Source organism: Callithrix jacchus, chromosome 7 (genome assembly GCF_049354715.1).
Source record: "Callithrix jacchus isolate 240 chromosome 7, calJac240_pri, whole genome shotgun sequence".
In the NCBI taxonomy this organism is placed as follows: domain Eukaryota; kingdom Metazoa; phylum Chordata; class Mammalia; order Primates; family Cebidae; genus Callithrix; species Callithrix jacchus.
The window spans coordinates 61,177,051-61,321,229 of NC_133508.1; the positions used below are offsets into that span (position 1 = coordinate 61,177,051).

General features: G+C 45.3%; 2 protein-coding genes and 1 long non-coding RNA gene across 6 annotated transcripts in view; 2 read left to right on the forward strand and 1 right to left on the reverse strand.

Annotated features, from left to right (window-relative positions):
* Nucleotides 1–21,207: 21,207 nt before the first annotated feature.
* On the reverse strand, nucleotides 21,208–24,660 carry LOC128932604 (uncharacterized). The gene is made up of 2 exons (XR_008482634.2): nucleotides 24,542–24,660; nucleotides 21,208–21,543 (listed from the first exon to the last, which is right to left on the reverse strand). It is a non-coding gene; the product is annotated as an uncharacterized LOC128932604 (long non-coding RNA).
* A 2,634-nt stretch (nucleotides 24,661–27,294) lies between these two features.
* On the forward strand, nucleotides 27,295–68,865 carry RCAN3 (RCAN family member 3). 3 transcript variants are annotated; one of them, XM_035308155.3, is made up of 5 exons: nucleotides 27,295–27,432; nucleotides 40,001–40,255; nucleotides 63,309–63,482; nucleotides 64,896–65,067; nucleotides 66,973–68,865. In XM_035308155.3, exons 2-5 carry the CDS (start codon nucleotides 40,061–40,063, stop codon nucleotides 67,155–67,157), a joined length of 726 nt encoding a protein of 241 aa, XP_035164046.1. In that variant the 5' UTR covers nucleotides 27,295–27,432; nucleotides 40,001–40,060; the 3' UTR covers nucleotides 67,158–68,865. The 3 variants fall into 3 exon arrangements, with proteins under 3 accessions (XP_035164046.1, XP_035164045.1, XP_035164048.1); XM_035308154.3 differs by lacking the exon at nucleotides 27,295–27,432 and adding an exon at nucleotides 27,798–28,097; XM_035308157.3 differs by lacking the exons at nucleotides 27,295–27,432; nucleotides 64,896–65,067 and adding an exon at nucleotides 27,798–28,097.
* Nucleotides 68,866–104,519: 35,654 nt separating this feature from the next.
* The window catches only part of NCMAP (non-compact myelin associated protein), a 57,586-nt gene continuing 17,926 nt past the window's right edge, over nucleotides 104,520–144,179 (forward strand). Inside the window, exon 1 of one of the 2 annotated variants that reach the window (XM_002750429.6) lies at nucleotides 104,520–104,569. The gene's annotated coding sequence lies outside the window, so the exon portion shown is untranslated. Of the gene's footprint in view, nucleotides 104,570–135,008; nucleotides 135,144–144,179 lie in introns of those variants that run through there. The other variant, XM_017974407.4, reaches the window with a different exon arrangement.

A 144,179-nucleotide genomic window follows, 5' to 3' on the forward strand; every position in this document is an offset into this window, starting at 1 on the left:
GATCTTACAAAGCTCAGCTGTGTAGGTCATCCCTGTGTCAAGATGATACAAGAAACTAGACAGCAATCTCTTATATTGTCTTATGAAATATCGTCTATCAAAATTGTCAAGTCACAAATGTGTCTTCATATGAATGAGATGAGGCACCTTGGCATATGTTCATGTACTATTTGTTGTTGTTTTGAGATGGAGTCTCGCTCTGTCACTAGGCTGGAGTGCAGTGACGCCATCCTGGCTCACTGTAGCCTCCGCCTCCTGGGTTCAAGCGATTCTCCTGCTGGGACTCCAGGTACGTGCCACCACACCAGGCTAATTTTTTGTATTTTTAATAAAGACAGGGTCTCACTGTGTTGGCCAGGATGGTCTCGATCTCCTGACCTCGTGATCCACCCGCCTTGGCCTCCCAAATTGCTGGGATTACAGGCATGAGCCACCGCACCCAGCCTGTTTTCCCCCCTCCCTGAGATGGAGTTTTGCTCTTGTTGTCCAGGTTGGAGTACAAAGGCGTGATCTCGGCTCCTTGCAATCTCCACCTCCTGAGTTCAGGCAATTCTCCTGCCTCAGCCTCCCGAGTAGCTGGGATTATAGGCATGCACTACCATGCCCAGCTAATTTTTGCATTTTTAGTAGAGATGTAGTTTCAACATGTTGGTCTGGTTGGTCTCGAACTCCTGATCTTGGGTGATCCACCTGCCTCTGCCTCCCAAAGTGCTGGGATTACAGGCATGAAGGCACCATGCGCAGCCACTATTTGTTTTTCCTGTAAATTGTCCATATGCTTTGCTCATCATTCTATGGCTCTTTCGATTTCTTATTGATTGCAAAGTGCTCTTTGGTATCAATTAAACTTTTCTCTGTGGTAACACCTACAATTATTTCCCTCTAGTTTGTTACTTGCCTTTCAGTTTGCTTGTAGTATTTATTCTTACTATGAAAAAGACTTTTTCTTCTGTGTTTTTTGTTTTATATATAATTATTTCTATATATATGTTATTTACTTATGTAAATATTTGTATGACACACTCGAATGTCTTGTGTTTTATAGCTTCTGCTTTTTGAATCATAGTTTGAAAGGTCTAACTTACTCCAAGATAGTAAAAGAATTCCCCTTGTCATCTTTGAGTCATTTTAGGGCTTTTTTTTTTAATGCTGGACTTACTAGACAGTAGTCTGGTTGTATGTTTACATGTGAAAGCCATTTGAAGTTTTTTCTGCTTCACAGTGCAAGGAAGCAGATCCAACTTTATTCTGCCAAAATAGCTACCAAGCTCTGACATACCATGTATGGAAGAGTCCAACTTTGCCCTAGAGAATGGGATACCACTTCTATAATACACTAAATATCTATATTTTTGAGACTTGCCATTCTGTTCCATTGGTCTGCCTATACATTCACCAGTAATACTGTTTCAATTATCGAGGCTTTCCAATATGTTTTAAAATCTGTTTGGACAAGTCTCAGGTCCTTGCTCTTGTTCAGACTATTTTGTCAAACTGGAACATAGAAAGGAAAAAAATACCCTACTTTCCTGTCATTTCATTTAAAAAAGGTGTTAACACCAAAATAGTAAGAAGAGCAAAATCTCATAATAGCGAGTAATCCTTTAAACTGAATAATTTAGCTTTATGAAAAACGTCAGGCTTCGTCATGATTTGCCTATTTTGCTGCAGGCTGCTAAGATGGGACCAGCAGTGCAGAGCCACGCTTGGTCTTGGTACAGGTGTGAGGAGAGGGAGGGCCATGCAGAGGATGTCACTGGCTAGTTAGCTGCAGGCACAGAACTTAAATTCAGATCTTAGGATCTCTGGTCTCGTCCTTTTAACACCTCCTACATCCTACGCCCACTACCTTTATTGAGCTTTCACTCTGAGCAGGCACTTTACGTGCATTATGCATTTCCTTCTCACAGTGGCCCCACAAGGAAGCTGTTCAACCCATTATATGATACAAACGTGAAAACCAGGTTCAGGAAAGTTCAGTAATTTGCCTAAGGCCACCTAGTGGATAAGTGGCAGAGTCTGGATTCAAACCTACATATGACTGACTTCAAAATCTGTATTTTTTTAAATTCAGTCTTCTACATATCAATTGGCAATAATTATTTTAATTTATTTTTATTTTAATTTTTTACGTAGAAACTTCCTTGGATTCTGAGTAGTACAATAGCTACTGTCAATCTTCATAAATTCCCTGGGCCAAGCCATCTGTCCTTTCATTGATATATCTAGTATATCATTTCTTTTTATTTATTTATTTTTTTGAGGCGGAGTCTCACTCTGTCTCAAAGCTGGAGTGCAGTGGTGCAATCTTGGCTCACTGCAACCTCTGCCTCCTGGGTTCAAGTGATTCTCCTGCCTCAGCCTCCCAAGTAGCTGGGACTACAGACACGCACCACCACATCCAGCTATTTTTTGTATTTTTAGTAGAGACAGTTTCACCATGTTGGCCAGGATGGTCTCGATCTCTTGACCTTGTGATCTGCTCACCTCGCCCTCCCAAAGTGTGGGGATTACAGGTGTGAACCACCTCACTCGGTCTTTTTTTTGGGGGGAGGTGGGGGGATGGAATTTTGCTCTTGTTGCCCAGGCTGGAGTGCAATGGTGCGATCCCGGCTCACTGCAACCTCTGCTTCGTGAGTTCAAGCGGTTCTTCCACCTCAGCCTCCGGATTAGCTGAGATTACAGGCGCCTGCCACCCACTCGGCTAATTTTTGTATTTTAGTAAAGACGGTTTCACCGTGTTGGTCAGGCTGGTCTCTAACTCCTGACCTCAGGTAATCCACCTGCCTCTGCCTCCCTTTTTTTTTTTCCCCCAGACAGGGTCTCTTGCCCAGGCTGGAGTGTAGTGGCGTGATCATGGCTCACTGTAGCCTCAGCCTTCCCAGGCTCAGGTGATCCTCCCACCTCAGTCTCTCAAGTAGCCGGAACTACAGGCACACACCACCAACACTCAGCTAATTTTTCTATTTTTTTGTAGAGATGAGGTTTTGCCATGTTAGCCAGGTTTGTCTTGAACTCCTGGACTCGAGTAATCTGTCTGCCTTTGCTTCCCAAAGTGCTGGATTACAGGCATGAGCCACTGTGCCCAACATGTATTATTTCTTTATTTTATTTTATTTATTTATTTTGAGACAGGGTCTCACTCTGTTGCCCATGCTGGAGAGCAGTAATACGATCATGGCTCACTGCAGCCTCGATTTCCCAGGCTCAAGTGATCCTCACACCTCAGCCTCCTGTGTAGCTGGGATTACAGGAGATACCATCATGCCTGGCTAATTTTTAAATTTTTTTGTAGAGATGGGGTTTACTGTGTTGCCCAGGCTGGTCTCAAACTCCTGGACTCCAGCAATCTCCCTGCCTTGGTCTTCCAAAGTGCTGGGATTGCAAGTGTGAGCCATGGCGCCTAGCCCAGGTATGTATCATTTCCTAGGCAGTCATGTCTATCAGGGTCAAGTCAGGAGACAAAAGCCACATCAGTAATTGGAACAGAAAATTTAACATAAAGAATTGTTAACTAGGGTTGGGCACAGTGGCTGGCTATAATCCTAGCACTTTGGGAGGCTGAGGTAAGAGGATCGCTTGAGCCCAGGAGTTCAAGACCAGCCTGAGCAACATGATGAGACCCTGTCGCTACAATAAATACATACATAATTGTTAACTAGGTATATATCTTTTCCACAAGGTAACTGAAAGGGTAAAAGAGGGCTAAGGTATTGTGGCGAGAGCACTGTCAGCAGCAGCCACCCCTAGGGCTGGGGAAGACAAGTAACAGGTTGGAATCATTAAAACACAGGTGCCTGGATGAGGTGCCCTGTCGAGCTGCAATTCAAGCACTGAGGAGGCAGTCTTACTAGCTGATGCTGTGTCTTAGCCCCATAAAAAAAAAAAAAAAAGACCCAGACCCATGAGGCTCTGGATGAGCCCTGGAGACCACAGGTTGAAAAAGAGATACTCCCTGACCTTAAGTGGGAGAGAAAAAAATTACTTAACCATGGCAAGAGTATCTGCTAGTGGTTCCTGTTCAACATGGCAACCTAAGCACATACATTCACCTCCTCCTGCCCCAGAGTGGCTCTGAGCTTAGACAGTAGGTGCGAAGAACAAGTGTGCTATGGGCAGCAATCCATATTAATGGGAAGACTACTTATAGGTCCCGTGGACACGTAACAACATCAGCCCCAGAGTGAACTCTTAAGAATTACTCTAAACAGTGGAATATAGTCAGGTGCCGTGGCTCATACCTGTAATCCCAGCACTTTGGGAGGCCAAGGCAAGTGGATCACCTGAGGTCAGGAGTTTGAGACCAGCCTGGCCAACATGGAGAAACTCCATCTCTACTAAAAATACAAAAAAATTAGCCAGGCACAGTGGCACACACCTGTAATCCCAGCTACTTGGGAGGCTGAGGCAGGAGGATCGCTTGGACCCAGGAAGCGGAGGTTGCAGTGAACCAAGATTGAGCCATTGCACTCCAGCCTGGGTGACAGAGTGAGACTCCATCTCAAAAAAACAGTGTCAGATTTGGCTGGGGACAGCCCATGGGGGGATATTGGAGCAGGGGGTGAAGGAACAAATGGACCTCCAGCTCTGTTTTGTCGGGAGACAGACCCGTGGAAAGCTGAAACTGAGTCCTTCAGCAAATGACTTGTCCCAAGGCAGCCCGCGGCTCCATGCTCTCATACCTGAAGAGGAAACCAATGGCCAGGCCCTGCTCACTTCTTCCAAGATGAAAATCCCCCCTCATACTCAGGGGATGACGGTAGGCCTTTGGGTAAACAAATGCACACAAGTGCAAAGGAAATCTCTAGTAAGCAACATAGTTCTTTATTCATAAATGGGTTTGTCCACCAAGAATTGCTGAGACCAGCTCAGTTGTGGAGACCCCAACCTAGGTGATGCTGAAGGAATGAAGAAACAGACACAAAGATAGAGTGCAAAAGTGGGAATCAGGGCTAACAGCACTCTGAGCTGAGAGCCCAGAGCAGACTCTGACCCACGTCTTTATTCTTTGTGCACAAGCGATTATTTTAACCACAGGTGTTCCATGTTTCTTCATAGAATAAAAGTAAACTAGACAGGCAGCTAGTGCCTGTCCACTTCAATTAAAGATAAACTAGAAAGCATTCTTCATGAGGGAGCAATGGGGGCAGGGTCATGTATCCTGTGTTTTAAGAACTGGTTTAACTGGTGCATGACATCTATATATTGTTTACCATTCTAGAATGCCCTGAGCAGTTTTCCACCTAGGGACGGCTCGATGTTCCTTGCCGTCATTTCTCAGTAAACAATATAATCCATCACACACATCAAGGTCTGTTCCTATCAAAGAATCACAGGACATTTGAGGAAATTCAACAGTTTGTAAGCAAGAGACTAAAATGACTGAGGCCAGGCACAGTGGCTCACACCTACAATCCCAGCAGTTTAACAAGCTGAGGCAGGAGGATTGCTTGAGACCAGGAGTTTGAGACCAGCCTGGGCACCATGGCGAGACCCTGTCTCTACAAAAATTACAAAAAATTAGATGGATGTGGTGGTGCATGCCTGGAGTCCCAGCTACTCGGGAAGCTGAGGTGAGAGGGTCACCTGAGCCCACTGAGATCGAGGCTGCAGTGAGCTATGATCACGCCACTGCACTCTAGCCTGAGCAACAGAGCAAGACTTTGTCTCAAAAAATTTAAAAATAAAATAATTGAGTTTATATAAGAATGCCAGGGTAATGTAGACAGGGCAATGATTCACTAAATTACCTTCTCTATTTTATGTCTCTGCAAAATTTTTGTTTTTTTTTTTTTGAGACTGAGTTTCATTTTTGTTGCCCAGGCTGGAGTGCAATGGCGCAATCTCAGCTCACTGCATGTAACCTCCACCTCCCAGGTTCAAGAGATTCTCCTGCCTCAGTCTCCCTAGTAGCCAGGATTACAGGCATGCACCACCATGCCCAGCTAATTATTGTATTTTTAGTAGAGATGGGGCTTCATCATGTTGGCCAAGTGGGTCCAGAACTCCTGAGCTCAGATGATCCACCTGCCTTGGCCTCCCAAAGTGCTGGAATTACAGGTGTGAGCCACTGTACCCAGCCTATGTGAAGTTTTCACAGTAAAAAATGAAAAATAAGTGTCACTGAGCACTTCCTAGGAGCTAAGCACTGGATATCCAGTGGTGAAGGAGAAAGTGCCCCTCCCCCATGCAGAGCAGTCAGAAATTAAAGCACACCACATAAAGTGTGGTGACTTATCACTGAAGGAGCGATGGCATTTCACAGCTTCAGGACTAAGCAGGAAGCGAGAGAACCAAGAAAGGAAAATGGAAGCTGTGGGGGTGGCCCTAGCAGTGACAGAGCAGGCAGTGTATCTCGTGCCTGGAGCTTGGGCCTATCCTGACCTGGTGCCCAGGACCCAGTGCAAAATGAAAATGGAAGGGCCCTTAGGTCAAAAACCAATAAAAACTGCCATCAAGGGATTTTTAAAAGCCTTTTTTCTCTCTTTAACAACAGCCTCCAGACTTTTTTTTTTGAGACGAAGTCTCACTCTGTCACCAGGCTAGAGTGCAGTGGCACAATCTCAGCTCACTGCAATCTCCACTTCCTGGGTTCGAGCAATTCTCCTGCCTCAGCCTCATAAGTAGTTGGGACCACAGGCACGAGCGCTACCACACCCAGCTGGTGTTTTTGTATTTTTGGTGGAGACAGGGTTTCACCATGTTGACCAGGACAGTCTCGATCTCCTGACTTCATGATCCACCCGCCTTGGCCTCCCAAAGTGCTGGGATTACAGGCATAAGCCACCACTTCTGGCCTCTTTTGACTTTTAAAATGTGTTACTCAATATCATTTTCAGAAAAGGCAAATTAAAACTTTAAAAGATTAGCATGAATTTTTTACCCATTCCTCTTTATTTTTTTGCAATACTCATTAAATGCAAATGTAAGAGCACTTAACTTCTATCTGTAATCACTGGAAGTATAGACTTTGTTTCATAGCTCACACATATGTATTTTGATCTTACCAGAACAGTGAGAACCCTGCATGAAACGCATTCAGCTGTTTTTATTTCATTTATTAATTGCACATGTGCTACCACCTCTCTCTGCCTTCAGCTTGCTGATGAGTAAAGAAGGACTAAAAGCCAGTGGTCCCAGCTGCTCGGGAGGCCGAGGCAGGAGAATCGCTTGAGCCCAGGACTTTGACTCTACAAAAACTAAAAATTAGCCAGTTGTGACACACGCCTGTAGTCCTATCTGCTCAGGAAGCTGAACTGGGAGGATGGCTCGAGCCCAGGAGTTGAAGGCTGCAGTGATCTATGCACTCCAGCCTAGGTGACAAGACCCCGATTCTTGAAAAAAAACGGGGGGGGCTGAAAAGGACAAGCCACTGTGGGTTGCCCCACCTTTTCCTGTCTCTCTGTGTCATCATTTTCAGTGTAAGCAGTTGGCTGACACAGGAGGTAACACTAGTAAGGCGGACATGATGGGGCTCCTTCTCCATGGCCTTCTTTGTGTGTTCAAAGAAAGTGTGGGTTGGAAGAGAAAGCATGGCCTCCCCATTATGCCAGCCCTTCCCCACTCCCACCCCTGCCACCCACCAAATTGTAAACATAACACACTTACCTTGTTTTTTTTGTTTGTTTGTTTGTTTGTTTTTTGAGATGGGGTAGTCTCGCTCTGTCACCCAGAATGGAGTACAGTGGTCTCATCTCAGCTCACTGCAACCTCCGCCTCCCAGGTTCAAGCAATTCTCCTACCTCTGCCTCCTGAGTAGCTGGGATTACAGGTGCCCACCACCATGCCCAGCTAATTTTTGCATTTTTTAGTAGAGACAGGGTTTTACCACGTTGGTCAGGCTGGTCTTGAACTTCTGATCTCAGGTGATCTGCCCACCTTGGCCTCACAAAGTGCTGGGATTACGGGCATGAGCCACCACACCCAGCCCTTCCTTTGTTTTAACAGGGTCTCACTCTATCGTCCAGGCTGGAATGCGGTGGCACCATCTCAGCTCATTGCAACTTCTGCCTCCTGAGTTCAAGTGACTCTCATGCCTCCCGAGTAGCTGGGATTACAGGCACTACGATGCCTGGCTAATTTTTTGTAATTTTTTAGTAGAGACAGGGTTTTGTCATGTTGGTCAGGCTGGTCTCAAACCCCTGGCCATAAACGATCCATCCGCCTTGGCCTCCCAAAGTGCTGGGATTGTAGGTGTGAGCCACTGCGCCCGGCCATCACACACTTACCTTGGATTTGCTTTGCACGCATGTGATGGATCCAACAGAATTCGTGCTCAGGGGCATTGCGAATGCTATATGTGAATGCGCAGCAAAAAACAGCAGACACATGTGCCAATCTGCCCAGGGCTGCATTGTCCCATCTGACTTTGCTTACAGATGAAAAAATATTCAGAGATGAGATTATTAAGGATTTCAAGATGATAAATGCAGGACATTGAACCAAGTGTGAGGCCCTTTAGAGTGTGGGCACCTGCACAGCCCACAGTGCCCAGGAAGCAGGCCCTGGATATCTGTCCAGCAGGGGCCTTTCCAGGACGCTCAGACAATGCCAACTTCTTTGGACTAAAGTTAACAAACTGGTAGGTTCCCAGTGTGAAAGCTGCTCCAAATGAGGCTCAAGACATGCCTCATCTAAGAGAAGGAGCCCATTCCTGAAAGTTGTAGGCATCTATTTCCATCAAAATAAGTTACAGTGATTCAAAGAGAGAAGGAAAATAGACTCTGGTTCTGTGGGCATTTGCAGTACACTGCTGCCTTTTTAAAAATCAAAGACCTTCACAAGGTCAAGAGTTTGAGACCAGCCTGACCAACTTGGTGAAACCCTGGCTCTACTAAAAATACAAAAATTAGCCAGGAACGGTGGTGTGCGCCTGTAATCCCAGCAACTCAGGAGGCTGAGGCAGGAGAATTGCTTGAACCTGGGAGGCAGAGGTTACACTGAGCTGAGGTCACACCACCACACTCCAGCCTGAGTGACAAAGCAAGACTCTGTCTCAAAAAAAAAAAAAACCAACAAAGACTTGTAAATTAAGAAAAAGCTCAGCACTGCATGGGAAACTTTTGAAGTAAAAGAGAGATACAGATGGCAGGGCTCTGAGTCAATTCACTTCAAGCCAAATCACCCGACACCAACAGCCTGACTTGTCTAATATCCTGCTCGGATAAATGTCTAATTTGGCCGGGTGCGGTGGCTCATGCCTATAATCACAGCACTTTGGGGCACCAAGGTGGGCAGATCACCTGAGATCAGGAGTTCAAGACCAGCTTGGCTAACATGGCAAAACCTGGTCTCTACTAAAAACACAAAAATTAGCCAGGTGTGGTGGGGAGCGCCTGTAATCGCAGCTACTAGGGAGGCTGAGGCAGGAGAATCACTTGAACCAGGGAGGTGGAGGTTGCAGTGAGCCACTGCACTCCAGCCTGGGGAACAGAGAAAAAAAAAGGTTGTCTAATTGATATTTCAATTGGACCCATATGTCCCAGGCCTCACCAGACCATGACTTTGGCTAATAATGCTTTTCCTTTTTATATCAGATGATTCCATCACGCTTCTAATAGCTGGAAATGAGCCCACGTCAATGTGGCATTTTCTCTCCCCCACCCCCATCTTCTGTTTTTTGGAGACATTCTCAGGGAATGCTTTGAGTGTACCATGCACTCTACAACATCTCTTGGGTTTTCTCATCTTGCTCAGCTATTGTTGCCCCTCAAGACCAGCACACAGCAGCCCCCTGGGACTGACCCCCAACTGCCAGGGGCTCCCCACCTGCTCTGCCTTCCACCATGGGTCTTCCTCACAAAGCAGGGCACAGGCCCTCAGCAGCTCCTGGAAATGGCTCCGTGTGAGACTACAGGCCATGCCTAACCCCAGGGTTCCCCACCTCCAGCCCCCATCCATGTAGGCCTTCATGGCTCAGGGCCAGCCCTCTTTCCCTCCACCAGGAATCTCCAAGTACCCAAGAAGCCGGACCTGATGGATTCCACTGGGCCCAACTCTTTTCTCAAGAACTTAACTTACATCTCCTTTCTCAAAGAGCCCAACATAGCTGGCACTCCTAAAGAGAGGCAACTCAAGTCTTCACCCTCAAAGTCAGAAAATATTTCAGGCCAGGCAAGGTGGCTTATGCCTGTAATCCCAGCACTTTGGAAGGCTAAGGTGGGAAGATCACTTGAGGCCAGGAATTTGAGATCAGCCTGGGCAACATAGTCAGACTCTGTTTCTATAAAAAACTACTCAGGTAGGGTGGCCCAGGTATGGTGGCTCACACCTGTAGTCCCAGCTACCAGAGAGGCTGAGGTGGGAAGACAGCTAGAGCCCAGGAGTTGGAGGTTAAAGTGAGCTATGATTACACCACTACACTCCAGCCTGGGCAACAGAGTGAGACTCTGTCTCAAAGAAAAAGAAAAAAAAAAAAATTTCAAATGGTAGATTTTTTTTCAGCTTCAGATTTTTTTTGGGGGGGACAAAGTCCTGCTCCATTGCCCAGACTGGAGTGCAGTGATGCAGTCTCAGCTCACTGCAACCTCTAACTCCTGGGCTTGAGTGATCCTCTAGAGTAGATAGGTGCTCAGCACCTTGCCTGCTAATTCTTAAATTTTAAACATTTTTTGTATAGCTGAGGTCTCCCTATGTTGCCCAGGCTGGTCTCAAACTCATGGCCTCAAGTGATCTTCCCACGTTGGCCTCCCAAAGTGCTGGGATTACAGGTCTGAGCTATCATGCCCAGCCCAGAATTTTTATTCAGGTCTTCACCAAGTACCCCATTACCTTCTGTAAGGATAATGTCAATCCAGCCCCACAGGCCACAGAGACATCAAGGCAAATGCTGGCAGCATTTGAAAACACTCAACGGGCTGCGTGTATTGCAGCAGGACCATTCACCATGATCTCTGGTTTGATGGCTTAAAAAAAGATAATCTAGATCTTTTGGGATGCTATCTGCAGCATAGGTGGAAGGAAGACCATGTGGCCTGTCAAGTCGGAAGCACAGGGCAGGACACTGGGAGGCAGCACAGCATTGTGGGAAACAGAGTCAGGCTCTGGCGCTCACTCTCTGTGACGACCTTGAGAAAGTACATAACCCCTCCAGGCTTTTTGCCTCATCTGTAAAATTAGGATAGTAATACTGCCTTCCTGGTAGGTGTTTATAAGGACTGAATATAGAACAATCCTTGGCACATGGTAAGGTCTCAGTAATGTTAGCTGTTAGCTGTTTTTGGGGGTTTGTTTGTTTGTTTGTTTGAGATGGTGTCTTGCACTGTTGCCTGGACTGGAGTGCAGTGGTGTGATCTTGGCTCACTGCAACCTCCACCTTCCTGGTTCAAGCGATTCTCCTTGCCTCAGCCTCCCAAAACCTGGGATTACAGGCGCCCACCACCACACCTGGCTAATTTTTTTGTAATTTAGTAGAGACGAGGTTTCACTATGTTGGTCAGGTTGGTCTCGAACTCTTGACCTCGTAATCCACCCACCTCATGATCCGCTCACCTCAGCCTCCCAAAGTGCTGTGATTACAGGCATGAGCCACTGTGCTCAGCCAATAAAGTTAGCTGTTGTTACCATGTTTCTTTAAGCCATGGAACAGTGTAAGTAGAGATACAGCCACCAGGCCCAAGGCAAAGAGCATTATGCCTCCCTTGTAGCTTCCTGCATTTCATGTGGGTCTTGGGGCTACATTTTGAACACAGCAGGGAGGGAGGGGGATTATGATTCCAAAGATATTGATCCACTTTTCAACAGCCATTTTCAAGTTTAACTGTACCTCCAAATTGGTGGGTGTCTTTTTGAAGACCCCCTTGGGGCCTCTGAGATTACAAAACCAGTCTGATTCCTGCTGAAGGATAAAGCCTTCTTAGTTGCCAAGATGTTCATGTTCTCAAGCTGTTTTCTCTCAGCTCCAAACTTGCTGTTGACTTTGGGATGCTGGAGCTGGAACTCTCCATACCATCTCTCTGCTTTACCAGTTGCTCCCTGTTAGGGGCCTGTGGGGGAAACTGAGGCTGGAGGAGGAAGAAAGGACTTGCTCTTTCTGATCTACTTCCTGTTCCTACACATATCACCCCAGAAATGCAACTTTGCTCTAGCGTAGCAGCAGCTGAATCTGGTTTTGCGGTTCTTTCCAATTCTTGCACACCCAGCTTCACAGAACCTCCCCCGGCCTGAGACAACAGCTCTCCTTCCTCAGAGGTCTCTGTCCCAGCTCCACAGGGCTCCCTCCTCTTATCTTTCTTAAAAAAAAAAAAAAAAAAAAAAAAAAAACTGTTTTCTATGCATGATTCACATACTATACAATTCATTCATTTAAAGTGTGCAATCCAATGGTTTTAGCATGTCATATGCATCACCACAGCCAATTTTAGAATATTTTCATCACCTCAAAAGAATTCAGGAACAGAAAATAACGAGTGTCAGAGAATATGAGCAGAATCCGGGAGCGCTCCTGCACCGCTGGTGGGAATGAAATGATGTGGCCGCTGTGGAAAACAGTATGGTGGTTTCTTTAAAAATTAAAAATAGTCCGGACCCGGTGGCTCATGCCTGTAACCCTAGCACTTTGGGAGGCAGAGGCAGGCAGATCATGAGGTCAAGAGATCAAGACCATCCTAGACAACATGGTGAAACCCCATCTCTACTAAAAATACAAAAATTAGCTGGGCGTGGTGGTGTGTGCCTGTAGTCCCAGCTACTCGGGAGGCTGAGGTAGGAGAATCATTTGAACCTAGGAGGCAGAGGTTGCAGTGAGCTGAGATCAGGCCACTGCACTCCAGTCTGGGCAACAGAGTGAGACTCTGTCTCAAAAAAAAAAAAAAAATTAATAATAGGCCAGTCGAGGTAGCTCATGCCTGTAATCCCAGCACTTTGGCAGACCGAGGTGAGCAGATCACTTGAGGTTGAGAGTTCAAGACCAGCCTGGCTGACATGTTACACCCTGGCTCTACTAAAGAATATAAAAATTAGCCGGGCATGGTGGCACATGCCTGTAGTCCCAGCTACCCAGGAGGCTGAGATACAAGAATTACTTGAACCTGGGAGGCTGCAGTGAGCTGAGACTGCACCAGTGCACTCCAGCCTGAGCAACAGAGCAAGACTCCATATCAAAAATAATAAATAAATAAGTGCAAGTGTAAAAAAACAGTTAAAAATAGAATTTATCACATGATCCAGCAATTCTTCTGAGTTATACACACACACGAAAAGTGAAAGCAGGTGTATCTGTCTGTTCTCGAGCTGCTAATAAAGACATACCTGAGACTGGGTAATTTATAAAGGAAAGAGGTTTAATTGACTCACAGTTCCACATGGCTGGAGAGACCTCACAGTCATGGCAGAAGGCCAATGAAGAGCAAAGTCCCATCTTACATGGTGGCAGGCAAGAGAGAGCATGCGCAGGGGAACTCTCATTTATAAAACCATCAGATCTCATGAGACTTATTCATTACCAGGAGAATGACATGGGAAAGACCTGCCCCCATGATTCAATTACCTCCCACTGGGTCCCTCCCATGACAAGTGGGAATTATGGGAGCTACAGTTCAAGATGAGATTTGGGTGGGGTCACAGCCAAACTATATCAGCAGGATCTCAAACAGATATTTGTACACCTACATTCGAAGCAGCATTATTCACGATTGCCAAAAGACAGAAGCAAGCTAAGTGCCCATCAGTTGATAAACAGAATGTGGTCTCTCCATACAATGGAATATCATTCAGCCTTAAGAATGAGGGAAATTCTGACACATGCTACAGCATAGATGAACCTTGAAGATATTAAGCCAGTCCAATCAGCCAGTCTCAAGAGAACAAATACTATATGACTCCTTTTCTATGAGGTACCTAGAGTATCCAATTTATACAGACAGAAAGTAGAATGGCAGCTGCCAGAGGCTGGGGAAGAGGGAAATGGGAAGCTAATGGGTCCAGGGTTTAATGGGTACAGAGTTAAAGGGTACAGTTTCATGGGTACAGAATTTCCGTTTTGCAAGATGAAAAACGTTCTGGAGATGGATGGAGCTTGAGGTTGCAGCGAGCTGTGATTGCACCACTGCACTGCAGCCTGGGCAACAGAGACCACCCCTCAAAAAAGAAAATTGTTACCTAGACATAAAGTATTAACTAGGTGACTGAATGGGTAAAAGCTCTAAAGAGTCCTGGAGGTAGCAACTATAGAGAGCCACGTCCATTCCTAGGACCAAGGGAACCAAGAAAGAGGCTGTAATTATTACATCAGTGCAAATTGGTGAAAATGTACCTAATGCCACTGAATTGTGTGCTTAAAACTAGTGAAAATATGAGGTCAGGAGTTTGAGACCAGGCTGACCAACACGGTGAAACCCTGTCTCTACTAAAAATACAAAAAGCAGGGAGGTGTGGTGGTGTGTGCCTGTAATCCCAGCTACTCAGGGGCTCAGGCAGAAGAATCGCTTGAACCTGGGAGGCGGAGGTCTTGGTGAGCCAAGATTGTGCCACTGCACTCCAGCCTGGGTGACAGAGAGAGACTCCGTCTCAAAGAAAAATAGTGACAATAGTAAATTTGATGTTACATGTATTTAACCACAATTTAAAAGAACCTCTGTGTGCTTTGTCACTTACCAGTACCCCCAACTCCTAGCCCCTGGCAAGCACCAATCTACCTTCTGTCTCTATAAAGTCCCCTATTCTGGATTTTTCTACAAGTGAAATAATATTTGGGCTTTGGTGATTGGCTTTTTTGACTTAGCATAACACTTTCAAGGTTCATCCAAGTTGTAGCGTGTACTTCCTTTTCATGTCAGAATCACCTCTTCTAAAGGTTAAATAATTACAGCCGGGCGTGGTGGCTCACGCCTGTAATCCAAGCACTTTGGGAGGCTGAAGTGGGTGGATCACGAGGTCAGGAGTTGAAGACGAGCCTGGCCAAGATGGTGAAACCCATCTCTACTAAAAATACAAAAATTAGCTGAGCATGGTGGCGGGCGCCTGTAATCCAGCTACTCGGGAGGCTGAGGCAGAGAATTGCCTGAACCCGGGAGGCAGAAGTTGCAGTGAGCCGAGATCACAACACTGCACTCCAGCCAGGCCACAGAGTGAGACTCTGTCTCAAAAAATAATAATTACAGCCTCTTCCTTTGGTTCCCCTCATCCTAGGAATGGACATAGCTCTCTATAATTGCTACCTCCGTGATTCTTTAGAGCTTTTTCCCCCGCTCGGTTACTCAGGTAATAACTTTATGTCTAGGTAACAATTTTTTTTTTCTTTTTTGAGAGGAGGTCTCACTCTGTTGCCCAGGCTGCATCGCAGTGGTACAATCACAGTTCACTGCAACTTCGAATAGCCAGGACTATCAACACACATTACCACAACCACACCCGGCTAATTAAAATTTTTTTTTTCCATAGAGACAGAGTCTCTCTATGTTGCTGAGGCTGGTTTCAAACTCTTGGCCTTGAGGTATCCTTTTGCCTCAGTCTCCCAAAGTTCTGGGAGTACAGGCACAAGCTACTCCTTGCACAGTAGGGTGGGAGAGGGCCTGTGCCTGGAAGTTCTTTATATTAAATTCTTTTTTTTTTTGAGATGGAGTCTCACTCTGCCTCCAGGCTGGAGTGCAGTGGCGCAATCTCAGCTCACTGCAACCTCTGCCTCCTGGGTTCAAGTGATTCTTCTGCCTCAGACTCCCGAGTAGCTGGGACTACAGGCATGCCCCACCATGCCCAGTTAATGTTTTTGTATTTTTAGTTGAGACGGGGTTTCACCATGTTGGCCAGGATGGTCCCGATCTCTTGACCTTGTGATCTGCCCGCCCTGGCCTCCCAAAGTGCTGGGATTACAGGTGTGAGCCACCGCACCTGGCCGGTATTAAATTCTTTCTGTTTAAGTAACTGATGCCATTTCTGTCTTTTGAGCAAACCCTGATGGATACTTAGGAAAACTCAGACTCATTTGAATCCCTGGGCTGCTCAAGCAGCGCCCATTTTTAACGTTCCATTTTCTCCTTTGCTCTCTGCCTGCCCCTTCTTCCTTCTGATTATGGCCATCTAGTTTTTATTTTTCACCACCTGCAGCTCAACTTAATCAGGAAATAATATCGCCTCCCCCACATTTCAGGATTGCAACATTTAAAGAGCAGCTCCTTCCAGTGTGGAGGCCTGAGTACTGGTGCCCTGAAGGTAACAGAGCTGCAGTTAATTCATCAGCTTCCAAATCTTCCAGCAAATGGGATTGATTCTTTCTAATTAGGAGCAACACTGCAAGTTGAAACCTTCCCCAGCCTCCAGGCTTCCAAACATGCTGAAGACATATTTCCATACCCTATCCTCAAAATTATGCAGGAGTGTTTTTTTAAAGATACGTTTCTTTTTATTTGTTTATTTCGAGACAGAGTCTTGCTCTGCCACCCAGGCTGGCGTGCAGTGGCATAATCTTGGCTCACTGCAACTTCTGCCACCCAGGCTGGCGTGCAGTGGCATAATCTTGGCTCACTGCAACTTCTGCCACCCAGGCTGGCATGCAGTGGCATAATCTTGGCTCACTGCAACTTCTGCCACCCAGGCTGGCGTGCAGTGGCATAATCTTGGCTCACTGCAACTTCTGCCACCCAGGCTGGTGTGCAGTGGCATAATCTTGGCTCACTGCAACTTCTGCCTCCCAGGTTCAAGCAGTTCTCCTGCCTCAGCCTCCCGAGCAGCTGGGACTACTGATGATGCATGCCACCACACCCAGCTAATTTTTGTATTTTTAGTAGAGACAGAGTTTCACCATATTGGCCAGGTTGGTCTTGAACTCCTAACCTTGTGATCCACCTGCCTCAGCCTCCCAAAGTGCTGGGATTATAGCCACCACACCCAGCCTCTTTTTAATAAAAATGTGATACTTATTGATTGCCAACCTTGTTACTGAGCGTTTATACTTTTCCTAGGTGCTGTCATAAACAGTTCATTTGAGCCTCCAAACCATCTTAGAATGGCAGTACCACTGTTATTTCCACTGAGCTGAAGAGGAGCCAGGCTTAAAGAATGTGAGGTTTGCTCAATGGTAAACAGCTACTTGTTAGTAGTGCAAGCAGGATGGGAGCCCGAGTGTTCTGAAGATGTGAAGACTTTTAAGTAAAATGCCTGCAGCTCTGGTGAGATTCTGGAAAAATGGGGCAGAGTGGGGCCAGGGGGCCGGGAGGGGGCAGGTAGAAATTGGTATAACCTTTCTGAAAAATATTTGGAAAGATGTGTACCAACATTCCCTTTCAGATAATAAAAACTACAATGATTACCAGACGCCATGGCTCACGCCTATAATCCCAGCACTTCGAGGGGCCGAGGTGGGCGGATCACTTGAGGTCAGGAGTTTGAGACCAGCCTGACCAACATGGAGAAACCCTGTCTCTACTAAGAATACAAAATTAGCCAGATGTGGAGGCACGCGCCTGTAATCCCAGCTACTCAGGAGTCTGAGGCAGGAGGATTGCTTGAACCCAGGAGGCAGAAGTTGTGGTGAACTGAGATTGTGCCATTGCACTTCAGCCTAGGCAACAGAGCAAAACTCCATCTAAAAAAAAAAAAAAAAAAACTAAAATGATCCAAACAGTTTCTATTAACAGCTTGATCAATGCAACAGAGAAATCATCTGGAAATATATATGTAGTATGTTCTTATATATTCAGACAGTCCTCAATTTTCTTTTTTTTTTTAATTGAGACAGGGTCTCACTCCATCACCCAGGTTGGAGTGCAGTGGCATGATATTGGCTCACTGCAACCCTCGCCTCCCCAGTCATCCTCCCACCTCAGCCTCCTAAGTAGCTGGGACCACAGGCACATGCTACCACACCTGACTAGTTTTTTGTTTGTGTATTTTTAGTAGAGACGGGGTTTCACCATGTTGCCCAAGCTGGTCTCAAACTCCTGGACTCAAGCAATCTGCCTGCCTCGGCCTCCCAAATTGCTGCTGGGATTACAGGTGGGAGCCACCATGCCCTGCACAGGTCCCTAAGTTTTGATAGTTCAACCTAACGATTTTCCACTTTGCAATGATGTGAAAGCGACACACATTCAGTAGAAACTGTACTTTGAGTACCCACACAAACATTCTGCTTTTACTTTCAATACTGTCACCAATAAATTTCATGAGGTATCCAACACTTTATAAAATCAGCTTTGTGTCAGATGATTTTGCCCAACTGTAGGCTAATGTAAGTGCTGTGAGCATGCTTTGGGGTCGGCTATGCTACACTATGATGTTCAGTAGGTTACATGTACAGTATTAAATACACTTATGGGTTGGGCGTGGTGGCTCACACCTGCAATCCCAGCACTTTAGGAGGCTGAGGCGGGTGGATCGCTTGAGGTCAGGAGTTCAAGGCCAGCTTGGCCAACATGGTAAAACCCCATCTCTACCAAAAATACAAAAATTAGCCAGGCGCGGTGATGTGCACCTGTAGTCCCAGCTATTCAGGAGGCTGAGTCAGGAGAATCACTTGAACCCAGGAGGCGGAGGTTGCGGTGAGCCGAGATCGTGCCACTGCACTCCAGCCTGGGTGACAGAGGGAGACTCTGTCTCAAAGCAAACAAACTTATGACTTAACGATATTTTCAACTTACAATGGCTTTATCAGGACATAACCCATCATAAATAAAGGAGCTTCTGTACTAAACTATATATATATGAAGCAGTGGGTTCTTTAATTATAAATGTTAGAACCACTGGAAATAGTACTTAAGTTTGAGGCTTACCTCGACTTATGTTGGTGTTACGTCTTGATAAACCCAGTCCCCCAAAAAAGAAAGTAAAAGTCATGATTAATTAGACTTCAGCAAGCTAAGAGTTCATAAAGCACAAGATCAATAAACTGCATACAAATAACCTTTTGAGGCAGGGTCTCAACTTGTCACCCAGGCTGGAGTGCAGGTGTGTGATCACAGCTCACTGCAGCCTCAACCTCCTTGGGCTCAAGTGATCCTCCTAGCTCAGCCTCTTGAGTAGCTGGGACCGCACATGCCTGCCACTATACCCAGATTAATTCTTTTTTGTTGTTGTTGTTGAAATAGGGTGTTGCCATATTGCCCAGACTGGTCTTGAACCCCTGGGCTCAAGTGATCCTCCCTCCTGAACCTCCTAAAGTGTTAGGGTTACATGGGGCTTTTGTTTGTTTGTTTTGAGACAAGGTCTCACTCTGTCACCCAGGCTGGAGTACAGTGGTATAACGTGGCTCACTGCAGCCTTTATCTCCTGGGCTCAAGCAATGTTCCCACCTCAGCCTCCCAAGTAGCTGGGAACAAGGGTGCCTGCCGCCACACCCAGCTAATTTTTGTAGAAACAAGATTTCACTGTGTTCCCAGGCTGATCTTGAACTCCTGGGCCCAAGCAGTCCTCTTGGCTCGGGCCCCCAAATTGTTGGGATTACAGGCATGAGCCATCACACCTGGCCAAATAAAATTTTAAAAACATCTTTATATCAAAAAAAGAAAATCTTCAAAAGGGAAATTATGAAGAGAAGTTTTTCAACAAATATAATCACAGGGTTACTATCCACCATGTATAAAATATTCTTATGAACAATTAAACTATGCTAATAGCTCAGTGGAAGACGGGACAGAGGACTTGGGCAGATCTCAAATAAGCACATGTAAAAAATCAAGATGTCACGTTTGGGGAGGTTTTTTTTTTTTTGCCTATCAAACAGGAAAGGCATTTATAATTAAATATAGTAACAACCTTTTCAAAATGTATTTTGTCATTTTCCAATAAGAGTTTTTTAAAATGTTCATGCCCCTTTGCCTGGTAACCGCTTCTGGGAATCTGTGCTGAGGAAATAATCATAAATGCAACAGCGTATTTTACATATAAAGTTATTCATTATATGGTTAATTATGTAAGAGAAAATTGGAATGAAACTTTGATTACAGCAAGTAAATGAATAAATAACAGAACACACAATGCAATATTATGTAGTCATTAAAATTTTTTTAAAATAGTATTTTAAAGTACAAGATACTGTTAAGTAAAATAGATAGGAGATCCATATTATTAGAATATCCATATTAGAATAGGAGATTCTAATGGTATACTAATCTTACCCAAAAAATTGGAGAGAAATACTGTATACTAAAATGTTGAATACTGACTGAAAACTCCGAAAATCTGAGACAGGTCTCAGTTAATTTAGGAAGTTTATTTTGCCAAGGTTGAAGCTGCATGCCTAAGACACAGCCCCAGAGGGTCCTGACAACATGTACCCAAGGTGGTAAGACAACAGTTTGGTTTTATACATTTTAGGGAGATAGGAGACATCGGTCAACATATGTAAGCTGAACATCAGTTGGTCTGGAAAGGCAGGACAACTTGAAGCAGGGAGGGGGCTTCCAGGTCAAAGGTAGATAAGAGACAAATGGTTGCATTCTTTAAGTTTCTGATTGGCCTCTCCAAAGCAGGCAATCAGATATGTATTTATCTCCGTGAGCAGAGGAGTGAGTTTGAGCAGAACGGGGCGCAGCTTTGTCCTGAGCAGTTCCCAGCTTGACTTTTCCCTTCAGCTTAATGATCTGGGGGACTCAAGCTATTTTCCCTGCACATGACTATCTCTGGATCCTGGGATTGGATGTGATTTGAATTTTTTTAAATTTATCTTTCTGTTTTCAAATTTTCTATAAAGGCCAAGTCCAATTTTTATAATGAGAAATTTTAAAATATCAAAAATCGACATGACTCATCTCCCAACCAATCTTGGATGTGGTGCTGATAAGAAGTTTCACTCCTCCAGCAAACTATTGGATCGTGTTGCAACTCTCTTCTTGGGGGAACGGCTGACTTGCCAGGAATGGGAGACAAATGAGGGTGTTACCAGGGAGGCAGGTTAATTTAAGGCTCTTCAGGAAAAGGTACCATCTGCGAGGCAAATCCCATAGGAGATGTAGAGTGTGTGGCAGAACATGAATTGAAATAGCCAGCACACCCAGATGCATATTAATGAGCCTGAGACAGGAGAGATCAATTGATTACTAGAGTTAAAGCAGGCAGGCTGCCAGCTTCCCCTTCTTTCTTTCTCGCTGCATGTTTTCTTATCCGGTGATTTCTCTCCTCATCAGAAGCAGCTCCATTTCCTCTCTCCCTTTCACTCCGCTACATTTATTGTGCACTTACTACCTACCATAACTAGATGTTGTTATAGGAGCTGGGAATACATCTGTGAACAGACTAATCCCTGCCCCCATAGAACTTATATTCTACCTGGGCATTCACTTAGGCAGTAAACCAGGAATTGCATAATTATTCATTACAATTATGATAGATGCTTTGAAAAAGTACTACAGGGAGCCATGGACTCATTTACAGTGAATATCACTTGGGACTATATTGGCTGCAACAGACTAGGTGACAAGATACAAGAATACTTCTTTATTATATGAAGGCATTATAGGTGGTGGAACCCACGGCTGGTATGGCAGCTCTGGTGTCACAAGGGATACAGGTTTTTCGTCTTTTGGATTCACCATTCTGACCTGGCTTCCGTCTTCAAGGTTACCTCCTAGTCCAGAATGGCTGCTAGAGCTCCAGCCTTCATGCCCACATTGCAGGCTAGAAGAAAGAACAGCAAAAGGCCAAGGATACCTCTGCCAGCCAAGTCAGCCTCCCTCTGCTCATATTTCACTGGGCAAAAGTAAAATTTTACTTGTAAACTGATTATAAACCAGCTAATATTTCCTGAACATCTGCAATGTGTCTGGCACTTTGCAAAACAACCTTGCAAGGCAGCTATCATCCATTCTATTTAACTTGGGGAGGCTGAGATGGGAGGATCTCTTGAGCCTGGCAGTTTGAGACCAGCCTGGGGCAACAAAGTGAGATCTTGCTTGTAAATTATAAAAATAATAATAAAAAAATTCTATTTAACAGATGAGAAAAGTAAGGCTGCATAGGGTTAAAGCACTTGTCCAAAAGTCACACAACCAGTCAGTGGTGGAGCTGACTTCCTGGAGGCCATTCTCTTTCCATTGTACATTTCTGCCTTCCCATCAGCACCTACAAATGAAGCAAGAGTGGTCCTCACATTTGTCATCGACTATATTTAAAGAAAGGCCACTTTTTTTTCCTATTTAAAAATGCATTAAACAATGCAACCAATTAAAAGAACTGAGATGGATTTGTATAAAAGCAGGGAGTTGGTCTGTTTTGTTCACTGCTATATTCCCAACGTCTAGCACTGTGTCTGACAAACATACCGGCATGGAAAGAACATTTCCATAACCCCTGAATGTTCCTTTGTGCTCCTTTCCAATCAATCCCTACCTCAGAAGCAACCACTGTTCTGATGCTTCTTACCATATACTAGTTTGACCTCCTCTTGACTTTCCGGTAAATGAAATCATACATCTATGCTCTTTGACTTCTTTTTTTTTTGAGACAGAGTCTCACTCTGTCACAAGGCTGGAGTGCAGTGGCACCATCTCAGCTCACTGTAACCTCCACCTCCCGGGTTCAAGCGACTCTCCCACCTCAGCCTCCAGAGTAGCTGGGACTACAGGTGCACGCCACCATGTCCAGCTAATTTTTGTATTTTTAGTAGAGACAGGGTTTCACCATGTTGGTCAGGCTGGTCTTGAACTCCTGACCTCGTGATCCACTTGCCTCGGCCTCCCAAAGTGCTGGGATTGCAGGTGTGAGCCACCGCACCCAGCTGAGTTCTTTTGCTCAACAATTGTTTTTGAGATTTATCCGTTGTTACATGTATCAGTATTTCATGATTTTTTTATTGCTGTGTAATATTACATTGTTTGAATATACCGTGATTTTCTTATCCATTCCTTTTATGGGTCTTTGGGATATTTATAACTGGAGAATAATATGAGTAAAAATTTTTGTTTTTGTTTTGTTTTGCTTGAGATGGAGTCTCACTGTGTTGTCCAGGCTTGAATGCAGTGGCATGATCTTGGCTCACTGCAACCTTTGCCTCTTGAATTCAAGCCATTCTCCCACCTCAGCCTCCCAAGTAGCGGGGATTACAGGTACCTGTCACCACACCCAGCTAGTTTTTGTATTTTTAGTAGAGTCAGGTTTCATCATGTTGTCCAGGCTGGTCTCAAACCCCTGATCTACCCACCTTGGTGTCCCAGTGCGATTATAGGTGTGAGTCACCATGCCTGGCCAAGATGCTAAGAGCGTTCTTGTACCAGCTCCTTTTGGTAGACATTTTCCTACATTTCTCTTGAGTCTACATCTAGGAGTAGAATTTCTGGGTCATAGGGTAGGTGTATGTTTAACTTGATAAACTGGCAGTTTCCAAAAACAGCTGCATCCTTTTACATTCCACCAGCAATGTATGCGTGTGAGATGGAGATCTTTTGCCATCTGTATTATTTCCATAGCATAGACCCAACACAAACCTAATAAGGATTTGTTAGGGTATTTGCTGTTAAATCTACTCAGATAATAAGAAAATCTGAAATGAAATCGCAGGTCTGAAAATTCTCCTGAAAGGCAAGAGCTGTGCTACTGAGGATCTGTGGCATTGTCGGAGAGGTTCTACTTAAGTTTTCCAGGACAGTGAAACGCTTAGCAACCTTGGCATAGGTTTCAACGGATTGAGCCACAGGGATCAATTTCCCTCTCTTTTTCTCAGCCTGTAACTCAAACCTTATGTGAGAAGGAGAGGGAGGGAGTGTTAGAAATGTGAAACTGTGTCAAGTTCATTCATAACAAGCATTTATTACCCCCGGAGTGGCCATCACCTCGCTAGACAGGATGGTAAAGAGGAAGGATGTAGAAGAGTCCACTCCTGTTCTCAAGTTATCGAGTCCTTCACGATCTAGACGATAGATACAAGATGGCAACTCTTCCTCTGTTCACCATGGACAGGCTGGTGTTTGTTCTTCTAGATTCTGCTCTTTGTCCTTTTTATGTTCTATTCTACATTTGCTCACTGGGTCATTTCATCTGAGCCTGTGGTTTCAGCAAACCACCGCGCCTCCCTCCCAAATCACTACAGCTGGTCTGAGCTCACTCCTAGGCTCCAGATGCATGTTTTCCAGCTGCTTCCATCCTCCACTCCTCTCTACCGCTAGCAACTTACACACAATTCCTCAGTAACTTGTGTTAACGTTGCCTCTGAGATACAGCCAGAATCCTGCCATTTCTCATTGCTTCCCCCTTCATGACCCTGCCCAAGCCACAGTCATCTCCGGTCTGCACTATGGTAATACTTCTTCCAAATCAATATCACTGCCTTAGTGCTGCTCTTTATTCATTCTCCTTTCTTTTGGTAACAGTGACTTGAATCTCCTTTGGTGAAAGTAACCATCGGCATCCCAGCAGATGATTAATCTAAGGAGGGTTTAGTAAAGGTTACATACAGATATGTGGGTAGGGCTGAGGGAGAAAGCAGGACTGACGATGTGATACACTGTGGCAAGCAACAGAGGGGAGCCATTATCACCTCAAGGGTGAGAGAAGGGAGAATTTACTAGAACTAGTAGAGAATACCTGTGTGAAGAAGGCCAGTTGGCAGAAGCTCCAGTAAAAGTATGTAACCAACCTGCAGCAACCTAGAAAGGCAGGGGCCAGAGGAAAATACCCTTACCTTCCTCCTCCTCCAACCCTCTGGTCTCATTTCCAGCATCTTCTACTTGGTGAATTCAACTGTAAGTCAGAGGACAAGGGAACTGTGGAAGCGGTACCATGCAGGTTGGCCTGTTGAGGCTCAAATTAGGAAGGAAAAGGGTGGCGGTCAGGAAAGGCCAACAGAAATGATACAGGACAGGAAGCCACCTCTCCCTGGACTTCAGTGAGTTGAGAGGAGTTGTCAGAATCTTCCACGCCCCTTCTCAAGAGAGTGGTTTAGTGATGCACAAATAACACGAGTTAGACCAACAAGATGTAGTCCTGGGATTTTTGTTGACAGTGTCAGGGAAAAGAAACTCTTTCTGCTGTTAACGGTATGATTTAAAGTTGTAAGCAGCCATTCTGCCATCTCATGGGGAAAAGGAAGCCTAAGAATGAAAAGTCAACAGGAAATAGAGTCAAGAAATGGAGAGAAAAGACTTACTCCTGATGTCATAGGTTAAGCCCCTGGATCCAGACATGCCTGAAGCCCCAAACTTTTCTGTTATGTGAGTCAGCGCATTCCATTTGCTGCTTAACCCAGTCTGATTGATGTATTCCATGAAAAAATAAAGATAATCTTGGATAATACTTGATAATGCTTACCCCAAAGACCAACCCAAAGATACAGCTATATGTCTCTAAATATGCTGCTACTTGTATGGAATGCTCTTTTTCATCTTCTCCCCTAAAATACTCTTACTTAAATATCCTCTTAACTGCAAAGGCTTCCCTGACCCTTGCATGTAGGATTGCTCACTTCTTCTCCTTTGCCAGCACTTTGCAAATGTCTCAATTAGTTCACATCTACAATTGTATCACAGTCACTGTCTCCCCTATCTGTGAACTCCTCAGGTGGCAGAGCTGTGTGGGCCTTACCCTTGCAAGCCCAACACCCGCACAGGGCCTAATAACTAAGTTAAACAAGCTAACCTGGTTGTTTTTGACTTAGGATCTCTCAGGACCATTTTTGTGCGAACGTGCATCACACATCTCCAAGCAGGGCTATGGAATGAGGCCGTTTCCAAACTCATCTGATGTGAAAACTCAATTTTTTGGCCAGGTGCAGTGGCTCACGCCTATAACCCCAGCACTCTGGGAGGCCGAGGCAGGAGGATTGCTCGAATTCAGGAGTGGAGACCAGCCTGGGCAACATAGTGAGACCCTGTCTCTACAAAAACAGAAAAATTAGCCAGGCATGGTGGCATGGGCCTGTAGTCAGTCCCAGCTACTCAGGAGGCTGAGATGGGAGGATCGATTGAGCCTGGGTGGCTGAGGCTGTTGTGGGCTATGATTGTGCCGCTGCATTCTAGCCTAGGCAACAGAGTAGATCCCATCTCAAAACAAACAAACACCAAAAAAAAAAAAAAAAAAACAACAACAACCAAAAACCAGCAATTTTTGCAAAAGTTGCTGTGTTAGACGAATTTAGAGAAAAAAATTACTGTTCTTAGGGTAACCTTGACAAAAGCAGCTTGCAATCAATATTTATTAAATTAATGAAAGTGAAGAACTTAGTTAAGTCAAGAGCAGGAGCAGCAGGATTGGAGGCAGCAAGAACAACAGAAGCATCGAGCAGGAAGCAGGAGGGGTGATCTGCTGGACATTCCTCTTCCTCTGTGCCAGTGCTGGGCTCAACTGCTGGAGAGCTTTTCGGGTCATTATCCAATCCCGATTCCTCAGTTTACATCTAACAGGGATTGGATGTGCTGTACACATTTTAGTCCATCTTCCTGCCCCATGATGCAGGAACTGAGTACCTTTGATGTTAACCTTCACTGTGCTAACTTTGCCTCTGAAAGGCCTTGAGTGGGTGATCAGAGCCGATTTTCTTCTTCTGTTTTTTGTGAGCTCTTGCTGCCCAGGCTGGAGTGCAGTGGCATGATCTCGGCTCACCACAACCTCTGCCTCCTGGGTTCAAGCGATTCTCCTGCATTAGCTTCCCGAGTAGCTGGGATTACAGGCATGCACCACCACACACGGCTCATTCTGTATTTTTAGTAGAGATAGGGTTTCTCCATGTTGGTCAGGCTGGTCTCAAACTCCCGATCTCGGGTGATCCGCCCGCCTTGGCCTCCCAAAGTGCTGGGATTATAGGCGTGAGCCACCGTGCCCAGCCAGAGCTGATTTTCTTCTAACTGCACATTGCTTTTTTTTTTTTTCTTGCTATGTTGTCCAGGCTGGTCTAAGACTCCTGGTCTCAACCGATCCTCCTGCCTTAGCCTCCTGAGTAGCTGGGACTACAGGTGCGCACCACCAGGCGGCTGCTGCGTCCTTGCAAGTGGGAGCTGCTCTGTGACCCTACTTCCCTGCTCTGTGACCCTACTTCCCTCTCTGCGGGCTAAGGGAAGAGATGCCAGCTGCCTTCCAAGTTGGGCTCTTGAGCTCTGTCATCATAATTATTGGTAATAATAATAACTGCCAATGTAAGCCCCAGTCCTACCACTGAAACTCGCAGAACAACTTAGACTCCGGCCCTTTCCTTTGAGAAATAGGCGTAATCATGTCCCGTGGTCTCCTAGAGCGTCAGAGTCAAGCAAGCAAGACTGCGTGCAAGGGTTTTTCCACGAAAAAGAAAGCACTAACGTGACTTGTATGACAACGGAAGACAGGGCATGGGGTGAAGAGGAGTGAGAGGAGGAGGGAGAGCTGGAGAAGGGAGGAGGCAGGAGAGGGGAGGGGAAGGAGTCGGGAGGGAAAGAGGGTTGTACCCGCCAGGGCTGGAGCCAGCCTGGGCCGTCCCACACCTGGTGCTCGCGGCAGCTCAGCTACTTGCGGCCGCCTCTCCCAGCGCAACGAGGCGCCGGGAAGCCCCCCGCATCCCCGCATCTGAGAATATCCGGGCCGCCGGTTGCCGGGAGGTGAACCGAGGTAAACTGGCCGCGCGCGGGGCAGAGTGTACATAGTAATTGGCCCTGAGTAAACGTTCGTCATATTCTCATGAGCTGCTCTGGGACTGTCCTACTGGGCTAGCAGGAAAAGGAGATCGGCTCTCTCTGCTCCCTGTGGAAAACGAGAAGGTCGCCAGACGTCCTGCTTTCGGGGGAACTAAAGCCCCCGCCCCAGCCACAGCCCAGGCCCCCCACAAGGCCGGGGACGAGGGACCGGAGGAGCTAGAGGAAGGCGCGCGCGGCGAGTCCCCCCCACCACCCTCGCCCCGGCCCCCGCGCGCCCCCGCCCCGGCCCTCGCCTCGTCCCGGCCTCGGGCGCCTGCGCCGCCGTGCGCGCGCCCTGCCAGAGCAGGAGGGTGCGAGGCGAGGCGCGCGGGGCCGGGAGCACGCGCGGCACCGGCAGCCTCCCTGGGCCCGGACACCGCCCTCGTCCCCGCCTAGGCGGCCGCTCTCGCTGGCGTCGAGGGCGTGGCGGCGAGACTGTTGCCGCCGACCGCTCCTGGCTCTGCCCTCTGCCCCGCCCGCCGCCCACCAGGCTCCCGGAGGCCCCGCAGCTCGCCGCGCCTGGCTCCCCGCAGCCCGTCGAGCCGCCCGGGCCCATCCGTCGCCCTCCCCGCTCCGGTCCTGCGGCACCGGGGCGTGCAGGTGAGGCCCCTGGGCGCCCGGCCTCTCCGGCAGGTTTGCACCCAGCGCGGGGCGGGGGTGGGGCGCGGGGCGGGAGCAGGGGCGTGAAAAGTTAAAAAAAAAAGGAAGAAGCCGCCTAGAGAAGCCTGGGAGGGAGGGCACCCAAAGCCGCGGGACCGGGAGATGCTGTCGCGCGCGACCTCGCCTCCCGCCTCACTCGTCTCGCGCTCGGAGTCTAGTCTGGCAGCCTCGGGGGTGGTGTCCTGGAAAACAAGACAAAAATGTTTTCTCTTCTCCACCAACGATTTTCTCTCAGCAAGTGTTTGACTTTTTGAAAAGGCGACAGGCCCAGTCTGTCCGTGAAGGCAGGAGCGGTGCATGGGCGCCCGGAAGGTGGAAGCCCCCCTGTCTTTCCCCCTCGCCCCGCTTCCCCCACGGTGCCTGGGTCACCATCGCTTTAGTGACTCCCTAAACTTCTTGAAACTTGTCTGTCTGCTTCTGTCCGCCGCCTCACAGGTAGGGCAGCAGTGATCTGTGCCAGGTTGATTCGTCGTCCAGCTTTCGTGCAAAATCTGATCATCTCCTGTAGAGATTAGGATTCCAGTGTAGGAAGCACTCCAGATCCGTGTTTCAGATACAAACAAGGATTATTTAAAGTGCTGTTTTCCTGTAGTGTTGAAAGCCAAACATATTCGCTTCCACTTGTTGGAAGCCACCGAGTACACCACATTTATTTTAACTTTTCATAGAAGTCTCTGATGTACTTTTGGCGAAAGAAGCAATTGACTTATCTGAGGCCGTGATTACATATGATGTAATTTGTTTTAAGAATATTTCATTGGCTTTGGTTCAATATCTTAAACTCTGTAAGCACATAATACAGGAGCTAGATGTGCATCACACAAATGTGTTCTTTTTGGTGGGAATTTAAATTGATTTTCTAGAAATGGGCTTTCCATGCAGAAGACTGTGAAAAGCCTGAAAACAGTCTCTTCTTTAGCCAGGTCATCAGCTTTACATTTTACCGCATTGGAAAGCCTTGCCTTTTCTTCTTCCCTTTTTTCTTTTCTTCTTTTTGAGACAAGGTCTCACTCTGTCACCTAGGCTGGGGTGCTGTGGTATAAACACAGCTCACTGCAGCCTCAACTTCCCAGAATCAAGCGATCCTCCCACCTCTCTGCCTCCCGAGTAGCTGGGACTGCAGGTGCTGGCTAATTTTTTGTAGAGATTAGGTCCCATTGTGTTGCCCAGGCTGTTCTTGAACTCTGAACTCCTGGGCTCAAGCCATCTGCCCACCTGTGCCTCCCAAAGTGCTGGGATTACAGACATGAGCCACTGCGCCTGACCCAAACCGTTTCTTTCTTAGCCTGGAAACAGATTGCCGTGCTTTTCGGGGAAACAAGATTTTTCCTGCTATTGAAATATAACGTTATGTTTGTAAAAGTTTAAAGCATGTGAACATTAGGGTAACAGTCAAGAGCAGATTTTGTACGGTGTTAGAGTTGTTGGTTGAAGGACTTAAAACATGAAAAATAGTGTAACTTAAAAATCCATTAACCTGAACCCTGTGAAATAATGGAAGCTGTTAAGTTCAACACCATTTGTTACTTAGAAAAAAAAAACACGGAAGGTGGAGGTCGGATGGCGATCTCCACTTTTCCCCTAGAATGTAGAGGTTCTATCCAGGGGAAATTAATTATACACAGCACAACAAATAGCATTAGTCTTGTATATCTCGACTTCAGATATCTTTAAAGCCTCTTGTTTTCCTATGTTCTGTAGGCTGGTTTTTGTTGTTGTTTATTTCTGTCTCTTGCTAACAAATTCCTGGTGGAGTAGAACCTCATGATAACAGGACCAATTCTAGGTTATCTGTGAAAACAGGACATTGAAACATACAAAATACAAAAATCAAATTTCACCTATTTTACTTTTCTGTTGCACCACATTTTTCTTACCACAGCTACTAAACAATAGTACAGTTCTACCTGTAAGTGGAATGAGTAGAGAGTAGAAGGTAGGGCTTTGTGATGGCTGTTCAGAACTTCCCATGGACAGTCTTAAGTGGCTTTTAGTGGTTGCTGTTTTCTTCTTCTTCCTTTTTTTTTTTTGGACATAAGGTCTTTTCTTGTCCAGGCTGGAGTGCAGTGGTACAAACAGGTTCACAGCAGTCTTGGCCTCCCAGACTCAAGTATTCCTCCCACCGCAGCCTCCCCAGTGGCTGGGACTACAGGAATGCACCATGTATTACCGTGTATTTTTTTGTAGAGGGGGTTTCGCCCTGTTGCCCAGGTTGGCCTCGAACTCTGGAGCTCTGGCAGTCTGCCTGCCTCTGCCTCCCAAAGTGCTGGGATTACAGGCATGAGCCACTGCACCAGTCCAAGTGTTCTTTGTTTTTTTAACTTAGTTGACATTTATAATTTAGAAGTTTAAAAAAGGAACTTAGTTGCCCAAAGCACCTGTGAGTGTTTATTTTCTCTATTTTATGCATTTTATTTTGTTTATTTTATAAATACAAAAAAGCCAAGTGATTTTTCCCAAGGTTATTCAGCAGGGTACTTGTAGAGCTGAAAATGGAGCACTTATTTACTTCCAGTTTGTCCGGTAGCATTTTGAACACATAAAAAAAGTAAAAAGTGCATCTAGCTAAGATATTGAAATGTTTCACCAAGCTGGGAAGCCTATTAATTTGAAAAAAGTATTATTATTTTAATCCTGGAGGAGAAATAATTTACCTTTTCCTGATCAGAACAAAAAATGCAAGATCAATTCCATGTGCTTGACATTTTGCCTTGATAGATGATTTTTGTCACAGACTTGTGGCAGAGCAGATGGCCATGATCCCTGGAGTTTTTCCACTTCTTTAATATTTCCATGAAGAAACAATTTGCCAGAAGCCAGCTGCAGTTACAATTGTGCTGGAGATGATGAGAAACCTGGATTAGCATAGGCCTTTGCTTACCGGAGCTGGAGGATTTTGGTTCAGCCCTTTCTGCTGGGCCAGTCAAGATTTCCCTGGACTGGTAAACTGAGGAACAGTTTAGTCTTGTGATAGTTGGAGCGGCACAAAGTTAGCAACACCTCCAGTTACACCACGTAGAACGAACGTACTTGTGTAATTTTTTTCTTTGCCCTAGTGAAATTGAGTTTACCTTCTAAGTACAAGCTGAGCTACTTTTTAAAATCTCCTTACCTATATATTTCTATTCAGATTTAACTGCACTTAACGATTTAACAGCTTCTGTTAAAAAGAAAATTATAAAATGGTTGACAATGTTAATTCAAACTCTATTTAAAAAACCCTCATGGCTTGTCTTTAGCAAGAGAACCATCCTCAGAATGATAATGTCTTTGCTACTGTATGCTTTGCATGACAGCATAACATTCTATGAGGTTTATAAAAAGGCATCACAGCCTTTTTACATCTGGACACGCTTTTATTCTGGAGCCATATTACTGCCTCCAGTGGTTGTTCTGTAGCTCACTTTAAAAATATTATTTTCTTTTCCCTTTTCACAGGTGTTGTCGCAGCTCATTTTATTGACTCATCTGCTACTGAATAGTTTTCATGAAATGATACAAAGTGTTTGTTTTATTTTTGTTGCCTTTTTGTTGCTTGGAACTAGATCCTTTGGGAATGAGCTTTTCCTCATTTTACTGTTTTTAGTATTAATTCCACTGATGGTTTGATACTGTTGGGGTCCTTTCAACTCAAAAATGCATTGACATAGATCATGCCTATGTAAAAATAGTTGCTGAGCACTAACTATATGCAAAGCATTCTTCTGAGCTCTTAGCATGGATTCCCTAATTTAATCCTCCTAACATCCTTATCGGGTAAGGGTTATTATTAGCCCTATTTTACAGTTGAGGAAACAGAAGCAAAGAGACAACATAATTTACATAAAGTACTGGAGGAAACAGAGTTCAAATCTAAAGTCTGGTTATGGAGCTTGAATCTTTCTGGGGTATATGTAACGACTGTTCAGACGCATTTACAGTTACCGAGGTATTTCAGCAATCAATCCTTTTTAAGCTTATCAAATATACAGTGATGTATAAGTGAAGAAAATATAACAATACTATAAAGATTATTAAAATATCTTGGGTCAGGCGTGGTGGTTTACACCACTACTCCCAGTGATTTGCAAAGCTGAGGCAGGAGGATCATTTGAGACTAGGAGTTCAAGACCAGCCTGGGCAACATAGGGAAGATGGCTTGAGGCCAGGAATTTGAGATCAGCCTGGGGAGTATAGTGAAATCCCATCTCTACAAAAAATTAGCCAGGCATGGCAGCGTGTACCCATTGTCTTACCTACTTGGGAGGCTGAGGCAGGAAGATCACTTGAGCCCAAGAGTTTGAGGTTGCAGTGAGCTATGATCATACCACTGCATTCTAGCCCGGGTGACAGAGACCCTGTCTCTAAAATAAAAAAAAGAAAGAAACAAATATAGATATCTTGGGACAAAAGACAAATAATTTAACAATAAAAAAAAATTGAAGGACTGGGCACAGTGGCTCACACCTGTAATCCCAGCACTTTGGGAGGCCAAGGCAGGTGGATCATGAGGTCAGGAGTTCAAGACCAGCTTGGCGAAGATGGTGAAACCTCCTCTCTACTAAAAATACAAAAAAATTAGCCAGGCATGGTGGTGGGTGCCCTCAGCTCCTTGGGAGGCTGAGGCAGAGAATTGCATGAACCTGGGAGGTGGAGGTTATAGTAAGCTGAGATTGCTCCGCTGCACTCCAGCCTGGGTGACAGAGTAATACTCTGTCTCAAAAAAAAAGAAAGAAGGAAAATAGCTAAGACATTATTAGGATAACTGACAAAATTTGAATCCAGATTATGCATTTGATAAATTATACATTAGATAATAGTATTATATGGATGTTAAATTTTCCATTTATGGTAATTATTCTGTGGGTTATGTAAGAAAATGATCTTGTTCTTATACACTGAAGTATTTGGAAGTAAAGAGGGTATGTTCCATCTTTCAATGGCTCAAGAAAATACACGTCTATAAAAATAGAGAAAGATAGAGCAGATGGGCAAAACTGAAGGAATTGGTGACTCTGGGTTAAGGATACAGTGTACCCGAGTTCCTTCTGCTATTCTTATAACTTCTGTTTGAAGTTATATATATATATAAACGGTACTCAAAATTGAAGGTAGAAAACAGGAAATGAAGGTGTAACATTCTAAGAATTTTTTTTTAAGTCAGGTGAAGGATTATTTCCTGTGCTCTGTTTTTTAAAATCTTTTTATGGGTTAGACGAGGGAACTTGAAACAAAGAAAAAATCTTATCCAGAGAAAGTTGACTTTCTCAAATTTCAAAATCTAATCAGTCAGAGCTCCCCAACTTGCCAGTCTCCAAAAATGTGGGCACAGAATTTTCTTTACCTCTTTTTAATGGATTGGGAATAGGGATAAAAACATTAGTGCCCTAAGAGATAAGATACAAAGACAGCCCACTTTTAGAAATACTAAAAGTTAAATGCATTTGGTTTTATCATCTCCTTGCCTAAAAACCCACAATGGCATGCTGATATTGACATGCTATTGACATGGTTTTTATGGCAAAACTCTATAACCCTGCTTTCTTGGCAACCTGGCTCATACCTGCCTTTCTAACTGTCTCATGCCACCCACACCAAACACCTTGCACCCCAGCGAGGCCAGATAACGTGACCTTTGTGCATGCTGGTCCTACTGTCTTCCTGCCTTTGTTCATGTCCTGCTGGCTTTACGTGGAATGCTCCCCATTCTTTTCCTGCTGAAATTCTGTTCATCCTTGAAGTCTCATCATCGCCTCCTTTGGGAAGCTGTCTCCAGTCCTATGCAGAATTCAGTATACCTTTGTCTGTACTGATATATCAGTGGGGAAACCACAATGCTACCTGCTTTTATTTAGCCACCCTTATTAAGCATACACTGTGCCAGGACCTGGGACTTCACAGATACACCGTGGTAGCTAGAAGTGACTTGTCAATAAATTTTCACAATACAAGCATATAACAGAAAAATGAATCAGGCACTGTAAGAGCTACAAAGTCCACCCAACAGCTTTGTCTTGAAGAAAAGACTGTAATGAAAGCCACAGTGAGGTGCAGTATCATTCCCTGCCTCACACCCCCAGGGCCCCATTTCAGATTGGAGATTTCTGGCACAATAAATGAATAAATTAAAAACAGTTGTTGTACCTGTGGGCCACCTAGATAGATATATTCAATAGAAAGTGAAAAATATGGCTGGACACAGTGGCCTGTAATCCCAGCACTTTGGGAGGCCGAGGTGGGTGGATCACCTGAGGTCAGGAGTTTGAGACCAGCCTGACCAACATGATGAAACCCCATCTCTGCTAAAAATGCAAAAAATAATTTACAGACAATGATGACTTGGGAAAATAATTACAATGGTGACTTAGAATAAAATGCAAAAAATTAGTTGGGTGTGGTAGTGCGTGGTCTCAGCTACTTAGGAGGCTGAGGCAGGAAAATCACCTACACCCAGGAGGCGGAAGTTGCAGTGAGCTGAGATCGCCCCACTGCACTTTAGCCTGGGCAACAAGAGTGAAACTCTGTCTCAAAAAAAAAAGGACTAGAACTCAGGCAAGAAAGTGAATCTTGGTATATAAATTTGAACATAGCCATATAAATCAGTGATTTTCAGGGGTGTAGGTAGGAAAGACCAGCAGGCTGATCCCAGTCTCTCGGGGACATGGTACTTTTCCAAACTGCCCATCCTCCTTGCTGCCCAAGGTTCTGCTCTGGCTTCGCTCCCAACTTTGGTGACATTCATCCTGTCTCAAAGTCATTGCATAAAACGAGAACCAGTATTGACACGGGTGTGTGTAACCCACAGGGAGGCAGGAACTTAGTTGAGAACCTCTGGTGGTTACGGAGCTAAATACTCCAGTGTGGATAAAATCACCCAGGAGAGGAAGATGAGGAAAAGAGGATGAGGATGTGGAGAAAAAAGAGGCAGTGAAAAAGATAGCATTGTTGAGCAAGAAGGGTCAGAAAGAGCCAAGACCCAGAAGGCAGGGACACAGGGAAGTCCAAGAATGAATGGAACAGGCAGCCCGGTCATGTGTTCCAGAGATAGGCGGAGACCTGAAACTGGGTTTCAACTACAGGCTTCTTTGGGGATATCATGGGTTTGGTTACAGACCACTGTAATAAAACCACTCACACGAAGTTGGTTTCCCAGTGCATATAAAAGTCTTGTTTATACTATTCTATAGTCTATTAAGTGTACAATAGCATATGTCGTAAAACAATGTATGTACCTTAATTTTAAAAATACTTTGTTGCTAAAAAATGATAATGATTGGCTGGTGTGGTGGTTCACACCTATAGTCCCAGCACTTTAGGAGAATGAGGCGAGTGGATCACTTGAACCCACGAGTTTAAGACCAGCCTGGGCAACATGGCGAAACCCTGTCTCTACAAAAATTAGAAAAATTAACCAGGAGTGGTGGTGTGTGCTTGTAGACCCAGGTACTTGGAAGGCTGAGGTGGGAGGATCACCTGAGCCTGGGAAAGTCAAGACTACAGCGAGCCATGATCACGCCACTGTACTAGAGTCTGGGCAACAGAGTGAGACCCCCATCTCAAAAAATAATGCTAACAATTGAGTTACAAGCTTTTTGTTGGTGGAAGGTCTTGCCTTGAGGCTGATGGCTGCTGGCTGATCAGGGTGGTGGTGCTGTAGTTTGAGGTGGCTGTGGCAATTATTAAAATAAGAACAGCATTTCACAAAAGATTCTCTGTAGCATGTGATGCTGTTTGATAGCATTTTATCTACAATAGAAGTTCTTTCAAAATTGCAGCCAATCCTCTAAACCTGCCATTGCTTTATCAACTACATTTATGGAATATTCTAAATCCTTTGTCGTCATTTCGACAATGTGTACAGCATCTTCCCCAGGAGTAGATTTTATCTCAAGAGACCACCTTCTTTGCTCATTTACAGAAAGCCAACTCCATTCAAGTTTTGTTTGGGATTGCAGGAATTCAGTTACATCTTTAGGCTCTTCTAATTCTAGTTCTCTTGCTGTTTGTACCATGTCTGCAGTTACTTCCTCCACTGATGCCCTGACTACCTCAGAGTCATCCAGGAGGGTTGGAATCAACTTCTTCCCAACTCTTGTTGCTGTTGTGATTTTGACCTCCTCTCATGAATCACAAATGTTCTGAATGGCATCTAGAATGATGACTTCTTTCCAGATAGTTTTCCATTTACTTTGCCCAGATCCATCTGAGGTGTTGCTATCTCTGGCAGCTATATACTTACGAAATTTGTTTCTTAAAATAGTAAGACTTGAAATCAAAGTAACTCCTTGATCATGGGCCACAGAATGGATATTGTGTTAGCAGGCAAGAAAAAACATTCATCTCTCTGTATATATTTCTGTCAGAGCTCCTGGGTGACCAAGTGCATTGTCAGTGAGCAGTAGTAATATTTTGAAAAGAATCTTGTCTTTTTTCTTAGCAGTAGGTCTCAAGAATGGGCTTAAAACATACAGCAAACCATGCTATTAACAGATGTGCTGTCAGCCAGGTTTTATTGTTCCATTCACAGAGCAGAGGCAGAGAAGATTGAGTACAATTCTTAAGAGCCATAGGATTTTTAGAACGGTGAATGAGCCTTGGCTTCAACTGAAAGTCACCAGCTCTGTTTGTCCCTAACAAAAGAGCCAGACTGTCCTTCGAAGCTTTGAAGCTAGGCATTGACTTCTAGCTATGAAAGTTGTAGATGGCATCTTCTTCTAATAGGAGGCTATTTTGTCTATATTGAAAATCTGTTGTTGAGGGTAGCCACCGTCACCAATGACCTTAGGCAGATCGTCTGGATAACTTGCTGCAGCTTCCACCTCAGCGCTTGCTGCTTCATCTTGTGCTTCTATGTTACAGAGACAGTTCCTTTCCTTCAGTCTCATAAACCAGCCTCTGCTAGCTTCAGACTTTCCTTCTGCAGGTTCCTCACCTCTCTCATCTTTCATAGAAGTGAAGAGAGTCAGGGCTTTGCTCTGGATTAGAATTTGGTTTAAGGGAATGTTGTGGCTGGTTTTATCTTATATCTAGACCACTCAAACTTCCCATATCAGAAAAAGGCTATTTTGGCCTTTTGTAACATTTGCGTGTTCACTGGAGTAGCACTTTTAATTTCCTTTGGGAACTTTTCGTTTGCCTTCACACCATGACTGATTGGTGCAAGAGACTTAGCTTTCGGCCTCTTAGGACATACCTTCCTCACTAGGCTTAATCATTGCTGGCTTTTGATTTAAAGTGAGAGACTGATGATGTTTCCTTTCACTTGAACACTTAGTGGCCATTGTAGGTTTATTAATTGGCCTAATTTCAATATTATTGTGTCTCAGGGAGTAGGGAGGCCCGAGGAGAGGGAGAGAGGAGAGGGAGAGAGTCGGGGGAATGACCCCAGTCAGTGGGGCAGTTAGAACACCCACAACAGGTATTGATTAAGGACACCTACAACACATATTGATTAAGAACACCCACAGCATGTATTCGTTGATTAAGAACACTCACAACAGGTATTGATTAAGAACACCCACATAGGCTAGGCACAGTGGCTCACACCTATAATCCCAGCACTTTGGAGGACAAGGCAGGCAGATCACCTGAGGTCAGGAGTTCAAGATCAGCCTGACCAACATGGAGAAACCCCGTCTCTACTAAAAATACAAAATTAGCTGGACATGGTGGTACATGCCCGTAATTGCAGCTACTCAGGAGGCTCAGGCAGGAGAATCGCTTGAACCCAGGAGGTTCAGTGAGCCGAGATCACACCATTGCACTCCAGCCTGGGCAACAAGAGCGAAACCCAGTCAAAAAAAAAAATAAAAGAACACCCATAACATGTATTGATTAAGTCCACCATCTTACACAAGTGCAGTTCGTGGTGCCCCAAAACAATTACAGTGGTAACACCAAAGATCACTGATCACAGATCACCATAACAGATCAAATAATAATGAAAGATTTGAAATACTGTGAGAATTACCAGAACATGACCCACACGAAGTGAGCACATGCCGTTGGAAAATGGCACCGATAGACTTGCTCATTCAGGGTTGCCACAGACCTTCACTTTGGAAAAAATGCAGTACAGTTGTGAGACAGTGACGCACGATAAAGTGTGAGGTGCCTGTTAGGAAGCCGTTGCTGTCCATGAGGAGGGCAGCTGCAGCCAAAAGGTAGTGCGGAGGCCAAACTGCCCCAAATTCAGGAGTGACTAGAGCAGAAGGAGCCCAGCAAGAGGAGATCACGTTTCCCAGGAGCTGGTAGGAAGGTGAAGGAGAATCAGGGGCAGGGTGAGGGGAGGGTAGAATCCAGATCGTAGGGCTCCCGGGAACACATATGGTTTGCTGAAAAAGAGGAACGAGTGGAGGAGAAATTGAAAGTATAGCTGACAATTTTGGAGGTCAAGGCGGGCGAATAACTTAAGGTCAGGAGTTCGAGACCAGCCTGGCTAACATGCTGAAACCCTGTCTCTACTAAAAATACAGAAATTAGCCAGGCATGGTGGCACATGCCTGTAGTCCTAGCTTGGGAGGCTGAGGCAGGAGAATCACTTGAACCCGGGAGGTTGCAGTGAGCCAACATTGTGATACTGCACTCTAGCCTTGGTGACAGAGTGAAATTCCATCTCAAAAAGGAAAAAAAAAAAGGATAGCTGACAGCTGGTGGAATGGGGTTCTTTAGGCGAATGGGTGCTTAGCGTTGTTGAGGAAGAGAAAGTCTGGCTCTGCTGCGAGTTGCCTTGAGGGCAGGTACCACATCTTCTTCACTCCCCAGCACCAAGCAATAGGCCCTCAGAAAATGTTTATACAAATGAGTTAAGATTTTACTTCTTAGAAGTAGTCTTGACTGATATTGTAGAATACCAAAAAACTTCACTGTTTTTATGCCAGAATTACCATCCTGTATTGTACTGTATGTAAGCAATGTATTTGTAACCAGCACTTTGGGAGGCTGAGGTGGGCAGATCATCTAAGGTCAGGAGTTTGAGGCCAGCCTGGCCAACATGGTGAAATCCCATCTCTACCAAAAAATACAAAAAATTAGCTGGGCATGGTGGTGCATGCCTGTAGCGGAGGCTGAGGCATGAAAATCACTTGAACCAGGGAGGCGGAGGTTGCAGTGAACTAAGATCAAGCCACTGCACTCCAGCCTGGGTGACGAGACTCCATCTCAAAAAAAAACAAAAAAACAAAAAAAACCACAAAAGTTCTGTGATGATAGGTATGAGACACTGTACCTGGCCCTCTTTTTGATGTTCTGTGTTACATTTTGCCTACTGCAAATATTTCTAATATTAACAAAGACTGAATTTATAGACAACTTTTGATTCTGTGTAACTTAATTCTTTCAGAGTATATTCAAAAAGAACAAATTGGTTAGGAGAGGTAGAGTCAGCTCATCACAGACCATATTTCAGGGTGCAGATGGTGAGGGAATTAGCGTGGGTTGTATCCTGCTGTGCCAGTTACAATGTTGTAGATGGAAAACCCCAAACAAATATGTGGAGACTCTTCTGGTTCACATTTTTCTTTCTACTGCTTGTAAACCGGAGCACATACTGATGAGATCTCATTTTATATTATCCTTTTTCCCCCTAAGTTCACTAGAAAACATTTTGCCTTTTTTTCTTAATAAATCATTGCCAGTGAAATATGTTACATAAAATATGCTAAGCAAATCAAATGAGCATATCTAGAATTCACTTATGAGGACTGTAATGCATTGTTTCAAATACTGATTTATCTTTCTAAATAAAATTGCTTCATTTGATGAATTGCTGCCTGGAGACATTGATTGATTGATTGATTGGAACATTATTTGGCCTTCAGAGTTTTATCTCTGCATTTTCTTTTTTTTTTTTTTTTTTTTAACAGTGGGTGCCTGATAGACACCCTAGGATTATTCAGACGGAAAAGACCAGCTTTTGCAAAACAATGCTGAGGGACACTATGAAATCCTGGAATGATAGCCAGTCAGATCTGTGTAGCACTGACCAAGAAGAGGAAGAAGAGATGATTTTTGGTGAAAATGAAGATGATTTGGATGAGATGATGGATTTAAGTGATCTGCCTACCTCACTTTTTGCTTGCAGCGTCCATGAAGCAGTGTTTGAGGCACAAGAGCAGAAGGTAGGCATCTGTCCTCCCTTTCCCTGCATCTGTATCATGTTGAATGTGTGTGGATTTGGAGAAACAGTTTGCCTGGTCCCTGACAAATTACGTACAGAAAGTGTATATCCCCTGTTAGGCCAGGCTCGGTGCCTTATGCCTGTAATCCTAGCACTTGGGGAGGCCGAAGCAGGCAGATCACCTGAGGTCAGGAGTTCGAGACCAGCCTGGGCAACGTAGTAAGATCCTCATCTCCATAAAATAAAAAAATAATAATAAATTTAAAAGTGCATTGAGGTAAGAAAGGAGGAAGGATCACAGCCAGTGGAATAAAAGACCTCACAGGGAGGTGGCATTGGAGAAGGGCTGTTGAGAGCTGGGTAGGATTCTAGCAGGGAAGGGAAAGGGAATTTTGGCCAGAGGAAACAGAATAAGAAAAGAGCTGCATCGGGAGAGTGTGGGCAATTTTAGGAGTGGCAAGCCATTCTGTGTGCTTAGCACATAGCTGATATGTGGCCAGAGTCAGGAGAAATCCAGCTCGAAGGGCGAGTATGGGGCCGCCCAGCAATACCCCATGAATGTCCACCTCAGGAGCTTGTCCTTTTGTGGGAAATGGTCTAGAGGGCTTCTGAGCAGAGTGGCCATCATGTCAGGAAGCTCAGCCCACAGCACTTGGACGGCAGAGCGATGGGAATAGACGGCAGAGCAGAGAGGGAGCTCTCAGAGCACTCCGGCCTGGAGATGACCCACCCTGAAGCGGAGCAGGGAAGGGGGCTGTGGCCGCCAGCTTTGTGTCTTTCAGGGTTGTTCTCATTTACAAATGCTATTTGCTTTCCCAAGTTCAGTCATAATTTAGACATTTTGAAATCATCCTTTTTTCTCATACTAAGAGCTCTAAGTTTTTATGTTATAAATAAGTTAACCTTGTTTATTTGTTGTAAAAAAAACACATGTATTGCCAATTTATCTTAAAACTATATATGTGCTGGGTGCGGTGGCTCACACCTGTAATCCCACCACTTTGAGAGGCAGAAGTGGGCGGATCGTGAGATCAAGAGATTGAGACCATCCCAGTCAACATGGTGAAACCCCATCTCTACCAAAAGTACAAAAAGTAGCTGGGTGTGGTGGCACTCGCCTGTAGTCCCAGCAGCTCAGAAGGCTGAGGCAGGAGAATTGTTTAAACCCTGGAGGGGGAGGTTGCGGTGAGCTGAGTTCGTGCCATTGCACTCCAACCTCCAGCCTGGGCAACAAGAGCGAAACTCCATCTCAAAAACAGACAAACAAACAAAAAACACTGCATACGTAGGAATGTTCTCAGAAATCTCACAGTCTTTTCTATTTCAACCTTTTCTTTTTAACTGTAGCTTGGGAAATTTTTAACTTGCGAAAAGGGTGGATTCTTGTTGGTTTTCATTTTTCAAACCATTTGGGGGTTACGTCTAACCTAAATTTATACTGGAAATCATCCCAGCAGAAATTCTAGTCAGAGCAGTTCAGCGGACTTCCTAGTGAATTTTATTTAATATGCCTAACAGTAATATCTGAAATGACAAAATATAGAATGTTTATATTATAGTTATCTATAAATTATCAATTGGATATAACATGTGGACAGAATCAAGGCCAGGCATGATGGCTCATGCTTGTAATCCCAGCACGTTGGGAGGCCAAGGCGAGAGGATCGCTTAAAGCCAGGAGTTTGAGGTCAGCCTGGGCAACGTAGTGAGACCCTATTTCTATTAAAATAATATTTTTTTAAAATATGGGCAGAATCAAATGTTTCCTTTACATTTTTTTTTTCTATCAGTGTCTTATTTTGTTTTAATTTTTTCCTGAAGTCACCTGTTTGTTCAGGTCATCTCTGTGCAAAAAACAGTTTCTTCTGTTGGATTATAGACAGAATAATCCTGTTTGCAATTAAACACTTTAATTTCAAAAAATCATTTCTGGCTGGGCGCAGTGGCTCACACCTGTAGTCCCAGCACTTTGGGAGGCTGAGGCAGATGGATTACTTCAACCCAGGAGTTCGAGACCAGCCTGGCCAACATAGTAAGACCCCCATCTCTATTAAAACAATTTTTTTTTCTCACTTGAAAAAGTTTTTGTCTTTATAAGTTTCTAACTATTGGAGTAAGCGTTTACATTCTTCTGAATAATAGAATAAATAACACAGGTGCAATTATGTAAAGGTAAATCTTCGCTTTAGATCATTGGATTTTGGCTCCGTGTTTTCATCAATATTTCTTAAGAATAGTGTCGGGGGATAATAAATCATAGGAAAATAAACTATAAGAAAAATAAATGGAGAAAAAGACTTATCTTTCAATGTATATTCCTCAGCTGTAGGGTTGTTAATTTTATGCATGTGCCCTGCTAATCATTAGCTCCACCAGGAGTGTGACAGGCAGCGCTTCATTTTTCTTTGACAGATTTGGATTTGTCCCAATGTGATTGTGTTTGCTTGTTTGTTGTTTTTAACCCTAGTTTTTCCTCTCTCTTTTTTAAAAGTGACAGGGTCTTGCTCTGTCTTCTAGGTTGGACTGTGGTGGCACAATCGTAGGTCACTGTAACCTTGACCTCCTGGGCTTAAGCAATCCTCCTACCGCAGCCTCTCAAGTAGCTGGGACTGCAGGCATGCACCAACACACCTGGCTAATTTTTGTTGTTGTTGTTGAGATGGAGTCTCTGTCACCCAGGCTTGAGTGCAGTGGTGCAGTCTCAGCTCACTGCAATCTCTGCCTCCTGGATTCAAGCGATCCTTCCATCTCAGCCTCCCAAGTAGCTAGGATTACAGGTGTGCACCACCATGCCTGGCTCACTTTTTTGTATTTTTAGTAGAGACAGGGTTTCACCATGTTGGCCAGGCTGGTTTTGAACTCCTGACCTCAGATGGTCTGCCTGCTTTGTCTTCCCAAAATGCTGGGACTACAGGTGCATGCCACCACACCTAGCAAATTTTTGTACTTTTAGTAGAGACAGGGTTTTGCCATGTTGGCCAGGCTGGTCTCAAACTTCTGACTTCAAGTGATCTGCCATCTCGGCCTCCCAAAGTGCTGGGATTACAGGTGTGAGCCCCTGTGCCTGGCCTGTTTTTTGTTTGTTTGTTTTAAGAGGCAAGGTCTTGCTATATTATCCAGACTGGTCTCAAACTCCTGGGCTCAAGCGATCTTCCTACCTCTGCTTCCAAAAGTGCTGGGATTATAGGTGTGATCCACCATGCCTGGCCCCTCCAGAAGCAAATTAATCTTGCTTTTGAACATGAGCAGTTTTCAAAATATAGGTTAGATTTTTATAACATGAGAAATGGGACTGTTTTTTCTTCCTTAGGTCTTGGTGTCTGAGGGGACTTGGTAGATGTTAGTGTCAGCAGTCTTCTCAACAGGACTTCCCATACAAAGAAATGCAGTGTGGCTTTTAGAATGTAGTCCCTTGCAAAGTACTGCCCTTTGTATATAAAACTGTTTCTGGCAGGTCGAAGTGGCTCAGCCTGTGATCCCAGCACTCTGGGAGGCCGAGGCAGGGGGATCACGAGGTCAAGAGGTTTCACTGGTTAACACAGTGAAACCCCATCTCTACTAAAAATACAAAAAAAATTGGCCAGGCATGGTGATGTGTGCCTGTAGTCCCAGCTACAGGGAGGCTGAGGCAGGCGAATTGCTTGAACCCACAGGGTGGAGGTTGCAGTGAACCAAGATTGCACTACTGCACTCAGCCTGAGCGACAGAGTGGGACTCTGTCTCCAAAAAAAAAACTATCTGACCTCCTCACCATAGAACATTTGATTTATGTTTCTGATTATGGTGGTTTGGGGATATTAAGACATCACTACTTGCTTTGCTGTCCTGCTCTTTAATGGGTGACACTGAGCATCTCACTGAGTTCTCAGTCCAGAGCAGCACCTGTTAAGTGCTTGTTAAATAAATGGATTCTGTAAGATGGTTGTTGAGGATTAGTGATATAGTACTATGATCAAGAAACAGAACTGTGAGCTAAGCAAGGTAAAATAGTACATAGGAGATTTCATCTGTAATTATGCACAATTTAAATCTTTCAAGCATTGATTCTGCACCTTCAATTTAAAGAAGAGTCAAAAATATTATTTAAGAAAAGTAAATGATATTTGGAAGCTGAGTGAAGTGATCTTATGATTTTTTAGACTAAATCAATTGCTTGTGTATTCTAGCATAGCCTTCACCCAGAAAAAGTAGAATCCTTTGAGGAAAGTGATGTTTCAACTTTGGGAATTAAAAAAGAGTATTCGAAGGAAGAATATCTCTGTTATAGTGAACTGTTTTTAACAGAGCAGGAAACATCATAAGGTTTCAGTAGATGTTTGTTTAATTGGTTTTATATTGCTGTTCTGGTCAAGAATTAGTAAGTTAGCTGCAAGGCTCAATTAAATACTAGAGCATCATAGAAGTTTAGAATTAAGAAATCCTGGGCCAGGCACGGTGGCTCACACCTGTAGTTCCAGCACTTTGGGAGGCTGAGGTGGGTGGATCACGAGGTCAGGAGATAGAGACCATCCTGGCCAACATGGTGAAACCCCATCTCTACTAAATATGCAGCAATTGGCTGGGCATGATGGCGCGCACCTGTGGTCCTGGCTACTCAGGAGGCTGAGGCAGGAGAGTCGCTTGAGCCTGGGAGGTGAAGGTTGCAGTGAGCCGAGATCATGCCACTGCACTCCAGCCTGGCGACAGAGCAAGACTCTGTCTAAAAAAAAACATGAAACAACCTAGTCAAGTCTCTAAATCTTATACAGTATAATCTGTATAATCTTACAGAGATTTAGAGCTATAGACATTGTTACTAAACATTGTTGAAAGAAATTTAAAGAAGGCACAAATAAAGGGGAAGACATTTGTGTCTGTGGACTGGAAAACTTAATAACATTAAGATGTCAGTACTACCCAAAATGCTCTACAGATTCAATTCAGTCCCTACCAAAATCCCAATGATGTTTTTTCCAGAAATAGAAAAGCTACCTTGAAATTCATATGGAACCTCAAGAATCCCAAATAGCCAAAACAATCTTGAAAAACAGAGAACAAAGTTGGTCTCACACTTCCTAATTTCAAAAGTTAGTATAAAGCCATGGTAATCAAAACAGTGTGATTTTGGCATAAAGACAAACTGGCATAAAGACAAACATAGAGATCGATGGAATTGAATAGACATCCCAGAAATGAACCTTTGTATATATGATCAAATTATTTTCAACAAAGTTACCTAGACTATTCTATAGGGGAAAGGACAGTTTCTTTTTAACAAAAGTTGCTGGGAAAACTGGAAATCCACATGCAGAAGAATGAAATTGCATCCTTATTTTATATCAAATAAAAAATTAACTCAGAATGGATCAAGCTACTCAGGAGGCTGAGGTTGTTTGAACCCAGGAATTTGAGGCCAACCCAGACAACGTAATGAGACCCCATCTCCTTAAAAAAAAAAAAAAAAAGACCAAAGACCTAAATGTTATAATTAAAACTATAAAACTCTTAGAAGAGGCTGGGTGTGGTGGCTCATGCCTATAATCCCAGCACTTTGGGAGTCCAGGGTGAGTGGATCACCTAAGGGCAGGAGTTCGAGACCAGCCTGGCCAACATGGCAAAACCCCATCTCTGCTAAAAATACAAAACATTAGTTGGGTGTGGTGGTGTGCGCCTATAATCCCAGCTACTCGGGAGGCTGAAGCAGGAGAATCGCTTGAACCCAGGAGGCGAAGGCTACAGTGAGCCGAGATTGTGCCACTGTGTTCCAGCCTGGGTGACAGAGTGAGATTCTACCTCAACAACAACAACAAAAAATATATCCAGAATATATAAAGAACTCCCAAATAACAACAGAAAACTCAAACAACCCAATTGAAAAATGGGTTAAGGACTTGAATAGATATTTCTTCAAAACAGATATATAAATGGCCAGCAAGCTCAACATCAGTAATAATTAGGGAAATGCAAATCAAAATCACAATGAGATACTACTTCACATCCATTAGGATGGCTTTTAGCATAAAAACAGAAACAAGTGTTGGCAGGGAATGGAAAAAATAGAACCCATATGCATTTCGGTGAAAATGTGAAATGACACTGCTGCTGTGGAAAACAGTGTGACAGTTCCTCAAAAAATTAAATATAGCATTACAATATGATCCACCAATTCTACTTCTGGGTACAAAACAATTGAAATGAGGGGTTTGAACAGATATTTGTACAGCTGTGTTCATAGCAGCATCATTCACAATAGCCAAAGATGGAAACAGACCAGATATTCTGCAGTTGTTGAATGGATGGAAATAGACAAGATATTCAGCAGTTGTTGAATGGATGGATAAAATGTGTTATATACATACAGTGGAATATCATTCAGCTTTCAAAAGGAGTAAATTATGACACATGCTGCTACAGCATGGATGCATCTTGAAGACATTATACTAAGCCAGACACAAGAAGACAAATACTGTATGATTCTATTTTATATGGGATACATAGAATTGTCAAATTCATAGAGATAGAAAATAGAACAGGCCAGGTACAGTGGCTCACACCTGTAATCCCAGCACTTTGGGAGGCTGAGATGGGTGGATCACTTGAGGTCAGGAGTTCGAGCCCAGCCTGGCCAATAGGATGAAACCCCATCATTACTAAAAATAGAAAAATTAGCTGGGCGTGGTGGTGTACGCCTGTAGTCCCAGCTACTCAGAAGGCTGAGGCAGGAGAATCGCTTGAACCTAGGAAGTGGAGGTTGCAGTAAGCCGAGATCGTGTCATTGCACTCCAGCCTGGGTGACAAAGTGAGACTATTAAAAAAAAAAATAGAATATTGGTTTATCAGGGGGTGGGGAAAAGATTTATGGTTTAATGTATCGAGAGCTTGTTTGGGATGATAGAAAAGTTCGGGAGATGGATGGTGGTGATGGTCACACAGTATGACTGTACTTAATACCATTGACTTGTACATCTAGAAATGGTTAAAATGATATATTTGTGTTTGGTATATTTGACCACAATAAAAATCATGCCAAAAAAAAAAACAACCTATTTTTCTTGAGTTTAGTGTCCTTGGTAATATGTTTTAATGTATTTAAATACATGCATACATATATTTATACACATCTTTGTGTGTGACATGTATGTACTGGACACCTCTTTTGCCCTACTTTAATCCTCTTTTCACCCAGTTGTTGCTGGAGCAGCCAACTGTGTACAGGTGTGACCTCGTACCTGGCCTGAGCTGCCCTGTCTTCCTGTCCCAGCATTTCTGTGCTGCTTGTACAAGGTTGCTCAGCCATATTGACGCATGTACAAACTCAGATGCTTGAGGGAGCTAAAGTCCCATGTGATAGCCCTCAAACCAGTGGGGAACTAGACCCAGTGAATAAGGTCCTCTGTGTTCTGATACCGAAGCCAGCCGTTCTCAGGTGGGTTCTTATTGGCTTCTCAGCAGATCAAGCCCCAGATGTCCATAGAGGTGACCAGCTTGAAAATGTGACCTGGAAGGACAGAGAATGAGCTTGTCCTCCTTCCCTGTGCCACTCTTAGCATAAAAACAGGCATGGTGGCACGCACACTTGTAATCCCAGCTACTCGGGAGGCTGAGGCAGGAGAATCACTTGAACCTGGGAGGTGGAGGTTGCAGTGAGCCGAGATCATGCCACTGTACTGCAGCCTGGTGGCAGAGCAAGACTCTGTCTAAAAAAAAAAAAAGCTAGGTTACCCATATATATATGTTCCTAATCTTTCCAAAGCAGAGTGTTTCATGGTTGGGGACGGGTTGATTCAGGAGAGAGGGAGCTCAGAATAGGCATGTGTGTCGACTCCACACTGCCTGCCACAGAGCCTGGCTTGTGAGCCTTGCTGTTCATTAAATAGGTGCCAGAAAACAACTGGGAAAGTAATCTACGTGCCCCAACATTTGTGTTGAACCCTTATAAATTAGTTTCAATAACCATGTCTTTTCTATTTTGTTATTTCCTTACCCAATTTACATTTTTATTTTTGTAAGTTTTATATCATATTTAGGACAGTACAACATGTTCATAATATATTTATATGTGTGTATAAATAAGTAAATAAGCCAGGTGTGGTGGCTCATACCTGTCATCCTAGCACTTTGGGAGGCCAAGGCAGGAGGATTTCTTGAGCCAAGGAATTCGAGGCAGCAGTAAGCTATGATATCACCACTGTATCCCAGTGTGGGCAACAAAATGAGATCCCATCTCAAAAAAGAAAGACAAAATACTTTTAGTAGTTAGGTGTACAGAGCACTTTGCTTTTCCTGAACCACTTTAAAGCCTGAGTTGCCAGCAATGATGGTGGTCACTCCTCAATACTTAATACAATATGCATTTTCTTGGGAGAAAAAACCAAACACCTGGAAGTTAACATTGTTACATTTCTGCCTCCTAATCCTCAGATCGCATTCAGGATTTGCCAGTGGTCCCAGTAATGTCCTTTATAGTGAAAATATGCAGTTGTTCACCACACCTTGCATTTGGTCATCAGATGTCTTGAGTCTCTTTCAGTCTGAAGGAAGGCCCCTCTCCCCTCACTGTTCACAGCATCCCCACACGCTTGAAGATACAGCCCAGTTATTCTGTAGCGTGGCTCTCACTTGGGGTTTGTGTGAGGTTTCCTCAGGATTCAATTCAGTGCATCTTTGGCCAGAACATTGCCTAAGTGACGCTGTTCTCCTCCCTTCAGGTCCTGTCGGATGGTTCGGTTTCGATTTGTCCCTTGCTGCTCAGAGCCCTTGGTTAAGGTGGTGTCTGCCAGACTCTGCGGTCAAGTTGCTCTTTTTCTGCTTGTAATTAATAATTTGTGGGAGGTACTTTGAAACTGCAAATGTCCTGTTTCCTCATCCAACTTTCAGTGTATTCAGCTTATTTATACAGTAAGGTTCATGGTTTCCTATTTTATTCGTTCGTTATAATCTGTTCTGTGATGATTTTGATGCCACAGTGTGTCCAGATTTGGCCAGTGGTTGTCCCTTCAAGGTGGCTTCTGTATCTTTTTGACATGTGCCCATCATTCTTTGAGTACTTCCTTACTTTCTAGCACAGGATATTCCAGAATTATTTGGTACTTTCACTGCCTCAGCCCTAGCACTTGGGCTCCAACATACAGTTTTGATCTAGGAGTCAGCCTTGTTCCAAGGAGCTCTGATTGCTTTCAGAGGAGAAGAGTGTATAGAAACCAGGATATGAGAGTTGGCTGTGTCCATTGCTCTTGGAGTGCCCCCGTTCCTAGGCCCTTCAGTGGACAGGGCTAGGAAATATGCAGATGCATACGTGTGTCTACATACATGCACACGCATACATGTATCTGCATGCATGCACATGCATGTATTTACACTTAACACGTCCAGCTCCAGTCCAATACTGTAGAGTTTTCTCCCTTCCCCTGGCTGTGACTGGCACTACCTTTTTCCTGTGTGTGCTGGGCTTCCCCCTATACAGACACCCCCTCACCCCACAGGGCTCCACTGTCCCCTGCTGAGTTCCCACACAACACCCCCTTACCTTTCCACACTGCCTGGGCTCCGGCCCCCAGTCTGCCTGCTCTGAAACTGGAATGCCCTTCCTCTTAGCCTGTGTTGGGCAGCCCCTCAATGGGCATGCTGTTCTCATCCCTGCTGGGCTTCAACACCCCATCCCAGGTCACTCCAAGTGACCACCTGCCCTGCCCTACCTGGACCCCACACCTGGCTCCAGGCCGCTGCGGAGCTCCCACTGCCCAGCTGTGTGCACATCTACCTACATGGCTCCATCCAACAGCTTCTGAACTCAATGTTCAGGAATAGAAAGGATGCCTTATTCATTACTATTATTATTTTTGAGACAAGATCTGGCTCTGTTGCCCAGGCTGGAGTACAGTAGAGCTATCTCGGCTCATTGCAGCCTCTGCCTCCTGCGCTCAAATGATCCTCCCACCTCAGCTTCCTGAGTACCAGGGACTACAGGCACACACCACCACACCCAGGCAGTTTTGTACTTTTTTGTAGCCACACGGTTTTGCCATCTTGCCCAGGCTGGTTCAAACTTTTGAGCTCAAGTCATCTGCCTGCATTGGCCCCCCAAAGTGTTGGGATTACAGGCGTGAGCCACCATGCCTGGCCAGGATGCCTTATTCTTTAAAACAACAACATAATACACTTCCGTTCCTTACCATGGTTGTCTGTACATTCAAGTTTATGTGCCTGCAGAAAGATGGCCAGCACATAAAAATCTCCTCCACCCTCTAATGTCCATGAAGAAGGCACCACCAGGAGGAAAACAGACTTAGTCTGGAATAAACCCTGTCTGGCAGTGCAATTTGGATTTGTTCTTTGCTGTGAGCCCTTGGTTAATCAGCACCTAGGATGACACCTGGGCTTCATGAGTGAGTGAGTGGAGAGACATTCAGAAAGGCTTGAACAAGGCACATAGGGACCTCTAGATGGAGACCAGAGAAACAGTCCTCCAAGTCAATGTCAGTCACTAGGCACACGGGCAAGTCCAAGCATGAAGCTTTTTTTTGTTTAATCTTTGTGCATAACTGACCTTCATGAAGAATCCTGTCTTGCTGCCCTACTTTTTCCTTACATACTTTGATGACTTCCTGTCAGCCACTTCCCTTCGTTTTAGGTGGCTCTTCATTCTCCCATGCTAACTTGGCACCATCAATAACCTGCACAGCAAAGCATTGAAGGCCATCACCAACAGCTGATTTTAACAAGTAGGAAACAAAACAAAAAAAGTTAAAAGCAAGATTAAAAGTGAAGTCAAAGCTACTGGGCTTTCACGTCTGTAATCACAGCACTTTGGAGGCCAAGGTGGGCAAATCACGAGGTCAAGAGATTGAGACCATCCTGGCCAACATGATGAAACCCCATCTCTACTAAAAATGCAAAAATTAGCCGAGCATGGTGGCGCGTGCCTGTAGTCCCAGCTACTCGAGAGGATGAGGAAGGAGAATCACTTGAAACCAGGAGGCAGAGGTTGCAGTGAGCTGAGATCACGTCACTGCACTCCAGCCTGGCGACAGATGGAGACTGTCTCAAAAAAAAAAGAAGAGAAAGCAGTGTGTGTGTGTGTGTGTGTGTGTGTGCGCATGCACACACTCTAGGTAGGATTTGACTACAGCTACAGTTGAAAAAAAAAAAATCCCTGCTCTCCTCTCCCTTAGTTCAAGTCAGAGTTCATAGCAGATTGAGTCCCCAGTGTCAACCCAGAAGTAGTGTTCTCTTCTCCAGCTGTTGTGGGTCATAGGCCAGGTTCTGAGGAATGCTGCATCACTGATTCCATTTCATTCTCACTCCCCATCCCCGAGTGTCCTGGGGGGCATGTCTCCTAGGGGACCACCCTAGCAGTGGGGCTGTTGGGAGGGGCAGGTGCTAACTTTTCACCAGTGCCCTTTGTAGAACCTGCTATGTAGTGAATATTGTGTCATCGCCACGCATTCCCCTCCTTTCTGGGGATTTCACATTGTACAGAAGAGCAGCTACTTTCATGCCCACAGAGTAGAGAGTGGACGCTTGCAAAAGCTCTCCCCTGTTTGTGTTAGCTCTCTGTGTATTACAGCTGTCCTAGGAGCATTAAACAGTCACTCTTTTTTTTTCTTTTGGAGACAGAGTTTTGCTCTTGCTGCCCAGGCTGGAGTGCAATGGCATGATCTCAGCTCACCACAACCCCACCTCCTGGGTTCAAGCAATTCCCCTGCCTCAGCCTCCTGAGTAGCTGGGATTACAGGCATGCACCACCATGCCTGGCTAATTTTGTATTTTTAGTAGAGACAGGGTTTCTCCATGTTGGTCAGTCTGGTCTTGAACTCCTGACCTGAGGTGATCCACCTGCCTTGGCCTCCCAAAGTGCTGGGATTACAGGCGTGAGCCACTGTGCACAGCCACATTCACTCTTTATCCTCACAGCAGCCCAAAGAAGTGGGTCCATGTCCCTCCTCTAACAGGTAAGGTAACACTAGTCACAGCAATGGTAAGTAACTTGCCCAGGGCCACACAGTTATATAATAGAGGCAGGAGTCACACCCACCTCCAGAGTTCTGTTACTTGAGAAGACAAATAGCTGGTAGAAGCCATCAGGCCTTCCTGAAGCTACCTTCCCAGATTGTGGATCCCTCTCAGATCTCTTTTGTGGTCTCATGTGAAGAGGTGAACAGCCTCTGTTACTGGGTGCAGATAAGAGCATTTCATGAATGCTAAAGGCCTATGAATGGGGCCTCTGGTCCTCCTGGAATAGAAAGCATCCATGTTCCCTTCTCAGAGGCAGAGCGGCGTTTGTTGCTTTTTCATCACAGCCAGTGCTCGCTCACAGAAGTCACAGATGAGATCACCCGATAGACATTGTCTCTGATGGGGCCGTTGGAGCGTCTCCACCTGGCCCATGCCATTCTGCTTCTGGCTGTAATGGAGCCCAAGGCCAGATGTGGAATTCAAGCTGAACTTGGACTTTCCAAATCTTTCCTACCTCGTGGGCTGGTAGGGCACGAAAGAGGGAGGGGAGATTCCAGTGGACATTCTGGAAAGCAGTTATCAGTTTTCTTCAACAGCTGGCATGGACCTGCTAATATACCGACCTTGAAAACGGAACCCACTTTGGGAGGCCGAGGTGGGTGGATCACGAGGTCAAGAGATCGAAACCATCCTGGTCAACATGGTGAAACCCCATCTCTACTAAAAATACAAAAATTAGCTGGGCGTGGTGGTGCGTGCCTATAATCCCAGCTACTCAGGAGGCTGAGGCAGGAGAATTGCCTGAACCCAGGAGGCGGAGGTTGCAGTAAGCCGAGATCGTGCCATTGCACTCCAGCCTGGGTAACAAGAGTGAAACTCCGTCTCAAAAAAGAAAACGGAACCGGAAGTGCTTGAACAGCAGCCTGGGCAACTGAAACACTTTCCCTTGTTCCTGGGAAAATTTGCATGGTTTGCAGGGCAAGAACTCACTGTGGTTTTTCTCGACTATGATGTCTTAGATCAGAACTATATGTTTCAGCCCAAGTGCCTGGATAGGTTCGCAAACCTGAGGAGTTTTGTGGGCTATTTTCAGGCTTTGGGTTAGGTAATCACCTGCTTGAAATTTGACTGCCTCTTTGAGATGCCCGTCAACAGCAAAATAGCTCAGTGGGTTGCAAAGGACAGAAATCTCTGCGTTTCACAATTTGTGTGCTCTCTCCCTAGTTTTGGTCAATTTGCTGTTTCCTTCAGGGGGTCTAATAATCTGCTCCTCTATCTTCTTTATTCAGTAAATAACCAGACAACCTGTAGGCTTAAGGGTAAAAAGGCCGACGCTGCTGTCATAAGCTGGGTTCCCATCAGAAGTTCTCCCATTTGTGGTTTTGAAGATCGCACTTCTCCAATAGATGTTCCCTGAAAAAGCGAAATAAAAGTACTTTTCTTTACCGATGGGCTAAAGGGTTTGAGTGTCATTGAGTGGAATACCTTCATATCTTGAAATTTGTGTGTGTGTGTGTGTGTGTGTGTGTGTGTAGACTTTCCGTAGAAACCCTGACAGCTGCCTAATCAGCTTAACTGTTAATGTTGTTGTAATTGGGTGGTAGCTGTGGCTATGCATCTGTTCCTCTCCTTAGGTGGCAACCTGCATTTTTCTAGGTGTTTTGAGGCTAGCAATTGGCCAAGAAACTACTTGAAAATGATTTCTACATTGTGCAAACATCTTCAGTATAAGCATAAGTATAGATCTTTTCCAATGTAACTACAGAATAGAGAAATTTTTATTTTTATTTTTTTATGTTTTTGTGTTTTGAGATAGGGTCTCCCTCTGTCACCCAGGCTGGAGTGCACTGAACAATCTTGGCTCACTGCAGCTTCAACTTCCTGGGCTCAAGCAATCCTCCCACCTCAGCCTCCTGAGTAGCTGGGACTACAGGCACACGCCACCACAAATGGCTATTTGTTTTTTGTAGAGACAAGGTCTCATTATGTTACTCAAGCTGGTCTCAGACTCCTGGCCTCAAGTGATCCTCTTGCATCAGCCTCCCATAGTGTTGAGATTACAGGCGTAAGCCACTGCGCCCAGCTGGAGAAGTTTTTGTCACCAGAATTACTATTAACAACTAAGGATACCTTGCTCTAACTAAAGATGGAAAATAGTTGCCGGCCAAAACTAGCCTTTCTGGGCCCACAGCCAGGTCTATGGCAGACACTCATGAAGTAGGGCTCTGGCCCCCAACACCTGTGCTCAGTGATGGTGAGACCCAGGAGCTACCTCTGCCCTGGCAGCCAGCTGCTATAGCCACTTCACCCTATTCTTTATCTTGTTTCCCCTTATACTTTTTTTTTTTTTTAATTTTGGTAAAACTCATAGTGAAATATACAGATCTTCCAAGTATACAGTTTGGTGAGTTTTGACAGTATCTACCCTTGTAACTAACACAGCAATCAAAATATTTTAATGATCCCATCCTTATGCCAATCCATAGTTGATTCACATCAAAAATGATTAATCATCATGCTGACCACTTTTCTTGTACATGGTTTAAGGAATATTATAGATTTGAAAAAAAAATCATAGCCCTTTAAGAATTTATGTTCCAGAGTTGGGCACAGTGCGGCTCACACCTGTAGTCCCAGCACTGTGGGAGCCTGAGGCAGGCAGATCATTTGAGGTCAGAAGTTCAAGACTAGCCTGGCCAACATGGCGAAACCTCATCTCTACTAAAAATACAAAAATTAGCTGGGCATGGTGCTGCGTGCCTGTAATTGCAGCTACTCAGGATGCAGGAGAATTACGTGAACCTGGGAGACAGAGGTTCCAGTGAGCTGAGATTGCACCACTGCACTCCAGCCTAGGCAACAGAGTGAGACTCAATCTCAAAAAAAAAAAAAAGAATTTATGTTGCAATAAGTCAGAATATGTGTTTATACGTAGAGTAGCCATTAAAACATAAAAACCAGTCTTGAATAGCTAGCATTCCATATTTTCTTGAATTTTAATTCAGTTACATGATTCTTTCTGATCTGAAAAAGTAATGATGGCAACATAAATAAAGGTTATCAAAGGTCTTTGCCTTTTTTTATATATTCTGCTCCCCTCTAGTGCTTCTGACTTTAGGTTCCAGAATTTTACAAGTACTCAGATTATCAAAGTCCAGTTTTAAAATTCACCATGCCTAGCTATATGTGTGTGTGTGTTTTTTTTTTTTTTTTCTGGTCAGTAAAGTCCATCTCTCTGGCTCTTCTAGTCTGCAGTGATTGAAAACCAAAGCACTTTGCCCAGGCAGAAATGGAGGCCTTGCCTTTGATATTAGTGGACCTGCAGGCGCTGGACACTGGAGAAATGGAATTTTCCATATTAGATTTACAGAAAGACGTCTAATAGAAATTTTTTGCCTTAGGATACCAAAGATAATTTCACTGCTGAGTGGATGGAGCCATTACTTCTCAAGAGTGAAATCGTTCTTCCTACTCTTTTTTGTTTTGTTTTCTTTAGTTTTTTGAGATGGGATCTTGCTCTGTTGCCCAGGCTGGAGTGCAGTGGCACAATCACGGCTCTCTGCAACCTCTGCCTCCCAGGTTCAAGCAATCCTTGTGCCTCAGCCTCCCATCCTCCTACTGTTTAATGTTCAGAAGTGGTGGGCTCCTTTTTTTTTTTTTTTTTTCAGTCCAAAGCAAAGGGTTGTGGCAAAATCATCTTCCCAGTTTGTTCTTCAGTGAAACAGCTAAACCTTGCCTTCTGTGAGTTGGGATGCCACGGTAGATCCAGAAAGGTCGGGAATACACACTTGGCTGCCATCCTCATCTGTTGCTCCTTGAAACTGACCTTCCTGGATGGATTTTCCACTTTTCTCCTTAACTGATGCCTGTTATCCAGCTACCAAGCACACTTTCTTCTGTTCCCAAGAAAGCCATTGGTTGCATGTTGTTCTTAGCTATTTTAGCTACAAGGTGTGTGTCACCATTGTGATAGCTGACTAATTGCACAGGGGATTTTAGCACAGGAAGGCAGCTTCTGGTCTGTTTTGTGGAAAACCTACTTATTTAATAGGAAAAAGCCTCAGACATTGGTTTTTAGGCTGCATTATTTCTGTTATGCCTTTAGACGTTGTACTGCCAGAGGGGGATACTAAGTGACTACAGAAAAAGTAAAGTGGTTAATGATGATGTTTTATTTTAACGGAATCCCCATTATCTGATCTGAAATAAATATGCAGCAATCACCCACAGGATGATGTTAATTTTATATCATTAGAGAATTCAGAAATTTATAAAAGTAAGCTATTTCGGAAACAATTTTAAGGAGAAAAATAGTAATTTGGTTTTTGGATGAACAGCTGCACATCCTTCATGTTTATCAAACAAGTCATTTTCAGTCCATTTTCATAGATTATGTCCTTCCCCTGCCGTCTGCAATCTTCTAAATCCCTTTCATGCTAATGTCGGGCTCTCAGGGGCAGCCTCAGAATCTACATGCAGATGTCTGTGGACTCACAGAAGGGCAAAGCTGCCAGCTGAAGGCTCATAAACTTTTTTCTCAAATAGGAAACTGATGGGTTTGCCTCCAAGTTAATTCTTCGTGCTTCTAAGGCACCTCCCAGCTAGAATCCATGAATTTTGTAACCGTATTTATACTACGTCAAGGGGAAAGTGGGTGTGAAGGAGAGACAAGGAACTCAAAACTCAGAAAAAGCTTACTAATCAGCTCTTGAATGGCTTCATCTTTGTGTAATTCTTTTTTTTAGAGAGAGAGAGACAGGGTCTCACCCTGTTGCCCAGGCTGGAGTACAGTGGTACAATAGTGGCTCACTGCAGCCTCGAACTCCTGGTTTCAAGCAATCTTCTCACCTTAGCCAGATGAGTAGATAAGACTACAAGCGTGTGCCACCATGCCTGGCTAATTATTTAATTTGTTTTTAGAGACGGGGTCTTGCAGTGTTGCCCAGGCTGGTCTCAAGTTCCTGGCATCCCAAATTGCTGGGATTACAAGAATGAGCTACTGTGCCTGGCCATTTTGTTATAATTCTTATCACAGGTATTGGAATTTAGAAGAGAGAGAGCTAGGGAGAGAGCAAGCCATGTGACCCATTGCTGTCATTTGCTGTTATATTCAGTTACAATGTATTTCTGGAATTTGAAAAAAATTATCTTGAAGGGAAATAGGAAGAAGGATATGATTATCAAGTAACTGTGTGCCAGATAGCTTCTGTCATACAATATATTGTACAAGGAGAAAATCGTTGTGGGGGTCTAGGGATAATACATGGTCCCTTGGGCAAGGAAGATGTTTAATGTACAGAATTACTATTATTACTGTTTTTGAGATGGAGTCTCTCTCTGTTGCCCAGGCTGGAGTGCAGTGGCAAGATCTCAGCTCACTGTAACCGCCACCTCCCCGGTTTAAGCAGTTCTCTGCCTCGGCCTCCCGAGTAGCTGGGATTACAGGTGTGTGCCACCTCGCCCTGCTAATTTTTGTATTTTTAGTAGAGACAGGTTTCACCATCTTGGACAGGCTGGTCTTGGACTTCTGACCTCAAAGACACCCGCCTTGGCCTCCCAAAGTGCTGGGATTACAGGCGTGAGCCACTGTGCCCAACCTGCACAGAATTATTTTATAAGCTATTCTTCATTCTTCCTTGATTTCCACTGTGTTTGGTGTTGATATTTCTTGACTATCTCACATAGGAATTTTAATATTTTCTTAGTGTTTAAAATACTTTTAAAATAAGCTAATACCAAGAACTAAATGGGATGTGATTTTGCAAAATCTCAATTCTAATTCTCTTTCAAAGTGAGAAAGCTAGCCAGCTTTGAAATGGATGCTGAAAACACTTTGAAATGCACCCAGAAGCAATAATAATTATCAGCATTTAATATATTTACATATTCACCCTCCCTTTTCAGAACTGATACGCTATTTTAAAATCCTTACTACATCTATATAATGTTATTTATCCATATTAATTTTTTTTTGAGACAGTCTTGCTCTATTGCTCAGAATGGAGTGCAGTAGCACAATTTTGGCTTGCTGCAGCCTCTGCCTCCCAGGCTCAAGCAATTCTCCTGTCTCAGCCTCTTGAGTAACTGGGACTACAGGTATGTAATTTTGTATTTTTAGTAGAGACGGGGTTTCACCACATTGGCCAGGCTGCTGTCAGACTCCTTGCCTCAAGTCAGTCCTCCCACCTCAGCCTCCCAGGCATGAGCTACCGCGCCTGGCTTTCTGTATTACTTTAATAGATGGAAATTAGTAAATGAGAATAGGATTCATCTTAAAACTGCCCCCTGCTGGAAGAAGCTTGCAGTTCACTGAAAAGCCAGACTTGAGTACAAGGTCTGGGATGATACATATTTTTTAAATAAATCGACAAAAAATTTAAAAAAGGTTGTGAGCCCTCAGCTTGTAGCTTTGCTCTTCTGTGAGTCCACAGACATCCACATGTAGCTTCCTGAGGCTGCCCCTGATAACCTGACATTAGCACGAATAGTTTTTAGGATAAATGATGTTTCCTCAATAATGAGGGTTATTTAAACACTGAAAGAATAAATATCAGAGCACAAATAATTTCGTATTTATCCAATTGGAGAAATATTGCAAAGTGGCAGGTAAATGTTCAAACTGAGAGAAGTTAATAAATGAGGGAGTGTATAATTTGTACTTCATTGTCAACAGATCACTGGAAGATCTTTATGTAGGCCAAGCAAGAACAAAGCTAAGTTGTAGGTTCCTTTCATTGTGCTACCATTGCCAGGCCTAAGGAATATTTCTAAAGGTGCGTAGATCTGTTTTACTACATTTCACTTATTAAACCATTGCCTAAATATGTTTTCTGTAAAGAAGATTTAATATTGCTTTTCTTCTGGTGACTGAAATTAGGCTTTTAATTATCCCAATTCATTAATAAATCGGAAAATAACAATTTTTTTTCTCAGCCTCATGAATGACTCATATATTGCTCCTTCTTTTTCTCTAATCCATCTCAAAATACTTAGGAGATATACACATATTACAAATTATATAAAATAATTCGTGCTCAGATATTCTTCCAGTGCTCTTAACCCCAAAATGCTATTTTTGTGGAATTACATAGTTCCAATGAGAATGTTGAGAAAAAGATTTGATTGTTTTGCCTTTGTGTAAGAGAAACTGTGGCTATAGGGAGTTAGGCATCTTTAAAAAAGTTGCTAAATGTACATTAGCATCTTTCATAGGAATTTCATTCAGGGGAGGAAAATAGAAAAAGAGAAAAAATAGTTGGAAAGAAAGGGAAAAAAAAAGAAAATGAACACAGAGAATCTGAAACAAACAGATAAAATAAGGTAGTAGACATCCCCAAATATCAGTAACCCACAATGGACTAGCTCCTCCAGTTAAAAGACACTAAGTGTCAAACTGCATTTATTTACATACAGGTACATACATGCATTATACACACACATACTTTTTTTTTTTTTAGACGGAGTCTCGCTCTGTCACCAGGCTGGAGTACAGTGGCACAATCTCAGTTCACTGCAACCTCCACCTCCTGGGTTCAAGCAATTCTCCTGCCTCAGCCTCTCAAGTAGCTGGGCATGTGCCACCACACCCAGCTAATTTTTGTATTTTTAGTAGAGACAGGGTTTCACCATGTTGGCCAGGATGGTCTCAATCTCTTGACCTTGTGATCTGCCTGCCTCGGCCTCCCAAAGTGCTTGATTACAAGCATGAGCCACTGCACCCAGCCACACACACATATTCTTTTTATGAGACATATCTAAAATTTAAGGATACATAAAGGTTGGAAGGCTGAAAACTGATTTCCATGGAGTACACAATCAAAAGAAAGCTACACCAGCAGTATTAATACCAGACAAAATAGGCTTTAAGGCGAAGGGCATTCCTCTGTCTGGGAGATGAAGAGGGTCACTACCTAATGATTAAAATTTCCATTAACCAGGAATAGAAAAAAATTTATAAGCTTGTACACACATGATAACTTAGCCTTAAAATGGAGGAAGCAAAAGTGACCAAATTATACAGAAAAACAACACATCCACCTAATAGTGGGAGAATCTAACAGATCTCCGCTGGTAATAGTTAAAACAGGCCGTGCACAGTGGCTCATGCCTGTAATCCCAGCTCTTTGGGAGGCTGAGGCAGGCGGATCACCTGAGGTTGGAAGTTCAAGAGCACCCTGAGCAAGCAACATGGTGAAACCCTGTCTCTACTAAAAATACAAAATTAGCCAGGCATGGTAGCACATGCCTGTAATCCCAGCTACTCAGGAGACTGAGGCAGGAGAATCGCTTGAATTGGGGAGGTGGAGGTTGTGATGAGCCGAGATCATACCATTACACTCCAGCCTGGGCAACAAGAGTGAAATAAAATAAATAAGAGTGAAACAAAATAAAATTAAAAAAAAAAAAGTTAAAACAGACCCCCAAAAAATCAAGATCTAGAACTTGTAAAGCACAGGAGCTGGATATACTGAACATGTTTATAATACTGTACCAAACAGCTGCACAAACACATTCTTTTCAAGCACACGTAGCAGATTTATGAAATTTGATGACATTGAACCAAAAGCAAGTCTCAAACTGTCAAAGGATTACTATCAAAATGGACAAGCCTACTCCGATCAGAGTGAAAATGAGTTAGACATTAAAATGATTTTAAAAAACCTCCCATCTGTTTGCAATTTAAGAAACATACATCTAAACAATTCATGAGGCAAGGAAGAGATCAGACAGCAATTAGAAAGTATTTAGAATCAGCTGGCAGAAACTCACATCTTTAATCCCAGCACTTTGGGAGGCTCAGGCAGAAGGACTGCTTGAACCAAGGAGTTCCAGGCCAGCCTGGGGAAGATAGTAAAACTCTGTACAAAAATAAAATAAAGATAGCCAGGTGTGGCCAGGCATGGTGCCTCATGCCTGTAATCCCAGCATGTTGGGAGGCCAAGGTAAGAGGATTACTTGAGCTCAGGAGTTTGAGACCAGCTTGCAGAACATAGCAAAATCTCATCTCATTAAAAAAAAAAAAAAAAATAGCCAGGTGTGGTGGTGCATGCTACTCAGGAGGCTGAAGTAGGAGGGTGGCTTGAGCCCAGGAGTTTGAGGCTACAGTGAGCTATGATAGCGCCACTGCACTCCAGCCTGGGTGACAGACTTTATTTATTTATTTTTTTAAAGACAGAGCCTTGCTCTGTTACTCAGGCTAGAGTGAAGTGGCACCATCTTGGCTCACTGCAACCTCCACCTCCCAGGTTCAAGTGATTCTCCTGTCTCAGCCTCCCTAGTAGGTAGGATTATAGGTACCCACCACCATGCCCAGCTAATTTTTATATTTTTAGTAGAGACGGGGTTTCACCATGTTGGCCATGCTGGTCTCAAACTTCTGACCTCAAGGGATCCGCCTACTGCAGCCTCCCAAAGTGCTGGGATTATAGTCGTGAGCCACTGTGCCTGGCCCTCTATTTTAAAAAATAAATAAAAATAATAAAACATGTCAAAACTGTTCAGGTGCTGGGTGTGGTGGCAGATGCCTGTAGTCCCAGCTACTTGGGTAGGAGAATCACTTGAGCCTAACTTGGGAAATACAGCAAGACCACATCTGGAAAATAAATAAATAAATAAATAAAAATTAAACAACCTGGTGGGGAACAGCTGAAACAATACTTAGAAATGGATGTCTTGCTGGGTGCAGTGGCTCATACTTATAATCCCAGCACTTCGGGAGGTCAAGGTGGGTGGATCACCTGAGCCCAAAGAGCTTGAGACCAGCTTGGGCAATATGGTAAAACCCCATCTCTACAAAAAATACAAAACATTATCTGGATGTGTTGGCATGTGCCTGTAGTCCCAGCTACCCAAGAGGCCAAGGCAGGAGAATTGCCTGAACCCTAGAGGTTGAGGCTGCGGTGAGCCAAGATTGCACTACTGCACTCCATTCTGGTAGACAGAGTGAGACTCTGTCTCAAAAAAAAAAAAAGACACACAGCTGCAAGAGAGAATCTTAGGAGCAAGATATAAGCAAAAAAAAAAAAGCAAGGTGTAATAGAATAAATAGAACATGGTAACATTTTTGGAGATATAAATAAATGTTGTAAACTATAAAGAGAAACAAGGGGCTGGGCGAGGTAGCTCACGCCTATAATCCCAACACTTTGGGAGGCCAAAGCAGGGGGCGGATCACAAGGTGAGGAGTTAGAGACCAGCCTGGCCAATATGGTGAAACCCTGTCTCTACTAAAAATACAAAAATTAGCCTGGTGTGGTGGCACGCCCCTGTAGTCCCAGCTACTCAGGAGGCTGAGGCAGAAGAATTGCTTAAACCTGGGAGACAGAGGTTGCAGTGAGGTGAGATCGAGCCATTGCGCTCCACTCCAGCCTGGGTGACAGAGCGAGACTTCATCTCAAAAAAGAAAGAAAAGAAAAATAAGGGAATGATAAAACTCCAGAAATGACAACTTTGAAGGAGGAAAGGAATGTGACAGAGGGAAAAACCAAGCCTGTCGCACTGAGGACATCAGACAATAGCAGTGTTCTAGAATTGGGCACATTTGTATCATTCTCTTATATCTTGCATTCATCTTATAACCTTTGAATGTGGACAGTATTTAATAAAGTTAAGTACATTTAAAATAAGTGCACAACCCAGCGTGGTGGCTCATGCCTGTAATCCTAGCACTTGGGGAGGCTGAGGTGGACGAATCACTTGAGGTCAGAAGTTCAATACAATCCTGGCCAACATGGTGAAAACCCATCTCTACTAAAATTATAAAAATTAGCTGGGCTTGGTGGTGGGTGGCTATAATCCCAGCTACTTTGGAGGTTGAGGCAGAAAAATCACTTGAACCCGGGAGGTGGAGGTTGCAGTGAGCTGAGACCATGCCACTGCACTCCAGCCTGGATGACACAGTGAGACTCTATCTAAAAAAAAACATAAAAAATAAGTGCAGTTGCTAAATTACAGGATACCTGTTCCTGTATATGTGCAAGAAAAGTATTAATTTTTTGGAGAAAAGTTTAACTTATAATGAGTTCTTAATTACTTAGGTTTCATGATTTAAATTTTCTCTTCTATAAAGGTGTTTCTTCCCCTACCCCCATTCCCTTTGCCTTGCTGCTCCTTAATTGCAGGAAAGATTTGAAGCACTCTTCACCATCTATGATGACCAAGTTACTTTTCAGCTGTTTAAAAGCTTTAGAAGAGTCAGAATAAATTTCAGCAAACCTGAAGCGGCAGCAAGGGCGCGAATAGAACTCCACGAAACAGACTTCAATGGGAAGAAGCTAAAGCTGTATTTTGCACAGGTACTTCTCAGTGAAAGAACACTGTTCTCTAAACTTGTCCTTCTCCATCCAAAAATATTTTTAGTTCACCATTTTCTGTATTATTGTAGCAGAGGTGTGTGGAATGAACCATCTCAATCAGCAAATAATATAAAAATATTTTCCCTTCATTTTACGGATACATAATTTTATTTATTTATTAAGCACCTTTGCCTTACCTAACTTTATTTTGCTGAGAATAGTAGTTAACGGAGTTTATTTTTCTGGCAGCTTTGCTCAACTGGGATTCTGTGTGGGTACCCCCCACCGACCCCCAAGGTTAGGGAACTCACTTCTCTCCTGTGCATCTAGAATGGCACACAGGAAACAGGACATGAGATCCTTGGGAAAATGGAGAAAATGGTTTCTTAAATCGTTTTCTGTGTTCTGAATTCATATGAGGAACCGGGGAGGTGACGTAGAACTGAACAAAAAGGCTGCCTTTGACTCTGAAGTTGCTGAGGATCCTGTAGGGAACCAAAAACTGGCTGTGCTGAGTAGCTTCTGATCCTGCATTGGTGTGACTCTGGGAAACCGATTTCTTCGGAGAAGAGTTGGCAAAATAAAGGGATTACTTGTGTATTAAGTACACTGTTTTATTTTCAAAAAAGTAATTTTTTCAGTCTCACTTTCAAATTTTAAAAAAAGATTTGTTGCCTTATATTGCAAGTAAAAATCTAAATGAAAGAGATGTCTTGGCGTTTCTTGGTAGAGTCTTGAGATGGAGTACAAAATAAGTCATTAAAACCTAATCTCTTCTAAGGCCGGAATTTAGTAATTACTAAATTCCAGAGAAATGTCATTCATTTCTGTTCATCCATTTATTTATTTTCTTTTTAAAAAATTATTTATTTTCTTTTATTTATTTTTTTGAGATGGAGTCTCGCTCTGTCACCCAGGCTGGAGTGCAGTGGTGCAATCTCAGCTCACAACTTCTGCCTCCCAGATTCAAGTGATTCTTCTATCTCAGCCTCCCTAGTAGCTGGGACTACAGGCACGCACCACCACATCTGGCTAATTTTTGTATTTTCAGTAGAGACAGAGTTTCACCATGTTTGTTGACCAGGCTGGTCTCGAACTCCTGACCTTAGGTGATCCACTCTCCTCGGCCTCCCAAAGTGCTAGGAGTACAGGCGTGAACCACTGCGCCCAGCCCATCCATTTGTTTTTTATTCAGTTAATATTTATGAAGCACTTACCATGTGTGGCCATGTGCTGTGCACTGAGTGGCCAGTGGTGAGCCAAACAGACCCAGTCCTACCCTCTTGGAGATTATAGACTGTTTAAGAGAAATTTTTAATGTTCTGCAAAAAGATGGAACAGTAAACATAAAGGTGAAAAATGAAGAAAACAGCCCAGTTTGCAAACTGGCTTTGAGCGTCTCGCTCCCTGCAGGTGCAGACATCTGGCGAAGTGCGGGACAAGTCGTATCTCCTGCCGCCCCAGCCGGTCAAGCAGTTCCTCATCTCCCCTCCAGCCTCTCCTCCGGTGGGGTGGAAGCAGAGTGAAGACGCAATGCCTGTTATAAATTATGATTTACTCTGTGCTGTTTCCAAACTGGGACCAGGTAATACACTTCTCTTTTTCCTCTTTTCTTCCCCAAGAAACTTGTATTGAAGATCATATTCAGCAGTGTGCGTTGTGGCCATATGGTTAGAGCAGAAGATGAAGTCACACACACCGGGTTCAAATTCCAGCTGTGGCATCTGCTTGCTCTGTGATCTTGAGCAAGTTACTTAGCCTCCATTTTCTGAGCCTCTACTTTTATATCTATAAAGTGGGGAGAATCATATCCACCATTCAATGTGGTTATAAGTATTAAATGAGGGCCAGGTGTGGTGGCTCACACCTGTAATCCTAGCACTTTGGGGGGCTACAGCGGCCAGATTGCTTGATGTCAGGAGTTCGAGACTAGCCTGGCCAACATGACGAAACCCCATCTCTACTAAAATACAAAAAACCAGTTAGGAGTGGTGGCGTATGCCTGTAGTCCCAGCTACTCCAGAGGCTGAGGCAGGAGAATTGCTTGAACCCAGGAGGCAGAGGTTGTGGTGAGCCGAGATCACACCACTGCACTCCAGCCTGGGCAATGGAATGAGACTCCATCTCCAAAAAAATAAAAATAAAAGGCTGGGCACAGTGGCTCACGCCTGTAATTCCAACACTTTGGGAGGCCTAGGTGAGCAGATTACGAAGTCAGGAGATTGAGACCATCCTGGCCAACATGGTGTGAAACCTGTCTCTACTAAAAATACAAAAATTAGCTGGGCGTGGTAGCATATGCCTGTAGTCCCAGATACTCGGGAGGCTGAGGCAGGAGAATTGCTTGGACCCACAAGGCAATTGCAGAGAGCTGAGGTTGTACCACTGAACTCCAGCCTGGAGACAGAGCGAGACTTTGTCTCAAAAAAAAAAAAAAAAGTAAACAAAATAAAAAATAAGTAGTAAATGACGTATATATAATAATAAATGTAACTGCATTTTTTACTACTACAAATTTTGCTAGTACTTGATAGGCAGTTAGTGACTATTGGGTGCCACTGAGTATCAGATAGACAACAACTTCTTTGAATATATTTCAAGGAGTTGGTGGGATATCATCTCATTCCTTCAATATTTTTGTCATTTCCTCTATTCCTTTTGTTTATTTTCTCCACCTCTCTGCTCCTTTTAAAATCATGTAAGAAACTGATGCGATGCTGGTTCAGACAGCTGTCTATCCAAGACAGAGCTATGTGTCTTGTAGGGGAATAAAAGAGGCATTTTGAGGAAGAAGTGACTCAGTACTGTTTTTAAACTTTGGAGCTGGATATCCAAGGTCCTATAATCAAGGGATTGCCTGTGCTGCCTGTAGCCTTACAATTATCTCCCAAAAACTGAAAACCGAAACCATTACGAAGTTAAACAGATTTACTTGGCCAGGCGTGGTGGCTCCCCTGCTTTGGGAGGCCGAAGCAGGCCTGGGGTCACGAGTTTGAGACCAGCCTGGGCAACATGATAAAACCCCATCTCGACTAAAAATACAAAACTTAGCTGGGCATAGTGGCACACACCTGTAGTCCAAACTACTAGGTGAGGCTGAGGCAGGAGAATCCCTTGAACCTGGGAGGAGGTTGCAGTGAGCTGAGATCATACCACTGCACTCTAGCCTGGGCAACAGAGTGAGACTCCATCTCAAATAAGTAAACAATTAAAAAGAATAAACAGATTTACTCATATTATTCATAAAACAATAATTAGTGTTTGCATTTTAGCTCCCAAGACCTCAGTACTGAAATAACATAAGAGCCTTAAAGTATCAAATCTCTAACAACAAAACAAGATAAAATACTCTGACATAGGATTTAAAGATTTAAAAAGCAAGAATCACCCATTAAAATAGGAGTAGAACAAAATATTGCAAGAAACAAAAGAGTTCTTTTTGCTGGAGGTGAAGCTTTTGTCATGGTTCTCACTTGGTTTGCCCCCGCAGGAGAGAAGTACGAACTTCACGCGGGAACGGAGTCGACACCCAGCGTGGTGGTTCATGTCTGTGAAAGTGAAACTGAAGAGGAAGAAGAAACCAAAATCCCCAAACAGAAAATTACCCAGACGAGGCGCCCCGACCCTCCAACCGCAGCACTGAATGAGCCCCACACCTTCGATTGTACGCTGTGAGGCCCTTGCTTGTGGTGCGAGGCGGCTGTCTTCGTGGGCTCCGGCCATGGTGATCTCTGCCTCGAGGCTGATGTGTTGCTGTGAACAGCGTAGGTGAGACTTTGCAGAGTGAGGTTTAGGTCTTCTCACCACGCCTGGTGTAGAGTAGCAGCTGATTTGACCCGTCCCAGATTGTAAGTGATATTCCAAATGGCACTTTACATTAAAGGAAAAGCCTCCAAGATGTGGCCACCCTGAACCATTTTTAAATAGTGACAGATTAGGAAACCAGCTTCCTGCCCCTCCAGCCGGTTAATTCCTCCTGCTTCTGTATCTCATGGGTTACCACAAACTGGAACTCTAGTCACACCCAGTACAGTACCCTTTTTATGAATTTAAAAATAGTCTTACAATTTTAATCATCGTCCGTGGGTATTTTTGTACCGGTATAAATAGCTTCTAATTAATAAATCGATCAAAGGTTGTTATTCTATATACATGAAATTTTTTGCAGGAAAAGAAACCTGAAATACAGAATAATTTATAGAAATCATGGTTCTCAAGTATTTGTTTCATTAGCTTTGGGTAAGAAATGCCAAATCCACTTTTAGGATCAGTCTTAGGACACAGATCCACCCACGTGTTGCCCTTACCTGGAATTTGGGATAAAGCAATGGACAGGCCCCGTTCCTGATGCGGCGCCCTCCAGGCATGGCTGCCGGGGAAGGATGGCTACTTTGGAAGTGGGACATATCACAAATGAGCCTGAATGATTAGGATTGCAGGTGGCTACTGCATTGTGCTGTTCATGACCGTGTTCTAGCCTCTAGACCACCCCACTACCTTCATTCACCAGTTTTTATCCTTCACCTTTGCCAATGTCTATCATGTTAACCATTAGTTCTCGAGTTTTTTGCTATGATGTGTATACTTATGTATGTCATTTATAGACTTTCAACTAGAAAGGTCATGATAAGGTTTTCTGAAGACCATTTGTAAATTGTCCACTTAACCATTTTTCAGCTTGCTTTGAAAGAAGTCACACCTACTATTTTTCTATTAATTAGGCAATGAGAGGGAGATCATTCAGTTTTACTTTGCTTTTTGTTGAAATTTTTTACTCTGGATTGCAGTTGGCGCTTTTCCTAAAACCAAATTGTTCTCACTTCTGTGTCAGAATGTATATTTGAAGCTCTCTAAGAAGCAGCGGGATCTTTTTAACTCTTTCCGGTGTGTTTCGACTTTGAAGTCTCTTTTGTAGAAAAGTCTTGTAACTGAGAAGGCTTTGCCTTGGACCGGGTGGGTCTGCTGGCCTCTCCTCACTGTGCTGTTTCCTTTGTGTGGCACACGTGGGAAGCTCCCTGGCATGTGAAGGAGATGCAAACATGAGAACTAGTGAACCAGTGTGGCTGCCACCACGAAGGAACAGAACACAGGCATTCAATGATGATGTCCGCACCGTGTGGTAACATGTCATTGTGGTTTAGTTCTCACTATGGTAAAATTTACTTCTGAGCACTTACACTGTGTTGCATATCCCCAAATTCTTGTTTCTATATTTTCCTTGCCCTCAAATACTCTTGAGGTGATAAACCTTTCCATTTGTAGCCAACTACCATTGCTAAGCCTCCATGTAAATTCAGTTGAAATTTGCAATTCTATCAGCAATTAATGTATTGAATGCAGATCATCATTTGTCATTTTAATAAATGTACTTTACAGTTCTGGACTCTGCTTTGTGCCCATTTTTTGTTGCAAGGTGGACCCTGTATGTCAGGAGACATGTATTGTCAACAATTGGGAATTTTTAAAATTTCCTTTTAGGTAATAGTTACTCACTGTAATTTTCTAAGTGATCAAACTCCATGTTTTCTTATTTGGCTTGGCTTTCATTCTCTGCCTGCCAATTAAACAATATTCTATTCTTGGCCAGGCATGGTGGTTCAAGCCTGTAATCCCAGCACTGTGGGAGGCTGAGGAGGGCGGATCACCAGAGGACAGAAGTTTGAGGTCAGCCTGGCTAACATGGTGAAACCCTGTCTCTTCTAAATATACAAAATCAGCTGGGCGTGGTGGCACGCGCCTGTAATCCCAGCTACTAAGGAGGTGAAGGCAGAAGAATCCTTTGAACCTGGGAGGCGGAGGTTGCAGTGAGCTGAGATCATGCCACTGCACTCCAGCCTGGGTGACAAAGTGAGACTTGGTCTCAAAAAAAAGAAGAATATTATTTCTAACACATGAGACTTTATACTCAAGCAGTGCAAATTACCCAGTGGTTTTCTATTTTTCTGTTTTTGAGGGCATTGAATAAACTGAAGAAAACTTTAAACCAAAATTAGAGAGAGAGAGTCATTTAAATTTTTCTGAATGGAAAACATTAATATTTTCATTTTTCTAGTATAATGTAATAAAGTGAATTCTAAAAAAAAAAGCTACTAAGTACCCATCAACTTTTTCATACTGTGAAATGAACCAGGATCTTAACAGTCCTATCATCTCTGGGTTTTTGGCTGTTTAATATCCAGTTCATGTAACCAGTCTACAAGAGACAAATCTCATTTTTGTTGTTGTTGTTGTTGTTCTTTTAATAAGCTTTTCTACATTACTAATTGAGTTATTTATTCAGCCTTGATAGGCCAGGCATGGTGGCTCATACCATAATCCCAGCACTTTGGGAGGCTGAGGCGGGTGGATCACCTGAGGTCAGGAGTTCGAGGCCAGTGACCAACAAGGAGAAACCCTGTCTCTACTAAAAATATACAAAATTAGCCAGGTGTGGTGGCGCATGCCTGTAATCTCACCTACTTGGGAGGCTATGGCAGGAGAATTGCTTGAACCCAGGAGACGGAGGTTACAGTGAGCCAAGATCATGCCATTGTACTCCAGCCTGGGCAACAAGAGTGAAACACTGTCTCCAAAAAAAAAAAAAAAAAAAAATTTACTCTGATAGTATAGTAGCCATATTTTCTTTAGAAATTATAACCTCTTCATGGGAATCAAACTGTGTAGAAAATTGTGAGGAAAGATAATGGTATTTTATGTTGGGAAAAACATTTGTGAAGGATGAGAAAACCGTAACACTTAACAAGGATAGTCAAAGAACCTGCACTGCATTGGCTCTTACGTTCTGATTTTTTTTTAGTACATCCACTTGATGAAACCTAAGATAAATCCATGTAAAAACTGTACAGGTGAGCATCTCTGAGGTTTAAGGTACTCTGAGGCAGAAATGGATAAGAACAGTTCCATTGCCTTCGAGAACTAAAAATCATCGGGAAAGCAAATTAATCTTTTCACATTCTGCTTCTTCAAAATGTTATGCTCAAAAACATATCAGTAAGGAAGAACCAAAGCAAAGCTTCAAGAAGTTCAACATAAGGGTTTAAATAAAACATTGTAGTCATTTACGGAATGTTTGAAATGAAGAGATACCAGGAGATAGAGGTGAAGTGCAGTACTTTTATTCTTTAGAATATAGTCTTTAGCCAGGTGCAATGGTGCGTGCCTGTAGTCTCAGCTATTTGGGAGGCTGAGACGAGAGGATCACTTGAGTTCAGAAGTTCAAGACCAGCTGGGACAACATAGCAAGTCCCTGGCTTTAAAAAAAAAAATTATTTCCCATTCATATTATTAATTCCATCTGCAGGGGCTCATGCCTGTAATCCTAATACTTTGGGAGGCCAAGGCAGGCAGATTGCCTAAGCTCAGGAGTTCGAGACCAGCCTAAGTAACATGGTGAAACCTCATCTCTGCTAAAATACAAAAAAAAAATTAGTCGGCTGTGGTGGCGTGTACCTGTAGTCCCAGCTACTCAGGAGGCTGAGGCAGGAGAATTGCTTAAACCCAGGAGGTGGAGGTTGCAGTGAGTCAAGATCATGCCACTGCACTCCAGCCTGGGCGACAGAGTGAGACTCTTTAAAGAAAAAAAAAGTCATGATTACAAAGTGAAAAGATTTGCCTTTCTTAGAGGTTCAGTCACAGAGGTGAAAGTGCCTTTGGAAATCATATACTCTATTCCTGTGTTACACAGATTAGAAAAACTGAGGTTAATGTACTGACTTAGGCACCCTAGCAAGTCAACCCAGGGACTAGAACTGGCCATCCCAACTCCTGGGCTAGTGCTTTTTCTACCTTTTTTTTTTTTTTTTTTTTGCATTGGCCTCTTAAAGAGGCAGTGAATACTAATTCCTGTCATGGAGGTGGAGGGGAGGCATGAAGTGGGAGGATTCTTTTTTCCCCAATGGGAAACAGTGAATAAGACAAGTCTCATCATGTGATGGAAGAGGTGACTTAGTAATATTAGTTAATGAATTTGATGTCCCATATTTTGTGGTTTTGTTCTCATTGAAACATTGGCGTTGGAATCTGCCTAAATAACTTTATCTTGATAGCCAGCAATTATGCTGGCATTTTATGTGGGCTTTCCTAGATTTTCATATTAATGAAATTATTATTAATAGTCATACTTAAGATGTAACTCTACTGAACTAGAATGAGATCTGATATGATGTGGAAATAAAAGAGTTTGCAGTGGAATGATACTCTCACTCGGTGCTTGTCAAATTGAGTTCCATTCAAGACTGACCTGCTATGACTAACCTATCCAAGGCTTCATGTTTTTATATGGACTATTTCATAGACCATAGATTTATTTTAAGAGGGAATATCTCAGACATAATTAAGCAATGGGAATTGTACCCAGTCCTATGGTGCCTCAGGTCCTCTGCCTACTGGGTTTCTCCCCTTCCTACAGAGCTGTGGATCTTGTACGTACCTTATGGGTGAACTTGGTCCATCTTTCCTTCTTCCTTTTTTGTACATTTGCATTTATATCTTCCTGTACTAAAAGACACAAATTATTTATAATTGGGATAACAACATAAAGGAACAAAAGATGGGGAAATAGGCTGGGCGCGGTGGCTCACGCCTGTAATCCCAACACTTTAGGAGGCTAAGGTGGGTGGATTATGAAGTCAGGAGTTCGAGACCAGCCTAACTAATGTGGTGAAACCCCGTCTCTACTAAAAAATACAAAAATTAGCCAGGCATGATGGCATGTGCCTTTAATCCCAGCTACTCAGGAGGCTGAAGCAGGACAATCACTTGAACCTGGGAGGCAGAGGTGGCAGTGAGCTGAGCTCATGCCATTGCACTCCAGCCTGGGTGACAGAGTGAGACTCCATCTCAAAAAAAAAAGTTAAAAAAAATGGGGAAATAGTTGCTTCCTAGCTGGGACAATAAGTCCATGTTATAGAAACCCACTATTTAAAAAGTTAAAAAAAATTTAAAGAATAAGATTGATGACGTCGTCCTACAATTCGCTAAATACTTTTGTCTTTTAAGCTTCCCTTGGTGTATGGATCAGCCCGAACATCTTCGTCAGAATGCCATTGTTTAATTGTGAATCGGGAAAATGTGAATCATTTGGAGACTGTTTTCTTATGACCAAATGTACAATCAGTAAGACAACTGAAAGCAACAACCGCTGGGTTCACTGACAAAGATCATAAAAATCATCATGTTCAAAGGAGAGTTTTTGGCCAAGGTTAAGAATAACTAACCTGGGGCTGAGTCAGTGTCTCTGCGCACCTCAGTAACAGTTTAAAGATCTTTCCCTAAATTCGTTCTGTGGTCTGTCATTTTGACGGAAATCTGTATTTCCTTTTGAAACAGAATCATATCCTGCAAAGTGTTGGCACTCCTGCATAGCTTTGACTGACTGAATGTTCACGCCCATCATAATGGCGGATTTCTATCTATGCAGATAATATGTTTTTTAATATTGTTTTCTGTTGAGTCCCCAATTTTCCTAACTCAAACTGGGGACTGAGGAGAGAGAAAGGGGGCTATCCCTGTAAATGTGCCATATTCTTCATGCTGCTTTTCAACCCCACGTGAGTATTAATGGTCAGTTCTGCTATAATGTATGTGTCCTTCAAGTTTCAGAAAACTTTCCCAATAATTTCACTGCAATCTTAATTGAACCCAAGAGTTGAAGTTATTTTCTCTGAACGTTTGTGATCTGTTAGATTTGGGGCATGTTATCTTTATGGTTACTATAAGCTGTAGTGCATACTCTTTGTATTGCAAAACACTGGGCAGAATTTGTGTATATGTATTCCATATTTTAGTGTGTTTGGAGTGAGAATCCATAGTTCGTAGTAGTTTGTTATTTGTCAACTTTAACTCCCCTGTGTTTTAAGGACATTTAAACATTCCTTGTCTTCTCAAGGTGACAAAGCAGAATGTAATTTTTCTTTTTGGAAGCTTCGTGATGACCTATAACAAGTTCTGTTTTTAAAACAAATACAAATAAAGTTAGTTTTTTAAATCACGCCATTGAATTGAGTTTTTTTGGGTGCAGTGTTTTCAATGTGTATCATTGACATTTAGCTAATAAGACAAGACAGAGAAGTGCAATATTATGTCTGTTCCTTTAACAAGAGTCCTGTTGCATATTAATGCCGTGCAGTGCCAGAGTTCAAGGTGGTGAGTCACTGCCCGCTCTGTAAATAACCGCCGCAGTTTCATCTCTTCCCCAAGAAATGTTTTTACCCTGGTTTCTTCTTTGATTAAAAAGATTTATTCCTGGTAAAGACTTTTTGTCTTGGTTAAAAAAAAAAAAAAAAAAAAAAAGAGACTATATCTCCGAAATGGGAAACTAGATGACGTGGAAGTTATCAAGTGCAGTGGGATTTTGAAGATGTACTTTCAAGCCATGGGACTCTGCTCTTTGTTTAAATGAAACCTGACACAAAGCCAATGTAAAACTGATAACAAAAAATAAAGGCAAACAAAGCTGCTCCTTTTCAAGGGGCTGAGGGAGGAGTAGGGACCCTGTGAGAGCTCAGCAGAGCAGACCCAGACATACCCCTTTATTTCCCCTGCCTGCCTCCCTCCACTTCCTCCTCCATCCCCATCCCACCCGCAAAACAAGAAAGTGGCCCCAGAGGCATTGCCAAATGCACACATCTGGACAGTCGTGGACCTGGGACTAGAACCCATTTCCTGACATTCTACCATGCCCCACTGCTTTGTTAGACCAAAATCTTTAATTTTTCTGGATCCATGTATTTGGCTTCAAAGATTCTTGATATTGTTCTGTTTTTGAGACAAGGTCTTGCTCTATCGCCCAGGCTGGAGTGCAGTGGTGTGAACACAGCTCACTGCAGCCCTAGTCTCCCGGGCTCAAGTGATCCTCCCAGTCTCTGAAGTAGCTAGGACCACAGGTGTGCTCCACCACACCCAGCTAATTTTTGTATTTTCTGTAGAGACAGGGTTTCCCTATGTCGCCCAGGCTGGTCTGTTAACTCCTTATCTCAGGTGAACTACCTGCCTAGGCCTCCCAAAGTGCTGATATTACAGGCATGAGCCACAGCACCTGGCCTTCCTTGTTTTTAAAATACTAAAGTGGAGTCTCTGGGGACATTTCCACTTTAATAAATGCTTTTCCAAGCTGTGTTCTGTAGGGCTCCCTCCAGGGGGCGCCATGCTTCCAGGTTCCAGGGGCCTTGCACTCCCGCTTCAACTACCCTATTATTGGCTGTACCTAAAGGTCTAAGCATCAGGTTTCACTTGAGCTAAGGATTCCTTGGCTAAAACAGAAAACTGGAAAACCACCGCAAATAATTTAAGACAAAAAAATAATTTTTTTTTTTGAGACCAAGTTTCACTCTGTTGCCCAGGCTGGAGTGCAGTAATCTTGCCTCACTGCAACCTCTGCCCGCCGAATTCAAGCAATTCTCCTGCCTCAGCCTCCCAAGTAGCTGGGACTACAGGCGCAGGCCACCATGCCTGGCTAATTTTTGTATTTTTAGTAGAGATGGGTTTCCACCATGTTTGCCAGGCTGGTCTTGAACTCCTGACCTCAGGTGATCTGCCCATCTTGGCTTCCCAAGGGCTGAGATTACAGGTGTGAGCCACTGTGCCCAGCCAAAAAGCAAAATTTTTAATGCAGAATAGAAAATATAAGAATCAAGATTTAAGTCATTCACCTAATAGACTGGCTTAAAGCTAAATGCATGCAATGTGTGTATCAGATGTGTCTGAGTTCTGTTATCACTGAGAAGTATGTTAAAAGGGCAGGAGTGGGCAATCACTATATTCCTGCCCTCAATGAGCATATTAAAATGTGGTTCTAATCTGGAAGAAAAAAATAAAAATTCTTACACACATAGGAAAGATCCCATCTTGCAAGCTTCTCTGGGTCTTCTGAGACATAGAAGGTGTAAATATAAGTGATTTGTAGATTAGATAGATATTTCAGTAAGGTATTTCAAAGTACATTACTTGGGGAGAGTTTATGATCCAAAATGTTTGGGAGTGTTAAATGTTAAAAGTTAAAGACCTAAATCTAGAATGTAAAATTACTAATAGAACAAATTGTAGGAGAATATTATTGTGACCTAGAGACAGGGAAAGACTTCATAAAACTTTAAAAGCATAAGCTATAAAGTAAGAATTCTAATTGGTTACATCAAAAGTAATGATTAATGTTCAATGAAGAATGCCATGAAAATGTTGACAACAGGGAGAAATATTTGCAGTCCTGATGTTACCGCAAAGGGGCCCTAATTTAGACCCCTGCAGAGTGTTTTTAGATCTCATGCAAGAAAGAATTCAGGATGAGCCCACAGAGTAAAGTGAAAGCAAGTTTATTAAGAAAGTAAAAAAAAATGAGCCGGTCACAGTGGCTTACACCTGTAATTCCAGCACTTTGGGAGGTTAAATTGGGTGGATCATTTGAGGTCAAGAGTTCAAGACCAGCCTGGCCAACACAGTGAGACACCATCTCTACTAAAAAATACAAAAATTAATCAGGCATCGTAGTGCGCACCTGTAGTCTTAGCTACTTGGGAGGCTGAAGCAGGAGAATTGCTTGAACACAGGAGGCGGAGGTTGCAGGTGAGCCGAGATTGTGCCACTATACTCCAGCCTGGGTGACAGAGTGAAACTGTGCCTTAAGAAAAAAGAAAGTAAAGGAATCAAAGAATAATATTCCATAGAGAAGGGTATTCCCAAAAGCACAAGGGGGAACGCGCCTGCCTAGGGTACAATGCCTGTTTTACATAGAAGATAAAGCAAAAATCATGGCGGAGATGTGCTCTACTACAAAGGTTTGTGACAAAAGATTGTTAATCTTTGTGTAACTACTGTCTTCCACAAGTATCTATATTATTATCTTTAAAGCAAAACATATTCTAAACTAAAAATGCTTTTCTTCTTAAGATATTGGGACATCAGGACATTTCCTGGGTCTATTATTTCCCATTACTAACGTTAACTCATTAACTTGTTCCCTTAACTGTAAATATCCTGTGACTAGGGACGCCTAACCTCCTAGGAATGCAGCCTAGTAGGTCTCAGCCTCATTTGGCCCAGCCCCTATTCAAGATGGAGTCATTCTGGTTTGACACTAACACGGGGTAAATAACTATACAATGCAAAGAGATTTTGCCATTGACAAGGAAAAGCAGCCCAATAGAAAAATAGGCTAAAAGATACAAATGATAATTGACAGAAAAGGAAAAAACAAGCCCATGAAGAAATACTAAAACCCAGTAATCAGATAAAGTGCAAATTAAAATGACAAGATGCCATTTACGCCTATTGGAGTCTTGAAAATGTAAAGGCAATTAATGCCAAGTATAGCCGGAGGGCAGGAATGTGGAAAATCTGATCTGCAACTGGTAGAAGTATAGACTAGTTTAGTCGTTCTGAACAACAAACTGGCAGGCCTTGGTCATATAAATAAGAACAAAATCTCTGACTCTGCAGTTCTGCTCCTGGAGATAGATAAGACAGAGAGAGAGAGAGATGTTCCAAGAATATCCCAAAGGAATTTTCACACAGGGCCATAACGAGATCTACCGAGGATGTTCATTGCACCATAATTTATGGAGACAAGCTGGTGTTTGCAACTGGAATATACACAGCCACATGGATATATCTTGAAAACAGCTGAGTGGCAAAGGAGTAAGATATATCTAACATTTGTATTATGTAAAGTAACACACAAAGATAGTAATGCACTTTGCAAGAATGCATACACATTAAAAGATACGCATTAGACATATACCTCCAGCCATAAGAGGCAACTTGCACAGATCAGGGATAATGTGCCACGAATTGAGAAGTCTGATTTCCTATGAGACTTCATGTCACCTTTTGATAGACTTTAAAAAGTTACATAGATTCTTTCTTTTTTATCTTATTACAATATGTAGATAAAGATTCTATATTAAATGTATTCCCATATGGATGGAAAAAAATATACCATATTATTCATTCTTCTCTGAACTACGAATGAAGAAGCGTTGTATGTGGTTTGACTCTAGATTCACCATTTCCTTTCGGTTCAAAGAAGTAATGAGATTAATTCGTGGCCTGGTGCTATCTTTCTTCAATATCTTTTGAATAATTGAGATCTTTAATGGGAAATTACACAGTCTTCTGTCCTGAGAGATTTGACTAGGCCCCTTCTCCTAAAGGAGGAAATTAAACAGAAAATGATTTCTCAGAAATTGCTTGAGTGAGCCCATGTGAATGAAAGGTCTTTTATGGACCAAATGGACTCGTCTCCTCTGACTTATTTCCTTGATAACTTTAGTCACTTGGCAGCCTATTTATTCTGTCCCATTAGCTATTTCTAACAACTGTTGGAAAGTCTAGAATGGAGATTTGTCTCCTTTGCAAATGAGAAGCAGCCCTTGGGCATCCTGCTCATTCTGGATGCCGTACACTAATGAGTTCTGAGAGAGGGCACCGTGCCGTCCGCCAGCTCAGCTTCTGTCTCTAGACGTCTCCAACTGTATGAATTGAACTCTTTAAGATGTGCTTTCCTGGAGAGAAGTTTACTAATTGTTCATGCTAGAGAAAAAGGAGACAATTAAACCGCATGCTTAATACAAATCCATTCAGGGGTGTATTAGTTATCTTATCTCAAAATTTAGCAGCCTAAAACAACAAACACTTATTATCTCACAGTTTCTGAGGGTCAGGAATCTGGGAGTGGCTAAGTTGGACAGTGGTGGCTCAGGGTCTCTCCAAGGTTGCCATCAAGTCATTAGTGAGGTTGTGATCAGGACAGGAGGCAGAGAAATTCTAGGCAGAAAAGGACAGGGACCCTGGCAAAGCCTCACCCTCAAGCCTGGAACCACAGTCCAAAGTGAGAGCATCCCCGTTTTCCCATTCAAATGTTGCCCTTTCAAAAACCAACCCTGACTCACCCCATCCCACATCCTGAACATAAAAACCCCTGGCTCCCTTGGCAGAGAGCAGAGAAGGGGAGAAGAGAAGAAGTAGCTGGAGGACAGAGAGAAGCAACTTGACTTCAGAGGGGTGGCTTGACAGTAGGACTTTGGAGAAAAATCCAGTCAGAGATGGTCCGACTTCTGGGGAAAACCACTTTCCCACTCCATCCCCTTTCCAGCTTTCCTTCCCTCTGAGAATCACTTCCATCAGCAATAAAATCCCCCACATTTACTATCCCTCAATTCATTCATGCAACTTGATTTTTCTAGATGCCAGACAAGAGCTCGGGATACAGAAGGCTGTCACACTGACCCTCTGCCCTCGCTGGTGGAAAGCAACCACCTCATGTGAAAAGGCAAAGGGCCCACTGAACTGTTTAACACTTAAGTTGTCAGTGGACAGCAAAAGCTAACAGAGTGTTCACCGTAATATGCCTCCAGTCTCTTGGAGGATCATAGGTACTCCCCTCTAGATGCTGCTATAGGAGTTTTTCTCCTACCACTGCCCAAAAGCACAAGCCCCGGCTCCTGCACCTGCTCACCTGTGCTCTCCCTCCCATGAGGGGTTGAGAGCTGCAGGTTGAGTATGCGCGGCACCCCGTCACAAGGCCCACGAAGGGGTCAAGGGAAATTTCCTGTTTCAGTTGGACAATCTGCTTCCCTGCTCACTCACATACATGGCTATTGGCAGGAGGCTTCAGTTCCTCACCACAGAGGCCTCTCCAGAAGCCTGCTCAGAGGACATGGATGCTGGCTTCCCCTGAGCAAGTGATAAGAGAGACAGAAAGAGAGAGAGCCCAAGATGAAGTATTTTTGTAACCTAATCTCAGAAATGACATACCATCACTTCTGTCATATGGTATTGGTCATAGACCAACCTGGTACAATGTGGGAGGAGAAAAAGGGGCTCCAGCAGAAAGGAAAATGTATAGCTCTAAATGCCTATATTAAGAGTTCAGAAGGGCATGGGGTAAGAACTCTTTCCTTATCTCTCAGCTGTCTTTGTCTCTACCTCTCTTTGCGTGTCCACCAAATTACTTCTTAATGCAAAGAGGATGTCCCCTTACAGCAGAGAACATGGTAGCCAACATGGGTTTCACCATGTTGGTCAGGCTGGTCTTGAACTCCCAACCTCAGGTGATCCACCCGCCTCGGCCTCCCAGAATGCTGGGATTACAGGCGTGAGCCATCACACCGGCCCAGGAGAGCTTCTTTCTATGATTCCATACTACAGTAGGATTCTCATTGGCCAGATTGGTAATAGTTAAGTCAAGGTCGTTCCTTAAATGTTTTTTATTTTATAATTTGAACGTTTAGATTAGATTCAGGGGGGACATGTGCAGGTTTTCACATGGATATATTGTGTGATGATGAGGTTCGGGGCACAATTGACCCCCTCACCCAGGTAATGAGCATTGAACCCAATAGTTAGTTGCCTCTCTCCCTGCCTCCCGCTTCTAGCAGTCCCCAGTGTCTGTTGTAATGCTCATTTACTTACAGGTCAGGCTTTACTACTGGAAGGTAGAACTTTTAAAAGACATTAGTGGCCAGGAGCGGTGCCTCACGCCTGTAATCCTAGCACTTTGGGAAGCTGAGGCAGGTGGATCACTTGAAAGAAGTGAAACTCACTTCTTTCTTGGAATACTTTATAAATACAACAGTGCCAGTTATTAAGTTATTTTCTCTCAGCTCCAAAGTCACCGACATGTTCTCTAAAATGAGATACTGGAGCTGGGGCTTCCAAAATCACGTTTGCTTCGACAGGCTCTGTGTTTGACTCTCCTAATAAGGGCCACCAGAGGGAGATAGTGAGGCCAGAGGAAGAAGGAGAGACTCTTTTTTTTTTTTTTTTTTTTTTTTTTGGGGTACAGAGTTTCGCTCTCATCACCCAGGCTGGAATGCAGTGGTGCCCAATCTCGCCTCTCCCATTCAAGTGATTTTCCTGCCTCAGCCTCCCAAGTACCTGGGACTACAGGCGTTTGCCACCATGCCCAGCTAATTTTTGTTAGAGATGGGGTTTCCGCCACGTTGGCAAGGCTGGTCTCAAACTCCTCACCTCATGTGATCCACCTGCCTCCGCCTCCCAAAGTGCTGGGATTACAGGCGTGAACCACCATGCCGGTCCCAGCCCATATTTCATTATGATTGTTTTAAACACTTGTCCTCCTATCCTTGGAATGATTTTAAACACATGTTATTATATTTGTTAGGAAAAGCCATACAATTTGTAAGGGAAGGTACGGGCGAAGAGATAGAAGATGCAAGTGGCCGAGCTCCTTTCAATAAATGCCTTACCCTATTCCTGGCTTACTTTCATTCATTTGTTCATTCATATAACAAATGTCTTATGTGCCTCTCTTTGGATGACAAAGGCGTGGACTCTGCCCTTGAGCATGAATTCTAACGGAGGAGGCAAGACCTGCAAACAGACGTTTCACTGTCATTCTCAGACTAAGTTTCTTCCCCCATTTTTCAGGTCTCTTTACTAACACTAATGCGTTAAGACCCCCACTAAGCTTTTTGTTTGTTTGTTGTTGTTTTGAGATGAAGTCTCACTCACCCTGTTGCCCAGGCTGGAGTGCTGTGGCACAATCTGGGCTCACTGCTACCTCCGCCTCCAGAGTAGCTGGGACTCCAGGCACACACCACCATGCCTGGCTAATTTTTGTATTTTTTATAGAGAGGGTGTTTCTCCATGTTGACCAGGCTGGTTGCAAACTCCTGACCTCAGGTGATCCTCCCACCTCGGCTTCCCAAATTGCTGGGATTGCAGGCATAAGCCACAATGCCTGGCTTGTGCCAAGCTTTAAAGCAAGTATAGTTACCTTAATAGCCTTTTAAAAAACTGATAAACATTATTGTTAGTGCATTTTTAGGTTTATAGAAAAAATAAGCAGAAAGTAAGGCGTTTTCATGTATTCTCTTCCCCTTTTCCCCAGTTCCCCTTATTGTTTCTTTGAAAATCTTATTTACCTACATGTCTATTCTACAAAATAAACATAAAGATATTCATAATTCTCATATTCATATATAACTATTAAAAACCTCTTAATATATGTATGCCCTTCCAATCTTTGCTCTCTGTGTAAATATGGCTGGTTTCTTTTATAAAAATGAAATCATACCTTCATATAATTTGTTATTTAAAGCTATTTCTATTGCACTGTTTGGTGTTTTTTTCTTTATTTCTGAAATTCTAATCTCTAATGTCTTATATTTCTTTCAGAGTCTCGCTCTGTCACCCAGGCTGGCATGCAGTGGCACAGTCTCAGCTCACTGCAACCTCTGCCTTCTGGATTCAAGCAAGTCTTGTGCCTCAGCCCCCCTAGACGTGGGGTTTCACGTCTTAGCCAGGGTGGTCTCAAACTCCTGACCTCATGTGATCCACCTGCCTCAGCTTCCCAAAGTGCTAGGATTACAGGCGTGAGGCACCACGCCTGGCCACTAATGTCTTCTAAAAGGTTTGCCATCCAGTAGTAAAGCCTGACCTGTAAGTAAATGAGCATTACAACAGACACTGGGGACTGCTAGAAGGGGGGGCAGGGAGAGAGGCAACTAACTATTGGGTTCAATGCTCATTACCTGGGTGAGGGGATCAATTGTGCCCCAAACTTCACCATCACATAATATACACATGTGACAAACCTGCACATGTCCCCCCGAATCTAATCTAAAAGTTCAAATTATAAAATAAAAAAAAATTAAGGAACTACCTTGATTTAATTATTACCAAATCAAAATGCAAAATATCACTTTTCCTGGATAAGAATGTCTTCCAAACAGAAATAGTCCATTGTTCTTTTGTTGTCAGGCACCTTGGGGGGACCCTGACTTTAGCGTCAGCCAGCTCTGGTCAGCAGGTGCTCCCTGCGCAGGCTCTTTAGCGCAAGTGTGGGGAATGCAGTAGTTTATGGGATCCGAGCAGGTTAAAAGACACCGTATTATAATACTTAGGCCATTCTTGCCTTGCTAGAAAGAAATACCTGAGACTGGGTAATTTATTTAAAAAAGAGGTTTAATTGGCTCATGGTTCTGCAGGCTTTACAGGAAGTGCGGGGCTGGCATCTGCTCAGTTTCTGGGGAAGCCTCAGGGAGCTTTTACTTATGGAAGAAGGTGAAGCAGGAGCTTGCACAGGGTGAGAGCAGGAGCAAGAGAGAGATGAGGAGGCTGCCACACACTTCAAACGAGCAAATGCCTCGGGAACTCACTCACTACGGAGGACAGCATCAAGACGAAGGCGCTAAACCATTTGTGAGAAATCCACCCACAAGACCCAGTCACCTCCTACCCGGCCCCACCTCCAATAACTGGGATTGCAATTCAACAGGAGGCTTGGGCGGGGACAAATATCCCAACTACATGCAACAGGCTCGCCAATTGAAACCTTGCTTTCATTATATACTTTCTGATTATATTTGGCCATAAGACAGAAAATATAGAATCAAGAAGTAAAGATACAAACCAATCTAAACTAAAAGAGCTTTTCACAGTGGGCGTAGTGGTTCATGCCAGTAATCACAGCACTTTGTGAAGCCAAGGGGGTGCCAAATCACTTGAGTTTGAGACCAGCCTGGACAACATGGTGAAACCCTGTCTCTACTAAAAATACAAAAATTAGCCAGGCATGGTGGCAGGTGCTTGTAATCCCAGCTACTTAGAAGGTTGAGGCATAAGAATTGCTTGAACTCAGGAAGCAGAGGTTGCAGTGAGCCGAGATCACACCATCGCACTCCAGCTTGGGTGACAGAGCAAAACTGTCTCAAGAAAACAAACAAAAATCAGTGGAAGGAATTCCGTGTTTAAAAATGTAGTTTTCACATAGTTTAGAAAATAGAAAGCATACAGTGGAAATCTCGCAGTGGATAAAACACATGGAAGAACGTGGAAGCTGGCAGGGTAAGGGAGCAAACACCTAAGAAGAAGCAGAGAACACAGTCTCTGTGCGTCTCACAGAGTCCAACTCAGCACCTTGCCCACCTAAGCTCTCAGGAGGTGTTTACTCAAATGAACTCACACGTGGCTAACTGAGGGAGCACCTGTGTGTGCCAGAAGAAAGGTAACTTCCAGTCCCCATAGAATAAGTTTGATAGAAGTCAGTCCTATAGCTCAGGAAGAACTTTCTAAAAGCAGGATGGTGGTTTTCCAAATGCCAGATATTTTCACAAAAATTGTGTTTTACTGTTTAGAATTGTAATCATTTGTTAGAAAAACCTAATCAGAGTGTTGTTTCTTTTTTTTTTTTGAGACAGGGTCTGGCTCTGTCACCCAGGCTGGACAGAATGCAGTGGTGTGAACTCGGCTTACTGCAACCTCTGTCTCCTGGTTCCAAGTGATTCTCATGTGTCAGCCTCCCAAGTAGCTGGAATTACAGGCATAGGTCACCAGGCCCAGCTAATCTTTGTATTTTTAGTAGAGATGGGGTTTCACCATGTTGGCCAGGCTGATCTCAAACTCCTGGCATTAAGTGATCCACCCAGTCAGTGTCCAAAAGTGCTGGGATCACAGGTGTGAGCCACTGCACCTGGCCATGTGATCGAGATTTTTAATTGCCAGAGATGGCCCACTGGCTTCTTGTGTTTTTTTTTTCTTTTGTCTTAAACTAGCCTCAAAGCCCCTGCTGTTCTGAAATCAGCTGAGATGAGGAATCTACTTCCTAAGTCAAATGGCCAGAGCAGAGGATGAGATTAACTGGATTTCCATCACTTTGACATATGATTAGCTTTCATAACTGAGATTCTTTTGGATTACTAGCAGTAGCCATGAGGTAGGAGGTGGGACTAGACTCTAGAGGCGGGGCTTGGACACCAGACCAAACTGAGTAGTCATTAAAATAGGGACAAGGCAGAAGCAGCTTTCCCTGAGACACACCCACCAGTGTTCCACAGGAGTTACTGCCCCTATCCACGGCAATGACCCAATGACCCAGAAGTTACTACTCTTTTCCTAGACACTTCTGCGTAAACCATCCCTTAATCTGCATGCAATTAAAAGTAGTTGTAAATGGCTGGGAGCAGTGGTTCACACCTGTAATCCCAGCACTTTGGGAGGCCGAGAGGAGGACAGATCACCTGAGGTCAGCAGTTTGAGACCAGTCTGGCCAACATGGTGAAACTCCGTCTCTACGAAAAATACAACATTAGCTGGACACGGTAGCATGCACTGCAATTCCAGCTACTCAGGAGGCTGAGGCAGGAGAATCATTTGAACCCAGGAAGCAGAGGTTGGAGTGAGCCAAGATCGCACCACTGCACTCCAGCCTGGGTGTCAGAGGGAGACTCCATCTCAAAAAAAAAAAACCAACAAAGTAGGTATAAACATGACTGCAGAATGCCCCGAGCTGTTACTCTCAGTGGCTACCTGTGGGGGAGCCTTGCTCTGCAGGAAGGGCTGCAACACCGCTGGAACTGTGACACTGCCACTTCAGTAAAGATGCTTTCTTCTGCCACTGGCTAGCCCTTAAATTCATTCCCAGGCAAAGTCAAGAACCCTCCTGGGCTAAGCCCCAACCTACGGCTTGCCTGCCCTGCATCAACCACAACAACCAATGCAGAGTCATTGGAAATAGGGTCACTGGAGATGTCATTAGTTAAGATGAGCTCATTAGGGTGGGCTTCAATATAGTATGACTGGTGACCAAAAGGAGAACTTTGAACACCAACGCGCGTGCACACACACACGATAGAGAGAGAGAGGGAGGGAGGGAGAGAGAATGCCATGTAAAGATAAAGACAGAGATAAAGGTGATGGTTCTACAGGCCAAGGAGCACTAAAGATTGCCATCAAACCACTAGAAGCTGGTGTGAGGCATGAAACAGCCCTTTCTCTCAGCCCTCTGGAGGATCCAGCTCTGCTGATACCTCCTTGGTCCCAAACTTTGGGCCTCCAGAACTATGAGACAATACATTTCTATTGTTTGAGCCACCCAGATCATGTGACTTTGTTACAGTAGCCCCAGTATAGTCAACAGCACCCATTCACAGTCTGGAAGATGCAGAAGTCAGCCAGTCATACTTCTCACTCCATATGAAGATCTCCTGATGTCTGTACCATCTCTGGTCTCTCCTTTCTAGTCACTGCCTGGGCTTCCAGTGCAGCCTTCATGCCTTCACATGCTCTCTTTCCCTCTCTACCCCTGTGCCTCTTCCACCTTGCCACCAAAGGTACTGGAGCACTCCACTTCCCCACCAGGCCATGAGCTCCCCAGACCAGTGATCATGGTTCTGTTGTTTATTGCCATATTCCCATGGTGCTGGGCACACTGTCATCTCCTGAAATGGCCCAAGGCTGTTGAGTTGGATTGTAAGTATCTGTTCATAATCATGGAATTAGAACTCTGCCTACATCCCCAGATTCTGCACTATACCTGATAAAGATCAGCTCTGGATGATGAATGAATGGATGGATGGACAGATGGACAGACAAGTGGATGATGGATGGACAGATGGATGGAAAGATGAACAGACAGATAGATCATGGATGGATGGATGGATGGATGAACAGACAGATGGATCATGGATGGATGGATGGATGGATGGACGGACGGATGGACAGATGAACAGACAGATCAGTGATGGATGGATGAATGGATAGATGGACAGACGAATGGACGGATGGATGTCATAGATATTCTGAGGGTACAGTAATCACTTAGAGCTGAAATCAGCAAGAAGGTCCTCATGAAAGAGAAGGAGTGAAATGGGCTGTAAGGAAAGAGTAAGCTGCGGGGAAACAGAGATAAAGGGGAAAGAGCCTTCAGAGAAGATGAAGAGCCTGAGCCAAGGAGCAGCAAAGAACGTCATTGGATTGGCCCAGTGTAGAGTGCGCACAATTAGTGAGCAGGAAACGAGGCTGGAGATAGGGTGTTTGTGAAGGACAGGCAAGGCGGGGGAGTTTGGACTTTATCCTGTGAATGATTGTGGTTGGCAGGAAGGGTGAAAGTGAAGGTGGACTGAGCAGGTGGGGCCTCAGGACAATTGATCTGGCAGAAGTGGGTAGGATGCCTTGCAGCAGGGAGAGGAGGAGGCCAGAAGCCCAGGTAGCAGACTTCTCAAGGATTGTAGGTGGTGAGGAGCTCTGCAGGAGGTCAATAGTGTCACTGGAAAAGAGTCGTTCCAGATCCCAGGAGAGGGTTCTTGGATCTGGAGCAAGAAAGAATTCTAGGCAAGTCCATAGAGTAAAGTAAAAGCAAGTTTATTAAGAAAGTAAAGAAAGGCTATTCCATAGACAGAGCAGTCCCAAGAGGTGCTGGTTGGCTATTTTTATGATGATTTATTGATTATATGCTAAACAAGGGGTGAATTATTCATAAGTTTTCCAGGAAAGGGGGTGGGGAATTCCCAGAACTGAGAGTTCCTCCCCTTTTCAGACCCTGTAAGGTAACTTCTGGGCATTGTCATGGTATTTGTAAACTGTCATGGTGCTGGTGGGAGTATCTTTTAGTATGCTAATGAATTATAATTTGTGTATAATGAGCAGTGAGGACGTTCAGAGGTCACTTTCATCACCATCTTGGTTTTGGTAGGGTTTGGCTTGCTTCTTTATTACATCCTGTTTTATCAGCAGGGTATTTATGATCTGTATCTTGTGATACCAGTCCTGCCAACCTCCTCTCCCACCCTGTGACTAAGAATGCCTAACCTCCTGGGAATGCAGCCCAGCAGATCTCAGTCTTATTTTACCCAGCCCCTATTCAAGATGGAGTCACTCTCATTCAAATGCCTCTGACGAAAGAACCCAGGTTTTGAAGTCAGACAGACCCAGGGTCAGATGCTGACTCACCACTGTGTGACTTGGGGCAATATTTCTAAATCTAACCTCTGCGAACCTCAGTATTTTCATCTGTAAAAATGGAAATAAAACACCTTGCAGTAATGGTTAGTGATAACATTTATAAATCACATAGCAGAGTTCAGTCATATAATATGCTCTAAATAAGCAATAACATTATTATTATTATGAATATTTTATGGCTGATTTGGTAGGAAGCAAAAAAACAGACCAACATTTTTTGTTTTTGTTTTTTTGAGTCAGAGTCTTGCTCTGTTGACCATGCCCAGGTGGAGTGCAGTGGCGTGATCTTGGCTCACCACAACCTCTGCCTCCCAGGCTCAAGTGATTCTCTGGCCTCAGCCTGCCCAGTAGCTGGGATTACAGGCATGTGCCACCACACCCAGCTAATTTTTGCATTTTTTAGTAAAGATGGGGTTTCACCATATTTGTCAGGCTAGTCTTGAATTCCTGACCTCAGGTGATGCACCCACCACCTCAGCCTCCCAAAGTCCTGGGATTACAGCATGAGCCACCACACCGGTTCTGGACCAACATTTTTATGTACTGCTTAGGGAGGATTACTCTCTCTGCCCCTTAAGATGAAAAGAAATGGCTTTTCCGACTGGCTCGGTGGCTCACGCCTATAATCCTTGCACTTTGGGAGGCCAAGGCGGGTAGATCACAAGGTCAAGAGATCGAGACCGTCTTGGTTAACACGGTGAAACCTGTCTCTACTAAAAATACAAAAATTAGCCGGGCATGGTGGCGCACGCCTTTAGTCCCAGCTACTCGGGAGGCTGAGGCAGGAGAATTGCTTGAACCCAGGAGGCAGAGGTTGCGGTGACCTGAGATCGTGCCATTGCACTCCAGCCTGGGTAACAAGAGCGAAACTCCGTCTCAATAAATAAATAAATAAATGGCTTTTCCATGATGGGTTTATATTTCCTCCCAATATAGAAACATTGAGGGTACCCATGAAGAAAATAATATCTTTGGTTGAAATCTAAACAAAGAGTCACCAAGTTTTACAGACAAGAAGTAAAACCTTGAGAAATCTTCCAAAGGTTGCTTCTAGGAAGAGCTTCTGATTTCAAAATGCCATTCCACGATCAGTTGTATTAAAAAAGCTCCAAAGGATGTTTTGCTTTGTTTTTCTTTTCTTTTATCTTTTTCTTCTTCTTTTTTTCCTTTTTTTTTTTTTTTTGAGACAGGTTCTTGCTCTGTCACCCAGGCTGTAGTGCAACCCTGCGATCACAGTTCACTGCAGTCTTGACCTCCCAGCCCAAGTGATCCTCGCACCTCAGCCTCTTCAGTATCTGGGACCACACAGGCATGTACCACCATGCCCAGCTAATTTATTTTTTGTAGAGATGGACTCTCGCTATGTTGCTCAGGCCGGTCTCAAACTTCTGACCTCAAGCAATCCTCCTGCCTTAGCCTCCCAAAGTATTGGGATTACAGACATGAGCCACCATGCCTGGCCTGCTTTGTTTCTCAGGCAATCTGCAACCCTGACATACAGTCACCTCTCCATTGCTCTTACTGGTTTCTGATAGTATTGCCCTATTCCCTACCGCGGATTCCACGGCATAGCACAATCTTGATGTTTTAAATCTGTTCCAATCACCATAGATTCAACTGTTAATTTTTGTAATGAATTTGATATTTGTACCTCACCATTTTTAAAACATTTTCACATTCAGTATCTCCTTTGGCTCTTCATAGGAGATCTGAAGCAACCAGCTGAGTTTGCCAAGTAACCCAGGAGGTAAGTCAGGCATATATTATTACTATTTTATAGATAAAACCACAGTTGTCAAGTGCAATAGGAAGCCAAGGATGTACCAGAGGAAGGCATAAGGGAAAAGAAGAAGGCAACGTGGACCTCAGAAAACAGGTGGGCACCTGGGGATGGACATGGGGAGCAATGGTGCTCCCTGCATGAAGGGAAAGAAACACAGGAAGACAAAGCCACATTTAAGACACCACTGACTCAGAAAGCGCTCATCCTGGAGACAGCAGGCAGCTTTGAAGCAAAACCTGTCCGGAGCATATGGAGAAAGTTCACAGAGTAGATGGAACATGCGCAGGAAGGGGAGGTTTTAGTATATATCTTAAGAGACTATATAGACAAGAAATAAGCACAGATAATAGAAATTTAAATAATAAATTAAGCAAAGCAGGCACAGGGGCATGTGCCTATAATTTCAGCTACTTGGGAAGCTGAGGGAGGATGATCACTTGAGTCTAGGAGTTCGAGTACAGCCTGGGCAACATAGCAAGACCCCGTCTCTTAAAAAATAAAAAATAAAAAAAACCTGGCCAGGCACAGTGGCTCATGCCTGTAATCCCAGGACTTTGGGAGGCTGAGGTGGGTGAATCACAAAGTCAGGAGTTCAAGATCAGCCTGTCCAACATAGTGAAACCCTGTGTCTACTAAAAATACAAAAATTAGTCAGGCTTGGTGGCACACGCCTGTAGTTCCAACTACTTGGGAGGCTAGTAGGGCAAGAGAATCACTTGAACCCAGGAGGCAGAGGTTGTGGTGAGCCGAGATCGCGCCACTGCACTCCAGCCTGGGCAACAGAGCGAGACTCTGTCCCCTCCAAAAAACGCCACAAAAACCTGACAGCTTCATTATATATTTTATATATACCATATTATATTATATTACACATATCATATTATATAAAATATATAACCCCATAATCTAATATCATGATACATAACTATATGGTCTATTATATATAACAGATTAACTGTGTGTATATGTACACACATGCATCTATGTATATGCATGTAAATAAACAAAACTGTTTAAGTTCATTTGAACTGTTATAACAAAATACCATAAACTGAGTGCTTATAAACAACAGAAATGTATTTCTCACAGTTCTGGAGGCTGGGGAAGTCCAACATCAAGACACCAATAGATTCAGTGATTGGTGAGCACCCACTTCCTGGTTCATAGTTGGTGTCTTCTGTGTCTTCACATGGTAGAAGAACTCTGGCCTCTTTAGCCCTTCATAAGGCCACTAATCCCAGAGGGCCCCACCTCCCAAAGGGCCCCACCTCCTGATACCAACATATTAAGGATTTGTTTTCAATATACGAATTTGAAGGGGAAATCTAAATAATAAATTAAGCAAGCACAGGCACAGGGCATGTTCCTATAGTCCCAGCTACTTGGGAACTGAGACAGGAGGATCACTTGAACCCAGGAATTCCAGTACAGTCTGGGCAACATAGCAAGACCCCGTCTCTTTCAAAAAAACATAATATGTATTGAGGATTCATTTTCAATATATGAATTTGAGGGGGACACAAACATTCAGACCATAACGAAAACTGTACCCTAAAAAACAGCATTACATGTGATTTTTATAGAATATATTAAATATCCCTAAAAGTCAAGTATTAGATCACAAGGAAATTTGCAACAAATTATAAAAAAGCAGAAATCCTATATGCCACATCCATTGACCATGATTTCATAAAATTAGAAAATTACCATAAAAGGATAGAAAAACAATCTAACCACTGGGAAATACAAAACTACTCTTCAAAATATCTCTTAGTTAAAGAGGAAAACAAACCTGTTTCTGGAAAGCCTGGTTTGGGGAAATGAGCATGAGTGCTCCCTATTGAGACCTGGGATCTGACCACAGCAGGATCCAGAGGGAAATGCGTAGTTGCCTTAAACGCATGTATCAGAAAACAAAAAGGACTGGCTGGGTACAGCAGCTCATGACTAAAATCCCAGGACTTTGGAAGGCCAAGGCACAAGGATCACTTGAGGCCAAGAGTTCGAGGTTGCAGTAAGCTATAATTGTACCACTGTACTCCAGCCTGGGTCTGAGCGACAGAGAGAGACCCTGTCTCTAAAAAAAAAAAAAAAAAAAAAGAGGCCGGGAGCAGTGGTGGCTCATGCCTGTAATCCCAGCACTGAGAGGCCAAGGCAGGTGAATCACCTGAGGTCAGGAGTTCAAGACTAGCCTGACCAACATGAAGAAACCCCGTCTCTACTAAAAATACAAAATTAGCCAGGCACTGTGGCACCTACCTGTAATCCCAGCTACTGGGGAGGCTGAGGCAGGAGAATTGCTTGAACCCAGGAGGCGGAGGTTGTGATGAGCTGAGATCGTGCCATTGCACTCCAGCCTGGGTAACAAGAGCGAAACTTCATCTCAAAAAAAAAAAAAAAAAAAAAAAAAAGAACTCAGTCTAAATAATTAACACATTCCACTCAAGAAGCTAGGGGAAAAAAATGAACCAGGGCTGCAGGAGGAATAGAATTCTGACAAAGCAGATTTGGAAGGGAATGGCTTTTTAGGCAGAAGAAACAAAAGTCTAAAGATAGAAAAGTATTCAATATTTTGGGGAACAAGTAGAGTTTGGTTGAAGAATGGGCATAAATAGGTGCACAGTAGGAGATGGTGCTGGAAGGACGGACTCATACCAAACCAAGGTGGGGCCTGAATCTGACCTGAGTGTGCACTTGGTCCTGACAGTGGTGGCATGCACGGAGGTTTAAAGTGATCCCATCAGCTGTGAGTTACATGATTTGGAATTACTCTGATTTTGTGCCAGGGCCTCTGAATTGAATCATCATAAATTTGACTGTGCTTTGCATTTGACAAACAGCAAAAGGAAAGACACAGTCCTGAAAATAATTATTAGTGTATTTCCTGTTTATGACCAGTGTTATGTTTGGGGCACTGCCACCAACTTCTCAAAGCTGGCTGCTTCTCTGGGATCCCAGCAGCTGTCCTCTCACAAGCCCACTCATTGGCTATCAGCCCCTTACTCTGTGAAATTCTTTTTCTCTGCAGCAGGCTCTGGTTCCATTTGCCATAGGCTTTCACACTTGATCCATTTAGGAAAGAGGCAGCCGGAAATTTGAATCTTGACTCCTCCTAGCTCCCCAGGTGACTGTGAGCAAGTCCTTTCCTTTCTCTGAAGAAGGACACTTTCCCATCTGTGAAGCCAGAAAAACAGAAATGACCAGGTCTAGGAAGACCCCTAGAAGGACGGCTGACTCTCCTGAAACTCAGACTGCCTGTATTTTAAGAGGATTCTGGAGTCGGGGTGAGGAAGCAGGCTGGAGAATTTGTGTGTTTAAAATTTGGAATAAATTGGGATTTGTAGTTAAATTGCTGTGATTAAAGACTTACCTCCAGCTGGGCACAGTGGCTCCTGCCTGTAATCCCAGCACTTCGGGAGGCTGAGGCAGGTAGATCACCAGGTCAATAGATTGAGACCATCCTGGCCAACATAGTGAAACCCTGCCTCTACTAAAAAAAAAAAAAATACAAAAATTAGTTGGATGTGGTGGCACACACCTGTAGTCTCAGTTATTGGGGAGGCTGAGGTAGGAGAATAGCTTGAAACTGGGAGGTGGAGGTTGCAGTGAGCTGAGATCTTGCCACTGCACTCCAGCCTGGTGACAGAGCAAGACTCTGTCTTTAAAAAAAAAAAAAAAAAAAAAAGAGTCGCCTCCACATGACATCTTGGTGAATCATTTTGTATATAAAACAAGAGTAATGATCCTGTTTTGAAGACTGCTTGTAAGAGTAAGTGGCACGAGAAGTGAGAAAACACTTGGCAAGCCCAGCTGGTTGCTATCCGAGATGCCTGAACCCAGCCGCACCTCCCGAATCCTCCATCTTTCCTGAGGGCAGATGCAAGTTGTGTGAGCCTACCAGTGCCATAGAAGCAAAGCATATTGTCATTTTTTTTTTTCTTTTTTGAGAGAGGGTCTTGCTCTGTTGCCCAGGCTGGAGTGCAATGGTGCGATCTCAGCTCACTGCAACCTCTACCTCCCAGGTTCAAGTGATTCTCCTGCCTCAGCCTCCCAAGTAGCTGGGATTACAGGTATATGCCACCATGCCTGGTTAATTTTTGGATTTTTAGCAGAGACGGGGTTTTGCCATGTTGGCCAGGCTGGTCTCGAACCCCTGATCTCAGGTGATTCACCTGCCTTGTCCTCCCAAAGTGCTGGGATTACAGGAATGAGCCACCACTCCTGGCCACAAAGCATATTGTCATTTGAGCCATGCCAGGCTGCACAGACATTGCTTTCCCTGCACTCTGAACTCAGTTCACCTTGTAAGAGGGATTAAAAGGAAGATGAGTTGCCCAACCCTAACCTCCACATCCTGAAAGCAGATCTCTGGTTACGCTAGTCTTTCCAGAAAAATCAGTGTCAGCTAGGCGCGGTGGCTCAAGCCTGTAATTCCAGCACTTTGGGAGGCTGTGAGGCAGGTAGATCACCTGAAGTCAGGAATTTGAAACCAGCCTGGCCAACATAGTGTAACCCCGTCTCTACTGAAAATACAAAAAATTAGCTGGGCGTGGTGGTGGGTGCCTGTAATCCCAGCTACTAGGGAGGTTGAGACGGGAGAATTGCTGGAACCTGGGAGGTGGAGGCTGCAGTGAGCCGAGATTGCATCACTGCACTCCAGCCTGGGCAACAAGAGCAAAACTTTGTCTCAAGAAAAAACAAATAAAGAAAAAAAAAAAAAAGAAAGAAAAATCAGTGTCCAGGCTGGCAGGCAGCCAAGATTCTGTGTGCTTTAACAGTCTTAAGTGACAAAGGTAGGGGGACTCAGTCACTTCCACCTCGAATGTCTCAAGGTGCCTAAGTAGATCCCATAATAAAAAGCAAAGTCTTGGATTCTGGGAGCATTTAACCACAGACATGGCTCCTCTCACTCCAGTGATGCTTTGATATCCCTAGACAAAGCAACTGTAGGCAAAAAGCCATTGGCAACTTCAGGAGTGGCCCTGGACATCCTACCCCTAACCTGCACCCCGGGTGAGCAGCTGTTCTGTACGTCCACAGCTGGAAAGAAAGGCAGAGTCCGCCAAGTCAGGGGGCGCTATGAGGCAAATGAGCTCATTTTGCAAATCCAACAGTTTAAAACTTATTTAAATTAAGCACTCCAGGAAATAAACTCCAGCCCTTGCCCTCCCAAAACAGGAGAGAATAATCAGCAAACACCTTGCCACAGTACAAGACAAAGAATCATGAGCTATGATTCAGATGCAGGCGCAGTACAAGTGTTCCCCAAGAACAGGGGCATTACTTTTGATGGGGGCCCTGTCAAAGGGCTTTATGTTTTCATGGCAGAATGTGGGATCCTGAAGGAGGCTATTTGTGGATGGGAGGGGTGGGAGAGCATGGGTGCATCTCTCTGGGAGGAATGGCCCGGGCCCTGACACAGACACACAAAGTACAGGGCATGTTTGAGGAACAGGAGTCACCCACAGAGCTGTGGTGGTGGGGATGAGAAGGGAGGAGGTCAGATACGGCTGGCTGGGAAGGATGCATAGGCCAGAGTGATTCCCAGGGCAGAAGTTGGACAAATGGTCCAATGATCAGTGTTAGTGAAGTTGCTGCCCAGAGCCTGCAGCCCCTGAGGACCCAGCACCATCTGGATCTCCAGACTCAGAAGACTCTCTGGTTCAACTCCTACCACAGTGCTACAGCCTTATAGTGGGTAAGCCCCAAAGCCCCAAGGCCAGGCTAGGTGACCTCGGGCAAGTTATAAGAGCAAGCCAAGCCTCAGTTTCTTTATGTATGAAATGCCATAAGTAACAATACTTACCTCCTAGAATTATCCAGACAATTAAGGGAATTGTATGTAACACATGCTCCCTAAATATGACTTGTAATTTTAACTTTTATTATGCACTCGCCCATATCTGAAGATCCAAGAAACCATGGCCGTGGAATTTATTTCATCTATTTATTCATGATCATTTGCTGGATATCTGTTATATTTAGGGAATCGTGCTTAATGCTATGGAAGATGCAAAGATGAATAGGACATGAGAAGCTCCCAATCCATTAGGAGGGGAAAAATAACCTCAACTGCATCTATAATATAAGGGAAGTGAAAGGTAAGTCCTATGTAGGGTATAAAATTACCCTGGATATGTTCGTGCTTAGTCTTTGCTGTGGTTTGAAGATGTACCCCAAAGTTCATGTGTTAGAAACTTAATCCCCAATGCAACAGTATTAAGAGGTGGGGCCTTATAAGAAGTAATTAGGTCTTATTAATATTATTATTTATTAAGAACGGATATATGTCATTACCGAGGGAGTGAGTTAGCTATCCTGAGAGTGGGCTCCTGATAAAGCCAGTTTGGTCCCCGCTTGCTTTCCTCCCACTCCTTTGCCCTGCCTCATTTCAGCGCGTGATAATCTGCTATGAGGCCCTCAGCAGATGCCAGCACCTTGCTATTGCACTTGCCAGCAATACGAGATCTACGAGAAATAAATTCCTTTCCTTCATACATTCCCCAGTTGGTGGCATTCTGTTATAACTACACAAATGAGCTAAGGTAGAAAAATTGGTGCAGAGACGTGGGGCTGTTTCTATAACAAATATCTGAACATGTGGAAGTGGCTTTGGAACTGGGTAAGGGACAGAGGCTGGAAGAATTTGAAGGAGCAGGCTAGAAAAAGCCTAGGTTGTGGTGAATGGAGCATTAAGGGCAATTCTGGAGAGGGTTTAGAGGACAAACACTGTTAAGGAAAGCCTAGGTCTTGTTAGGGATGACTTAGCGGCCATGACCAGAATGCTGGGAGAAATATGGTCAATAAAGGCCGTTTGATGGGTTCTCCGATGGAAATAAGAAACAACATATTGGAAACTGAAATAAAGGCGTCCTTGTTACAAAGTCACAAAGAACTTGGCTGAATGGTGTCTATGACTGAGGACAGCATGGAAGGCAGAATTTAAGAGTAATAAACTAGAATATCTGCAGAAGAGATTTCTAAGCAAAAATATTGAAGGCGCTGTGTGGCCACTTGAACCACATATAGTGAGATGAAAGTGGAGAGAAATTATTTAAAGATAGACTTTATAATTAAAGAGAAACGGAATGTAAAAATTTGGGAAATTTGCAGGCATCTTTAGGAAAGCGAACCCAGAGTGTGGCCACGCAGCCTTTGTTTGCTAAAAAGATTAATGCGACTAGAAGGGAGCCAAAATGCTGTTCATCAAAACAGCGGGAGAATGAACCTAAGGGCATTCCCGAGATCTGAAGCTGCCCTCTCCATCATCCACCCAGGACTGGTTTCCAGGTATGCCCAGGGGTGCCCTCCACTGGCTTAGTGCCAAGAGATACCACAGGACTTTGCTCCCCAAATTTCAACACTGGTCTCCTTGGGCACCTCAGCTGTGGCTCAAGTAGGCCCAGGTATGGGTTGGTCCATCACTCTGGAGGGCAGAAGTTAGCTTTGGCAATGTCCACATGGCATTGACTGCAGACACAGAATGCAAGAGCTGTGGGGCCGTGGCAGCCTCTGCCTGGATTCTTTTTTTTTTTTTTTTTTTTTTTTTTTTGAGACAGTTTCGCTCTTGTTACTCAGGCTGGAGTGCAATGACGTGATTTCGGCTCACCGCAACCTCCGCCTCCTGGGTTCGGGCAATTCTCCTGCCTCAGCCTCCTGAGTAGCTGGGATTACAGGCATGCGCCACCATGCCCAGCTAATTTTTTGTATTTTTAGTAGAGACGAGGTTTCACCATGTTGACCAGAATGGTCTCGATCTCTTGACCTCGTGATCCACCCGCCTCAGCCTCCCAAAGTGCTGGGATTACAGGTTTGTGCCACCGTGCCCGGCCCTGCCTGGATTCTAAAGGAAGTTACTGACAGCCTGGGGGGCTAAGACAGAAACTTGAGGCAAGGGTAGAGCTGCCACAGAGAGCCCCCACTAGGGTTGTGCTCGGTGAAACTATGGAAGGGGAGCCACCACTGACACCCCAGAACTGTAGAGCTACCAGCATACAATGTCAGCTTGAGAAAGTTCAGACACAAGACTCCAACCTGAGAGAGCTGAATTTCGAGCTGAGACCAGCGAAGCCATGGGGACAGGGCTGCCTGAGCCCGTGGGGGCCCAACCCCTGCCCCAGTATGCCCAGGATGTGGGACATGGAGTCAAAGGAGATTATTCTGGCATTTTTAAAGGTTAATATTGTTTTCTCTCTTGGGCTTTAGACTACTCAGGGCCTGCTGCTCCATTCTTCTTGCCCATTTCTCCCTTTTGGAATGGGAATGTCTACTCTATGCCTGTCCCACCACTGTATTTTGGAAGCACTAACTTGCTAATTTCACAGGCTCATAATTGAAGGAAAATTTGCCTCAGAATCATGCCTTGAGTTTCACCTACATCTGATTTAAATGACTTTTTGGACTTTGAATTTTCGAGTTGGTGCTGAAATGAGTTAAGACTTTGGGGCTATTGGGATGAAGTGAATGTATTTTGCAAGTGAGAAGGACATGGATTCTGGGGGCCATGAGCAGAATGCTACAGCTTGAATGTGTCCCCTGAAGTTCATATGTTGGAAACTTAATCCCCAGTGCAAGAGTTGGGAGGTACAGCCTAATAATAAGTGACTTGGCCATAAGGCCTCTACCCCTATAACAGGTTAATGTCATTATTGCGGGAGTGGGTTAGTTGTCCTGAGAGTGGGTTCCCTGTCAAAGCGATTTGGGCCCCCTTCTTGCTCTCTCACATGTTCTATTGCCCTTTCACCTTCTGCCATTGGATAATGCAGCTAGAAGGTCCTTCCCAGATACCAGCACCTTGACATTGGACTTCCCAGCCCCCAGAACTATAAGAAATAAATGTCTTGTCTTTATAAACTACTTGGTCTGTGGTATTCTATAACAGCAACACAAAAAGGACCAGGACACTCATGAACCTTGAAGGTTGCATAAAGTTTACAGGCTACAAGGGGAATCAAATCAAGATGGCTTTAGGAGACCAGAAGCCCTGTGAAGTGCCAAATTACAGAGCTATATTGCTTTGCTAAGGCTGCCATCACAAAATGCCATAGACTGGTTGGCTTCAATGACAGCAATTTATTTCCTCACAAGTTCTGGAGGCTGAAAGTCTGAGATCAAAGTGCTGACAAGGTCGGATTCTTCTGAGGACCTCCCTCCTTGGGTTGAGATAGCTGTTTTCTTCCAGGGTCTTTGCATGATCTCCCTTCTGTGCCGGTCCTAATCCCCTCTTCCTATGAAAACACCATCCATACTGGACAAGGGCACACTCAGATGACCTCATTTTACCTCCTTAAAGGCCTTATCTGCAAATACTGTCACATACTGAAGTATTGGGGGTTAGGACTTTAACATATGTATTTGGGGGTGGGAGAAGACAGTCCAACCCATACCAGAGGTTGAATGTGGCATGACCTGGTCAACACTGAAAAGAGTCACACCTCTGGTTTGTCAAACACAGCCATTGTCAGATTTTTAGCTTTCAGATAAGAGAGACATCCCAGCCCGCAGGAAGGTCGGGGGAGGGCATAATGCCATGACATCCTGGCAGGGGCTTCCAGCACTGAGGGGAATAATGTGCTGAGTGGCACACAGTGACAGATTCTGCTGGGAGTGGAAAGACTTCAGGTCTAGGTGCCAAAAGCCCTGGGTGCCCACCCTGGAGTAAGTCACTCCCCCTCTCTGATCTTGGGCTCTTCAGTGGCTCCTAACGCTGGTCACACATTAGCACCCCCTGGGCACCTCATAAAAATCCATGACTGGTCTGGCCCCACTGCAGAACCTCCAGCTCTATGGCTATAAAGTGTAATCTTAGCAGGAGTTTTCCAAAGCTTCCAAGCGATTCTAAGGGACACCAGTACTAAGATACCCAGGGCTGGGGGTGTCCAAGTTCACCCAAACTGGCTTCTCACTCCCTAGACCACCATGTTTCCTGGGCCTTTAGAATGATTGTAAATGCTTTCATTTAACAAAATGTCCATCTATAATGCTATAATTATTCTTGATATTTGCATGAGTGTGTGCAAATATCAAGAGTAATTACTCTTTGTGTGTGTGCATGTGTGTGTGTTGTTGTTTTTGAGACAATCTCGCTGTTACCCAGACTGGAGTGCAATGGCACAATCCCTGCTCACTACAACCTCCGCCTCTCAAGTTCAAGCAATTCTCCTGCCTCAGCCTCCTGAGTAGCTGGAATGGCAGGCACCCGCCACCACGCCCAGCTAATTTTTGTATTTTTAGTAGAGATGGGGTTTTAGTAGGTTGCCTAGGCTGATTTTGAACTCCTGGGCTCAAGTGATCCTCCAGCCTTGGCCCCACAAAGTGCTGGGATTACAAGTGTGAGCCTTCATGCCTGGCCTACTCTTTGAAAGTAAGGTCATAAACTCATTCAAACTCTACACCTTTTAGGGTGGGCAGTAGGCAGATATCACCGTCCCAGCTTCCCTTTATTTTTCTCCAGAGCCCTTCCTACTCTCCAACATGCCATATCATTGGCTTGCTTATATATTTATTTGAGACAGGGTCCTACTCTGTCACCCAGGCTGGAGAGCAGTGGCACAATCACAGGTCACTGTTGCCTTAAACTCCCAGGCTCCAGGCTCAGGTGATCCTCCCACCTCAGCCTCCTGAGCAGTTGGGACTACAGGCATGTGTCACTACGTCAGGCTAATTTTCACATATTTTGTAGAGGCGAGGTCTCTCCGTGTTGCCCAGGCTGGTCTTGAACTCCTGGACTCAAGTGATCCACCCTCCTCGGCCTCCCAGAGTGCTGGGATTACAGGTATGAGCCACCACGCCCAGCCTGCCTTCTTCATTTTTGTTGTTTTTCTCCCATCAGAATACATGCTTCATCAGAGCAGGGATTGTTACCTTTTATTCATCACTGGCACATAACAGGTTCTTGGTAATTATTCACTGAATGAATGAATTATAGAAGAGGAACTCATGCCCAGAGAGGTTATGACTTCAGAGACCTGCCTGAAGTCACAGCACAAGTAAATGGCATGGCCATTGGATTGCATCTTTCCTCGCTGTGTTTTCTCTGCTCTCGCTCTGGGATTCCTAGAGTGACTGGACTGTGACTTTTAGTAGAGACGGGGTTTCACTGCTGAGGACTCAGCAGCTGAGAGAGCTGTGAATGGGCTGACTGCCACCAGGAGAGCACAGGTTCCTTGTCAAGGTGAGGACGAGTGGCTTCTGCTGATGGCAGAAGGACTTAATTTACAGCTTCCTATTTTCATTCTGGGAATAGAAGTCTTTTCCTTGTAATTGCCAACAAATGGTTTGTGGTAAAGCACATTTAAAAATGCGTAGCATAAAAAATGAGGAAGCTGTCGGGTAATTATGTGGGCTAGCTGTTTAAAGGTACACTCACGATTATCAGACTTACCATGGAACTGGGTGAGGTCTCAGAGACTAAGCCATCCAACCTGTCATTTCACAGATGAGAACACAGAGGCCCAGGGAGATCAGGTGGCTTGCATTGAGATCAGTTCTTGTTGGTCTTTTGTCTCCTCATCCTCTATGGCCAAATGCTCCTAGAGGTAAGATGGGAATCAGCCCACATTCAGGACAGTGGCACATGGGAAGAGGCACTGGCCCTCTTCTGGACTTCACGTCCACCCAGCACACATCCATCTGGGGAATGGCCACATGACACACTGCACTGTGTGCCCTCTAGGTAATTTAGAACCTTGGCCTGTGTCTGTGGCTTTGCTGCTCCCTCTACCCACTTAGTTGAGAGACAGGGAATTGTTTCAAAATCAATTGGCCTAGGTATCTTTGTGCTCACTCCCACCCCCCCTCCGTCTGTACTAGGTTAAACAATGTGGACTTGGGGTTCTCTGGACTCATGATTCTGTGCTTCGTCTCCTCCCCTGACATTGCATTCTAATCCCACATGACATTTGGTTGGTTTCCCCAGCAACCATCTCAAAAGCCATAAACAGCAGACTAAGGCTTTGAGGGGAGACATGAAAGACTGGCCAACCCTGGCGGGCGATGAAAACACAGCCGCTCAAAGGCTAGTTTGTAGTTACATCTTCTGCTAATAAGAAAGGGAAGAATAACGGGTTGCATCTGAGTATTTTCCATGTGGAAGCAGCTGTCTTTTGTTATTTTAAAATCCCCAGCACCTGAGACTCCCTATGGTCCATCTGAAACAGGAGTGTTTGTTGGGTAATTGATTTTTTTCGAGACAGAGTCTCACTCTGTCACAGGCTGGAGTGCAACAGCTCAATCTTGGCTCACTGCAACCTCTGCCTCCTGGGTTTAAGTGATTCTCCCACCTCAGCTTCCCGAGTAGCTGGGATCACAGGTGCATGCCACCACACCTAGCTAATTATTTTTGTATTTTTAGTAGAGACAGGGTTTTGCTGTGTTGGCCAGACTGGTCTCAAACTCCTGATCTCAGGTGATCTTCCTGCCTCGGCCTCCCAAAGTGCTGGATGTTGGGTAATTTTACAAGCAATTTTCATTGACTTATAAACTGATTTATATATATATATATATATATACATCATCTTTACTTAAAAAATGGAAAATCACCACACTTTTTTTTACATTCCATTAAATTTATTTCAAAACCTTTTTCTTTCCCTTTTTCCTTTTTTTTTTTTTTTTTTTTTCCTATTTTTGGAGAAAGGGTCTGGCTCTGTCCCCCAGGCTGGAGTGCAGTGGTGCAATATCAGTTCACTGCATCCTCTACTTCCCAGGCCCAAGTGACCCTCCTACCTCAGCCTCTTAAGCAGCTGGGGCTATAAGCATGCACCACTATGGCCAGCTAATTTTTAAAATTTGTTTTGTGGGACCTTGCCATGTTGCCCAGGTTCATCTCGAACTCCTGCATTCAAGTAATCTCCCTGCCTCGGCCTCTCAAAGTTCTGGAATTACAGGCATGCGCCACCACCCCCAGCCTGCTGTTTTTCTTAGTGGCAAGTGGGGGACCCTCCATGGCTTCCCCAGTCCTTGGACTAAAATCCTTACTCTGACCTGAAGACCTCACATCTGATCTCTGCCTGACTCTGACCTCATTCTGTCCACTCTCCTGGAAACCATTCCTGGCATTGGTGGCCATACTAGTCCTAGGATCTTTGTACAAACAACCTTCTGCTTCCCCCACCCTGTCCCACCCTGCCCTCTTCTAGAATGCTCTCCAGCCCCAGCTCCAGCCCCTCCTCCCCTGCCTCCTTGTCCTTTGGGTCTCAGCTCCCGTGTCCTCCCCTGGCAGATGGGTTTTACCTTCTTCTCTGTTTCTGAGGGAGCCCCTGACCTCCCACCCATAATAATCAATGACACCATATTATTCTTTCTGTTAGAACTTGTCAGATGGTCTTATTATCTTGTTACTGTCTTTTGTGCTTGGGTTATCTGTCCCCCCAACCCCAGCCCTACTAAAAGGTGAGGTCTACAGGGCAGGGAGGGGACACCACTGACTTTGCCTCACCTTGCAAAGTGCCTGGCCTGTAGTGAACACTTCGTAGCACTTAATGAATGAATACACTGAGTGGTAAAGGGCCTTTTCATGCTTCTGTCTCCAGGGCTCAGCTGGTGTGGCTGCCCCTGGTTATGGGAGGGCTGGTGAAGGAAGAGCTCCCTTCCCAAACCCCTAACTGTGAGTGTGCACAAACTCATCCTGACATGGCAGGTGTCCTGTGGCTTAGCCAGCCTGGATTAAGGGACAAAGCAGAAGGTGGGCTTGAGCCATGGTAACAGAAGGCTGAAGATCATCAAATACCACAGAGAAGGACCTACCTGAGACCCCAAGGTCCCCCCTTCCCAGTTCCTGCCACTTGGCATAATCATTCTCCCATTTGCCTGGCAATTCACGAGCGTGATCTCATTTCTAATCCTTACCACAACTATACTGAAGTACATTTTCTTCATATTACAGAAAGAAACAGTCTCAGAGAGTTTTAAAAACCACTCCCGTCTTACAAGTAGTAAGCAGTGGAGCCAGGATTTGAACCTCAGACCATGCACTGGGGGTTCTTGCCTCCACAAACAAACCTGGAAGAGCTTCCAGAAGCATCCTGAAGTGGTCTCCAGTGCGGTTTGCCATGGAACTCAGGCCTCAGGCCAGAGCAGGCTCCCGCTGGGCTCCTCTGCCCCCATTTCGGCCTCTCCCTGTAACCAGGTCTGCCTCCCCTCCACTGGGAAGCTCTTGAAGCCACAGATTGGCACCATGCTTCTTAAAGATCCTACTCAGGTGTCTCAAGTCTTTGGTGAGAAGGTCGAATTACACTCTCAATCAATATTTGTTAATAAATACCACCTTGCAGCTGGGCATGGTGGTTAATGCTTGTAATTCCAGTACTTTGGGAGGCTGAGGTGGGAGGATCACTAGACCCCAGGAGTTAGAGGCTGCAGTGAGCCAAGATCGTGCCACTGCACTCCAGCTGGGGCAAGAGAGCAAGACCCTGTCTCCATAAAATAAAGTCGGTTGGGAGTGGTGGCTCATGCCTGTGATCCCAGCCCTTTGGGAGGCCAAGGCTGGCAGATCACTTGAGGTCAAGAGTTCAAGATTGACCTGGTGAAACCCATCCCTACCAAAAAAAAAAAAAAAAAATTAGCCGGGTTTGGTGGCGTGTGCCTCTAATCCCAGCTACTTGGGAGGCTAAGGCAGGAGAATTGCTTGAACCAGGAGGTGGAGGTTGTAGTGAGCCATGATTGCACCACTGGACTCCAGCCTGGGTGACAGAGTGAGACCCTGTCTCAAAAATAAATAAATAACTACTACCTTGGCATTTCCTATAAAAATACATTTTTTTCCCCTATAAAAATCTCAGTTCTTAGTCAGCTGGGGAGGGTTTGAAAGCATCTCACAGGCACCAAGCCGCAAGGCAATCGGCCCAGATCCAATCACTTTCTGGAAATCATTTGAAAACAGAACCGGGAAATCTGCCTTTGCTCCTGATTCTGTCACTACCCTGCTGTAAGACTTCGTTCTCACCTCTGCTTCCTGGGCCCCAGCTTCCCTGTTTCTGAAAAGAGGGATCCCCTCTCGAGGTCTCTTCTCGCTTTCCATAATATTGATTGCCTGCTGCCTGCTAGGGATACCGCCCTGGGCTCCCGGGATAGGCTGGAAGCTGGAAAGCCTGGGGAGGAAGGAGCCTTTGATACTACAGGGGCCGAGTTTTTGACACTTGCCGGCTGCCAAGCCTCCGTTTCCTCCGGGTCTAACGTTCTGAGCTTGTATAAATCCCCACCTGCACCCCTCAAATCCTTCCATCAGACTAGCGTCATGATCCTTTAAAAGACCCAACTCAGAGTGCCTGGAGTTCCCCTAGTGTTTGCGAGGCCCCTTCCCTCTCTCCTGGAAGCCTCCTGCTGATCTTCTCCACTGGACGGAGTGCGCGGGAGTGCCAGAGCCAGTCCCAGAAAGGACCCAGGCACGGGGACACCACGGGGAGGCGCCGCCACTCCTATGTGCGGGACCCTGGCGCCCCCGGCTCGGCCCCCGAGCTCCCCGGGATCACCTGCGCGGGGCGGGGCCGGGGGCGGGACCCCCGGGCGGGGGCGGGATCCGCAGGCTGGCAGCGCCGGGCGGCGGCGGGGACCCAGGCAGGGAGCGCGGCGGGGCCGGCGGGAGGCCGAGCGGGGCTCGACAGAGCAGGTAGGAGGCGCCTGGCCGCCGGGGCGCCCCGGGCTAGGGGGAGCGAGGAGCGGTCCGGCCCAGGTGCGGCGGTTTTCTGTCCACCTGCCGGACCCGCTGGGCGAAGGAGGGCCCGGGGGTGAGGACCAGGGGTCCCCCGTCTCGCCCCACCTCTGTTGGAGGAAGTGCCTGAGGTCTGCGCGGGAGGGCGTTGGTCCGGGGTGGTGGGAGGGAGGCCATCATCTCCAGGTCGTTTCCTTGTCCCCTCCCCACCTAAACCTCTGGCGAGGGGCCTAGGCTCGCTGGAAGAAAAGGGAGTCGACCTTGACCCTGGCTGGAGGTAAAGGCAGCTTTTACTCACTTGAAGCCTTGACCGCCTCACCTGTTAGATGGACACCTTGTTGGGTCGGCCCTATGCAGAGGCCCCTTCTGAAGATCTGAGATCCCGTGAGTTGAAAACCCTTGGCAGAGAAAACCCGGGGTACTAGTTCAGATCAGCAAATTCAGCTGCATGTTTGGAGGGGCTCGAGGGTCGCTCATCCAACAGCGCTTCTGAGGAAGAATACAGAGCGGATGCAGGCAGCCTCCAGTTCTCTGGGTGTCTTTGTGGGAGGAGGAGATGGCTGTGTCAAATATGAAGGCTGGATTAGAGAGACCAAGGAAGGCCTTGAGCCTGAGAGGAAGATTCCGGAAAGCTCCTTGGAGGAGGTGGAATCTTAGTGGGGCAGGGAAAGGATATCCCAGTGGTTAGAGCAGTGCTTTGGAGTCCCTGCTTCCCTCAGCCATGGGTGTCCAACAGTCTTAGACAAGTCCACACTTTCCTCTATGGTTCAGTTTGACGTGCTCCTTAAATGAAACAATTTCTCTGACAGATTGAATCAGATGATTCATAAAGTGCTTAATACAGGGTGGATATCTAGTAGGTACTTAATAAACATGAGCTATAATGTCTTCGAGACTGCAGCTCCTTGGAGGCAGGGATGACGCCTATTTGGTTCACCCTTGTATCCCCAGCACCAGCATGGTGCCCGGCATGCAGTAGGTCTCAATACATATTTATCCAATGAATGAATGAATGACTATGAAGTACAATGCTTGGCACAAATAGTGAATTTACAGATGACTGGTTCTAAGAGGTGGCTGTGGATACGGGAGGCAGTGGTCTAAGTGGATGGAACAGTTAGAAGCATAAGCCCAGAACAACAGATTATAGGCACCCCTCTTATGGTGCATGTGTGTATATGTGTGCATGCTTGTGTGTGTGTTGGTGGTGGTAGCAGAAAGTGACAGGCACAGCCAGAGCACCAGGAACGTGACACCCTGGAATCCTGAGTCCCAGCAGCCCATGGGAATGGATGTCAATACCTTTCTCATGTCCTCTAAGTAGGGAGAGGGGATGAAGGGCAGTCAAGGGACAGCAAAGGACCATGAATGCCTGGTGGGAGGGGAGGAGGAGAAGGGAAGGGAGTTCCCTTGACCCATTCATGGTGTGGGGCATTCTTCATCTCATCCCTGCCGGGCTCCGTTCTGGCTGAAGCCAAGGTGAGTTGCAGGAAGGAAGCATGGTGACCTGCCAGCCATCCGAGGCGTGTGCAATGAGCTGGGCATACTGTGAGCTGGGCATATAGTGAGCTGCGCTTGAGGAACTGGCTGGGCTCTGTGGGAATCTGGTGTAGTGGTTTTCTATCAATGACTTATCCCTCAGACCAGTTCCTGGGCTCCATATCACCATGTGGACTGTGGCCATTCCTGCCTGGAGCCAGGAAGGAGCTGTGTCCTTGAGGTAGAGCCACTGTAAGCACAGCTAGTTTTAGTTTTGTGACGTCCTAGCAGGCAGCTGCACTGAGTTTCCATCTCCCTGGGTTGACCAGGAATAGGTGAGAAGCAAAGGTCTAAAGTGGAGGTGGAGCCTGCAGGAGCACATCAACAGCCGGGAGGTGTGGGACCCCTAAGAGGCCAAGTTCGAGCTTCTCCTTGTAGCACCTTCCATAGTTGCCAGCAACCCTTGTTTAATATCTGTGTTTTGCCCTAAGCTCTAGCAACACAGGGAGCAAGGCTGCCTTGCTTCTCACTGTGTCCCCACCTAGCATGGCATCTGGCTCACAGGAGGTGCTCAAGGAATGTTTGTGGAATGCATCAGCCCAGGCTGAGGACAGGGCTCTTGGCTTTGAGAGAGGAGATTCTGATGAAACTGACCATGAGCTTTTTGTTTCATTGTGTGGTCCCCACCTGTCCCCATCCCCTCTCTCACATTTGGTACCTCCACCCTCTCTCCTACCATCATCAATGCCTTTTCTCAGAGAAGGATCTAGTGCTAGACATTTATATCTGAGGGGGAGGCCTCACACTATGTCGCTGTCCTGGGGCTCCCAGCGAGAAAGTGACGTCCAAGCTGATCCCCCATCCTGCTGCTCCTGGGACACGGGGTCATGGTGTGTTAGAGGTGACAGAATTTCTACAGGTAGTGTAATGCACCCTCACTCTCAGGGTTTGCAAACCAGGGTCTGGACATACCGTTCAGGGTCACGTAGGTTGGGGGAGACCATCGTCTCCTAATTCCAAGTGCTTTCGAGACTCAGTAATCAGTGAAATTCTCTGGGAATTGTAAATGCAGCAGCACTTCCCTTTATTTTTCAGTCTTCCAATAAATTGGGATGAAAGGTTAAAAAGAAAAAGAAAGGTAAAGTGGATTTTAAGTTGTCCAATAAACTCTTTTAATTTCTTAAAAAAAAAAAACCCGCATGTATAATGAAAAGAAAGATCCAAAATTACATCTAGTCACCTGACTTTTAAAAAGGTATATATTTGATATTGAAGGGAAATGTCCAAAACAGAACTTCTGCAACTTGGGCTAAACCTGTGCTGGCCGGAAGTGCCTGTGTTGAGATGTCCACTTTGCATGCTGCTGTCCACGGGCCTCTGAAGTCCGCCCAGAAGCAGCGGCCGGTTTGTTTCTCTTGGATAACTCCCAAGCTCTGTGCTATTTCCCTTATCGGGTTTCCCATCTCCATCCAGCCAGCCTCCTGAGGCAGTCGTTGGCATCTCGGCCCCTGGAGTCCCACTCTTTGCTTTGGGACCTAGCAGGATGGATTTCTTGCTGGTTATACTGAAACGAATTCATAATCAAAAGTATAGATGCTAGGTGGGCAGGAGGAGGCAGGAAGAAGGAAGGCGAATGAGCCCCAAATGAAAGAGCCAGCAGTGAGTCTCTGTGGATTCCTGAGCAGGGCAGGGGTGTAGGTGAAGCCGAGGGGGTGGAGCCGGAGCCTGAGCTGGACGGTGGGGCTGGACTTCTCATGTGGTTTGAAATTCCCCAGGGTAGTGGCGGCAGTTTAGCCTAAGGAAGGAACAGAGGGTGTGCCAAGCTCTAAGACAGAGAGGCTTGTTCTCCAGCTGGATTCAGGCCTGTTCTGAGGGGCCTCCTGCCTGGGCTGGACACACCTGAACTGTGGGGGCCCTCATGGGGCTGGTACCTGCTTGGTGCCTCTGGGCTTGGAAGGCTTAGTTCCAAGTAATAGCCCCGAGGAAGCAGAGAAGAGCAGGGCATTAACCCCTCTACTCTGCCTCAGGCCACATCACCTCCCTGAACCTCAGTTTCTGAATTTAACAAGAGATAATAATAGCCTCTGCAATCACTTACTAAGAATTTGTTTCCTGGCCAAGCGTAGTGGCTCATGCCTATAATCCCAGCACTTTGGGAGACTGAGGCAGGAGAATTGCTTGAGCCCAGGAGTTTGAGCTCAGCCTAGGAAACATAGTAAGATCCCATCTCTATAAGAAAATTTTAAAAGAATTTGTGACTGGGCATGGTGGCTGACACCTGTAATCCCAGCACTTTGGGAGGCCAAGGCTGGTGGACCACCTTAGGTCAGGAGATCGAGACCGTCCTGACCAACATGTCAAAACCCCTTTCTACTAAAAATACAAAAATTACCTGGGTGTAGTGGTGAATGCCTGTAATCCCAGTTCCTTACTCAGGAGGCCGAGGCAGGAGGATTGATTGAACTTGGGAAGTGGAGGTTGCGGTGAGCCAAGATCATGCCATTGCACTTCAGCCTGGGCAACAAGAGTGAAGTTTCATCTCAAAAAAAAAAAAAAAAAGAAAGAAAGAAAGAAAAACAAACAAAAAAAACCCCCAAGAATTTGTTTCCCTTTGCCTCTGAAGAAACTTGTGTCTGGGGAGCTACCTTTTGGCGCAAACAACTCAGGATTTAAAAATTCCTCCCGTGGTTCTCTCATCATTGGTTCATGCACTTGTCCGTTCACTCAGCCCACCTCTTCAGTGCTTGCTAACACCTGCACTGGGAATCCAGAAAGGGCTCTTTTTGCTGCCTGTCTGGTTTCTTGCAGACCAGAACACAGGAGCCTCGCTTTGAAGTTTTGATCTGTTCCTCCACCTGGCGTATTTCCTCAATCTGTCATGTAATAAAAAACAAATGTGGGCCTGGAGTGTGCCTCACACCTATAATCCCAGCACGTCAGCAGGCCAAAGCAGGAGGATTACTTGAGCCCAAGAGTTTGAGACCAGTCTGGGCAACATAAGGAGACTCTGTCTCTACAGTTAACAAAAACTTTAGCAGGTGTGGTGGTATGCACCTGTAGTACCAGCTACTGGGGAAGCTGAGGTGAGAATCACATGAGCCCAGGAGGTTGAGGCTGTTATGAGCCATGATGGCACCACTGCACTCCATCCTGGGTGACAGAGCAAGACCCTACCTCATAGAAAAAAAAAATAGCAATTGTGTGACTTTTCCCATAACTGCTGTGCCCAACCCCATGACCCTCCTGGTGGTTTCCTAAGGTTTCAACTTGCAGTTGGTGGAGGAAGATAAATGGTTAACTTGCTTGCTGAGAGCTTCGTAGGTGCCCACATAGTGCTGAATGCAATGGAGCCCTGGCCCTTTAACATCCCCAGAGATGAGTATTACTGTTCCATGGTGCCCTTGGGATGCGTTCTCACTTCCCTGAGCCTGGGGCACTTTTGCCTTCATGGGCCACATGCTCCATAAGAAATATGTAAAATTGTCTGGGCACAGTGGCTCATGCCTGTAATCCCAGCATTTTGGGAGGCCAAGGCGGGCAGATCTCCTGAGGTCAGGAGTTCGAGACCAGCCTGGCCAACATGGTGAAACCTCATCTCTACTAAAAATACAAAAATTAGCCGGACATGGTGGCAGGCACCTGTTATCCCAGTTACTCAGGAGGCTGAGGTGGGAGAATCACTTGAATGGGGAAGGTGGAGGTTGCAGTGAGCCGAGCTCCCACCATTGCACTCCAGCCTGGGTGACAAGAGTGAAACTGTTTCAGAAAAAGAAAAAGAAATATTTACAATTATATTTATGACTGCATGGGCATATCAAAACACCTTCTTCAACCTGAAAGTCAGTTTTTCCTCTGGATTTTCAAAGAAATAAAAACATTTTTTGTGGGACCCTAAAAGTACTCTGGGCATCATGCCACCTGCACCTAATGGAGATATGGGTCCTTCAGCCAACAAGCAAAGGGACAAAACTCCCACCAGGCCCATCGTTGTGGAAGCTCTAACCTCACAGTACTGCTTTGAGCAAGAACGAAGGAAGGGACGGATGAAGAACTGGAGAAGGGGACCAGTGATCTAAAATCTTAACACTTTTTAATGATATGAATAGTTCCTCCTGGAAAGTGAAGCTTGGTTTGTGGGTTAGTTTGTTTCTTTGCCTTGCTGCTGTTTACTTCAGCTTTTTAAGAGCCACACCTGCTCAATCCTCTTCCTTTGAATGTTCTATCTCCTAAGGGTAAATGGTTTGCCCAGAGGATGAAAAGCCAATTTATTTATTTATTTATTTATTTATTTATTTTTGAGACAGAGTCTTGCTCTGTCACCCAAGCTGGAGTGCAGTGGCACTATCTCAGCTCACTGCAACGTCTGCTTCCCAGGTTCAAGTGATTCTCCTGCCTCAGCCTCCTGAGTAGCTGAGATTATAGACATGTGCTACCACGTGGCTAATTTTTGTATTTTTAGTAGAGACAGGTTTTCACTATATTGATCAGGCTGGTCTCGAACTCCTGACCTCATGATCTGCCCGCCTTGGCCTCCCAAAGTGCTGGGATTACAGGAGTGAGCCACCGCACGCAGCCCCATTTATCTTTTTTCTAAGCAACTCCAAGTTCCAACCTAATCCCCAGTAACAGCATCATTAGTCACAATAATAACAACAATAATTAACATTTTTGAGAGCTTTCAGCATGCCAGGCTTTCTACGAATCATTTCCCAGCCTTGTCTCCTGAAAGCCCCAGGAACCCTATAAATGAGTGCTATTATCAACTCCATCTTGCAGATGAAGAAACTGAGGCTGGGAAAGATGAAGTGAGTTGCCCAGCTGGCAGTGCCAAGATGGATCCATATCTGTTAGTTTGTTGCAGAGTGTAACCTCCCTGAGGGTGAGGACTGTGCCCTGCTTCCCACCATCTCCCTATCACCTGACGAAATGCCTGCCACATACCAGCTCTCCATGTGAAATCAATGAATGTTGGATAGACCCCAGAGCCTGAACTCTTACCGTTTCCACTGTCCTGCCCTTCAGGGATGCTTACCTGCTTTGTGTCCCCTGCTTCTTGTCTTGAAACAATCACTTCCTGTCACTTTAGTGCAGATATTGGCAGCTACAGCCTGGGTGGGCTAGGACAGCTCAAAGCCCTGTTGGAGTGAGGAATTATAAAAGCAGGCAAGGGATCAGGCATTGATTCTCCCACTAATGCCCCTACAGTCCCACCCCCACCCCCAGCTAGGAAATCTCCCAAGCAGAGTCTATCTCCTGCTGAGCCTGCTTCTCTCTGGGAACTAACTTAAAAATGAAGCTGGCAGAGTGCCAGGCAGAAACACCAAGGATGCTCACATGGCTTCCTGCCCTGGGGCTCATCCCTTCCCTCTCCTTATGCCCTTTCTCTGGGCACATTACCAGACAGAGAGCTGGCATCCCCTGGGGACCATGAACTCACCTCCCAAACAATGAGACACTTGAGAAGTGCAGGTACTACAAAAGAAAGAGAAATCAACCACATATGCCATTCAAAGCGGCACTCTCGAACAGATAGACCAAGACTTTAAAGTAAAGTGTGATGATATTTCAGGAGATAAAGGAAGAAATGCATGAAATAATGCAAGAACAAGAAGTCACAGGTGCTTCCTTTTCTCAGCATCAGTGAAGCAACAGTGGCCAAAATGAAATTCAGTGACTTCTGAAAGTCAAGAAATCTTTGTGACTCACAAGAACCATAAGCAGTATTTTTATTTATTTATCTATCTATTTATTTATTTATTTATTTATTTATTTGGAGATGGAGTCTCGCTCTGTCGCCCAGGCTGGAGTGCAGTGGCACAATCTTGGCTCACTGCAACCTCTGCCTCCTGGGTTCAGGCAGTTCTCCTGCCTCAGCCTCCCGAGTAGCTGGGACTACAAGCACGTGCCACCATATGTGGCCAATTTTTGTATTTTTAGTAGAGATGGGGTTTCACCATATTGGTCAGGCTGCTCTTGAAGTCCTGACCTCAGGTGATCCACCTGCCTTGGCCTTTCCAAATGCTGGGATTATAGGTGTGAGCCACAGCACCTGGCCCATAAGCAGTATTTTAGTGTACTTTCCCATATTTACAGGAAGATTATGTCTTCTCCTCTTTCCAAAGAGCTGAGACAGAAATATAATGTTCGATCCATGCCCATCTGAAAGGAGGAAGAAGCTCAGTTTGCACAAGGACACTATAGAAGTCGGCAAATTAGCAAAGTGATCCAAGTTTATGGGAATAAATATGTTATCTACATTGGACATGTGCAGGGGGAGAAGGCTGGCCATTTGCCCTAGCAGGGCGCTTGACCTTGAACAAAGACTACAGAAAGATCCCTGAGCAGAAAGCTAAATCTCACCACGTGGGAATGGAAAAGGGCAAATATAAGGAGAACGCATTTGAGAAGATGTAGGAATGAAGTAATCTTACCTAGAGCTTTCATTAAAAAAAAACTGCAATGAACAGGAAAAAAAGAAGAGAGAACCAAGCCAAAACATTTAGCTATGAAAAATTTAAGATTTAAAATAAAAGACATAAGAGATGGCCTGGATATCAGGATGGATACAACTGAAGAATTTGCAAGTAGATAGGATGATCAGATTGATAATTATCCCCAAAAGCAACAGGCAAAGAAACATAGACAACAAATAGAAAAGAAAAGCTGAGAGAGACCAGGCACGCTGGCTCACGCCTGTAATCCCAGCACTTGGGAGGCTGAGGCACATGGATCATTTGAGGTCAGGAGTTCGAGACCAGCCTGGCAAACATGGTGAAACCCCATCTCTACTAAAAATACAAAAATTAGCCAGGTGCGATGACAGGCACCTGTAATGCCAGCTACTTGGGAGGCTGAGGCAGGAGAATCACTTGAACCTGGGAGGCGGAGGTTGCAGTGACCTGAAATCATGCCACTGCACTTCAGCCTGGGCAACAGAGTGAGATGCTGTCTCAAAAAAAAAAAAAAGTTGAGAGAGATGGAGAGTGCAGATGAGGAAATAAATAATTGAAGAAATAATGGAGATTTAAATATTCCAAATTCTTTTTTTAAATGAAAGGTCTCATAGAGTAACCAATAGTAGAGAAGAATAAGGAAAAATTCACACATAGATATCATGGCAAAAATAAGAATATGAAAGACCAGGAAGAAGAGCAAGGAGAAATAACAGATGATGTACAAAGGAGCAGGAATCAGGCTGGCGTCGTACTTCTCAACAGCAATACCCGATAAAGGAAGTGAAAGAAGTGATGTCATTAATCATTTTAAAAAAGAACTCTTTCAATCCAGAATTTTAAAGCCAGCCAATTTTTCCTTCAAACATGAGGTCATAATAAAAATATGCTTAGGCAAATAAAGCCTCAGAAGGTGGAATACACAAAGACCCACATTGAAAATACTCTTGCAGGAAATAAATAATTTAAAAAATGTTCAGGAGATGCTGCAAGAGCTGGGGAAGTCAGGCTTCAGTGCAAGAAATAGAAACAGTACTTGGCATTTTAGGCAGAAGTGGATTTTATACACCTAGTTTGTTTATTTTTTTTAATATCGGAAATGCTAGAGGCTCCCAAAATGCTGCAGAACTGGCCAGACTGGGGAGCTACAGCATCTACCACAACCAGTAAAGTGGAGGATCCTCAAGGTTGCCCTGGAAATTGAAGCTGAACTTGACAGGGAACTGTTGAATTCAAGGACATATACATTTTGGATCCAGGGACCTGGAAGCTGATACACTGTAACTACCCAGATATTGGAACCCAGAGTCTGGGTACCAATGTCACTGCAACACTTGTTCATCTTTTCAACAAGGAGAGAGTGAGCCCTAGGGGCTTGGACAGTGTGGGAGGTGACACTGTCCAGCTGGAATTTAATTACACTGATCTAGTTTATCTAATTTATGTCATTGTTACCTTCTATTAATGGCAAGTGACACTGGTTTTCCATTTTTAGAATTGATAGAAGAGTGTGTGTGTGTGTGTATGTGTGTGTGTGTGTGTGTGTGTTTTGAGACAGAATCTCTGTCACCCAGGCTGCAGTGCAGTGGTGTGATCATGGCTCACTGCAACCTCCACCTCCTGGCTCAATCAATCCACCCACCTCAGCCTCTCAAGTAGCTGAGACCACAGGTGTGCACAACCATGCCTAGCTAATTTTTTTTTTTTTTTTTGGTAGAGATGGGGTCTCAGTATGTTGCCCAGTGATAATGGTTAGGCTTTGCATCCCCACCCAGATTTCATCTTGAATTGTAATCCTCTCAATCCCCACTTGTCAAGGGAGAGACTGGGTGGAGGTAATTGAATCATTGTGGTAGTTTCCCCCATGCTGTTCTCATGACAGTGATGAGTTCTCACCAGATCTGATGGTTTTATAAGGGGCTCTTCCCCCTTCGCTCGGCACTTCTCCCACCTGCCGCCTTGTGAAGAAGTCACTTTGCTTCCCCTTCTCATTCCTCCGTGACTGTAAGTTTTCTGAGGCCTCCACAGCCATGCTGGACTTGGAGTCAGTTAAACCTCTTTCCTTTATAAATTACCCAGTCTTGGGCAGTTCTTTATAGCAGTATGAAAATGGACTAACACTCCCAGGCTGGTCTCTAACTCCTGGGCTCAAGATCCTTCCACTTCAGCCTCTCAAAATGCTGGGTGTGAGCAACTGTGCCTGGCCATTTCTGACATAGTCTACTGGTCTAAGCAGTCATAGGGCCCACCCAGATTCAAGAGAGTAGAGAAATGGACTCTGCCTCTTGGTGTGGGCAGTGTTTGGGTCACACGGGAGGAGAGAATGTGGCATGGGAGATATTATTTGGAAACTCCAATTTGCATAGCTGGGAAGCACTGGTGAGTTTTGGAGGCAGGAAGTTGCTCATTCTGCCTTGTGGGGGAAGGGAGGAGGAGATAGGAGCTAGTGGAATGAGACGGAGGCAAGTTCACGGAAGACTTGATTGGCGCAACAGATAATTAGAACTTTATTCTGTAGCAGGTGGGAAATGATCCTTGATATTGGAGCAATGGAGAAGCCATGCAGAAAGCAAAGGTCTATAATTCTGATTCCTCAGCAAGTGGCTCCCCAGGGAAGAGGGTGGAGGCTTCTATTCCTTCACAGTAACGTATCCCAGCCCCACAGTGGCGTAAGAAACACACTGCCTCGAATCTACTAAGCATTTATTATACAATTGTATGCTGGGTACAAGGCCAGGCCAGGCACTGCGGAGGTGCGTCTATGATTCATAAACCTGAATCCCGGAAATTCCAGTCCACAGCTTCTAGATCCCCTCTTGGATGCCTCATGGCCCAAAAACTCTTTGCCGGGACAAATATCCTGGCTTTTGACTAGAAAAATATCCAAGTCCAAGCAATGTAAAAGTACCAAGGAGGCTGTGACTAGTCCCTTGAGTCTTCACGGGGCTGAGGGGGCTGTGATGGCCCAGGCCCTGAGCTCAGGGAGTCAGACCCCAGAGAGTTAAGTGTATGTTTGAAGCCAACCTATCCTCAGATACCTGCTTAAGTCTGTTTCTTCCATGCAGCCTATATGCACACATGCATTGACTAATTTATTCATTCATTCAAGTGCCTTCTCAGTGGCAGGCCTCGTGGTGAGTGCTGGCAAGATAGCTATAACTAAGGCAGGTCTGTCCCCAGGAAGCACCTAGAATAGGAGGAAGCCAGAACTGGCTACTGATGACAACACTTTCACGGAGTAAGTGCTATAACTAAGACACCTGTGAGATGCTGTGAAAATTCTCAGAGGAGTCTGGCCGCCTTGAGATAGGAGGAGAAGCTTTGGGCAGGTCTTGGAGAGAAAGGAAACTGACATTATCAGTTCCCACTATGGCCCAGGCATTCTGGTAGGGGATAGTGCGCACTGCAAAGCGACTAATGCACACAAAGCCCTTCACAGGCCTGTCTATAAGGCAAGGCTAAGTGATTGACACTTCGTATTAACAGTTATCATCTCCTTTCAGTGTCATAACACGGAACTAGAGAGGAGTTGCGGAGCCTCCTTTACAGTTGAGGGAACAGGCTTGGAGGCTAAGTCGTGAGCCAAGGGGGACACAAGTAAACTGGAATTCAATCCCCAGTTTAATTCTAAAGCCTGTATCTCTGTCTACTCTACCACCTTTCTAGTTCATGGAGGAGGGAAGGAGTGGAGGACATTCCCAGAGAGGGGACACATCTTGGGGAAAACTCAGTAGCCTCAGGGAACCAGGGTGTGAAGTATGTGGGTGCCCAGAAGGGGTGGGAGAGGCGGCAGGAGAGAGGCGACGGGGGCTGAATACCAGGTAGAGTAGGAGAATACCAGGTGGGGTGGGAGAAGGGGCTTGATTCTGTTCATAGGGAGAATTGACTGAGGGTTCTGTGACGCCCTGGCCACACTAGAATCTCTCCTTCCAGGTCACATTCCCATGACCGCTTGTCACCTAATTAGGCACCAGCTTCCAGGCAGGTCTGCGTCTGGAACACGGGGCAACTCGCAGCCCAGAGCTTCCTCCTTGTCACGGCCTCCTTCTCAGGCTGTGATGTTTGCTCAGAATCTGAGCCCCGGGGCAGAGAGCACAGAAATATTTATTTATGTCACTGCCAACCCTGCCTCCTGGAGGCCCCCCGAGGCACCTCACAGAGAAGCTGAGTTACATAAATCGGAGTTGACACAGCATCAAAGAGAAGGAAACAAGAGCTCGTTATTCCTTTTTCTCCATCTTAGACACATTCAGAAACTGGATGGCTTGACATTCCCCTCTGTTCTTCCTCCCCCGCCTTACTGGCCTGGGGTCCCCAGGGACCTTGGTGGTGCAAGATCCATTGCTGATTTTCACTTCGATTCTGGTGTGGCTGGGCATTTGAGATCTTCCTAGAGGTGGAAGAGGGGAAAGAAGGAAATATATGAAAGGGCTGCTTTGTGCCAAACACTGCCAGAGGCTTTATATCTATTATTATTATTATTAAACAGCAACCCCATGAAGAGGGTCCTGTTCTTACCTCCACTTTACAGAAAAGGAGATGTAGGCACAGAGAGGTTAAGTAAGTTCCTGAAGGTGACCCAGCCGAGCCAGCTCGGTCTGGCTCTGACCAGCTGATTCATTTTCAAACCTCGCAAACTGAGTCCATAACGTAGGGATCCTTGTTGTTGTTAGAGATGAGGGTCTCATTATATTGCCCAGGCTGGACTCAAACCCCCGGGCTCAAGAGATCCTCCTGCCTCAGCCTTCAAGTAGCTCCGAATAAGCCTTCCAAGCAGCTAGGACTACAGGTGTGTGTTACCAGACCCAGCTCATAACGTAGGGGTTCTTGAGAACCCACTGTGTGCTAGTTTCTTACTGTGGAGGAAGTTCTTCTACAGTTTGATTCCCAGTGTATTTTTTTTTCTTTTGGAGACAGAGTCTCAATCTGTCGACAAGGCTGGAGTGCAATAGTGAGATCTTGACTCACTGCAACCTCCGATTCTAACGATTCTCCTGCCTCAGCCTCCCAAGTAGCTGGGATTACAGGCATCTGTCACCATGCCCGGCTGATTTCTGTATTTTTAGTAGAGACAAGGTTTCACCATGTTGGTCAGGCTAGTCTCAAACTCCTGGACCTCAGGTGATCCACCTGCCTCTGCCTCCCTAAGTGCGGGGTTACAGGCATGAGCCACCATGCTTGGCCCCAATATATTTCTTGAGTCTAGGCTGCACTCCGGCCCTCCCTGGGCACTAGACTTCACTATGCTAAGACCTTCACTCTCCCACCCACTCACCGAATCTCATACTTTCCTTCCCTAATGTGCCCATTCCCACCCCCGACTCCCCAGACTTCACTCCCCTTGTTCTTCCCAGCTAGACTGGCATTCTTCCCTTCCCACCTCAGAAAGTCCCAGTAAAATAATAATAATAATAGCAATGTTCATTGATTGAGCAGCAGCAATAAAGTGAAGTGGTCAAAAGCATGAACTCTGGTGAACTTGAACTAAGTTCCATCTAGTTCTGCTGCTTTCACTGGCTACGTGACCTCAGGATACTTAGTCTCTCTGGGCCTCAGTTTCTCTACCTGTACAATGGAGATACTGATGCCCACCTCCTAGAGCTGGCATGGAATGAAATTAGTTATACAAATAAAAATTTATACAAATAAAAAATTATTTATGAAGTTTTTAGAAAAGTGCTTGGCATATAATAAGTGTTCATTAAATGCCCTTCTTATCTTCAAGCCCTCAATACATGGAGCAGACTCTGAAGTCAGATTCTCTGGGGTCATGTCCTTCCTTAGTTGGTGACCTTTAATAGATTAGTTAACCTCCTTGGGCCCCAGTTTCCTCACTTAAAAAAATTCTTTTGAGACAGGGTCTTGCTCTGTGACCCAGGCTGGAGTGCAGTGGCACAATCACTGCTCACTGCAACCTTGAACTCCTGGTCTCAAGTGATCCTCCCACCTCAACCTCTAGCTGGGACTGCAGATGTGAGCCACTACACCTGGCTAATTTGTGTGTGTGTGTGTGTGTGTGTGTGTGTGTGTGTGTGTGTAGAGACAGGGTCTCCCTATGTTGCCCAGTCTGCTCTTGAACTCCTGAGCTCAAGCAGTCGTCCCACCTCGGACTCACAAACTGCTGGGATTACGGCGTGAGTCACCATGCCCAGCTAGAAATTTTAACAAACAGTATACTTTTTGCTTAGAGTGGAGAGACAATCAAATACGCAAAGTTAGACCCCGTCTCTACCAAAAAAATATTTTAAAATTAGCTAAGTGCAGTGGCCTGCACCTGTAGTCCCAGCTGCTTGGGAGGTTTAGATGGGAGGATCCCTTGAGCTGGTGAAGGCAAGGCTGCAGTAAGCCTGGGCAACAGAGCAAGACCTCATCTCAAAAAATAAATGCATACATAAATAAACAAATAAACAAGCACAAAGTACTTAGCAGGGGGCTTAGCACTTGAAACTAAGTACATACAACCTATTATTGTATTCCTGGGATTCAGACCCAGGTCACTCTGACCCCACAGCCGCAGAGTTTAATGACCACATGGTGCCACTCAAATTCCACTGTTCCAGGCGGCCTGCCCTCCCCCGGCCCCTGCCCAGCACCCTCAGCCTCTGAGCTCACAGCACCTGTGTGTTAGTGTCACATCTGCCTCCTGGGGATGCAGACCACACATTAGGGGGAAGGCACATGCCAGATGTCCTGTGCCCAATCCTTGCTCAGTGCCACAGTCTCTGGTTCATAATATATGACTGATGAATATTTCCTGAACGAATGGACTAATTAATGTACTAACAAATGAATGAGTTGGTGTTGGTAGGACAAGGATGTGGGTGGCAGACACTTACCACCCAGTCATAACTGCTCCTTCTGAGTGCCTCGTCTGTGCCCATGCTGGGCATGGGCTTCATGTTCACAGTCCCGCTGGAGCCTCATCAAACCCCATTCTGCTTCACACCTAGGGACACTGAGACTTATCTTGGAGTTCTCAGCAACCGTGGGCATAAAGCAAAGAGAGAAGGACGGAGTATCATTTGGTGTTGTCCAATATAATATGAGCCACATATGTAATTATAAATGTCCTGGTAGCCACATTAAAAAAGTAAAAAGATGGCCAGGCATGGTGGCTCATGCCTGTAATCCCAGCATTTTGGGAGGCTGAGGCAGGTGGATCACGAGGTCAGGAGTTCAAGACCAGCCTGGCAAACATGGTGAAACCCTGTCTCTACTAAAAATCCAAAAAATTAGCCAGATGTGGTGGCATGTACCTGTAGTTTCAGCTACTCAGGAGGCTGAGGCAGGAGAATCACTTCAACCCAGGAGGCAGAGGTTTTGGTGAGCAGAGATTGTGCCATTGCACTCTAGCCTGGGTGACAGAGCAAGACTTTGTCTCAAAAAATAAAAAGAAATGGACTAAATTTTGATATTTTATATAACCCAGTATATTCCAAATATGAGCATTTCCACATGTAATCACTAGAAAAATATATATATGGTGTAAGCCACCATGCCTGGCAGAAAAAAATTATTAATGAGCTGTTTTATATCCTTTTGTTTTGTCCTAAGTCTTTGTAATCCCATGGGCATTTTGCACTTAAAATACATCATAACTCACAGCAGCTACATTTTAGAGACTCAGATAGCAACATGTAGCCAGGTACCACCACAATGGATAGCACAGATCTAGATGCTGGTGGGTGGTGAAAGCCTGGCCGAGGATTGGGACTTCGTCCACCTTAACTGATGAGCAGCAGTCCAAGGTGGGGGCAGTGATGAGCATGGTCAGATGTATTTCTAGAAAGTCCTCTGCGGTGGCTGTGTAGCTGATGGATTTTGAGGGGAGAGGGCTTTTCTATCCTCTCCACCCTAAGGTGGACGATCACACTGAGGGCATCCCTCCCAGCCCCCAGGATGTGACTTGAAGGTGGAGATGGGCTCCGTATACCCAAGAAGGACCCACCCATCCAAGGTGAATGTCAGGTTGGAGGCTCCAACCCCTATCAGCCCCTTCCTTCCTGTGCCTCGGGCCTGCTCTTTCCAGAGGCAGTCAGTGGTCATTGAATGTGGCAGGTTTGCGCTGCTCTCGGCACCTGCTGTGGTTTGTAGGTAACAGATATATATGGTTCTGGGCAGCTCTGCAAGGAAGTGAAGAGCCTGCTAGCCCTGCCTGGCCAAGCCCCACCTGCTAGGGCTGGCTCAGGACACACCAGCCCACAAAGGCACACTGGCTTGCACACTTGCTCATATACTCGCCACCCCTCCCCACTACTCAGCTCCCTCCCCCCAGTACACAGGTACCCTGCAGAGCTCTACACCCCAGCACACCCACCACATCCCTTCCTAAACCTCTTTCCTGCGCATGTTTGCATTTCCTGGACCCCTGGCTAGCACTGCTTCACACATTTGGCACGTCCTAAAAGTCTCTTCCACATTTCCTCTGACAGTTCAAGGAGTAGGGAGGATGGGTGCATGCGATACCCTGGTTTGGGAAACAGAAAACTGAGTCCCAATCCTGTCCCAGTAGCTCTGTGATTTTGGACGATTTATTCAGTCTCTCAGAGCCTCAGTGTCCCTGGGTGTGAAGCAGAATGGAGTTTGGTGAGGATCCAGTGGGACTGTGAACATGAAGCCCATGCCCAGTGTGGGCATAGAAGAGGTGCCCAGAAGGAGCAACCATGACTGGGTAGTAAGTGTCCACTACCCACACCCCAAGTCGAGGAAAGCCAGGCCCTGTTCATACACCTCTATGACTGTCTATCGGGCAGACCTAGGTCCTCCCAGACTCCACACCTGAGGTGTCCCTGGGCCCCATCAGCCCTCAGGGACAGGACTCACATGACATTGAAACCAGGAAGTCTGGCACAAGCATGAACCCCTGAGCTCAGCTTTGCAGGGAGCAAGGCATCGGTGTCTATGATGGTTAATTTCAGATGTCAGCTTGACTGGGGCTGGGCATGGTGGCTCACACCTGTAATCCCAGCACTTTGGGAGGCCAAGGTGGGTGGATCATGAGGTCAGAAGTTCAAGATCAACCTGGCCAATATGGTGAAACCCCATCTCTACTGAAAATACAAAAATTAGCCAGGCATGGTGGTGTGTGCCTATAATCCCAGCTACTCAGGAGGCTGAAGCAGGAGAATCATTTGAAACTGGGAGGCAGAGATTGCAGTGAGCTGAGATTTCACCACTGCATTCCAGCCTGGGCAACATAGCAAGACTCTACCCTCCCCACCCACACACAAAAAGAAATGAAAACAAAGACTTGACTGGACTGAGAAACCTAGAAACTGGTCAGGTAGGGCAGCTCACAACTACAATCCCAGAACTTTGGGAAGCCAAAGCAGGAGGCTCTCTTGAGCCCAGGAGTTCCAGACCAGCCTGGGCAACATAGTGAAACCCCATCTCCACTAAAAATATAGTTAAATTTAGAAAAGAGCCCTGGAAACCCAGTAAAGCATTATTTTGGGGCATGCCTGTCATGATCTTTCCAGAGATTAGCGAGCGTGTCTGAGTGGGCTTTGGGGAAGATCTGCTCTCAATGTGGGGGTACCGTGCACTCAGCTGGGGACCCAGAGAGGACAAGAACAGAAAAAAAGGAGGAATATGTCAGTCTAGCTCCTGGAGCTGGGATACACTCATCTCCTGCGTTGGACAGCAGAACTCCAGGCCCCCGGCGCTTGGACTCTGGGACTCACACAGCGGCCCCCAGGTGCTCAAGCCTTCAGCCTGTGACTGAGAGTTTGTTTTCTTGTGTGTTTGTTTTTTGTTTTTTGTTTTTGTTTGAGATGGAGTCTCGCTCTGTCACCTAGGCTGGAATGCAGTAGCACAATCTTGGCTCACTGCAATCTCCACCTCCTGGGTTGAAGTGATTCTCCTGCCTTGGCCTCCTGAATAGATAGGATTATAGGCTCGTGCCACCATGCCCAGCTAATTTTTATATTTTTAGTAGAGATGTGGTTTCACCATGTTGGCCATGCTGGTCTCAAACTCCTGACCTCAAGTGATCCACCCACCTTGGCCTCCCAAAGTGCTGGGATTACAGGCATGAGCCACCATGCCCGGCCAACAGGACTGAGAGTTATATCATCAGCGTCCCTGGCACTGAGGCCTTCAAGCTTGGAGTGAGCCACACTCCCAACAACATCCCAAGGTCTCCATCTTGCCCATGGCCTGTCATAGGACTTCTTAGCCTCCACGGTCGCATGAGCCCATTCCCCTCATAAGTCCCCTCTTCTGTATCTGTATATCCTATTGATTCTGTCTCTGTAGAGAACCCTGACATATACCATGTCCCAGGACTCAGCTCCATGGCAGATTCCTCAGAGACAACATCAGGGGGCTGGTAGACATTGGAGACAGTGTCCAGGACAGGTAGGCTCTGAGAGAACCCTGAACCAGTAGTACCAGGACTGCTAGGCACAGTAGACAAAGCCCATAATACCTTTTTTTTTTTTTTTTCCTGAGACTTGCTCTCAGAGTCTTGCTCTGTTGCCCAGGCTGGAGTGCAATGGCCTGATCTCGGCTCATTGCAACCTCTGCCTCCCAGGTTCAAGAGGCCTCGGCCTCCCAAGTAGCTGGGATTACAGGCACCCGAGCCATCATGCCCAGCTAATTTTTGCATTTTTAGTAGAGACAGGGTTTCACCATGTTGGCCAGGCTGGTCTTGAACTCCTGACCTCAGGTGGTCTGCCTGCTTCAGCCTCCCAAAATGCTGGGATTACAGGTGTGAGACACCACACCTGGCCAAAGCCTGTAATATTTTTAAGGGCCCATTTAGATGTTTTAATTTCTGCTGGGTGCGATGGCTCACACCTGTAATCCCAGTACTTTAGGAAGCTGAAGCAGGCAGAACTCCTGAGGTCAGGAGTTGAAGACCAGCCTGACCAACATGGTGAAACCCTGTCTACCCTGTCTCTACAAAAATAGAAAAATCAGCCGGGCATGATGGCGGGTACCTTTAATTCAGCTACTCGGGAGGCTGAGGAATGAGAATAGTTTGAACCCAGGAGATGGAGGTTGCATTGAGCTGAGATTGTGCCACTACACTCCAGCCTGAGCGACAGAGTGAGACTCCATCTCTGAAAAAAAAGATGTTTTAATTTCTTTTAAAAATCAAGAAATGAAAAGAACTTCTAGAGCAGAAAAAAATGTTTCAGGTTTTCCTCTCAGGTTGGAAAAAAAATAAAATTTTTAGAGTCCATGAAAACTTTTATGCTGGGAGGGCCCCCTAGAAGCCATGATGCGCCCAAATGGGTCTTCATTCGTCCAGACAGGTCTATCGGGCAAGGTGCTGTCCGTCATTTCTTATTTGATCCTTATAATCCTGAGGAGGAGATGAGGCTCCTAGCAGGCAACTGATTTGTCCACAACAGTGAGTTTAAAGGTGACAGAGGCAGAATTTGAACCTAGGTCCATCTGAATCCAAGCCCTTGTTGTCTTCACCAAACCACACTCATGATTGCATTTAATCCAATCCTCACGGCTTAGGGGCAATTGCCTTATTATTATTATTTTTTTTTTGCATGTTTTTTAAGACAGTTTCCCCCTGTCGCCCAGGCTGGAGTGCAGTGGTGCAGTCTTGGCTCACTGCAACCTCTGCCTTTCAGGTTCAAGCCACTCTCCTGCCTCAGCCTCCCGAGTAGCTGAGATTACAGGCATGTGCCACCATGCCCAGCTAATTTTGTTGTATTTTTAGTAGAGACGGTCTCAATCTTCTGACCGTGTAATCTACCCACCTCGGCCTCTGATAGTGCTGGGATTGCAGGCGTGAGCCACCACACCCAGTCCCAATTACCCCATTTTAAAACTGAGAAAACAGAGGCCTGGAGAGGAGAAGGAAGTGCCTTGCTCACAGTCACCTGGCTAGTTAGAGAAGGAGTCGAAACCAGCCCCCTCATCCTGATCCTCTCTGTACAGCCGCACTGCCCCGTCCAGAGCTTCTCCTGCCTTCCCTCACTGTCCCCACCATCTTCCCTCGCCAGTGCCACCCTGCACACATGGCTCCCCTGCCTGTCCTCTCACCTCCCTTTCTGGTCCAGTTTCCAGACACAGAAAGGCCACTTAGGTCTGTGTGACATCCACATCCCACCTCCCAACAAAGCTGGGGGCTGGCACTGCTGCTCGAGAGGGTGGGAAGAAAAGAGGCAGCGGGCTAAGGTGAGAGTGTAAGTTTAAATGACACCGCAGGTCCCCCAAACAAATGCCCCTCTGTATCTTGGGGCCTATTGTGACTGGCCACTGGCCAGCTCACACCGTGGGCAGCTTGAACGGCTGGGATTGTTTCCCCAAGTCCTGTCCTCTCTGGAGTCCAGCAGCTGCCAGGCCCGGGCTTGGCAGGAAAAGGGAGGGGTGTTCCTTCTGGAATGGAGGGTGTGGAGGCAAGCAAGCCTCAGGGACGGGGAGGGACCCCGTCCTGAACCAAGCGAGAGGCTGAAAGAGTCACAAGGAGGAAGGGGCCTGGGAGGGAGGACCCTGGTCCCCAGGGCAGAGGAAGAGAAACAGAATCAGAAGGATGACCACCAAAAGATCCATTAGGGATAAACTCAGATTTTTGGAGTTTCTAAGGTCTTGTTTTCTTTGTTTGTTGGAGTCAGGAGTTCAAGACCAGCCTAGCTGGCCAAATGACCGACTGAGAGCTTAGTTTTCTATCATAAACTCATCCCCCAAACTCTCCAACGGAAGAGAGGAGTAGATCTCCTTTCCATCTAGACAAACACATCAGAAAAATCTAAAGATTTCCCTTTTTCCTTGGACTACAGAATCTCCCCCACTCCAGTCAGGCCAGGTACCCCCCGACTGTGCCCAGCAGCTCGGATCCGGGCATCTTCTTGCTCCTTCCTGCTGGAGGCTGGAGTCCCTGGTCCCTGGAATCCCTGCCCTCCTCTTGCTCCACCACCCCTCACTTTAGAGGTGCATCCTCCAGGAGCTTCCTGGGGAAAGATACATGGGGTGGGGTGGGTTTTGGCTTTGTTTTTTTTTTTTAAAAAAAGACTTGCATGCCCAAAAGTGTCCTCTCTCATAACATCCTGTTCTGTTTTCTGTTTGTTTTGTTGGTTGGTTGGTTTTGGTGTTTGTTTTTTTTGAGACGGAGTCTCACTCTGTCACCAGGCTGGAGTGCAGTGGCGGGGTCTTGGCTCACTGCAACTTCTGCCCCCCGGGTTCCAGCGATTCTCCTGCCTCAGCCTCCCAAGTACCTGGGACTATAGGCATGTAACACCACGCCCAGCTAATTTTTTGTTTTTATTTTATTTTATTTTTTATTTTTTTCTATTTCCAGTAGGGACAGGTTTCACCGTGTTAGCCAGGATGGTCTCACTCTCCTGACCTTGTGATCCGCCCACCTTGGCTTCCCAAAGTGCTGGGATGATAGGTGTGAGCCACTGTGCCCAGCCCCGTTCTCAGCGAGTGCTGCCTACAGAGGTGGCAGCCATCTCCTCCTCAGTATCATGGCCACCCTCAGACCCCTTGTGAAACCCAAGATTGTCAAGAAGGGAAACAAGAAGTTCATCTGGCACCAGTCTGACCGATATGTCAAAGTTAAGTGTACCTGGTAGAAACCAGAGGTATTGACAACAGGGTTCATAGAAGGGTCAAGGGCCAGATCTTGATGCCCAGGCCCATCTTCCTCTTTTTAGCCTCACCTGGCACCCTGACTTCTGGTGATCTCTGTCACCACACACTCCTGAGTCTTTTGGGGGTTTCTTCAGTGTAATCAGCTTTAATTGGTTCGCCCAGTCTATAGGTCTGGGCCTTGGCCTTTTCCAGGCTGTAAGTCATACTCAGCCATCAGCTTTTTCAGCTTTCAAACGTGGATTGGGCTCTCTCCAGAGTGGTTGTTTTCTCTTCTGTTCCCTTTGGCCTTGAGAGTTGATGCCTCTCTTGATTCTTGATTCCTTTGCTGTCATGTGCGTAGGGGTTCAGGATGAAGCTGAGATGAATACTGATGCTCCATCTGGTTTGCTTAACCAGCCAGAAGTCCTTCATTTCTTTTCTTTTCCTTTTATTTTTTTGAGATGGGGTCTCGCTGTGATGCCCAGTCTGGAGAGCAATGTTGCGATCTCAGCTCACTGCAACCTCCATTTTCCAGGTTCAAGCAATTCTCCTGCCTCAGCCTCCCAAGTAGCTGGGATTACAGGTGCCTGCCACCACGCCTGGCTAATTTTTGTATTTTAAAGTTTTGGGATTTCACTGTATTGACCAGGCTGGTCTCAAACTCCTGGCCTCAAGTAATCAGCCCGCCTTGACCTCCCAAAGTGCTGGAATTACAGGTGTGGGTGCCCGGGCCTTGCTTTCTTTTGTTTAAAAGATATATCCCAAACCTTGTTCTCAAGATACGGCCATCCAGAATTCGTGCTTCTTACCTGTAAGTTTCCTGCAGGCAGGAAATGCATTGTGTTCAGTAGCCTAGAGAAACCACCCTAAGTTCCTACACAGCCTGAGTCTCTGGGAGAAGTCTGAGGCTCTGCCCTCTGGGAAAGAGAGCCCAGCTAATCCACCCAGTGCACTTCCTCTAGTCTATAAAGGGATTGATGAGGCTCAGGGAGGGGCCAGACAGCTGAAAGACAACTATGCAAATCAGAATTGGCCAGGGAGTGGACTCAAGCAGACAGTGTCCTTTAGTAGACATTTACAAGATCAAAGTCCTCACAAGGCAAAAGACCTTCTAAGCCCTTGGCAGGACGGAGCTTTGGAAAGGAAGATTTGAGAATGGTTATGTGTTAACTAAGCAAATAAATCCCCCAGATGGGATCAAATTCTGGCTGGGAGGGGCAGGGCTGGAGTGGTCCTTCAGGACAGGATGAACTGAAGTTGCCTTTGGAGTTAGGTTGGATGTAGGTTGGTGCTAGACTTACATGAAATCAGCTTGCTCAGCAGGGAAGGAGTCAGGCCTGCCCCGCTGCCTCTTGAGCCCACTCCCTATTCCCCAACCCCAGCTGGCCCAGCGGCTCCAGGACTTTCTCTGTCTGTCTCTCACAGCCCTTCTCCTGTGGTCCTTCCTGATGTGTTGCTAGTGCCGACCACCCTGCACACATCTGATCCACCTCACTGCCTCCCACAGTGCTTGGCCTATGTGTCTGCGTGTAAAGGCAGTGTAGACGAAGCAGGAGTGGATTCAGAGTGCAAACCTTGGGATCAGACAGATAAGAGCCCAACTCCTATGTAGGAAGCTGAATAATGGCCTCCCAAAAATGTCCTCATCCTAATTCCCCAAACCTGAGAATGTTAGTTTACATAACAAAAGGAAATTTGGCTGGGACACACCTGTAATCCCAGCACTTTGGGAGGCTGAGGCAGGTGGATCACCTGAGATTGGGAGTTCGAGACCAGTCTGACCAATATGGAGAAACCCCATCTCTACTAAAAATACAAAATTAGCCAGGCTTGGTGGCACCTGCCTGTAATCTCAGCTACTGGGGAGGCTGGGGCAGGAGAATAGCTTGAACCTGGGAGGCAGAGGTTTTAGTGAGCCAAGATGGTGCCATTGCACTTCAGCCTGTGCAACAAGAGTAAAACTCCATCTCAAAAAAAAAAAGGAACTTTGCAGAGGTAATTAAGTTAAGGATCTTGAGGTGGGGAGATTATCCTGGATTAGCTGAGTGGGCCCAAAGTCATCACAAGGATCAGAGAGAGAAGAGGATATGTCATGATGGAAGCAGAGATGAGAGGGAGAGAGGTAAGAAGATGCTGGTCTGAAGATGGAGGAAGAAGCCATGAGCCAAGGAATGCAGACAGCTTGCAGAAGCAAGAAAAGGCCTGGAAACAAATTCTCCCCAAGAGCTTCCTGAAGAAACGCAGCTCTGCTAACACTTTGATTTTAGCCCACTAAGACCAACTTTAGACTTCTGACCTCTTGAACTGAAAGAAAATTCGTGCGTGTTCTTTTAAGCCACTAAATTTGCAATGATTTGTTAGAGCAGCAATAGGAAACGGATCAATTGTAGCTTTGCCATGTATCAGCACAGATGCCTTGGACACTTCCTAGTCTCACTGAGACTCCACTACTTTGTCTGTAAAACAGGAAGGATAAGTGTGAGAAAACATATACAATGTACTTGGCGTGGTGACTGGCTCATGAAGCACTTGATCCATGGTAGTAACTGTCTTTCGGTCTTCGCCATCATCGTTATTGGTTGTTTATCCACAGGTGTAAAAACAGACTGGACAGTTTCCTTCTCTAGATCGTCTTGGATAGCGAGGGAAGGAACTGTTAAGAGGCAGGCCTAATAGTCCTACTCAAGCAATTATCAACCAGAGAAAATTTGGCCTCTCAGAAGACATTGGGAAATGCCCTGTCACGTTTGTGGATGTTACAGCTGGGGTGGGGGGTGCATCTAGTGAGCAGAGGCCAAGGATGCTGCTGAATGTCCTGTAATGCACAGGACAGCTCTCACGACAAAGAATTACCTGGCCTGAATGTCAGTAGTACCAAGGATCAGAAACCCTGCCATACTCTGAGGCCTGGCTGTACCTCTTGGACTCAAAATATCAACAGGTAGAAGGACAAGTGAGCAGACAGTGGCTGGGTGTGGTGGCTCACACCTGTAATCCCAGCACTTTGGGAGGCTGAGGGGGCCAAACCACGAGGTCAGGAGTTCCAGCCTGACCAACATGGTGAAACCCTGTCTCTATTAAAAATACAAAAAAATTAGCTGGATGTGGTGGTGGGTACCTGTAATCCCAGCTACTCAGGAGGCTGATGCGGGAGAATTGCTTGAAAACAGGAGGCGGAGGTTGTGGTGAGCTGAGATTGCACCACTGTATTCCAGCCTGGGCGACAGAATGAGACTCTGTCTCAGAAAAAAAAAAAGAAGGAAAGAAAAGTGAGCAGAGTCCTTCCCTAGCAGGGCCACTGACCCTAAGAGTGTCCCAAAGAATATTGCTTACCTCCTGGGGGCCAGGGTCGCTGAGGACAATCTGAAGTAGGGCTGAGTTTGAGACCTAGCTCCTCCACTGACCTGCTGTCAGATTTTAGGCAAGTCTCAACCTCTCTGAGCCTCCATTTCCTTTCAGTGCTGCCTTGCTGTGTGGGTTAAACGGGGAGCATGTGAAAGCACAGTGCCTGGCACTTGGGTAGGGTCTGCTTGAGTGCTGGCTTCCTTCTCTCCTGGCCTAGGATGTCAAGGTGGCGTTATTATCCTGTGACATATTCACTGAGGGGCATAAACTCATGAACCCTGTGTCTCCCCACTTCCGCACAGGGACAGTGGGACACCTGGAGATTTAATGTGGGAGCTCCTATGGAGGTCAAGGACTCTCAAGAGCTGGATCCTTGGCTTCAGCCCAAAGACTGAGGGGCAGATGGAAGCCACAGGTCACATTCCAGCTCTGTCAGTCTCCACCACCATGCCCGTGGGTCTCTTCCTCCTACTGACTTCTGGTACTGTGTGTGCCACCCTTTTGGCACCAGCAAAATGTGCCTTGTGACCACTTTCAGCTGGGGATTCTATTTATATCCCTGAGCACATAGAGCTGATTATATCTGCAGGTCTTGGGTTAGAAGCTCCTGGAGTCCCCTTTCCTTATAATGCGGGCCACAAAAATCAGAGGAACAAAGGTCATCTGAGCCCTCATTTGACAGGGTGGGGAAGTCAGACTTTACAGGTGTGGTGGGCCTGAAGCCCAGACTTCCAGAGCAACAGGCTGCAGCTTTGCCATAGGACTGCTGTAGGACATTGATCAGGCACCTTTCTGTGGGAAGTGCTGGGCTAGGCCTGGGGTGGGTCGATGCCCAGTACATGGGATTGAAGAAAAGATTCTGAAAGGAAACAATTCCGTTTCTCATCCTTTAGGTCTGAGTTCCTTAGGACGTAATCCCCATGGCCCCTCTGGTTTTTGTGTTTTTATTTTATTTATTTCTGTACTGTTCTTTGGTTTCAAACAGACCCATGGCCCTCTTTGAGTCTTCTCAGTCCTATGCACAGGGTGGGCGCTGGTTGAATGGATGGGAGGACGGATGCACAGAAGAACGGGTGGAAGGAGGATTGTGTGCCCAGTGAGTGTTTGGGTAGATAGGGGCATGAGTGGATGGGAGGATGAAAGAATGGAGCAGAAAATGTGCTTCCTTATTTCTGGGAACCAGCTACAAGGGACATATGTTCAATATGTAATTGTGTATGGCCTCCAGTTCAGGGGAGCACTCGGTAGAATTCCTACCCCATCTTCAGGAGCTGTGACACAGAGCCATGAACAGACAGGGCAGACAGGGTGGGGAGCTTATGACATGGGACCCAATAGGAAGGGAGGGTGAAGGAAATGGCCATGCAGGAATCTGGCGGCCTGGATGACTATGTGCCCTACAGAGCACTGGGAAGTTCATCCCCAGGTTTCCTTTCCTGTGCACTACCGTTGCAAAATCAAAGCCCCTTCATGGAATCTGCTTCAGTTTGTTCCAGTCTCAAGTGCCTTCTAGGAAGGATCGCTGCCTTCCAGAGTGACCTGCTAAGGCTGACCTCCCTCTCCTCACATTCCCTCTCCTCACTTCTTTGTATCTACAAAGAAGAATAAGCTTTTGGAAGACACTGGTTTTTGAGTGAAGCTATCAACTGTTCCATGTAATAGCACTGCTGGTTGGAAAACCCTTAGAGATAATCACCAAACTGGCCCATTTTACAGGCAGGAAAACCAAGGTCCAGGGAAGGAAGAGGACTTTGCAGGATTATGTAGCAAGGGAAATCCTGGTCTTCCAAGTCTCAGGTTATGAACCTTCAGCTTGTTCTTCCTCTGCCCAGTCACAGCCCCTGTGCCCCACTGGTCCCATCAGGACTTTTTTCTCTTTGGGGGATGTCTCACTATTTCCTCTGTCTCTGCTCTCAATGGAGAGGTCCTGGTGAAGCCCTGCTCAGATCCCCTCCTTGGGACGCCAGGTTTCACAGTCTGGCCCCTGACCTGTTTAGACCTGAGTTTGACCAATGCAGCCAACACTTGGCCAGGCAGAGAACAGGGTGTTCAAGCTCCAAAGAGAGCAGGGAGAACACAGACTGGAGCCAGGGAGAGGAAAAGGGGCACTGGGAACTGGCATGAGCACTCCAGGCGCTCAGTTGGGCAATTATGGCATCTCACTTATTCTCACAACCCCACAAGATAGGAGGGGTTAGCCCTGTTTTACAAATGAAAAAGCAGCTCAGCTTATTGAGTTGGTCAGTGATGAGGCAAAGATAAAATCCAGGTCTACCCAACCCCAAAGCCCTTGCTGGGTCATGAGCCCCTGGACAATGTGCTGTGTCACAGTACCATCAAGTGTTCTCAGCAGCCATCCAGGAGGAGCTGAAGTTTCTCTCCTGAGGGTCCAAATCAACAAGGTCAAGGCTAGCGGGGATCAGTGCCAAGTCCTGATTGTCAAAAAGTCATTTGCAGAAGTGCAGAATGGGGTCCTGGCAACTGGACAGCAGATAGTCATAATATTGTCACTACTCATCATGCAGCTGTCATTGCCCCCTCTTTCCACTCTGCAGTTTATAAAGCCCCTTCATTTGTGTTGACTCATGCCTGTAATCCTGGCACTTTGGGAGGCTGACGTGGGTGGATCACAAGGTCAGGAGTTTGAGACCAGCCTGGCCAACATGGTGAAAACCTGTCTCTACTAAGAAATACAAAAATCAGCTGGGCATGATCACCGGCACCTGTAATTCCAGCTACTCAGGACGCTGAGGCAGGAGAATCCCTTGAACCTGGGAGGCGGAGCTTGCAGTGAGCCGAGGTCATGCCACTGCACTCCAGCCTGGGCAACAGAGCAAGACTCCACCTCAAAAAAAAAAAAAAAGCCCCTTCACTTGTTGATCTTAGGGCTTTGATTGACCATAAATGAATATAAGGATAAGTCTGAAAAAGGGCTGAGGGGGCGGGCGTCTGTTAGCAGGTGCATATGAGCAGTGCATTATGGCAGCTTGTAAGGCCAGCGAGCTATTTGTTTGCATCGATCTAGGGTAATATCAATAGATATTGTATACAGCGCTGCACTGAATACATGACATGTTTTATCTCATTTAATTCTCATAACAGCCCTGTGGAGTTGTGACTATTGTAATTCGTATTTCACAGGCCAGAAAACCAAGAGGTGAAGAAAGCTGGCCAAGGTCACACAGCTAGTAAATAGCAGAATTCAGGTCATGTTTGATAAGTATCAAGAAAACTGTCATTCTGAACATGTCAGCTCCCCTCTGGAGTCATGTGTCCAGTTTTGGGGTCATTCTTAAGGGAGTCCTTGACACAGAGGAATGAGGAACCCATGAGGGACACTATCACCCAAAGGCTTGTTCGAAGGAGCTGAGAATCTTTGTCCCAGAGAAGAAAATCATCAGAAAACATACAGTTGCTGTTTTCAAGAGCAAAAAGCTCCGCTGCTTAAAAACAGATTGGCTTCAGCAGGATGTTTACCAACCTACAGCCGACCGCTATCGCCACCTATTGGTGGGAGGTAACATTGATGTGCTGATACCAGCTACCCTAACTGCTCTGTTCCAGCCCTGGATGTTTGACCCTTTCATGCACAATGATTAAAGGTGCATTTTTTCTTTTTTCTTTTCTTTTTTTTTTTTTTTTTTTGATACAGGGTCTCACTCTGTCTCCCAGGCTGTAGTACAGTAGTGTGACCTTGGCTCACTGCAGCCTCCACATCTTGGGCTCAAGCGATCCTCCAGCCTCAGCCTCCCAAGTAACTGGGACTACAGGTGCATACCACCATGCCAGGCTAATTTTTGTATTTTTGTAGAGAAGAGGTTTCACCATGTCCAGGCTGGTCTTCAACTCCTGGGCTCAAGCAATCCATCCACCTCAACCTCCCAAAATGCTGGGATTATAGGCATAAACCACCACCACAAAAGTGCTTTTAATCCTGAAAGGCTTTCACTTAGAAGAGGTAGCAGATTTACCTTTGTGGGAAGATAATTAGCACTGATAAGTAAAAATTACAAGGTGCCAATATGAAGGTCAATTTTCTTTTTCTTTTATCTTTTATTTTTATTATTATTTTTAGAAGTTTAGAAGTAGAGGTTTGATAGGCAAAAGAAAGAGAAAAAAAAACAAAGGAAAACAGCTCTGTCTTTGGTGAGAAAGAGAGGACTTCTGAGAGGAAAATACCCAATTTTCTTTTTATTTTAATTTAATTTTTTGAGATGGTGTCTTGCTCTGTCACCCAGGCTGAAGTGCAGTGGCTCAATCACAGCTCACTGCAGCCTCAAACTCCTGGGCTCAAGCGAATCTCCCACTTCAGCCGCCTGAGTAGCTTCAATTTCAGGTTCACGTCACCACACTTGGCCTGAAGTTCAATTTGCTGACAATTAAAACATCCCAATATCTCCAGGAGCTGCTTGGGAGTAGTGAGCCGCTTGTCTGTGGAGGAGATCAAGTCCTGCTGAATCTCCCATCTCTCCGGGGATTGGGAAAAATCAATCCCAATGTTGTGGGGGATCAAGGGCTTTCGTGGGTTACCTGCTCTGAGGGGCAGGTGGTCATTTGAGGAGAGGTCTGCCAGGCTTGGCAGTATCTTTATTGTCTTATCCAGGGAGGAACTTATAAGCCAGGCCAAAGAGAGAAGGGGTACCCCTAGGGCAGAGCTTCAGGGGAGATATTTTGGACGGGGGAGAACTGACAGCATTTATCTTCCAGATTCAGCTCTTACACTTGATCAAGAGGTAGTCAGACAGCAATGGATCTGTGAGTGGTTATGACCCTCCATCACTTCCCAAACTGAACTCCCACACAGGCCATTTGTAAACAACCCAAGAAAACAATAGTCCCTTGTAGATTCCATAAATGTGATTGAGGCTCTGCTGAAGAGGAAGGCTCAGAGTGTGGCCAAGGGCAGGAGAAGTTGGGTAGAAGTCAGGGTCAGGGTCAGGGGCCTGGGGCAAGGGCCTTTGCTCTGTCTGCTGCACCCTAGCCTGTATGGAATTTTTCATCAAAGCCCCACATTGATTTGGGCCCTGGATGCTAGGCTACCTATGCCTTGTGCATTTGCTAGGAGGGTTTTTGAAGAAGGGGCTATGAAACCAGACAGACCCTGGCTTGAATCCTGGCATGGTTTTCATATTAGCCTTGTGAAGTTAAGGCAGTTTCTTCTTTGCTCCAAGCCTCAGTTTCCTCATCTGTAGAGGACAAAGTGCCTGTGCCCTCCTTACTGGATTGAAATGAGGATTAAATGAGATCTCAAACATAAAGCACAAAGTGCAGTGCCTGACGCATACTGCATTATTATTGTTATTAAATTAACCTCTGCCAGTGAAAACTGGCCTCCCTTTCCCTGTCCTCTCCCTGTTTTCTGGGCCATGGCCCCTGCTCATAGGCATGTTTGATACTGAAGGGCCCTGCTGGCCCTCACTTGGTTAACAGCAGTTGCTGGGGCCCCACACATAAAAACACCCACATCCTTGGCCATGGCTGTTCTACCACCCTCCCTCCCACCTTCTCTGATGCGGCAGGAACAGAGATGCAATTGACAGCCCTCGCTCCCTGAGGAGGCAAGATACGCTCTGAGATTCCTCACTGTTCTCTGAGAGAGAAGAGCAACTGGGCCCATCCAAAAGAGTCTGCACCTGGAACTCGGTACCCAGGAGGTCACTCCTGCAGGACCTGTGGAGGAGCCTGCGCCCTGGTGGCCTTAGGTGGCTGCATTACTGGTCAGTGTGTGTATGTGTGTGCATGCATGTATTCCTGCAGTCATTGGTCATAGACCCCACTAGAGTATGTCAGAGACAGGGTGGCACAGTAGGAAGGGTGCAGGCGTTGCCGTTCGCAACACCCAGGTTCACACACCAGTTCTGTCGCTTCGGGGCTCTGTGAGCATGGAGAGTTCACTTTATGTTTTTATTTTATTTTATTTTTAGACAGAGTCTCACTTTGTTGCCCAGGCTGGTGTGCAATTGCATGATCTCAGCTCACTGGTTTTTATTTTTATTCTTATTTTGAGACAGAGTCTTGTTCTGTCACCCAGGATGGAGCTCAATGGTGCAGTCTCGGCTGACTGCAACCTCTGCCTCCTGGGTTGAAGCAATTCTGCCTCAGCTTCCCTGGAGAGTAGCTGGGATTACAGGTGCCTGCCATCACTCCCGGCTAATTTTCCATGTTGGCCAGGCTGGCATCAAACTCCTGACCTCAAATGATCCACCTGCCTCAGCCTCCCAAAGTGTTGGGATTACAGGTGTGAGCCACTGCACCCAGCCAAAGTTAGCTTTATATTATCAAGTCTTGGGGTCTTCATTTGAGAGAAGGGGAAAGGAAAACTTATCTTACATGGCATGTTGCTAGTTAAATCAGGGCATGGACAGAAAATATCTGGCACAAGGTCTTGGCGTGTGCCAAACACTCAGATGGTGGCTTCTGTCAATTTGTGCTTGTTGGTTTCACAGCGAATATGTCCGTGGGTTTGGGTTTGCCAATGATTGTTCCATGTCTCTCTCACTAAGCAAACCTTGATCAGCAGCCATCTATTTTCATCTCCTTTCTGTTTTTAAAAGAAATTGTAAGAAAGCTTCACTTTTGTCTGGGCGTGGTGGCTCACCCCTGTAATCCCAGCACTTTGGGAGGCAAGGCGGGGAGATCACCTGAGGTCAGGAGCTCGAGACCAGCCCGACCAACATGGAGAAACCCCGTCCCTACAAAAATACAAATTAGCCAGATGTGGTGGTGCATGCCTGTAAACCCAGCTACTCGGGAGGCTGGAGGCAGGAGAATCACTTGAACCCAGGAGGCAGAGTTTGCAGTGAGCCAAGATCATGCTACTGCACTCCAGCCTGGGCAACAAGAGCAACACTTTGTCTCTAAATAAATAAATCAATAAATAGAAAGTCTCACTTTCTTTTGGTGAGTTTTCTTAGCTTGATATTGGGAGGGCTAGAAGGAGAAGGTTTAGGGAAATGCATCCTGATACCCTTCATGTGCTGAGATGGGGCAGGCATATCCCCTTGAGAGTAGAGGTGGGCAGTGCTGGGTGGGGAAGGCTTTCATTCTGAATCCTCATATTTGTCTGTCCTTTTAAAATGTTATTTTATTTATTTAGTTTTAGATACAGGGTCTTGCTCTGTCACCCAGCTGGAGTGCAATGGTGCCATCCTGGCTTACTGCAGCCTCAAACTCCTGGATTCAAGTGATCCTTCCTCCTTAGCCTCCCAGATAGAGAGGAGACCACCACCAGGCACAGACCACCACCAGACCAGCTAATTTGTGCTTGTTTTTATAGAAAGAATGTCTCCAAGTTTTCAGCTCCAGATTCCCCTGTCTCTAATTTAGTTCAGCAAATATTTACAAATACTCACTATAATAATTAGAGCTACAATTTAGTGAGCACTTTAAAACACTTTCTAGGGAGGGAGGGGTAAGGGCATAAAAAAATTAAAACAAAAATAAAAATCACTTTCCATACCTCACCTCTCACGCTCAGCTCCCTTAGAGAAAGGGAAAGGCAGCTCGTCTTACAGAGGAGCAGATGAAGCCGGGGGAAATCCAGTCACTCACTCCAGCCCTTGCACTGGCAAAGGAGAAAAGACCCAGACACTTTATCTGAGGAAGGTAGAAGGATATGAGAAGGAACGAGAAATAGTCTCTATCCTCAAGGGCCTGGCAATGAGCATGCAGCATTAATGGCAGACAAAGCAATGGACACATGCCTCGGTGGTGTTTCTTTGCAGGGCGCTGCTGTGGGAGGGTAGGGGACAGCATTGCTATTTCTGTCTGAGTGGGAGTCTTCCTGGAGGGTGACTAGGGATTGGGCTGTGTCTTTTTGCTGAGACAGAGTCTCGCTCTGTCACCCAGGCTGAAGTGCAGTGGCGCGATCTTGGCTCACCACAACCTCCACCTCCTGGGTTCAAGTATTTCTCCTGCCTCAACCTCCCAAGTAGCTGGGACTACAGGCGTACACTACCATGAGCGGCTAGTTTTTTATTTTTAGTAGAGATGTGGTTTCACCATGATGGCCAGGGTGGTCTGGAACTTCTGACCTCAGGTAATCTGCCCACCTTAGCTTCCCAAAGTTCTAGGATTACAGGCATGAGTCACCGTGCCTGGCCTGGGCTGTGTCTTGAAGACTGTGCTCTTTTTCTTGGGGAGCAATAGTGCATAGCCAGCCTGAGCCTGTTTCAGGTGTTGGGAGACAGAAAGCCCAGGCAGGGAGACAGAGTGGCAGGAGTGGGGAGGTCAGGCAGAGCCACACAGGGTTCCTGGTGGGAGCCTGAGTCTGAGAGTCTGGAGGGTCTGGTCTTTTGAAGGAGGGGTAGACAAGAGCTAGGGAGAGTTAGGCAGGGCCCTGGATTAAGGGAGCTCAGAGAAGGCAGATGCAGAGCCCACGCTATAGATGAACAGGGCCAGGCCACAGAGGCCATTCTGACCCTGTGAAGCCCCCAGGGCAGGCCACTGCCACCAGAGCCCTGAGTCAGGCTACAGATACCTTGACCCTAGTTTGTATGTTTCAAGTGTGCTTCCATCAGAGCTGGGAGGGCAGGGAAGCAGCAGCTCATAGATAAGGACTCTCTGGAGAGACCCTGGGTGGAGACTGGGGAGGCCAGTGCCTGGGGCAGCCAGCCCAGAGGCAGTAAAGACCAAGTATGATGGGGGAAGATGGGGTGCCCTGTTGTCACAGTAGTTTGGCAGAGGGTGGTGTGAGTAGCTGAGAGGCTGGAAACAAAGGGTGGAACCAGCTGGTGAAGGACTTTCACTACCAGATATTGAAGGGTCAGCAGAAGAAATGATTGTTTTTTTGAGCCCCAGAATCATATGATCAAATCTATAGTCTGTTGTGCTCACTAGAACATGAGCTTCCCAAGGCAAGGAGTTTATCTTGTATTCCCTGTGTGTTCCTAGCATCAGTCACTTAGCAGGTGCCAGGTTGATATTTAATAGACGTGTTTCATAGATATGTACAGCCACAACATACACAATGTTTATGGATATGTATGTTATGTAGTAAACATTTTAAAACTTTGATGAGAATACACACTAATGGTCAAGGGAGTGGTTACTTTGGGGAAGGGAGGAAATGGGACTGAGATAGACTACAAAAGGTATTTCAGCTATGTCTGACTTTTTTCTTTTTCTTTTTTTTTTTATTTATTATTTTTTTTTGGGGGGGGAGGAAGGCAGGAAGGAAGGAAATAAGGACGGTAGGGAGGAAGGAAGGGATGAAGGAAGGAAGGAAGGGAGGAAGCGGGAGGGAGGGAGGGAGGGAAGGGAAGAAAGGAAATCAAGCAATGAAAGAGACATTGCCGACCTGGATCTAGAGGTTTACAAGTTGATTTCTTTTTTTTTGAGAGAAGGAAAGAAAAAAAAAATAAGTAAAGGAGAGGAAGAAAGAGGAAGAGAAAGAGGGAGAGTAAATGGAAATATTGCTTTATTTTGAAAAAAATTGGGTATTAATAATGGCCAATGTTTCATTTAAACTAATGGGGTGGGTGTGATGTGGTATTGACAAGAATGTATATTTTGTGTATTTGAAGTGGAGAGCTCTATAAATATTAAGTTTACTTGTTCTGGATCTGAGTTTGAGTTCTTGATATCCTTATTAATTTTCTGTCTCATTGAATCTAAGTCTCCTATCTGGGTGTTAGGATCGTTAGCTCTTGTTGTTGCATTGATCCTTTTACCACTATATCTTTGTTGCTTTAAAATCTATTTTATCCAATACAAGAATTGCAACTCCTGCTTTTTATTTATTTATTATTTATTTTTGCTCTCCATTTGGTTGGTAAATCTTTCTCCATCCCTTTGTTTTGAGTCTTTGTGTATCCTTGCATGTGAAACAGGTCTGGATGTAACATGCCGTTGGGTTTTGGCTGTGTCTTTTGATTGGGAATTCAGTCAATTTAAATTTAGGGTTACTGCCATTTGATGTTGACTGGCTGTTTTATCCATTTGTTGGTGTAAATTCTTCTTTATGTTGGTGCTCTTTACTTTTTGGTGTATTTTTAGAAAGGCTAATACTGGTTGTTTCTTTCTGTGTGTAATGCTTCTTTCAGAAGCTCTTGTAAAGCAGGCCTGGTAGTAATAAAATCTCTGAGTTCTTGCTTGTTCATAAAAGATTTTATTTTTCCTTCAGTTGTGAAGCTTAGTTTGGCTGGATATGAAATTCTGGGCTGAAGGGTCTGTTCTTTGAGGATGTTGAATATTGGCCCCCACTCTCTTCTGGCCTGTAGAGTTTCTGCCGAGAGATCTGCTGTAAGTCTGATAGGCTTGCCTTTGTGGGTAATCTGACCTTTCTCTCTGGCTGCCCTTAGTATCCTCTCCTTCGTTTCAACCCTGGTGAATCTAACGATTATGTGCCTTGGGGTTGCTCTTCTTGAGGAATATCTTTGTGGTGTTCTCTGTATTACCTGGGGTTGAATGTTGACCTGCTTTGCTAGTTTAGGAAAATTTTCCTGTATAATATCCTGAAGGGTATTTTCCAGCTTGGATTCATTCTCTCCGTCGCATTCAGGTACACCTATCAAACGTAAATTTGGTCTTTTCACATAGTCCCACATTTCTTGGAGACTTTGCTCATTCCTTTTTATCCTTTTTTCTCCAATCTTTTCTTCACGTTTTATTTCATAAAGTTGGACTTTGATCTCTGATATCCCTTCTTCTGCTTGAACAATTTGAGTGTTTAAACCTGTGCATACTTCTCAGAGTTCCTGTATTGTATTCTTCAGTTCCATTAATTCACTCATACTCCTCTCTAAGTTGTCTATTCTCAATAGGATTTCATCAAACCTTTTTTCAAAGTTCCTAGTTTCTTTACGTTGGGCTACAACGTGTTCTTTTAACTCACCGAAGTTTGTTATTATCCATTCCTTGAAGAGTGATTCTGTCATCAGGATGCGCTCGTTCTCCATCAAGCCTTGTTCCATTGTTGATGTGGAACTGTGATCATCTTTAGAGGGAGAGGCGTTCTGATTTTGAGTGTTCTCAGCTTTTTTACGCTGGTTTCTTCCCGTCATTGTAAATTTATCCTCCTGCCGTCTTTGAATTTACCAACTTTCAGATTAGGTCTCTTGAGTGGACGTCCAGGTTGTTAGTTCCCGGGGCCAGAGCTGTGGCGTTAAAACTGATGGTGCTTTTCTGCCCAGGATTCTCCTGTCGGGCTTCCTTCTTGTTTCCATAGTAGGCGACTCTGCCTTCCCGGGGCTCCAAACCTCAATCAGAAGGGGAACCGGTCTCGTTTACTCTGCGCCGAGCGCTGCCGTGCCGAGGTGCCGGTGGAACCGCTGCGCCGACCACGAGAGTCGCGCTGGCGACTCGTGTGTTTCCTCTACTGGGGGATCTTCTGCTCCCTGAGCAACCAGACTTTGTCTGAAAGTGTGGCTTCCTCTAGTTCTCCGCGCCTTCCCTGAGAGCTGCAATCCCGGGATGTTAGCGATCGGCCATCTTGGATCGTTCCCCACTTTTTTTCTTATAAAGAAGAACTGGGACCAGTACAGTGGCCCACGCCTGTAATCCCAGCACTTTGGGAGGCCGAGGCGGGTGGATCACTTGAGGTCAGGAGTTTGAGACCAGCCTGGTCAACATTGTAAAACCCTGTCTCTATTAAAATATAAACTAGCTGGATGTGGTGATGGGCACTTGTAATCCCATTATTCAGGAGGATCACTTGAACCCAGCAGGCAGAGGTTTCAGTGAGCTGAGATTGCACCACTGCACTCCAGCTTGGGTTACAGAGTGAGACTTTTCAAAAAAAAAAAGAGGGGGAAGAGGAGGAAGAAGAAGAAAACAACTTGGTTGGGCTTGGTGGATCATGCTTATAATCCCAGCACTTTGGGAGACCGAGGTGGGAAGATCGCTTTGCGTCTAGGAGTCTGAGACCAGCCTGGGCAACATAGTGACACCTAGCCTCTACAAAAAAAGTATTTTTAGGCTGGGCACGGTGGCTCATGCCTGTAATCCCTGCATTTTGGGAGGCTGAGATGGGTAGATCACCTGAGGTCAGGACATCGAGACCAGCCTGCAATATGGTAAAATCCCATCTCTACTAAAAATACAAAAATTAGCCAGGCATGGTGGTGGGCGCCTGTAATCCCAGCTACTTGGGAGTGAGGCAAGAAAATCACTTGAACCTGTGAGGTGGAGGTTTCAGTGAGCAGAGGTGGTGTCACTCTATTCCAGCCTGGGCGACAGAGTGAGATTCTGTATTAAAAAACAAAAAGTTTTTAAAATTACCCGGGCATGGTGGTGAATGCCTGTAGTCCCAGCTACTCTGGAGGCTGATGTGGAAGGATTACTTGAACCTGGGAGGTTGAGGCTGCAGTGAACTATGATCACATCCCTGCACTCCAGCCTGGGCAACAGAGTGAACTCTGTCAGAAAGAAAGAAAGAGAGAGAATGAAAAAGGAGAAAGAAATGAACGAAAAGAGAGAGAAAGATAAAGAGAGAAAGAAAAAGAGAGAGAGAAGAAAGAAAGAAAGAAGAAAGCGAGCAAGCAGGAAGGAAGGAAAGGTGGGCTGAAGAAAACATGACTGTAAATGTGTTAAATCTGAGTGGTCAGGCTGGGCACAGTGGCTCACATCTGTAATCACAGCACTTTGGAAGGCTGAGGCGGGCAGATCATGAGGTCAGGAGTTCAAGACCAGCCTGGCAAACATAGTGAAACCCCATCTCTACTAGAAATAAAAAAAAAATTAGCCGGGCGTGGTGGTGTGCTCCTGTAATCCCAGCTACTCAGGAGGCTGAGGCAGGAGAATCTCTTGAACCCAGAAGGTGGAGGTTGCAGTGAGCGGAGATCATGCCAGTGCACTCCAGCCTGGGCGACACAGCAAGACTCCATTTAAAAAAAAAAATCTGAGTGGTCAGTATGTGGACTTCTATAATATTCATCTTCATAACAAAAAAACCATTTCTTACTTTTAAAAAGAAAATAAATTTATACACCATTTTTTTTAATGTCCAGAATACCTCTCTCTCCAGTAGATGGTGTATTGAAGCCTATGGCTTCTTAAGATTACAGACAGGCCTAGGTAATTCTCTTGACGTAGACTCTTTGTGGGCTTCCAAATTGTCGGCAGCTGGAGCAAAAGTGCCACTCTGAAATAATGAGGCCAAACGTGGTTTGCTTCCCTCTTTTCTTGACCCCTATAGTTCAGAGTGATTATTTATTTAGAGACAGAGTCACTCTGTCGCCCAGGCTGGAGTGCAGTGGTGCAATCTCTGCACACTGTAACCTCCACCTCCTGGGTTCAAGCAATCCTCCTGCCTCAGCCTCCCGAGTAGCTGGGATTATAGGCACCCACCACCTCTCCTGGCTAATTTTTGTATTTTTAGCAGAGATGGGGTTTCACCATGTTGACCAGGCTGGTCTCAAACTCCTGACCTCATGCAATATGCCCACCTCAGCCTCCCGAAGTGCTGAGATAACAGGTGTGAGCCACCAGGCTGGCCCAGAACAACTATTTTCGTGCAATGGTTCTTGGTGGAGGATCTCAACCCTTCTTTCCATGGGTGACATCATATTTAGTGTAACTTCTGGTTCACTCCTCAGATGGAACATTGTAGCCTTGTGCATTTTGATTCTTAGTGGCCTCAGGGAAAAAAAATACATCATACACTAGAGAGTATTTGAGTTCAAGCTCCACCTCCTCCTACTTGTATGAATGGTTGAATCACTCAAACACTCTGAGTCCCAGCATCTCAATAGGAGGGCGTAGATGACAGCCACTTCTCCGTGACTGAGAGGATTAAGTGAGAAGATATGGTGTGTGAAGGCCCCTGAGACAGAGCCTGGTACATGGTAGATTCCCAAACTGCATTAACTCTTCCGATTGAGCCCTTGCTCTCTTTCCCCTTACACGCAACCATGCCCATTCTTCAAGGCCTATTCAACCATATCTCTTCCATGAAATTGTTCCTCACAGCCCAATGGCTCATGTCACTGACTGCTTGATAATTGTAGTTCAAAATTAGCCAGGTATGGTGGCACACGCCTGTAGACCCAGCTACTCAGGAAGCTGAGGTGGGAAGATCACCTGAGCTCAGGGTGGTCGAGGCTGCATAGAGCCGTGGTTGCACCTAGCACTCTAGCCTGGGTGACAGAACAAGACCTTGTCTCAAAAAAAATTTTTTAAACATAGTCAATTTTTCGTCTGTTCATTTATTTATTTTTGCATCCTCAGATAATAAAGCCTTTGAAAGTAGGAACACCAGTTCAAGTGTCATTGCAGCATGGAGGAAAGCTCACTAGAGTGGGAGGTTGACATCTTGGGTTAAATTCTATTGGGTAGCCAGGGCACGGTGGCTCACGCCTGTAATCCCAGCACTTTGGGAGGCCAAGGTGGATGGATCAGGAGGTCTGGAGTTCAACACCAGCCTGGTCAATCCGGTGAAACCTCATCTCTACTAAAAACACAAAAATTTGTCTGGGTGCGGTGGCTCTCACCTATAATCCCAGCACTTTAGGAGGCCGAAACAGGTGGATCACGAGGTCAGGAGTTCGAGACCAGCCTAACCAACATGGTGAAACACTGTCTCTACTAAAAACACAAAAATTAGCCGGGCATGGTGGCTGGCATGCGTAATCCCAGCTACTCAGGAGGCTAAGGCAGAAGAATTGCTTGAACCCTGGAGGCAGAGGCTGCAGTGAGCAGAGTCTGCACCACTGCACTCAGGCTGGGCAAGAAAGAGTGAAACTCTGTCTCAAAAAAAAAGAAAAATATCTATTGGGTAAACTTGGGACTCCAGATAGCTTTGGGGACTTTGGTTT

What these genes read in the sequence shown, in the direction of transcription:
- RCAN3 (XM_035308155.3), top strand. Translation starts at nt 40,061, where the DNA reads ATGCTGAGGGACACTATGAAATCCTGGAATGATAGCCAGTCAGATCTG. An exon ending in TTGAGGCACAAGAGCAGAAG is followed by an intron (nt 40,256 to 63,308) that starts GTAGGCATCTGT and finishes CCTTAATTGCAG; the next exon opens with GAAAGATTTGAAGCACTCTT. An exon ending in TGTTTCCAAACTGGGACCAG is followed by an intron (nt 65,068 to 66,972) that starts GTAATACACTTC and finishes TTGCCCCCGCAG; the next exon opens with GAGAGAAGTACGAACTTCAC.